Below are 144,179 nucleotides of genomic sequence, written 5' to 3' on the forward strand. Positions count from 1 at the left end.
AATGGTGCATACACACTACACGATATGCTCCCTGAGTCGTCCACTTAATCGCCTTGTGTGTATACACCATAAATCTTGAACACAGCCTCTATAACAACAAAAAACAAACACAGACAGAGGGAGAAAAAGAGAGAGGGAGGGGGAGAGGAAGAGAGAAAGACAGAGAGAGAGAGAGAGAGAGACTGACAAGGGTAAAAAAGGAGAGCGATACAGTGCTGTACAAAACAATGTGGTGTACTTTACTTACGCAGCATGGAGACACGAGTGGGTGGTGGTGGTGGGGTAGCCGCCGGTGACACGCCGCCAGTGGGTGCTGGTGTTGGCGGTGGAATGACTGTGGACAAAGAACAGTTTCCATCAAAACCATTTGGAAACACATAAACTGTGTAATGGTGCATACACACTACACGATATGCTCCCTGAGTCATCCACTTTATCGCCTAGTGTGTACGCACCATAAATCTTAAACAGAGCCTCTATAACAACAAAAAACAAACACAGACAGAGGGAGAAAAAGAGAGAGGGAGGGGGAGAGGAAGAGAGAAAGACAGAGAGAGAGAGAGAGACTGACAAGGGTAAAAAAGGAGAGCGATACAGTGCTGTACAAAACAATGTGGTGTACTTTACTTACGCGGCATGGAGACACGAGTGGGTGGTGGTGGTGGGGTAGCCGCCGGTGACACGCCGCCAGTGGGTGCTGGTGTTGGCGGTGGAATGACTGTGGACAAAGAACAGTTTCCATCAAAACCATTTGGAATCACGTAAACTGTGTAATGGTGCGTACACACTACACGATATGCTCCCTGAGTCGTCCACTTTATCGCCTAGTGTGTACGCACCATAAATCTTGAACAGAGCCTCTATAACAACAAAAAACAAACACAGACAGAGGGAGAAAAAGAGAGAGGGAGGGGGAGAGGAAGAGAGAAAGACAGAGAGAGAGAGAGAGAGAGAGAGAGACTGACAAGGGTAAAAAAGGAGAGCGATACAGTGCTGTACAAAACAATGTGGTGTACTTTACTTACGCGGCATGGAGACACGAGTGGGTGGTGGTGGTGGGGTAGCCGCCGGTGACACGCCGCCAGTGGGTGCTGGTGTTGGTGGTGGAATGACTGTGGACAAAGAACAGTTTCCATCAAAACCATTTGGAAACACATAAACTGTGTAATGGTGCGTACACACTACACGATATGCTCCCTGAGTCATCCACTTTATCGCCTAGTGTGTACGCACCATAAATCTTGAACAGAGCCTCTATAACAACAAAAAACAAACACAGACAGGGGGAGAAAAAGAGAGAGGGAGTGGGAGAGGAAGAGAGAAAGACAGAGAGAGAGAGAGAGAGAGACTGACAAGGGTAAAAAAGGAGAGCGATACAGTGCTGTACAAAACAATGTGGTGTACTTTACTTCCGCGGCATGAAGACACGAGTGGGTGGTGGTGGTGGGGTAGCCGCCGGTGACACGCCACCAGTGGGTGCTGGTGTTGGCGGTGGAATGACTGTGGACAAAGAACAGTTTCCATTAAAACCATTTGGAAACACATAAACTGTGTAATGGTGCATACACACTACACGATATGCTCCCTGAGTCGTCCACTTAATCGCCTTGTGTGTATGCACCATAAATCTTGAACACAGCCTCTATAACAACAAAAAACAAACACAGACAGAGGGAGAAAAAGAGAGAGGGAGGGGGAGAGGAAGAGAGAAAGACAGAGAGAGAGAGAGAGAGAGAGAGAGAGACTGACAAGGGTAAAAAAGGAGAGCGATACAGTGCTGTACAAAACAATGTGGTGTACTTTACTTACGCGGCATGGAGACACGAGTGGGTGGTGGTGGTGGGGTAGCCGCCGGTGACACGCCGCCAGTGGGTGCTGGTGTTGGCGGTGGAATGACTGTGGACAAAGAACAGTTTCCATCAAAACCATTTGGAAACACATAAACTGTGTAATGGTGCATACACACTACACGATATGCTCCCTGAGTCATCCACTTTATCGCCTAGTGTGTACGCACCATAAATCTTAAACAGAGCCTCTATAACAACAAAAAACAAACACAGACAGAGGGAGAAAAAGAGAGAGGGAGGGGGAGAGGAAGAGAGAAAGACAGAGAGAGAGAGAGAGACTGACAAGGGTAAAAAAGGAGAGCGATACAGTGCTGTACAAAACAATGTGGTGTACTTTACTTACGCGGCATGGAGACACGAGTGGGTGGTGGTGGTGGGGTAGCCGCCGGTGACACGCCGCCAGTGGGTGCTGGTGTTGGCGGTGGAATGACTGTGGACAAAGAACAGTTTCCATCAAAACCATTTGGAATCACGTAAACTGTGTAATGGTGCGTACACACTACACGATATGCTCCCTGAGTCGTCCACTTTATCGCCTAGTGTGTACGCACCATAAATCTTGAACAGAGCCTCTATAACAACAAAAAACAAACACAGACAGAGGGAGAAAAAGAGAGAGGGAGGGGGAGAGGAAGAGAGAAAGACAGAGAGAGAGAGAGAGAGAGACTGACAAGGGTAAAAAAGGAGAGCGATACAGTGCTGTACAAAACAATGTGGTGTACTTTACTTACGCGGCATGGAGACACGAGTGGGTGGTGGTGGTGGGGTAGCCGCCGGTGACACGCCGCCAGTGGGTGCTGGTGTTGGTGGTGGAATGACTGTGGACAAAGAACAGTTTCCATCAAAACCATTTGGAAACACATAAACTGTGTAATGGTGTGTACACATTACACGATATGCTCCCTGAGTCATCCTCTTTATCGCCTAGTGTGTACGCACCATAAATCTTGAACAGAGCCTCTATAAAAACAAAAAACAAACACAGACAGAGGGAGAAAAAGAGAGAGGGAGGGGGAGAGGAAGAGAGAAAGACAGAGAGAGAGAGAGAGAGACTGACAAGGGTAAAAAAGGAGAGCGATACAGTGCTGTACAAAACAATGTGGTGTACTTTACTTACGCGGCATGGAGACACGAGTGGGTGGTGGTGGTGGGGTAGCCGCCGGTGACACGCCGCCAGTGGGTGCTGGTGTTGGTGGTGGAATGACTGTGGACAAAGAACAGTTTCCATCAAAACCATTTGGAAACACATAAACTGTGTAATGGTGCGTACACACTACACGATATGCTCCCTGAGTCATCCACTTTATCGCCTAGTGTGTACGCACCATAAATCTTGAACAGAGCCTCTATAACAACAAAAAACAAACACAGACAGGGGGAGAAAAAGAGAGAGGGAGGGGGAGAGGAAGAGAGAAAGACAGAGAGAGAGAGAGAGAGAGAGAGACTGACAAGGGTAAAAAAGGAGAGTGATACAGTGCTGTACAAAACAATGTGGTGTACTTTACTTACGCGGCATGGAGACACGAGTGGGTGGTGGTGGTGGGGTAGCCGCCGGTGACAGGCCGCCAGTGGGTGCTGGTGTTGGTGGTCGAATGACTGTGGACAAAGAACAGTTTCCATCAAAACCATTTGGAAACACATAAACTGTGTAATGGTGCGTACACACTACACGATATGCTCCCTGAGTCATCCACTTTATCGCCTAGTGTGTACGCACCATAAATCTTGAACAGAGCCTCTATAACAACAAAAAACAAACACAGACATGGGGAGAAAAAGAGAGAGGGAGGGGGAGAGGAAGAGAGAAAGACAGAGAGAGAGAGAGAGAGAGACTGACAAGGGTAAAAAAGGAGAGTGATACAGTGCTGTACAAAACAATGTGGTGTACTTTACTTACGCGGCATGGAGACACGAGTGGGAGGTGGTGGTGGGGTAGCCGCCGGTGACACGCCGCCAGTGGGTGCTGGTGTTGGTGGTGGAATGACTGTGGACAAAGAACAGTTTCCATCAAAACCATTTGGAAACACATAAACTGTGTAATGGTGCGAACACACTACACGATATGCTCCCTGAGTCGTCCACTTAATCGCCTAGTGTGTATGCACCATAAATCTTGAACAGAGCCTCTATAACAACAAAAAACAAACACAGACAGAGGGAGAAAAAGAGAGAGGGAGGGGGGGAGGAAGAGAGAAAGACCAAGAGAGAGAGAGAGAGAGAGACTGACAAGGGTAAAAAAGGAGAGCGATACAGTGCTGTACAAAACAATGTGGTGTACTTTACTTACGCGGCATGGAGACACGAGTGGGTGGTGGTGGTGGGGTAGCCGCCGGTGACACGCCGCCAGTGGGTGCTGGTGTTGGCGGTGGAATGACTGTGGACAAAGAACAGTTCCCATCAAAACCATTTGGAAACACATAAACTGTGTAATGGTGCAAACACACTACACGATATGCTCCCTGAGTCATCCACTTTATCGCCTAGTGTGTACGCACCATAAATCTTGAACAGAGCCTCTATAACAACAAAAAACAAACACAGACAGAGGGAGAAAAAGAGAGAGGGAGGGGGAGAGGAAGAGAGAAAGACAGAGAGAGAGAGAGAGAGAGACTGACAAGGGTAAAAAAAGAGAGCGATACAGTGCTGTACAAAACAATGTGGTGTACTTTACTTATGCGGCATGGAGACACGAGTGGGTGGTGGTGGTGGGGTAGCCGCCGGTGACACGCCGCCAGTGGGTGCTGGTGTTGGCGGTGGAATGACTGTGGACAAAGAACAGTTTCCATCAAAACCATTTGGAATCACGTAAACTGTGTAATGGTGCGTACACACTACACGATATGCTCCCTGAGTTGTCCACTTTATCGCCTAGTGTGTACGCACCAGAAATCTTGAACAGAGCCTCTATAACAACAAAAAACAAACACAGACAGAGGGAGAAAAAGAGAGAGGGAGGGGAGAGGAAGAGAGAAAGACAGAGAGAGAGAGAGAGAGAGACGGACAAGGGTAAAAAAGGAGAGCGATACAGTGCTGTACAAAACAATGTGGTGTACTTTACTTACGCGGCATGGAGACACGAGTGGGTGGTGGTGGTGGGGTAGCCGCCGGTGACACGCCGCCAGTGGGTGCTGGTGTTGGTGGTTGAATGACTGTGGACAAAGAACAGTTTCCATCAAAAGCATTTGGAATCACATAAACTGTGTAATGGTGCGTACACACTACACGATATGCTCCCTGAGTCATCCAATTTATCGCCTAGTGTGTACGCACCATAAATCTTGAACAGAGCCTCTATAACAACAAAAAACAAACACAGACAGGGGGAGAAAAAGAGAGAGGGAGGGGACAGGAAGAGAGAAAGACAGAGAGAGAGATAGACTGACAAGGGTAAAAAAGGAGAGCGATACAGTGCTGTACAAAACAATGTGGTGTACTTTACTTACACGGCATGGAGACACGAGTGGGTGGTGGTGGTGGGGTAGCCGCCGGTGACACGCTGCCAGTGGGTGCTGGTGTTGGTGGTTGAATGACTGTGGACAAAGAACAGTTTCCATCAAAAGCATTTGGAAACACATAAACTGTGTAATGGTGCGTACACACTACACGATATGCTCCCTGAGTCATCCAATTTATCGCCTAGTGTGTAAGCACCATAAATCTTGAACAGAGCCTCTATAACAACAAAAAACAAACACAGACAGGGGGAGAAAAATAGAGAGGGAGGGGCAGAGGAAGAGAGAAAGACAGAGAGAGAAAGAGACTGACAAGGGTAAAAAAGGAGAGCGATACAGTGCTGTACAAAACAATGTGGTGTACTTTACTTACGCGGCATGGAGACACGAGTGGGTGGTGGTGGTGGGGTAGCCGCCGGTGACACGCCGCCAGTGGGTGCTGGTGTTGTCGGTGGAATGACTGTGGACAAAGAACAGTTTCCATCAAAACCATTTGGAAACACATAAACTGTGTAATGGTGCATACACACTACACGATATGCTCCCTGAGTCGTCCACTTAATCGCCTAGTGTGTATGCACCATAAATCTTGAACAGAGCCTCTATAACAACAAAAAACAAACACAGACAGAGGGAGAAAAAGAGAGAGGGAGGGGGAGAGGAAGAGAGAAAGACAGAGAGAGAGAGAGACTGACAAGGATAAAAAAGGAGAGCGATACAGTGCTGTACAAAACAATGTGGTGTACTTTACTTACGTGGCATGGAGACACGAGTGGGTGGTGGTGGTGGGGTAGCCACCGGTGACACGCCGCCTAGTGGGTGCTGGTGTTGGCGGTGGAATGACTGTGGACAAAGAACAGTTTCCATCAAAAACATTTGGAATCACATAAACTGTGTAATGGTGTGTACACACTACACGATATGCTCCCTGAGTCGTCCACTTTATCGCCTAGTGTGTACGCACCATAAATCTTGAACAGAGCCTCTATAACAACAAAAAACAAACACAGACAGAGGGAGAAAAAGAGAGAGGGAGGGGGAGGGGGAGAGAAAGAGAGAAAGACAGAGAGAGAGAGAGACTGACAAGGGTAAAAAAGGAGAGCGATACAGTGCTGTACAAAACAATGTGGTGTACTTTACTTACGCGGCATGGAGACACGAGTGGGTGGTGGTGGTGGGGTAGCCGCCGGTGACACGCCGCCAGTGGGTGCTGGTGTTGGTGGTGGAATGACTGTGGACAAAGAACAGTTTCCATCAAAACCATTTGGAAACACATAAACTGTGTAATGGTGCATACACACTACACGATATGCTCCCTGAGTCGTCCACTTAATCGCCTTGTGTGTATGCACCATAAATCTTGAACACAGCCTCTATAACAACAAAAAACAAACACAGACAGAGGGAGAAAAAGAGAGAGGGAGGGGGAGAGGAAGAGAGAAAGACAGAGAGAGAGAGAGAGAGAGAGAGAGAGACTGACAAGGGTAAAAAAGGAGAGCGATACAGTGCTGTACAAAACAATGTGGTGTACTTTACTTACGCGGCATGGAGACACGAGTGGGTGGTGGTGGTGGGGTAGCCGCCGGTGACACGCCGCCAGTGGGTGCTGGTGTTGGCGGTGGAATGACTGTGGACAAAGAACAGTTTCCATCAAAACCATTTGGAAACACATAAACTGTGTAATGGTGCATACACACTACACGATATGCTCCCTGAGTCATCCACTTTATCGCCTAGTGTGTACGCACCATAAATCTTAAACAGAGCCTCTATAACAACAAAAAACAAACACAGACAGAGGGAGAAAAAGAGAGAGGGAGGGGGAGAGGAAGAGAGAAAGACAGAGAGAGAGAGAGAGACTGACAAGGGTAAAAAAGGAGAGCGATACAGTGCTGTACAAAACAATGTGGTGTACTTTACTTACGCGGCATGGAGACACGAGTGGGTGGTGGTGGTGGGGTAGCCGCCGGTGACACGCCGCCAGTGGGTGCTGGTGTTGGCGGTGGAATGACTGTGGACAAAGAACAGTTTCCATCAAAACCATTTGGAATCACGTAAACTGTGTAATGGTGCGTACACACTACACGATATGCTCCCTGAGTCGTCCACTTTATCGCCTAGTGTGTACGCACCATAAATCTTGAACAGAGCCTCTATAACAACAAAAAACAAACACAGACAGAGGGAGAAAAAGAGAGAGGGAGGGGGAGAGGAAGAGAGAAAGACAGAGAGAGAGAGAGAGAGAGACTGACAAGGGTAAAAAAGGAGAGCGATACAGTGCTGTACAAAACAATGTGGTGTACTTTACTTACGCGGCATGGAGACACGAGTGGGTGGTGGTGGTGGGGTAGCCGCCGGTGACACGCCGCCAGTGGGTGCTGGTGTTGGTGGTGGAATGACTGTGGACAAAGAACAGTTTCCATCAAAACCATTTGGAAACACATAAACTGTGTAATGGTGCGTACACACTACACGATATGCTCCCTGAGTCATCCACTTTATCGCCTAGTGTGTACGCACCATAAATCTTGAACAGAGCCTCTATAACAACAAAAAACAAACACAGACAGGGGGAGAAAAAGAGAGAGGGAGTGGGAGAGGAAGAGAGAAAGACAGAGAGAGAGAGAGAGAGAGACTGACAAGGGTAAAAAAGGAGAGCGATACAGTGCTGTACAAAACAATGTGGTGTACTTTACTTCCGCGGCATGAAGACACGAGTGGGTGGTGGTGGTGGGGTAGCCGCCGGTGACACGCCACCAGTGGGTGCTGGTGTTGGCGGTGGAATGACTGTGGACAAAGAACAGTTTCCATTAAAACCATTTGGAAACACATAAACTGTGTAATGGTGCATACACACTACACGATATGCTCCCTGAGTCGTCCACTTAATCGCCTTGTGTGTATGCACCATAAATCTTGAACACAGCCTCTATAACAACAAAAAACAAACACAGACAGAGGGAGAAAAAGAGAGAGGGAGGGGGAGAGGAAGAGAGAAAGACAGAGAGAGAGAGAGAGAGAGAGAGAGAGAGAGACTGACAAGGGTAAAAAAGGAGAGCGATACAGTGCTGTACAAAACAATGTGGTGTACTTTACTTACGCGGCATGGAGACACGAGTGGGTGGTGGTGGTGGGGTAGCCGCCGGTGACACGCCGCCAGTGGGTGCTGGTGTTGGCGGTGGAATGACTGTGGACAAAGAACAGTTTCCATCAAAACCATTTGGAAACACATAAACTGTGTAATGGTGCATACACACTACACGATATGCTCCCTGAGTCATCCACTTTATCGCCTAGTGTGTACGCACCATAAATCTTAAACAGAGCCTCTATAACAACAAAAAACAAACACAGACAGAGGGAGAAAAAGAGAGAGGGAGGGGGAGAGGAAGAGAGAAAGACAGAGAGAGAGAGAGAGACTGACAAGGGTAAAAAAGGAGAGCGATACAGTGCTGTACAAAACAATGTGGTGTACTTTACTTACGCGGCATGGAGACACGAGTGGGTGGTGGTGGTGGGGTAGCCGCCGGTGACACGCCGCCAGTGGGTGCTGGTGTTGGCGGTGGAATGACTGTGGACAAAGAACAGTTTCCATCAAAACCATTTGGAATCACGTAAACTGTGTAATGGTGCGTACACACTACACGATATGCTCCCTGAGTCGTCCACTTTATCGCCTAGTGTGTACGCACCATAAATCTTGAACAGAGCCTCTATAACAACAAAAAACAAACACAGACAGAGGGAGAAAAAGAGAGAGGGAGGGGGAGAGGAAGAGAGAAAGACAGAGAGAGAGAGAGAGAGAGACTGACAAGGGTAAAAAAGGAGAGCGATACAGTGCTGTACAAAACAATGTGGTGTACTTTACTTACGCGGCATGGAGACACGAGTGGGTGGTGGTGGTGGGGTAGCCGCCGGTGACACGCCGCCAGTGGGTGCTGGTGTTGGTGGTGGAATGACTGTGGACAAAGAACAGTTTCCATCAAAACCATTTGGAAACACATAAACTGTGTAATGGTGTGTACACATTACACGATATGCTCCCTGAGTCATCCTCTTTATCGCCTAGTGTGTACGCACCATAAATCTTGAACAGAGCCTCTATAAAAACAAAAAACAAACACAGACAGAGGGAGAAAAAGAGAGAGGGAGGGGGAGAGGAAGAGAGAAAGACAGAGAGAGAGAGAGAGAGACTGACAAGGGTAAAAAAGGAGAGCGATACAGTGCTGTACAAAACAATGTGGTGTACTTTACTTACGCGGCATGGAGACACGAGTGGGTGGTGGTGGTGGGGTAGCCGCCGGTGACACGCCGCCAGTGGGTGCTGGTGTTGGTGGTGGAATGACTGTGGACAAAGAACAGTTTCCATCAAAACCATTTGGAAACACATAAACTGTGTAATGGTGCGTACACACTACACGATATGCTCCCTGAGTCATCCACTTTATCGCCTAGTGTGTACGCACCATAAATCTTGAACAGAGCCTCTATAACAACAAAAAACAAACACAGACAGGGGGAGAAAAAGAGAGAGGGAGGGGGAGAGGAAGAGAGAAAGACAGAGAGAGAGAGAGAGAGAGAGAGACTGACAAGGGTAAAAAAGGAGAGTGATACAGTGCTGTACAAAACAATGTGGTGTACTTTACTTACGCGGCATGGAGACACGAGTGGGTGGTGGTGGTGGGGTAGCCGCCGGTGACAGGCCGCCAGTGGGTGCTGGTGTTGGTGGTCGAATGACTGTGGACAAAGAACAGTTTCCATCAAAACCATTTGGAAACACATAAACTGTGTAATGGTGCGTACACACTACACGATATGCTCCCTGAGTCATCCACTTTATCGCCTAGTGTGTACGCACCATAAATCTTGAACAGAGCCTCTATAACAACAAAAAACAAACACAGACATGGGGAGAAAAAGAGAGAGGGAGGGGGAGAGGAAGAGAGAAAGACAGAGAGAGAGAGAGAGAGAGAGAGACTGACAAGGGTAAAAAAGGAGAGTGATACAGTGCTGTACAAAACAATGTGGTGTACTTTACTTACGCGGCATGGAGACACGAGTGGGAGGTGGTGGTGGGGTAGCCGCCGGTGACACGCCGCCAGTGGGTGCTGGTGTTGGTGGTGGAATGACTGTGGACAAAGAACAGTTTCCATCAAAACCATTTGGAAACACATAAACTGTGTAATGGTGCGAACACACTACACGATATGCTCCCTGAGTCGTCCACTTAATCGCCTAGTGTGTATGCACCATAAATCTTGAACAGAGCCTCTATAACAACAAAAAACAAACACAGACAGAGGGAGAAAAAGAGAGAGGGAGGGGGGGAGGAAGAGAGAAAGACCAAGAGAGAGAGAGAGAGAGAGACTGACAAGGGTAAAAAAGGAGAGCGATACAGTGCTGTACAAAACAATGTGGTGTACTTTACTTACGCGGCATGGAGACACGAGTGGGTGGTGGTGGTGGGGTAGCCGCCGGTGACACGCCGCCAGTGGGTGCTGGTGTTGGCGGTGGAATGACTGTGGACAAAGAACAGTTCCCATCAAAACCATTTGGAAACACATAAACTGTGTAATGGTGCAAACACACTACACGATATGCTCCCTGAGTCATCCACTTTATCGCCTAGTGTGTACGCACCATAAATCTTGAACAGAGCCTCTATAACAACAAAAAACAAACACAGACAGAGGGAGAAAAAGAGAGAGGGAGGGGGAGAGGAAGAGAGAAAGACAGAGAGAGAGAGAGAGAGAGACTGACAAGGGTAAAAAAAGAGAGCGATACAGTGCTGTACAAAACAATGTGGTGTACTTTACTTATGCGGCATGGAGACACGAGTGGGTGGTGGTGGTGGGGTAGCCGCCGGTGACACGCCGCCAGTGGGTGCTGGTGTTGGCGGTGGAATGACTGTGGACAAAGAACAGTTTCCATCAAAACCATTTGGAATCACGTAAACTGTGTAATGGTGCGTACACACTACACGATATGCTCCCTGAGTTGTCCACTTTATCGCCTAGTGTGTACGCACCAGAAATCTTGAACAGAGCCTCTATAACAACAAAAAACAAACACAGACAGAGGGAGAAAAAGAGAGAGGGAGGGGAGAGGAAGAGAGAAAGACAGAGAGAGAGAGAGAGAGAGACGGACAAGGGTAAAAAAGGAGAGCGATACAGTGCTGTACAAAACAATGTGGTGTACTTTACTTACGCGGCATGGAGACACGAGTGGGTGGTGGTGGTGGGGTAGCCGCCGGTGACACGCCGCCAGTGGGTGCTGGTGTTGGTGGTTGAATGACTGTGGACAAAGAACAGTTTCCATCAAAAGCATTTGGAATCACATAAACTGTGTAATGGTGCGTACACACTACACGATATGCTCCCTGAGTCATCCAATTTATCGCCTAGTGTGTACGCACCATAAATCTTGAACAGAGCCTCTATAACAACAAAAAACAAACACAGACAGGGGGAGAAAAAGAGAGAGGGAGGGGACAGGAAGAGAGAAAGACAGAGAGAGAGATAGACTGACAAGGGTAAAAAAGGAGAGCGATACAGTGCTGTACAAAACAATGTGGTGTACTTTACTTACACGGCATGGAGACACGAGTGGGTGGTGGTGGTGGGGTAGCCGCCGGTGACACGCTGCCAGTGGGTGCTGGTGTTGGTGGTTGAATGACTGTGGACAAAGAACAGTTTCCATCAAAAGCATTTGGAAACACATAAACTGTGTAATGGTGCGTACACACTACACGATATGCTCCCTGAGTCATCCAATTTATCGCCTAGTGTGTAAGCACCATAAATCTTGAACAGAGCCTCTATAACAACAAAAAACAAACACAGACAGGGGGAGAAAAATAGAGAGGGAGGGGCAGAGGAAGAGAGAAAGACAGAGAGAGAAAGAGACTGACAAGGGTAAAAAAGGAGAGCGATACAGTGCTGTACAAAACAATGTGGTGTACTTTACTTACGCGGCATGGAGACACGAGTGGGTGGTGGTGGTGGGGTAGCCGCCGGTGACACGCCGCCAGTGGGTGCTGGTGTTGTCGGTGGAATGACTGTGGACAAAGAACAGTTTCCATCAAAACCATTTGGAAACACATAAACTGTGTAATGGTGCATACACACTACACGATATGCTCCCTGAGTCGTCCACTTAATCGCCTAGTGTGTATGCACCATAAATCTTGAACAGAGCCTCTATAACAACAAAAAACAAACACAGACAGAGGGAGAAAAAGAGAGAGGGAGGGGGAGAGGAAGAGAGAAAGACAGAGAGAGAGAGAGACTGACAAGGATAAAAAAGGAGAGCGATACAGTGCTGTACAAAACAATGTGGTGTACTTTACTTACGTGGCATGGAGACACGAGTGGGTGGTGGTGGTGGGGTAGCCACCGGTGACACGCCGCCTAGTGGGTGCTGGTGTTGGCGGTGGAATGACTGTGGACAAAGAACAGTTTCCATCAAAAACATTTGGAATCACATAAACTGTGTAATGGTGTGTACACACTACACGATATGCTCCCTGAGTCGTCCACTTTATCGCCTAGTGTGTACGCACCATAAATCTTGAACAGAGCCTCTATAACAACAAAAAACAAACACAGACAGAGGGAGAAAAAGAGAGAGGGAGGGGGAGGGGGAGAGAAAGAGAGAAAGACAGAGAGAGAGAGAGACTGACAAGGGTAAAAAAGGAGAGCGATACAGTGCTGTACAAAACAATGTGGTGTACTTTACTTACGCGGCATGGAGACACGAGTGGGTGGTGGTGGTGGGGTAGCCGCCGGTGACACGCCGCCAGTGGGTGCTGGTGTTGGTGGTGGAATGACTGTGGACAAAGAACAGTTTCCATCAAAACCATTTGGAAACACATAAACTGTGTAATGGTGCATACACACTACACGATATGCTCCCTGAGTCGTCCACTTAATCGCCTTGTGTGTATGCACCATAAATCTTGAACACAGCCTCTATAACAACAAAAAACAAACACAGACAGAGGGAGAAAAAGAGAGAGGGAGGGGGAGAGGAAGAGAGAAAGACAGAGAGAGAGAGAGAGAGAGAGAGAGAGACTGACAAGGGTAAAAAAGGAGAGCGATACAGTGCTGTACAAAACAATGTGGTGTACTTTACTTACGCGGCATGGAGACACGAGTGGGTGGTGGTGGTGGGGTAGCCGCCGGTGACACGCCGCCAGTGGGTGCTGGTGTTGGCGGTGGAATGACTGTGGACAAAGAACAGTTTCCATCAAAACCATTTGGAAACACATAAACTGTGTAATGGTGCATACACACTACACGATATGCTCCCTGAGTCATCCACTTTATCGCCTAGTGTGTACGCACCATAAATCTTAAACAGAGCCTCTATAACAACAAAAAACAAACACAGACAGAGGGAGAAAAAGAGAGAGGGAGGGGGAGAGGAAGAGAGAAAGACAGAGAGAGAGAGAGAGACTGACAAGGGTAAAAAAGGAGAGCGATACAGTGCTGTACAAAACAATGTGGTGTACTTTACTTACGCGGCATGGAGACACGAGTGGGTGGTGGTGGTGGGGTAGCCGCCGGTGACACGCCGCCAGTGGGTGCTGGTGTTGGCGGTGGAATGACTGTGGACAAAGAACAGTTTCCATCAAAACCATTTGGAATCACGTAAACTGTGTAATGGTGCGTACACACTACACGATATGCTCCCTGAGTCGTCCACTTTATCGCCTAGTGTGTACGCACCATAAATCTTGAACAGAGCCTCTATAACAACAAAAAACAAACACAGACAGAGGGAGAAAAAGAGAGAGGGAGGGGGAGAGGAAGAGAGAAAGACAGAGAGAGAGAGAGAGAGAGAGACTGACAAGGGTAAAAAAGGAGAGCGATACAGTGCTGTACAAAACAATGTGGTGTACTTTACTTACGCGGCATGGAGACACGAGTGGGTGGTGGTGGTGGGGTAGCCGCCGGTGACACGCCGCCAGTGGGTGCTGGTGTTGGTGGTGGAATGACTGTGGACAAAGAACAGTTTCCATCAAAACCATTTGGAAACACATAAACTGTGTAATGGTGTGTACACATTACACGATATGCTCCCTGAGTCATCCTCTTTATCGCCTAGTGTGTACGCACCATAAATCTTGAACAGAGCCTCTATAAAAACAAAAAACAAACACAGACAGAGGGAGAAAAAGAGAGAGGGAGGGGGAGAGGAAGAGAGAAAGACAGAGAGAGAGAGAGAGAGACTGACAAGGGTAAAAAAGGAGAGCGATACAGTGCTGTACAAAACAATGTGGTGTACTTTACTTACGCGGCATGGAGACACGAGTGGGTGGTGGTGGTGGGGTAGCCGCCGGTGACACGCCGCCAGTGGGTGCTGGTGTTGGTGGTGGAATGACTGTGGACAAAGAACAGTTTCCATCAAAACCATTTGGAAACACATAAACTGTGTAATGGTGCGTACACACTACACGATATGCTCCCTGAGTCATCCACTTTATCGCCTAGTGTGTACGCACCATAAATCTTGAACAGAGCCTCTATAACAACAAAAAACAAACACAGACAGGGGGAGAAAAAGAGAGAGGGAGGGGGAGAGGAAGAGAGAAAGACAGAGAGAGAGAGAGAGAGAGAGACTGACAAGGGTAAAAAAGGAGAGTGATACAGTGCTGTACAAAACAATGTGGTGTACTTTACTTACGCGGCATGGAGACACGAGTGGGTGGTGGTGGTGGGGTAGCCGCCGGTGACAGGCCGCCAGTGGGTGCTGGTGTTGGTGGTCGAATGACTGTGGACAAAGAACAGTTTCCATCAAAACCATTTGGAAACACATAAACTGTGTAATGGTGCGTACACACTACACGATATGCTCCCTGAGTCATCCACTTTATCGCCTAGTGTGTACGCACCATAAATCTTGAACAGAGCCTCTATAACAACAAAAAACAAACACAGACATGGGGAGAAAAAGAGAGAGGGAGGGGGAGAGGAAGAGAGAAAGACAGAGAGAGAGAGAGAGAGAGACTGACAAGGGTAAAAAAGGAGAGTGATACAGTGCTGTACAAAACAATGTGGTGTACTTTACTTACGCGGCATGGAGACACGAGTGGGAGGTGGTGGTGGGGTAGCCGCCGGTGACACGCCGCCAGTGGGTGCTGGTGTTGGTGGTGGAATGACTGTGGACAAAGAACAGTTTCCATCAAAACCATTTGGAAACACATAAACTGTGTAATGGTGCGAACACACTACACGATATGCTCCCTGAGTCGTCCACTTAATCGCCTAGTGTGTATGCACCATAAATCTTGAACAGAGCCTCTATAACAACAAAAAACAAACACAGACAGAGGGAGAAAAAGAGAGAGGGAGGGGGGGAGGAAGAGAGAAAGACCAAGAGAGAGAGAGAGAGAGAGACTGACAAGGGTAAAAAAGGAGAGCGATACAGTGCTGTACAAAACAATGTGGTGTACTTTACTTACGCGGCATGGAGACACGAGTGGGTGGTGGTGGTGGGGTAGCCGCCGGTGACACGCCGCCAGTGGGTGCTGGTGTTGGCGGTGGAATGACTGTGGACAAAGAACAGTTCCCATCAAAACCATTTGGAAACACATAAACTGTGTAATGGTGCAAACACACTACACGATATGCTCCCTGAGTCATCCACTTTATCGCCTAGTGTGTACGCACCATAAATCTTGAACAGAGCCTCTATAACAACAAAAAACAAACACAGACAGAGGGAGAAAAAGAGAGAGGGAGGGGGAGAGGAAGAGAGAAAGACAGAGAGAGAGAGAGAGAGAGACTGACAAGGGTAAAAAAAGAGAGCGATACAGTGCTGTACAAAACAATGTGGTGTACTTTACTTATGCGGCATGGAGACACGAGTGGGTGGTGGTGGTGGGGTAGCCGCCGGTGACACGCCGCCAGTGGGTGCTGGTGTTGGCGGTGGAATGACTGTGGACAAAGAACAGTTTCCATCAAAACCATTTGGAATCACGTAAACTGTGTAATGGTGCGTACACACTACACGATATGCTCCCTGAGTTGTCCACTTTATCGCCTAGTGTGTACGCACCAGAAATCTTGAACAGAGCCTCTATAACAACAAAAAACAAACACAGACAGAGGGAGAAAAAGAGAGAGGGAGGGGAGAGGAAGAGAGAAAGACAGAGAGAGAGAGAGAGAGAGACGGACAAGGGTAAAAAAGGAGAGCGATACAGTGCTGTACAAAACAATGTGGTGTACTTTACTTACGTGGCATGGAGACACGAGTGGGTGGTGGTGGTGGGGTAGCCGCCGGTGACACGCCGCCAGTGGGTGCTGGTGTTGGTGGTTGAATGACTGTGGACAAAGAACAGTTTCCATCAAAAGCATTTGGAATCACATAAACTGTGTAATGGTGCGTACACACTACACGATATGCTCCCTGAGTCATCCAATTTATCGCCTAGTGTGTACGCACCATAAATCTTGAACAGAGCCTCTATAACAACAAAAAACAAACACAGACAGGGGGAGAAAAAGAGAGAGGGAGGGGACAGGAAGAGAGAAAGACAGAGAGAGAGATAGACTGACAAGGGTAAAAAAGGAGAGCGATACAGTGCTGTACAAAACAATGTGGTGTACTTTACTTACACGGCATGGAGACACGAGTGGGTGGTGGTGGTGGGGTAGCCGCCGGTGACACGCTGCCAGTGGGTGCTGGTGTTGGTGGTTGAATGACTGTGGACAAAGAACAGTTTCCATCAAAAGCATTTGGAAACACATAAACTGTGTAATGGTGCGTACACACTACACGATATGCTCCCTGAGTCATCCAATTTATCGCCTAGTGTGTAAGCACCATAAATCTTGAACAGAGCCTCTATAACAACAAAAAACAAACACAGACAGGGGGAGAAAAATAGAGAGGGAGGGGCAGAGGAAGAGAGAAAGACAGAGAGAGAAAGAGACTGACAAGGGTAAAAAAGGAGAGCGATACAGTGCTGTACAAAACAATGTGGTGTACTTTACTTACGCGGCATGGAGACACGAGTGGGTGGTGGTGGTGGGGTAGCCGCCGGTGACACGCCGCCAGTGGGTGCTGGTGTTGTCGGTGGAATGACTGTGGACAAAGAACAGTTTCCATCAAAACCATTTGGAAACACATAAACTGTGTAATGGTGCATACACACTACACGATATGCTCCCTGAGTCGTCCACTTAATCGCCTAGTGTGTATGCACCATAAATCTTGAACAGAGCCTCTATAACAACAAAAAACAAACACAGACAGAGGGAGAAAAAGAGAGAGGGAGGGGGAGAGGAAGAGAGAAAGACAGAGAGAGAGAGAGACTGACAAGGATAAAAAAGGAGAGCGATACAGTGCTGTACAAAACAATGTGGTGTACTTTACTTACGTGGCATGGAGACACGAGTGGGTGGTGGTGGTGGGGTAGCCACCGGTGACACGCCGCCTAGTGGGTGCTGGTGTTGGCGGTGGAATGACTGTGGACAAAGAACAGTTTCCATCAAAAACATTTGGAATCACATAAACTGTGTAATGGTGTGTACACACTACACGATATGCTCCCTGAGTCGTCCACTTTATCGCCTAGTGTGTACGCACCATAAATCTTGAACAGAGCCTCTATAACAACAAAAAACAAACACAGACAGAGGGAGAAAAAGAGAGAGGGAGGGGGAGGGGGAGAGAAAGAGAGAAAGACAGAGAGAGAGAGAGACTGACAAGGGTAAAAAAGGAGAGCGATACAGTGCTGTACAAAACAATGTGGTGTACTTTACTTACGCGGCATGGAGACACGAGTGGGTGGTGGTGGTGGGGTAGCCGCCGGTGACACGCCGCCAGTGGGTGCTGGTGTTGGTGGTGGAATGACTGTGGACAAAGAACAGTTTCCATCAAAACCATTTGGAAACACATAAACTGTGTAATGGTGCGTACACACTACACGATATGCTCCCTGAGTCATCCACTTTATCGCCTAGTGTGTACGCACCATAAATCTTGAACAGAGCCTCTATAACAACAAAAAACAAACACAGACAGGGGGAGAAAAAGAGAGAGGGAGGGGGAGAGGAAGAGAGAAAGACAGAGAGAGAGAGAGAGAGAGACTGACAAGGGTAAAAAAGGAGAGCGATACAGTGCTGTACAAAACAATGTGGTGTTCTTTACTTACGCGGTATGGAGACACGAGTGGGTGGTGTTGGTGGGGGAGCTGCCGGTGACACGCCACCAGTGGGTGCTGGTGTTGGCGGTGGAATGACTGTGGACAAAGAACAGTTTCCATCAAAACCATTTGGAATCACATAAACTGTGTAATGGTGCGTACACACTACACGATATGCTCCCTGAGTCGTCCACTTTATCGCCTAGTGTGTACGCACCATAAATCTTGAACAGAGCCTCTATAACAACAAAAAACAAACACAGACAGAGGGAGAAAAAGAGAGAGGGAGGGGGAGAGGAAGAGAGAAAGACAGAGAGAGAGAGAGAGAGAGAGAGAGACTGACAAGGGTAAAAAAGGAGAGCGATACAGTGCTGTACAAAACAATGTGGTGTACTTTACTTACGCGGCATGGAGACACGAGTGGGTGGTGGTGGTGGGGTAGCCGCCGGTGACACGCCGCCAGTGGGTGCTGGTGTTGGTGGTGGAATGACTGTGGACAAAGAACAGTTTCCATCAAAACCATTTGGAAACACATAAACTGTGTAATAGTGCGTACACACTACACGATATGATCCCTGAGTCATCCACTTTATCGCCTAGTGTGTACGCACCATAAATCTTGAACAGAGCCTCTATAACAACAAAAAACAAACACAGACAGGGGGAGAAAAAGAGAGAGGGAGGGGGAGAGGAAGAGAGAAAGACAGAGAGAGAGAGAGAGAGAGACTGACAAGGGTAAAAAAGGAGAGTGATACAGTGCTGTACAAAACAATGTGGTGTACTTTACTTACGCGGCATGGAGACACGAGTGGGAGGTGGTGGTGGGGTAGCCGCCGGTGACACGCCGCCAGTGGGTGCTGGTGTTGGCGGTGGAATGACTGTGGACAAAGAACAGTTTCCATCAAAACCATTTGGAAACACATAAACTGTGTAATGGTGCGAACACACTACACGATATGCTCCCTGAGTCGTCCACTTAATCGCCTAGTGTGTATGCACCATAAATCTTGAACAGAGCCTCTATAACAACAAAAAACAAACACAGACAGAGGGAGAAAAAGAGAGAGGGAGGGGGGGAGGAAGAGAGAAAGACCAAGAGAGAGAGAGAGAGAGAGACTGACAAGGGTAAAAAAGGAGAGCGATACAGTGCTGTACAAAACAATGTGGTGTACTTTACTTACGCGGCATGGAGACACGAGTGGGTGGTGGTGGTGGGGTAGCCGCCGGTGACACGCCGCCAGTGGGTGCTGGTGTTGGCGGTGGAATGACTGTGGACAAAGAACAGTTCCCATCAAAACCATTTGGAAACACATAAACTGTGTAATGGTGCAAACACACTACACGATATGCTCCCTGAGTCATCCACTTTATCGCCTAGTGTGTACGCACCATAAATCTTGAACAGAGCCTCTATAACAACAAAAAACAAACACAGACAGAGGGAGAAAAAGAGAGAGGGAGGGGGAGAGGAAGAGAGAAAGACAGAGAGAGAGAGAGAGAGAGACTGACAAGGGTAAAAAAAGAGAGCGATACAGTGCTGTACAAAACAATGTGGTGTACTTTACTTATGCGGCATGGAGACACGAGTGGGTGGTGGTGGTGGGGTAGCCGCCGGTGACACGCCGCCAGTGGGTGCTGGTGTTGGCGGTGGAATGACTGTGGACAAAGAACAGTTTCCATCAAAACCATTTGGAATCACGTAAACTGTGTAATGGTGCGTACACACTACACGATATGCTCCCTGAGTTGTCCACTTTATCGCCTAGTGTGTACGCACCAGAAATCTTGAACAGAGCCTCTATAACAACAAAAAACAAACACAGACAGAGGGAGAAAAAGAGAGAGGGAGGGGAGAGGAAGAGAGAAAGACAGAGAGAGAGAGAGAGAGAGACGGACAAGGGTAAAAAAGGAGAGCGATACAGTGCTGTACAAAACAATGTGGTGTACTTTACTTACGCGGCATGGAGACACGAGTGGGTGGTGGTGGTGGGGTAGCCGCCGGTGACACGCCGCCAGTGGGTGCTGGTGTTGGTGGTTGAATGACTGTGGACAAAGAACAGTTTCCATCAAAAGCATTTGGAATCACATAAACTGTGTAATGGTGCGTACACACTACACGATATGCTCCCTGAGTCATCCAATTTATCGCCTAGTGTGTACGCACCATAAATCTTGAACAGAGCCTCTATAACAACAAAAAACAAACACAGACAGGGGGAGAAAAAGAGAGAGGGAGGGGACAGGAAGAGAGAAAGACAGAGAGAGAGATAGACTGACAAGGGTAAAAAAGGAGAGCGATACAGTGCTGTACAAAACAATGTGGTGTACTTTACTTACACGGCATGGAGACACGAGTGGGTGGTGGTGGTGGGGTAGCCGCCGGTGACACACTGCCAGTGGGTGCTGGTGTTGGTGGTTGAATGACTGTGGACAAAGAACAGTTTCCATCAAAAGCATTTGGAAACACATAAACTGTGTAATGGTGCGTACACACTACACGATATGCTCCCTGAGTCATCCAATTTATCGCCTAGTGTGTAAGCACCATAAATCTTGAACAGAGCCTCTATAACAACAAAAAACAAACACAGACAGGGGGAGAAAAATAGAGAGGGAGGGGCAGAGGAAGAGAGAAAGACAGAGAGAGAAAGAGACTGACAAGGGTAAAAAAGGAGAGCGATACAGTGCTGTACAAAACAATGTGGTGTACTTTACTTACGCGGCATGGAGACACGAGTGGGTGGTGGTGGTGGGGTAGCCGCCGGTGACACGCCGCCAGTGGGTGCTGGTGTTGTCGGTGGAATGACTGTGGACAAAGAACAGTTTCCATCAAAACCATTTGGAAACACATAAACTGTGTAATGGTGCATACACACTACACGATATGCTCCCTGAGTCGTCCACTTAATCGCCTAGTGTGTATGCACCATAAATCTTGAACAGAGCCTCTATAACAACAAAAAACAAACACAGACAGAGGGAGAAAAAGAGAGAGGGAGGGGGAGAGGAAGAGAGAAAGACAGAGAGAGAGAGAGAGACTGACAAGGATAAAAAAGGAGAGCGATACAGTGCTGTACAAAACAATGTGGTGTACTTTACTTACGTGGCATGGAGACACGAGTGGGTGGTGGTGGTGGGGTAGCCACCGGTGACACGCCGCCTAGTGGGTGCTGGTGTTGGCGGTGGAATGACTGTGGACAAAGAACAGTTTCCATCAAAAACATTTGGAATCACATAAACTGTGTAATGGTGTGTACACACTACACGATATGCTCCCTGAGTCGTCCACTTTATCGCCTAGTGTGTACGCACCATAAATCTTGAACAGAGCCTCTATAACAACAAAAAACAAACACAGACAGAGGGAGAAAAAGAGAGAGGGAGGGGGAGGGGGAGAGAAAGAGAGAAAGACAGAGAGAGAGAGAGACTGACAAGGGTAAAAAAGGAGAGCGATACAGTGCTGTACAAAACAATGTGGTGTACTTTACTTACGCGGCATGGAGACACGAGTGGGTGGTGGTGGTGGGGTAGCCGCCGGTGACATGCCGCCAGTGGGTGCTGGTGTTGGCGGTGGAATGACTGTGGACAAAGAACAGTTTCCATCAAAACCATTTGGAAACACATAAACTGTGTAATGGTGCGTACACACTACACGATATGCTCCCTGAGTCGTCCACTTAATCGCCTAGTGTGTATGCACCATAAATCGTGAACAGAGCCTCTATAACAACAAAAAACAAACACAGACAGAGGGAGAAAAAGAGAGAGGGAGGGGGAGAGGAAGAGAGAAAGACAGAGAGAGAGAGAGAGAGACTGACAAGGGTAAAAAAGGAGAGCGATACAGTGCTGTACAAAACAATGAGGTGTACTTTACTTATGCGGCATGGAGACACGAGTGGGTGGTGGTGGTGGGGTAGCCGCCAGTGACACGCCGCCAGTGGGTGCTGGTGTTGGTGGTGGAATGACTGTGGACAAAGAACAGTTTCCATCAAAACCATTTGGAAACACATAAACTGTGTAATGGTGCGTACACACTACACGATATGCTCCCTGAGTCATCCTCTTTATCGCCTAGTGTGTACGCACCATAAATCTTGAACAGAGCCTCTATAACAACAAAAAACAAACACAGACAGAGGGAGAAAAAGAGAGAGGGAGGGGGAGAGGAAGAGAGAAAGACAGAGAGAGAGAGAGAGAGACTGACAAGGGTAAAAAAGGAGAGCGATACAGTGCTGTACAAAACAATGTGGTGTACTTTACTTACGCGGCATGGAGACACGAGTGGGTGGTGGTGGTGGGGTAGCCGCCGGTGACATGCCGCCAGTGGGTGCTGGTGTTGGTGGTGGAATGACTGTGGACAAAGAACAGTTTCCATCAAAACCATTTGGAAACACATAAACTGTGTAATGGTGCGTACACACTACACGATATGCTCCCTGATTCATCCACTTTATCGCCTAGTGTGTACGCACCATAAATCTTGAACAGAGCCTCTATAACAACAAAAAACAAACACAGACAGGGGGAGAAAAAGAGAGAGGGAGGGGGAGAGGAAGAGAGAAAGACAGAGAGAGAGAGAGAGAGAGACTGACAAGGGTAAAAAAGGAGAGCGATACAGTGCTGTACAAAACAATGTGGTGTACTTTACTTACGCGGCATGGAGACATGAGTGGGTGGTGGTGGTGGGGTAGCCGCCGGTGACACGCCGCCAGTGGGTGCTGGTGTTGGTGGTGGAATGACTGTGAACAAAGAACAGTTTCCATCAAAACCATTTGGAAACACATAAACTGTGTAATGGTGCGTACACACTACACGATATGCTCCCTGAGTCATCCACTTTATCGCCTAGTGTGTACGCACCATAAATCTTGAACAGAGCCTCTATAACAACAAAAAACAAACACAGACAGAGGGAGAAAAAGAGAGAGGGAGGGGGAGAGGAAGAGAGAAAGACCAAGAGAGAGAGAGAGAGAGAGACTGACAAGGGTAAAAAAGGAGAGCGATACAGTGCTGTACAAAACAATGTGGTGTACTTTACTTACGCAGAATGGAGACACGAGTGGGTGGTGGTGGTGGGGTAGCCGCCGGTGACACGCCGCCAGTGGGTGCTGGTGTTGGCGGTGGAATGACTGTGGACAAAGAACAGTTCCCATCAAAACCATTTGGAAACACATAAACTGTGTAATGGTGCAAACACACTACACGATATGCTCCCTGAGTCATCCACTTTATCGCCTAGTGTGTACGCACCATCAATCTTGAACAGAGCCTCTATAACAACAAAAAACAAACACAGACAGAGGGAGAAAAAGAGAGAGGGAGGGGGAGAGGAAGAGAGAAAGACAGAGAGAGAGAGAGAGAGAGAGAGAGAGAGAGAGAGACTGACAAGGGTAAAAAAGAGAGTGATACAGTGCTGTACAAAACAATGTGGTGTACTTTACTTATGCGGCATGGAGACACGAGTGGGTGCTGGTGGTGGGGTAGCCGCCGGTGACACGCCGCCAGTGGGTGCTGGTGTTGGCGGTGGAATGACTGTGGACAAAGAACAGTTTCCATCAAAACCATTTGGAATCACGTAAACTGTGTAATGGTGCGTACACACTACACGATATGCTCCCTGAGTTGTCCACTTTATCGCCTAGTGTGTACGCACCATAAATCTTGAACAGAGCCTCTATAACAACAAAAAACAAACACAGACAGAGGGAGAAAAAGAGAGAGGGAGGGGGAGAGGAAGAGAGAAAGACAGAGAGAGAGAGAGAGAGACTGACAAGGGTAAAAAAGGAGAGCGATACAGTGCTGTACAAAACAATGTGGTGTACTTTACTTACGCGGCATGGAGACACGAGTGGGTGGTGGTGGTGGGGTAGCTGCCGGTGACACGCCGCCAGTGGGTGCTGGTGTTGGTGGTTGAATGACTGTGGACAAAGAACAGTTTCCATCAAAAGCATTTGGAAACACATAAACTGTGTAATGGTGCGTACACACTACACGATATGCTCCCTGAGTCATCCAATTTATCGCCTAGTGTGTACGCACCATAAATCTTGAACAGAGCCTCTATAACAACAAAAAACAAACACAGACAGGGGGAGAAAAAGAGAGAGGGAGGGGAGAGGAAGAGAGAAAGACAGAGAGAGAGAGAGACTGACAAGGGTAAAAAAGGAGAGCGATACAGTGCTGTACAAAACAATGTGGTGTACTTTACTTACGCGGCATGGAGACACAAGTGGGTGGTGGTGGTGGGGTAGCCGCCGGTGACACGCCGCCAGTGGGTGCTGGTGTTGGCGGTGGAATGATTGTGGACAAAGAACAGTTTCCATCAAAACCATTTGGAATCACGTAAACTGTGTAATGGTGCGTACACACTACACGATATGCTCCCTGAGTTGTCCACTTTATCGCCTAGTGTGTACGCACCATAAATCTTGAACAGAGCCTCTATAACAACAAAAAACAAACACAGACAGAGGGAGAAAAAGAGAGAGGGAGGGGGAGAGGAAGAGAGAAAGACAGAGAGAGAGAGAGAGAGAGAGACTGACAAGGGTAAAAAAGGAGAGCGATACAGTGCTGTACAAAACAATGTGGTGTACTTTACTTACGCGGCATGGAGACACGAGTGGGTGGTGGTGGTGGGGTAGCCGCCGGTGACACGCCGCCAGTGGGTGCTGGTGTTGGTGGTTGAATGACTGTGGACAAAGAACAGTTTCCATCAAAAGCATTTGGAAACACATAAACTGTGTAATGGTGCATACACACTACACGATATGCTCCCTGAGTCATCCACTTTATCGCCTAGTGTGTACGCACCATAAATCTTGAACAGAGCCTCTATAACAACAAAAAACAAACACAGACAGGGGGAGAAAAAGAGAGAGGGAGGGGGAGAGGAAGAGAGAAAGACAGAGAGAGAGAGAGACTGACAAGGGTAAAAAAGGAGAGCGATACAGTGCTGTACAAAACAATGTGGTGTAGTTTACTTACGCGGCATGGAGACACGAGTGGGTGGTGGTCGTGGGGTAGCCGCCGGTAACACGCCGCCAGTGGGTGCTGGTGTTGGCGGTGGAATGACTGTGGACAAAGAACAGTTTCCATCAAAACCATTTGGAAACACATAAACTGTGTAATGGTGCATACACACTACACGATATGCTCCCTGAGTCGTCCACTTAATCGCCTAGTGTGTATGAACCATAAATCTTGAACAGAGCCTCTATAACAACAAAAAACAAACACAGACAGAGGGAGAAAAAGAGAGAGGGAGGGGGAGAGGAAGAGAGAAAGACAGAGAGAGAGAGAGAGACTGACAAGGGTAAAAAAGGAGAGCGATACAGTGCTGTACAAAACAATGTGGTGTTCTTTACTTACGCGGTATGGAGACACGAGTGGGTGGTGGTGGTGGGGTAGCCGCCGGTGACACGCCGCCAGTGGGTGCTGGTGTTGGCGGTGGAATGACTGTGGACAAAGAACAGTTTCCATCAAAACCATTTGGAATCACATAAACTGTGTAATGGTGCATACACACTACAAGATATGCTCCCTGAGTCGTCCACTTAATCGCCTAGTGTGTATGCACCATAAATCTTGAACAGAGCCTCTATAACAACAAAAAACAAACACAGACAGAAGGAGAAAAAGAGAGAGGGAGGGGGAGAGGAAGAGAGAAAGACCGAGAGAGAGAGAGAGAAAGAGACTGACAAGGGTAAAAAAGGAGAGCGATACAGTGCTGTACAAAACAATGTGGTGTACTTTACTTACGCGGCATGGAGACACGAGTGGGTGGTGGTGGTGGGGTAGCCGCCGGTGACACGCCGCCAGTGGGTGCTGGTGTTGGCGGTGGAATGACTGTGGACAAAGAACAGTTTCCATCAAAACCATTTGGAAACACATAAACTGTAATGGTGCGTACACACTACACGATATGCTCCCTGAGTCGTCCACTTTATCGCCTAGTGTGTACGCACCATAAATCTTGAACAGAGCCTCTATAACAACAAAAAACAAACACAGACAGAGGGAGAAAAAGAGAGAGGGAGGGGGAGAGGAAGAGAGAAAGACAGAGAGAGAGAGAGAGACTGACAAGGGTAAAAAAGGAGAGCGATACAGTGCTGTACAAAACAATGAGGTGTACTTTACTTATGCGGCATGGAGACACGAGTGGGTGGTGGTGGTGGGGTAGCCGCCGGTGACACGCCGCCAGTGTGTGCTGGTGTTGGCGGTGGAATGACTGTGGACAAAGAACAGTTTCCATCAAAACCATTTGGAAACACATAAACTGTGTAATGGTGCGTACACACTACACGATATGCTCCCTGAGTCGTCCACTTTATCGCCTAGTGTGTACGCACCATAAATCTTGAACAGAGCCTCTATAACAACAAAAAACAAACACAGACAGAGGGAGAAAAAGAGAGAGGGAGGGGGAGAGGAAGAGAGAAAGACAGAAAGAGAGAGAGAGAGAGACTGACAAGGGTAAAAAAGGAGAGCGATACAGTGCTGTACAAAACAATGTGGTGTACTTTACTTACGCGGCATGGAGACACGAGTGGGTGGTGGTGGTGGGGTAGCCGCCGGTGACACGCCGCCAGTGGGTGCTGGTGTTGGCGGTGGAATGACTGTGTACAAAGAACAGTTTCCATCAAAACCATTTGGAAACACATAAACTGTAATGGTGCGTACACACTACACGATATGCTCCCTGAGTCGTCCACTTTATCGCCTAGTGTGTACGCACCATAAATCTTGAACAGAGCCTCTATAACAACAAAAAACAAACACAGACAGAGGGAGAAAAAGAGAGAGGGAGGGGGAGAGGAAGAGAGAAAGACAGAGAGAGAGAGAGAGACTGACAAGGGTAAAAAAGGAGAGCGATACAGTGCTGTACAAAACAATGAGGTGTACTTTACTTATGCGGCATGGAGACACGAGTGGGTGGTGGTGGTGGGGTAGCCGCCGGTGACACGCCGCCAGTGGGTGCTGGTGTTGGTGGTGGAATGACTGTGGACAAAGAACAGTTTCCATCAAAACCATTTGGAAACACATAAACTGTGTAATGGTGCGTACACACTACACGATATGCTCCCTGAGTCGTCCACTTTATCGCCTAGTGTGTAGGCACCATAAATCTTGAACAGAGACTCTATAACAACAAAAAACAAACACAGACAGAGGGAGAAAAAGAGAGAGGGAGGGGGAGAGGAAGAGAGAAAGACAGAGAGAGAGAGAGAGAGACTGACAAGGGTAAAAAAGGAGAGCGATACAGTGCTGTACAAAACAATGTGGTGTACTTTACTTATGCGGCATGGAGACACGAGTGGGTGGTGGTGGTGGGGTAGCCGCCGGTGACACGCCGCCAGTGTGTGCTGGTGTTGGCGGTGGAATGACTGTGGACAAAGAACAGTTTCCATCAAAACCATTTGGAAACACATAAACTGTGTAATGGTGCGTACACACTACACGATATGCTCCCTGAGTCGTCCACTTTATCGCCTAGTGTGTACGCACCATAAATCTTGAACAGAGCCTCTATAACAACAAAAAACAAACACAGACAGAGGGAGAAAAAGAGAGAGGGAGGGGGAGAGGAAGAGAGAAAGACAGAAAGAGAGAGAGAGAGAGACTGACAAGGGTAAAAAAGGAGAGCGATACAGTGCTGTACAAAACAATGTGGTGTACTTTACTTGCGCGGCATGGAGACACGAGTGGGTGGTGGTGGTGGGGTAGCCGCCGGTGACACGCCGCCAGTGGGTGCTGGTGTTGGCGGTGGAATGACTGTGGACAAAGAACAGTTTCCATCAAAACCATTTGGAATCACATAAACTGTGTAATGGTGCGTACACACTACACGATATGCTCCCTGAGTCGTCCACTTTATCGCCTAGTGTGTACGCACCATAAATCTTGAACAGAGCCTCTATAACAACAAAAAACAAACACAGACAGAGGGAGAAAAAGAGAGAGGGAGGGGGAGAGGAAGAGAGAAAGACAGAGAGAGAGAGCATGACAAGGGTAAAAAAGGAGAGTGATACAGTGCTGTACAAAACAATGTGGTGTACTTTACTTACGCGGCATGGAGACACGAGTGGGTGGTGGTGGTGGGGTAGCCGCCGGTGACACGCCGCCAGTGGGTGCTGGTGTTGGTGGTGGAATGACTGTGGACAAAGAACAGTTTCCATCAAAACCATTTGGAAACACATAAACTGTGTAATGGTGCGTACACACTACACGATATGCTCCCTGACTCATCCTCTTTATCGCCTAGTGTGTACGCACCATAAATCTTGAACAGAGCCTCTATAACAACAAAAAACAAACACAGACAGGGGGAGAAAAAGAGAGAGGGAGGGGGAGAGGAAGAGAGAAAGACCGAGAGAGAGAGAGACTGACAAGGGTAAAAAAGGAGAGCGATACAGTGCTGTACAAAACAATGTGGTGTACTTTACTTACGCGGCATGGAGACACGAGTGGGTGGTGGTGGTGGGGTAGCCGCCGGTGACACGCCGCCAGTGGGTGCTGGTATTGGCGGTGGAATGACTGTGGACAAAGAACAGTTTCCATCAAAACCATTTGGAAACACATAAACTGTAATGGTGCGTACACACTACACGATATGCTCCCTGAGTCGTCCACTTTATCGCCTAGTGTGTATGCACCATAAATTTTGAACAGAGCCTCTATAACAACAAAAAACAAACACAGACAGAGGGAGAAAAAGAGAGAGGGAGGGGGAGAGGAAGAGAGAAAGACAGAGAGAGAGAAAGAGAGACTGACAAGGGTAAAAAAGGAGAGCGATACAGTGCTGTACAAAACAATGTGGTGTACTTTACTTACGCGGCATGGAGACACGAGTGGGTTGTGGTGGTGGGGTAGCCACCGGTGACACGCCGCCAGTGGGTGCTGGTGTTGGCGGTGGAATGACTGTGGACAAAGAACAGTTTCCATCAAAACCATTTGGAAACACATTAACTGTAATGGTGCGTACACACTACACGATATGCTCCCTGAGTCGTCCACTTTATCGCCTAGTGTGTACGCACCATAAATCTTGAACAGAGCCTCTATAACAACAAAAAACAAACACAGACAGAGGGAGAAAAAGAGAGAGGGAGGGGGAGAGGAAGAGAGAAAGACAGAGAGAGAGAGAGAGACTGACAAGGCTAAAAAAAGGAGAGCGATACAGTGCTGTACAAAACAATGTGATGTACTTTACTTACGCGGCATGGAGACACGAGTGGGTGGTGGTGGTGGGGTAGCCGCCGGTGACACGCCGCCAGTGGGTGCTGGTGTTGGCAGTGGAATGACTGTGGACAAAGAACAGTTGCCATCAAAACCATTTGGAATCACATAAACTGTGTAATGGTGCGTACACACTACACGATATGCTCCCTGAGTCGTCCACTTAATCGCCTAGTGTGTATGCACCATAAATCTTGAACAGAGCCTCTATAACAACAAAAAACAAACACAGACAGAGGGAGAAAAAGAGAGAGGGAGGGGGAGAGAAAGAGAGAAAGACCGAGAGAGAGAGAGAGAGAGAGAGAGACTGACAAGGGTAAAAAAGGAGAGCGATACAGTGCTGTACAAAACAATGTGGTGTACTTTACTTAAGCGGCATGGAGACACGAGTGGGTGGTGGTGGTGGGGTAGCCGCCGGTGACACGCCGCCAGTGGGTGCTGTTGTTGGCGGTGGAATGATTGTGGACAAAGAACAGTTTCCATCAAAACAATTTGGAATCACGTAAACTGTGTAATGGTGCGTACACACTACACGATATGCTCCCTGAGTTGTCCACTTTATCGCCTAGTCTGTACGCACCATAAATCTTGAACAGAGCCTCTATAACAACAATAAACAAACACAGACAGAGGGAGAAAAAGAGAGAGGGAGGGGGAGAGGAAGAGAGAAAGACAGAGAGAGAGAGAGAGAGAGAGAGACTGACAAGGGTAAAAAAGGAGAGCGATACAGTGCTGTACAAAACAATGTGGTGTACTTTACTTACGCGGCATGGAGACACGAGTGGGTGGTGGTGGTGGGGTAGCCGCCGGTGACACGCCGCCAGTGGGTGCTGGTGTTGGTGGTTGAATGACTGTGGACAAAGAACAGTTTCCATCAAAAGCATTTGGAAACACATAAACTGTGTAGTGGTGCGTACACACTACACGATATGCTCCCTGAGTCATCCACTTTATCGCCTAGTGTGTACGCACCATAAATCTTGAACAGAGCCTCTATAACAACAAAAAACAAACACAGACAGGGGGAGAAAAAGAGAGAGGGAGGGGGAGAGGAAGAGAGAAAGACAGAGAGAGAGAGAGACTGACAAGGGTAAAAAAGGAGAGCGATACAGTGCTGTACAAAACAATGTGGTGTAGTTTACTTACGCGTCATGGAGACAGGAGTGGGTGGTGGTGGTGGGGTAGCCGCCGGTAACACGCCACCAGTGGGTGCTGGTGTTGGCGGTGGAATGACTGTGGACAAAGAACAGTTTCCATCAAAACCATTTGGAAACACATAAACTGTGTAATGGTGCATACACACTACACGATATGCTCCCTGAGTCGTCCACTTAATCGCCTAGTGTGTATGCACCATAAATCTTGAACAGAGCCTCTATAACAACAAAAAACAAACACAGACAGAGGGAGAAAAAGAGAGAGGGAGGGGGAGAGGAAGAGAGAAAGACAGAGAGAGAGAGAGAGACTGACAAGGGTAAAAAAGGAGAGCGATACAGTGCTGTACAAAACAATGTGGTGTTCTTTACTTACGCGGTATGGAGACACGAGTGGATGGTGGTGGTGGGGTAGCCGCTGGTGACACGCCGCCAGTGGGTGCTGGTGTTGGCGGTGGAATGACTGTGGACAAAGAACAGTTTCCATCAAAACCATTTGGAATCACATAAACTGTGTAATGGTGCATACACACTACACGATATGCTCCCTGAGTCGTCCACTTAATCGCCTAGTGTGTATGCACCATAAATCTTGAACAGAGCCTCTATAACAACAAAAAACAAACACAGACAGAGGGAGAAAAAGAGAGAGGAAGGGGGAGAGGAAGAGAGAAAGACAGAAAGAGAGAGAGAGAGAGACTGACAAGGGTAAAAAAGGAGAGCGATACAGTGCTGTACAAAACAATGTGGTGTACTTTACTTACGCGGCATGGAGACACGAGTGGGTGGTGGTGGTGGGGTAGCCGCCGGTGACACGCCGCCAGTGGGTGCTGGTGTTGGCAGTGGAATGACTGTGGACAAAGAACAGTTTCCATCAAAACCATTTGGAAACACATAAACTGTGTAATGGTGCAAACACACTACACGATATGCTCCCTGAGTCATCCACTTTATCGCCTAGTGTGTATGCACCATAAATCTTGAACAGAGCCTCTATAACAACAAAAAACAAACACAGACAGAGGGAGAAAAAGAGAGAGGGAGGGGGAGAGGAAGAGAGAAAGACAGAGAGAGAGAGAGAGACTGACAAGGGTAAAAAAGGAGAGCGATACAGTGCTGTACAAAACAATGTGGTGTTCTTTACTTACGCGGTATGGAGACACGAGTGGATGGTGGTGGTGGGGTAGCCGCTGGTGACACGCCGCCAGTGGGTGCTGGTGTTGGCGGTGGAATGACTGTGGACAAAGAACAGTTTCCATCAAAACCATTTGGAATCACATAAACTGTGTAATGGTGCATACACACTACACGATATGCTCCCTGAGTCGTCCACTTAATCGCCTAGTGTGTATGCACCATAAATCTTGAACAGAGCCTCTATAACAACAAAAAACAAACACAGACAGAGGGAGAAAAAGAGAGAGGGAGGGGGAGAGGAAGAGAGAAAGACAGAAAGAGAGAGAGAGAGACTGACAAGGGTAAAAAAAGAGAGCGATACAGTGCTGTACAAAACAATGTGGTGTACTTTACTTACGCGGCATGGAGACATGAGTGGGTGGTGGTGGTGGGGTAGCCGCCGGTGACACGCCGCCAGTGGGTGCTGGTGTTGGTGGTGGAATGACTGTGGACAAAGAACAGTTTCCATCAAAACCATTTGGAAACACATAAACTGTGTAATGGTGCGTACACACTACACGATATGCTCCCTGAGTCATCCTCTTTATCGCCTAGTGTGTACGCACCATAAATCTTGAACAGAGCCTCTATAACAACAAAAAACAAACACAGACAGAGGGAGAAAAAGAGAGAGGGAGGGGGAGAGGAAGAGAGAAAGACAGAGAGAGAGAGAGAGAGACTGACAAGGGTAAAAAAGGAGAGCGATACAGTGCTGTACAAAACAATGTGGTGTACTTTACTTACGCGGCATGGAGACACGAGTGGGTGGTGGTGGTGGGGTAGCCGCCGGTGACACGCCGCCAGTGGGTGCTGGTGTTGGTGGTGGAATGACTGTGGACAAAGAACAGTTTCCATCAAAACCATTTGGAAACACATAAACTGTGTAATGGTGCGTACACACTACACGATATGCTCCCTGAGTCATCCACTTTATCGCCTAGTGTGTACGCACCATAAATCTTGAACAGAGCCTCTATAACAACAAAAAACAAACACAGACAGGGGGAGAAAAAGAGAGAGGGAGGGGGAGAGGAAGAGAGAAAGACAGAGAGAGAGAGAGAGAGAGAGAGACTGACAAGGGTAAAAAAGGAGAGCGATACAGTGCTGTACAAAACAATGTGGTGTACTTTACTTACGCGGCATGGAGACACGAGTGGGTGGTGGTGGTGGGGTAGCCGCCGGTGACACGCCGCCAGTGGGTGCTGGTGTTGGTGGTGGAATGACTGTGAACAAAGAACAGTTTCCATCAAAACCATTTGGAAACACATAAACTGTGTAATGGTGCGTACACACTACACGATATGCTCCCTGAGTCATCCACTTTATCGCCTAGTGTGTACGCACCATCAATCTTGAACAGAGCCTCTATAACAACAAAAAACAAACACAGACAGAGGGAGAAAAAGAGAGAGGGAGGGGGAGAGAAAGAGAGAAAGACCAAGAGAGAGAGAGAGAGAGAGAGACTGACAAGGGTAAAAAAGGAGAGCGATACAGTGCTGTACAAAACAATGTGGTGTACTTTACTTACGCGGCATGGAGACACGAGTGGGTGGTGGTGGTGGGGTAGCCGCCGGTGACACGCCGCCAGTGGGTGCTGGTGTTGGCGGTGGAATGACTGTGGACAAAGAACAGTTCCCATCAAAACCATTTGGAAACACATAAACTGTGTAATGGTGCAAACACACTACACGATATGCTCCCTGAGTCATCCACTTTATCGCCTAGTGTGTACGCACCATAAATCTTGAACAGAGCCTCTATAACAACAAAAAACAAACACAGACAGAGGGAGAAAAAGAGAGAGGGAGGGGGAGAGGAAGAGAGAAAGACAGAGAGAGAGAGAGAGAGAGAGACTGACAAGGGTAAAAAAAGAGAGCGATACAGTGCTGTACAAAACAATGTGGTGTACTTTACTTATGCGGCATGGAGACACGAGTGGGTGGTGGTGGTGGGGTAGCCGCCGGTGACACGCCGCCAGTGGGTGCTGGTGTTGGTGGTGGAATGACTGTGGACAAAGAACAGTTTCCATCAAAACCATTTGGAATCACGTAAACTGTGTAATGGTGCGTACACACTACACGATATGCTCCCTGAGTTGTCCACTTTATCGCCTAGTGTGTACGCACCATAAATCTTGAACAGAGCCTCTATAACAACAAAAAACAAACACAGACAGAGGGAGAAAAAGAGAGAGGGAGGGGGAGAGGAAGAGAGAAAGACAGAGAGAGAGAGAGAGAGACTGACAAGGGTAAAAAAGGAGAGCGATACAGTGCTGTACAAAACAATGTGGTGTACTTTACTTACGCGGCATGGAGACACGAGTGGGTGGTGGTGGTGGGGTAGCTGCCGGTGACACGCCGCCAGTGGGTGCTGGTGTTGGTGGTTGAATGACTGTGGACAAAGAACAGTTTCCATCAAAACCATTTGGAAACACATAAACTGTGTAATGGTGCGTACACACTACACGATATGCTCCCTGAGTCATCCAATTTATCGCCTAGTGTGTACGCACCATAAATCTTGAACAGAGCCTCTATAACAACAAAAAACAAACACAGACAGGGGGAGAAAAAGAGAGAGGGAGGGGAGAGGAAGAGAGAAAGACAGAGAGAGAGAGAGACTGACAAGGGTAAAAAAGGAGAGCGATACAGTGCTGTACAAAACAATGTGGTGTACTTTACTTACGCGGCATGGAGACACGAGTGGGTGGTGGTGGTGGGGTAGCCGCCGGTGACACGCCGCCAGTGGGTGCTGGTGTTGGCGGTGGAATGACTGTGGACAAAGAACAGTTTCCATCAAAACCATTTGGAATCACATAAACTGTGTAATGGTGCATACACACTACACGATATGCTCCCTGAGTCGTCCACTTAATCGCCTAGTGTGTATGCACCATAAATCTTGAACAGAGCCTCTATAACAACAAAAAACAAACACAGACAGAGGGAGAAAAAGAGAGAGGGAGGGGGAGAGGAAGAGAGAAAGACAGAAAGAGAGAGAGAGAGAGACTGACAAGGGTAAAAAAGGAGAGCGATACAGTGCTGTACAAAACAATGTGGTGTACTTTACTTACACGGCATGGAGACACGAGTGGGTGGTGGTGGTGGGGTAGCCGCCGGTGACACGCCGCCAGTGGGTGCTGGTGTTGGCAGTGGAATGACTGTGGACAAAGAACAGTTTCCATCAAAACCATTTGGAAACACATAAACTGTGTAATGGTGCAAACACACTACACGATATGCTCCCTGAGTCATCCACTTTATCGCCTAGTGTGTACGCACCATAAATCTTGAACAGAGCCTCTATAACAACAAAAAACAAACACAGACAGAGGGAGAAAAAGAGAGAGGGAGGGGGAGAGGAAGAGAGAAAGACAGAAAGAGAGAGAGAGAGACTGACAAGGGTAAAAAAAGAGAGCGATACAGTGCTGTACAAAACAATGTGGTGTACTTTACTTACGCGGCATGGAGACATGAGTGGGTGGTGGTGGTGGGGTAGCCGCCGGTGACACGCCGCCAGTGGGTGCTGGTGTTGGTGGTGGAATGACTGTGGACAAAGAACAGTTTCCATCAAAACCATTTGGAAACACATAAACTGTGTAATGGTGCGTACACACTACACGATATGCTCCCTGAGTCATCCTCTTTATCGCCTAGTGTGTACGCACCATAAATCTTGAACAGAGCCTCTATAACAACAAAAAACAAACACAGACAGAGGGAGAAAAAGAGAGAGGGAGGGGGAGAGGAAGAGAGAAAGACAGAGAGAGAGAGAGAGAGAGAGACTGACAAGGGTAAAAAAGGAGAGCGATACAGTGCTGTACAAAACAATGTGGTGTACTTTACTTACGCGGCATGGAGACACGAGTGGGTGGTGGTGGTGGGGTAGCCGCCGGTGACACGCCGCCAGTGGGTGCTGGTGTTGGTGGTGGAATGACTGTGGACAAAGAACAGTTTCCATCAAAACCATTTGGAAACACATAAACTGTGTAATGGTGCGTACACACTACACGATATGCTCCCTGAGTCATCCACTTTATCGCCTAGTGTGTACGCACCATAAATCTTGAACAGAGCCTCTATAACAACAAAAAACAAACACAGACAGGGGGAGAAAAAGAGAGAGGGAGGGGGAGAGGAAGAGAGAAAGACAGAGAGAGAGAGAGAGAGAGACTGACAAGGGTAAAAAAGGAGAGCGATACAGTGCTGTACAAAACAATGTGGTGTACTTTACTTACGCGGCATGGAGACACGAGTGGGTGGTGGTGGTGGGGTAGCCGCCGGTGACACGCCGCCAGTGGGTGCTGGTGTTGGTGGTGGAATGACTGTGAACAAAGAACAGTTTCCATCAAAACCATTTGGAAACACATAAACTGTGTAATGGTGCGTACACACTACACGATATGCTCCCTGAGTCATCCACTTTATCGCCTAGTGTGTACGCACCATCAATCTTGAACAGAGCCTCTATAACAACAAAAAACAAACACAGACAGAGGGAGAAAAAGAGAGAGGGAGGGGGAGAGAAAGAGAGAAAGACCAAGAGAGAGAGAGAGAGAGAGACTGACAAGGGTAAAAAAGGAGAGCGATACAGTGCTGTACAAAACAATGTGGTGTACTTTACTTACGCGGCATGGAGACACGAGTGGGTGGTGGTGGTGGGGTAGCCGCCGGTGACACGCCGCCAGTGGGTGCTGGTGTTGGCGGTGGAATGACTGTGGACAAAGAACAGTTCCCATCAAAACCATTTGGAAACACATAAACTGTGTAATGGTGCAAACACACTACACGATATGCTCCCTGAGTCATCCACTTTATCGCCTAGTGTGTACGCACCATAAATCTTGAACAGAGCCTCTATAACAACAAAAAACAAACACAGACAGAGGGAGAAAAAGAGAGAGGGAGGGGGAGAGGAAGAGAGAAAGACAGAGAGAGAGAGAGAGAGAGAGACTGACAAGGGTAAAAAAAGAGAGCGATACAGTGCTGTACAAAACAATGTGGTGTACTTTACTTATGCGGCATGGAGACACGAGTGGGTGGTGGTGGTGGGGTAGCCGCCGGTGACACGCCGCCAGTGGGTGCTGGTGTTGGTGGTGGAATGACTGTGGACAAAGAACAGTTTCCATCAAAACCATTTGGAATCACGTAAACTGTGTAATGGTGCGTACACACTACACGATATGCTCCCTGAGTTGTCCACTTTATCGCCTAGTGTGTACGCACCATAAATCTTGAACAGAGCCTCTATAACAACAAAAAACAAACACAGACAGAGGGAGAAAAAGAGAGAGGGAGGGGGAGAGGAAGAGAGAAAGACAGAGAGAGAGAGAGAGAGACTGACAAGGGTAAAAAAGGAGAGCGATACAGTGCTGTACAAAACAATGTGGTGTACTTTACTTACGCGGCATGGAGACACGAGTGGGTGGTGGTGGTGGGGTAGCTGCCGGTGACACGCCGCCAGTGGGTGCTGGTGTTGGTGGTTGAATGACTGTGGACAAAGAACAGTTTCCATCAAAAGCATTTGGAAACACATAAACTGTGTAATGGTGCGTACACACTACACGATATGCTCCCTGAGTCATCCAATTTATCGCCTAGTGTGTACGCACCATAAATCTTGAACAGAGCCTCTATAACAACAAAAAACAAACACAGACAGGGGGAGAAAAAGAGAGAGGGAGGGGAGAGGAAGAGAGAAAGACAGAGAGAGAGAGAGACTGACAAGGGTAAAAAAGGAGAGCGATACAGTGCTGTACAAAACAATGTGGTGTACTTTACTTACGCGGCATGGAGACACGAGTGGGTGGTGGTGGTGGGGTAGCCGCTGGTGACACGCCGCCAGTGGGTGCTGGTGTTGGCGGTGGAATGATTGTGGACAAAGAACAGTTTCCATCAAAACCATTTGGAATCACGTAAACTGTGTAATGGTGCGTACACACTACACGATATGCTCCCTGAGTTGTCCACTTTATCGCCTAGTGTGTACGCACCATAAATCTTGAACAGAGCCTCTATAACAACAAAAAACAAACACAGACAGAGGGAGAAAAAGAGAGAGGGAGGGGGAGAGGAAGAGAGAAAGACAGAGAGAGAGAGAGACTGACAAGGGTAAAAAAGGAGAGCGATACAGTGCTGTACAAAACAATGTGGTGTACTTTACTTACGCGGCATGGAGACATGAGTGGGTGGTGGTGGTGGGGTAGCCGCCGGTGACACGCCGCCAGTGGGTGCTGGTGTTGGTGGTTGAATGACTGTGGACAAAGAACAGTTTCCATCAAAAGCCTTTGGAAACACATAAACTGTGTAATGGTGCATACACACTACACGATATGCTCCCTGAGTCATCCACTTTATCGCCTAGTGTGTACGCACCATAAATCTTGAACAGAGCCTCTATAACAACAAAAAACAAACACAGACAGGGGGAGAAAAAGAGAGAGGGAGGGGGAGAGGAAGAGAGAAAGACAGAGAGAGAGAGAGACTGACAACGGTAAAAATGGAGAGCGATACAGTGCTGTACAAAACAATGTGGTGTAGTTTACTTACGCGGCATGGAGACACGAGTGGGTGGTGGTGGTGGGGTAGCCGCCGGTAACACGCCGCCAGTGGGTGCTGGTGTTGGCGGTGGAATGACTGTGGACAAAGAACAGTTTCCATCAAAACCATTTGGAAACACATAAACTGTGTAATGGTGCATACACACTACACGATATGCTCCCTGAGTCGTCCACTTAATCGCCTAGTGTGTATGCACCATAAATCTTGAACAGAGCCTCTATAACAACAAAAAACAAACACAGACAGAGGGAGAAAAAGAGAGAGGGAGGGGGAGAGGAAGAGAGAAAGACAGAGAGAGAGAGAGAGACTGACAAGGGTAAAAAAGGAGAGCGATACAGTGCTGTACAAAACAATGTGGTGTTCTTTACTTACGCGGTATGGAGACACGAGTGGGTGGTGGTGGTGGGGTAGCCGCCGGTGACACGCCGCCAGTGGGTGCTGGTGTTGGCGGTGGAATAACTGTGGACAAAGAACAGTTTCCATCAAAACCATTTGGAATCACATAAACTGTGTAATGGTGCATACACACTACACGATATGCTCCCTGAGTCGTCCACTTAATCGCCTAGTGTGTATGCACCATAAATCTTGAACAGAGCCTCTATAACAACAAAAAACAAACACAGACAGAAGGAGAAAAAGAGAGAGGGAGGGGGAGAGGAAGAGAGAAAGACCGAGAGAGAGAGAGAGACAGAGACTGACAAGGGTAAAAAAGGAGAGCGATACAGTGCTGTACAAAACAATGTGGTGTACTTTACTTACGCGGCAAGAAGACACGAGTGGGTGGTGGTGGTGGGGTAGCCGCCGGTGACACGCCGCCAGTGGGTGCTGGTGTTGGCGGTGGAATGACTGTGGACAAAGAACAGTTTCCATCAAAACCATTTGGAAACACATAAACTGTAATGGTGCGTACACACTACACGATATGCTCCCTGAGTCGTCCACTTTATCGCCTAGTGTGTACGCACCATAAATCTTGAAAAGAGCCTCTATAACAACAAAAAACAAACACAGACAGAGGGAGAAAAAGAGAGAGGGAGGGGGAGAGGAAGAGAGAAAGACAGAGAGAGAGAGAGAGAGACTGACAAGGGTAAAAAAGGAGAGCGATACAGTGCTGTACAAAACAATGAGGTGTACTTTACTTATGCGGCATGGAGACACGAGTGGGTGGTGGTGGTGGGGTAGCCGCCGGTGACACGCCGCCAGTGTGTGCTGGTGTTGGCGGTGGAATGACTGTGGACAAAGAACAGTTTCCATCAAAACCATTTGGAAACACATAAACTGTGTAATGGTGCGTACACACTACACGATATGCTCCCTGAGTCGTCCACTTTATCGCCTAGTGTGTACGCACCATAAATCTTGAACAGAGCCTCTATAACAACAAAAAACAAACACAGACAGAGGGAGAAAAAGAGAGAGGGAGGGGGAGAGGAAGAGAGAAAGACAGAAAGAGAGAGAGAGAGAGACTGACAAGGGTAAAAAAGGAGAGCGATACAGTGCTGTACAAAACAATGTGGTGTACTTTACTTACGCGGCATGGAGACACGAGTGGGTGGTGGTGGTGGGGTAGCCGCCGGTGACACGCCGCCAGTGGGTGCTGGTGTTGGCGGTGGAATGACTGTGGACAAAGAACAGTTTCCATCAAAACCATTTGGAAACACATAAACTGTAATGGTGCGTACACACTACACGATATGCTCCCTGAGTCGTCCACTTTATCGCCTAGTGTGTACGCACCATAAATCTTGAACAGAGCCTCTATAACAACAAAAAACAAACACAGACAGAGGGAGAAAAAGAGAGAGGGAGGGGGAGAGGAAGAGAGAAAGACAGAGAGAGAGAGAGAGAGAGAGACTGACAAGGGTAAAAAAGGAGAGCGATACAGTGCTGTACAAAACAATGAGGTGTACTTTACTTATGCGGCATGGAGACACGAGTGGGTGGTGGTGGTGGGGTAGCCGCCGGTGACACGCCGCCAGTGGGTGCTGGTGTTGGTGGTGGAATGACTGTGGACAAAGAACAGTTTCCATCAAAACCATTTGGAAACACATAAACTGTGTAATGGTGCGTACACACTACACGATATGCTCCCTGAGTCGTCCACTTTATCGCCTAGTGTGTAGGCACCATAAATCTTGAACAGAGACTCTATAACAACAAAAAACAAACACAGACAGAGGGAGAAAAAGAGAGAGGGAGGGGGAGAGGAAGAGAGAAAGACAGAGAGAGAGAGACTGACAAGGGTAAAAAAGGAGAGCGATACAGTGCTGTACAAAACAATGTGGTGTACTTTACTTATGCGGCATGGAGACACGAGTGGGTGGTGGTGGTGGGGTAGCCGCCGGTGACACGCCGCCAGTGTGTGCTGGTGTTGGCGGTGGAATGACTGTGGACAAAGAACAGTTTCCATCAAAACCATTTGGAAACACATAAACTGTGTAATGGTGCGTACACACTACACGATATGCTCCCTGAGTCGTCCACTTTATCGCCTAGTGTGTACACACCATAAATCTTGAACAGAGCCTCTATAACAACAAAAAATAAACACAGACAGAGGGAGAAAAAGAGAGAGGGAGGGGGAGAGGAAGAGAGAAAGACAGAAAGAGAGAGAGAGAGAGACTGACAAGGGTAAAAAAGGAGAGCGATACAGTGCTGTACAAAACAATGTGGTGTACTTTACTTGCGCGGCATGGAGACACGAGTGGGTGGTGGTGGTGGGGTAGCCGCCGGTGACACGCCGCCAGTGGGTGCTGGTGTTGGCGGTGGAATGACTGTGGACAAAGAACAGTTTCCATCAAAACCATTTGGAATCACATAAACTGTGTAATGGTGCGTACACACTACACGATATGCTCCCTGAGTCGTCCACTTTATCGCCTAGTGTGTACGCACCATAAATCTTGAACAGAGCCTCTATAACAACAAAAAACAAACACAGACAGAGGGAGAAAAAGAGAGAGGGAGGGGGAGAGGAAGAGAGAAAGACAGAGAGAGAGAGCATGACAAGGGTAAAAAAGGAGAGCGATACAGTGCTGTACAAAACAATGTGGTGTACTTTACTTACGCGGCATGGAGACACGAGTGGGTGGTGGTGGTGGGGTAGCCGCCGGTGACACGCCGCCAGTGGGTGCTGGTGTTGGTGGTGGAATGACTGTGGACAAAGAACAGTTTCCATCAAAACCATTTGGAAACACATAAACTGTGTAATGGTGCGTACACACTACACGATATGCTCCCTGACTCATCCTCTTTATCGCCTAGTGTGTACGCACCATAAATCTTGAACAGAGCCTCTATAACAACAAAAAACAAACACAGACAGGGGGAGAAAAAGAGAGAGGGAGGGGGAGAGGAAGAGAGAAAGACCGAGAGAGAGAGAGACTGACAAGGGTAAAAAAGGAGAGCGATACAGTGCTGTACAAAACAATGTGGTGTACTTTACTTAAGCGGCATGGAGACACGAGTGGGTGGTGGTGGTGGGGTAGCCGCCGGTGACACGCCGCCAGTGGGTGCTGTTGTTGGCGGTGGAATGATTGTGGACAAAGAACAGTTTCCATCAAAACAATTTGGAATCACGTAAACTGTGTAATGGTGCGTACACACTACACGATATGCTCCCTGAGTTGTCCACTTTATCGCCTAGTGTGTACGCACCATAAATCTTGAACAGAGCCTCTATAACAACAAAAAACAAACACAGACAGAGGGAGAAAAAGAGAGAGGGAGGGGGAGAGGAAGAGAGAAAGACAGAGAGAGAGAGAGAGAGAGAGAGACTGACAAGGGTAAAAAAGGAGAGCGATACAGTGCTGTACAAAACAATGTGGTGTACTTTACTTACGCGGCATGGAGACACGAGTGGGTGGTGGTGGTGGGGTAGCCGCCGGTGACACGCCGCCAGTGGGTGCTGGTGTTGGTGGTTGAATGACTGTGGACAAAGAACAGTTTCCATCAAAAGCATTTGGAAACACATAAACTGTGTAATGGTGCGTACACACTACACGATATGCTCCCTGAGTCATCCACTTTATCGCCTAGTGTGTACGCACCATAAATCTTGAACAGAGCCTCTATAACAACAAAAAACAAACACAGACAGGGGGAGAAAAAGAGAGAGGGAGGGGGAGAGGAAGAGAGAAAGACAGAGAGAGAGAGAGACTGACAAGGGTAAAAAAGGAGAGCGATACAGTGCTGTACAAAACAATGTGGTGTAGTTTACTTATGCGGCATGGAGACACGAGTGGGTGGTGGTGGTGGGGTAGCCGCCGGTAACACGCCACCAGTGGGTGCTGGTGTTGGCGGTGGAATGACTGTGGACAAAGAACAGTTTCCATCAAAACCATTTGGAAACACATAAACTGTGTAATGGTGCATACACACTACACGATATGCTCCCTGAGTCGTCCACTTAATCGCCTAGTGTGTATGCACCATAAATCTTGAACAGAGCCTCTATAACAACAAAAAACAAACACAGACAGAGGGAGAAAAAGAGAGAGGGAGGGGGAGAGGAAGAGAGAAAGACAGAGAGAGAGAGAGAGACTGACAAGGGTAAAAAAGGAGAGCGATACAGTGCTGTACAAAACAATGTGGTGTTCTTTACTTACGCGGTATGGAGACACGAGTGGGTGGTGGTGGTGGGGTAGCCGCCGGTGACACGCCGCCAGTGGGTGCTGGTGTTGGCGGTGGAATGACTGTGGACAAAGAAGAGTTTCCATCAAAACCATTTGGAATCACATAAACTGTGTAATGGTGCATACACACTACACGATATGCTCCCTGAGCCGTCCACTTAATCGCCTAGTGTGTATGCACCATAAATCTTGAACAGAGCCTCTATAACAACAAAAAACAAACACAGACAGAGGGAGAAAAAGAGAGAGGGAGGGGGAGAGGAAGAGAGAAAGACAGAAAGAGAGAGAGAGAGAGACTGACAAGGGTAAAAAAGGAGAGCGATACAGTGCTGTACAAAACAATGTGGTGTACTTTACTTACGCGGCATGGAGACACGAGTGGGTGGTGGTGGTGGGGTAGCCGCCGGTGACACGCCACCAGTGGGTGCTGGTGTTGGCAGTGGAATGACTGTGGACAAAGAACAGTTTCCATCAAAACCATTTGGAAACACATAAACTGTGTAATGGTGCAAACACACTACACGATATGCTCCCTGAGTCATCCACTTTATCGCCTAGTGTGTACGCACCATAAATCTTGAACAGAGCCTCTATAACAACAAAAAACAAACACAGACAGAGGGAGAAAAAGAGAGAGGGAGGGGGAGAGGAAGAGAGAAAGACAGAAAGAGAGAGAGAGAGACTGACAAGGGTAAAAAAAGAGAGCGATACAGTGCTGTACAAAACAATGTGGTGTACTTTACTTACGCGGCATGGAGACATGAGTGGGTGGTGGTGGTGGGGTAGCCGCCGGTGACACGCCGCCAGTGGGTGCTGGTGTTGGTGGTGGAATGACTGTGGACAAAGAACAGTTTCCATCAAAACCATTTGGAAACACATAAACTGTGTAATGGTGTGTACACACTACACGATATGCTCCCTGAGTCATCCTCTTTATCGCCTAGTGTGTACGCACCATAAATCTTGAACAGAGCCTCTATAACAACAAAAAACAAACACAGACAGAGGGAGAAAAAGAGAGAGGGAGGGGGAGAGGAAGAGAGAAAGACAGAGAGAGAGAGAGAGAGAGAGACTGACAAGGGTAAAAAAGGAGAGCGATACAGTGCTGTACAAAACAATGTGGTGTACTTTACTTACGCGGCATGGAGACACGAGTGGGTGGTGGTGGTGGGGTAGCCGCCGGTGACACGCCGCCAGTGGGTGCTGGTGTTGGCGGTGGAATGACTGTGGACAAAGAACAGTTTCCATCAAAACCATTTGGAAACACATAAACTGTAATGGTGCGTACACACTACACGATATGCTCCCTGAGTCGTCCACTTTATCGCCTAGTGTGTACGCACCATAAATCTTGAACAGAGCCTCTATAACAACAAAAAACAAACACAGACAGAGGGAGAAAAAGAGAGAGGGAGGGGGAGAGGAAGAGAGAAAGACAGAGAGAGAGAGAGAGAGAGAGACTGACAAGGGTAAAAAAGGAGAGCGATACAGTGCTGTACAAAACAATGAGGTGTACTTTACTTATGCGGCATGGAGACACGAGTGGGTGGTGGTGGTGGGGTAGCCGCCGGTGACACGCCGCCAGTGGGTGCTGGTGTTGGTGGTGGAATGACTGTGGACAAAGAACAGTTTCCATCAAAACCATTTGGAAACACATAAACTGTGTAATGGTGCGTACACACTACACGATATGCTCCCTGAGGCGTCCACTTTATCGCCTAGTGTGTAGGCACCATAAATCTTGAACAGAGACTCTATAACAACAAAAAACAAACACAGACAGAGGGAGAAAAAGAGAGAGGGAGGGGGAGAGGAAGAGAGAAAGACAGAGAGAGAGAGAGAGAGACTGACAAGGGTAAAAAAGGAGAGCGATACAGTGCTGTACAAAACAATGTGGTGTACTTTACTTATGCGGCATGGAGACACGAGTGGGTGGTGGTGGTGGGGTAGCCGCCGGTGACACGCCGCCAGTGTGTGCTGGTGTTGGCGGTGGAATGACTGTGGACAAAGAACAGTTTCCATCAAAACCATTTGGAAACACATAAACTGTGTAATGGTGCGTACACACTACACGATATGCTCCCTGAGTCGTCCACTTTATCGCCTAGTGTGTACACACCATAAATCTTGAACAGAGCCTCTATAACAACAAAAAATAAACACAGACAGAGGGAGAAAAAGAGAGAGGGAGGGGGAGAGGAAGAGAGAAAGACAGAAAGAGAGAGAGAGAGAGACTGACAAGGGTAAAAAAGGAGAGCGATACAGTGCTGTACAAAACAATGTGGTGTACTTTACTTGCGCGGCATGGAGACACGAGTGGGTGGTGGTGGTGGGGTAGCCGCCGGTGACACACCGCCAGTGGGTGCTGGTGTTGGCGGTGGAATGACTGTGGACAAAGAACAGTTTCCATCAAAACCATTTGGAATCACATAAACTGTGTAATGGTGCGTACACACTACACGATATGCTCCCTGAGTCGTCCAGTTTATCGCCTAGTGTGTATGCACCATAAATCTTGAACAGAGCCTCTATAACAACAAAAAACAAACACAGACAGAGGGAGAAAAAGAGAGAGGGAGGGGGAGAGGAAGAGAGAAAGACAGAGAGAGAGAGCATGACAAGGGTAAAAAAGGAGAGCGATACAGTGCTGTACAAAACAATGTGGTGTACTTTACTTACGCGGCATGGAGACACGAGTGGGTGGTGGTGGTGGGGTAGCCGCCGGTGACACGCTGCCAGTGGGTGCTGGTGTTGGTGGTGGAATGACTGTGGACAAAGAACAGTTTCCATCAAAACCATTTGGAAACACATAAACTGTGTAATGGTGCGTACACACTACACGATATGCTCCCTGACTCATCCTCTTTATCGCCTAGTGTGTACGCACCATAAATCTTGAACAGAGCCTCTATAACAACAAAAAACAAACACAGACAGGGGGAGAAAAAGAGAGAGGGAGGGGGAGAGGAAGAGAGAAAGACCGAGAGAGAGAGAGACTGACAAGGGTAAAAAAGGAGAGCGATACAGTGCTGTACAAAACAATGTGGTGTACTTTACTTACGCGGCATGGAGACACGAGTGGGTTGTGGTGGTGGGGTAGCCACCGGTGACACGCCGCCAGTGGGTGCTGGTGTTGGCGGTGGAATGACTGTGGACAAAGAACAGTTTCCATCAAAACCATTTGGAAACACATTAACTGTAATGGTGCGTACACACTACACGATATGCTCCCTGAGTCGTCCACTTTATCGCCTAGTGTGTACGCACCATAAATCTTGAACAGAGCCTCTATAACAACAAAAAACAAACACAGACAGAGGGAGAAAAAGAGAGAGGGAGGGGGAGAGGAAGAGAGAAAGACAGAGAGAGAGAGAGAGACTGACAAGGGTAAAAAAGGAGAGCGATACAGTGCTGTACAAAACAATGTGGTGTACTTTACTTACGCGGCATGGAGACACGAGTGGGTGGTGGTGGTGGGGTAGCCGCCGGTGACACGCCGCCAGTGGGTGCTGGTGTTGGCAGTGGAATGACTGTGGACAAAGAACAGTTGCCATCAAAACCATTTGGAATCACATAAACTGTGTAATGGTGCGTACACACTACACGATATGCTCCCTGAGTCGTCCACTTAATCGCCTAGTGTGTATGCACCATAAATCTTGAACAGAGCCTCTATAACAACAAAAAACAAACACAGACAGAGGGAGAAAAAGAGAGAGGGAGGGGGAGAGAAAGAGAGAAAGACCGAGAGAGAGAGAGAGAGAGAGAGAGACTGACAAGGGTAAAAAAGGAGAGCGATACAGTGCTGTACAAAACAGTGTGGTGTACTTTACTTAAGCGGCATGGAGACACGAGTGGGTGGTGGTGGTGGGGTAGCCGCCGGTGACACGCCGCCAGTGGGTGCTGTTGTTGGCGGTGGAATGATTGTGGACAAAGAACAGTTTCCATCAAAACAATTTGGAATCACGTAAACTGTGTAATGGTGCGTACACACTACACGATATGCTCCCTGAGTTGTCCACTTTATCGCCTAGTGTGTACGCACCATAAATCTTGAACAGAGCCTCTATAACAACAAAAAACAAACACAGACAGAGGGAGAAAAAGAGAGAGGGAGGGGGAGAGGAAGAGAGAAAGACAGAGAGAGAGAGAGAGAGAGACTGACAAGGGTAAAAAAGGAGAGCGATACAGTGCTGTACAAAACAATGTGGTGTACTTTACTTACGCGGCATGGAGACACGAGTGGGTGGTGGTGGTGGGGTAGCCGCCGGTGACACGCCGCCAGTGGGTGCTGGTGTTGGTGGTTGAATGACTGTGGACAAAGAACAGTTTCCATCAAAAGCATTTGGAAACACATAAACTGTGTAATGGTGCGTACACACTACACGATATGCTCCCTGAGTCATCCACTTTATCGCCTAGTGTGTACGCACCATAAATCTTGAACAGAGCCTCTATAACAACAAAAAACAAACACAGACAGGGGGAGAAAAAGAGAGAGGGAGGGGGAGAGGAAGAGAGAAAGACAGAGAGAGAGAGAGACTGACAAGGGTAAAAAAGGAGAGCGATACAGTGCTGTACAAAACAATGTGGTGTAGTTTACTTATGCGGCATGGAGACACGAGTGGGTGGTGGTGGTGGGGTAGCCGCCGGTAACACGCCACCAGTGGGTGCTGGTGTTGGCGGTGGAATGACTGTGGACAAAGAACAGTTTCCATCAAAACCATTTGGAAACACATAAACTGTGTAATGGTGCATACACACTACACGATATGCTCCCTGAGTCGTCCACTTAATCGCCTAGTGTGTATGCACCATAAATCTTGAACAGAGCCTCTATAACAACAAAAAACAAACACAGACAGAGGGAGAAAAAGAGAGAGGGAGGGGGAGAGGAAGAGAGAAAGACAGAGAGAGAGAGAGAGACTGATAAGGGTAAAAAAGGAGAGCGATACAGTGCTGTACAAAACAATGTGGTGTACTTTACTTACGCGGCATGGAGACACGAGTGGGTGGTGGTGGTGGGGTAGCCGCCGGTGACACGCCGCCAGTGGGTGCTGGTGTTGGTGGTGGAATGACTGTGGACAAAGAACAGTTTCCATCAAAACCATTTGGAAACACATAAACTGTGTAATGGTGCAAACACACTACACGATATGCTCCCTGAGTCATCCTCTTTATCGCCTAGTGTGTACGCACCATAAATCTTGAACAGAGCCTCTATAACAACAAAAAACAAACACAGACAGAGGGAGAAAAAGAGAGAGGGAGGGGGAGAGGAAGAGAGAAAGACAGAGAGAGAGAGAGAGAGACTGACAAGGGTAAAAAAGGAGAGCGATACAGTGCTGTACAAAACAATGTGGTGTACTTTACTTACGCGGCATGGAGACACGAGTGGGTGGTGGTGGTGGGGTAGCCGCCGGTGACACGCCGCCAGTGGGTGCTGGTGTTGGTGGTGGAATGACTGTGAACAAAGAACAGTTTCCATCAAAACCATTTGGAAACACATAAACTGTGTAATGGTGCGTACACACTACACGATATGCTCCCTGAGTCATCCACTTTATCGCCTAGTGTGTACGCACCATAAATCATGAACAGAGCCTCTATAACAACAAAAAACAAACACAGACAGAGGGAGAAAAAGAGAGAGGGAGGGGGAGAGAAAGAGAGAAAGACCAAGAGAGAGAGAGAGAGAGAGACTGACAAGGGTAAAAAAGGAGAGCAATACAGTGCTGTACAAAACAATGTGGTGTACTTTACTTACGCGGCATGGAGACACGAGTGGGTGGTGGTGGTGGGGTAGCCGCCGGTGACACGCCGCCAGTGGGTGCTGGTGTTGGCGGTGGAATGACTGTGGACAAAGAACAGTTCCCATCAAAACCATTTGGAAACACATAAACTGTGTAATGGTGCAAACACACTACACGATATGCTCCCTGAGTCATCCACTTTATCGCCTAGTGTGTACGCACCATAAATCTTGAACAGAGCCTCTATAACAACAAAAAACAAACACAGACAGAGGGAGAAAAAGAGAGAGGGAGGGGGAGAGGAAGAGAGAAAGACAGAGAGAGAGAGAGAGAGAGAGAGACTGACAAGGGTAAAAAAAAGAGAGCGATACAGTGCTGTACAAAACAATGTGGTGTACTTTACTTATGCGGCATGGAGACACGAGTGGGTGGTGGTGGTGGGGTAGCCGCCGGTGACACGCCGCCAGTGGGTGCTGGTGTTGGTGGTGGAATGACTGTGGACAAAGAACAGTTTCCATCAAAACCATTTGGAATCACGTAAACTGTGTAATGGTGCGTACACACTACACGATATGCTCCCTGAGTTGTCCACTTTATCGCCTAGTGTGTACGCACCATAAATCTTGAACAGAGCCTCTATAACAACAAAAAACAAACACAGACAGAGGGAGAAAAAGAGAGAGGGAGGGGGAGAGGAAGAGAGAAAGACAGAGAGAGAGAGAGAGAGACTGACAAGGGTAAAAAAGGAGAGCGATACAGTGCTGTACAAAACAATGTGGTGTACTTTACTTACGCGGCATGGAGACACGAGTGGGTGGTGGTGGTGGGGTAGCTGCCGGTGACACGCCGCCAGTGGGTGCTGGTGTTGGTGGTTGAATGACTGTGGACAAAGAACAGTTTCCATCAAAAGCATTTGGAAACACATAAACTGTGTAATGGTGCGTACACACTACACGATATGCTCCCTGAGTCATCCAATTTATCGCCTAGTGTGTACGCACCATAAATCTTGAACAGAGCCTCTATAACAACAAAAAACAAACACAGACAGGGGGAGAAAAAGAGAGAGGGAGGGGAGAGGAAGAGAGAAAGACCAAGAGAGAGAGAGAGACTGACAAGGGTAAAAAAGGAGAGCGATACAGTGCTGTACAAAACAATGTGGTGTACTTTACTTATGCGGCATGGAGACACGAGTGGGTGGTGGTGGTGGGGTAGCCGCCGGTGACACGCCGCCAGTGGGTGCTGGTGTTGGCGGTGGAATGATTGTGGACAAAGAACAGTTTCCATCAAAACCATTTGGAATCACGTAAACTGTGTAATGGTGCGTACACACTACACGATATGCTCCCTGAGTTGTCCACTTTATCGCGTAGTGTGTACGCACCATAAATCTTGAACAGAGCCTCTATAACAACAAAAAACAAACACAGACAGAGGGAGAAAAAGAGAGAGGGAGGGGGAGAGGAAGAGAGAAAGACAGAGAGAGAGAGAGAGAGAGAGAGAGACTGACAAGGGTAAAAAAGGAGAGCGATACAGTGCTGTACAAAACAATGTGGTGTACTTTACTTACGCGGCATGGAGACACGAGTGGGTGGTGGTGGTGGGGTAGCCGCCGGTGACACGCCGCCAGTGGGTGCTGGTGTTGGTGGTTGAATGACTGTGGACAAAGAACAGTTTCCATCAAAAGCATTTGGAAACACATAAACTGTGTAATGGTGCATACACACTACACGATATGCTCCCTGAGTCATCCACTTTATCGCCTAGTGTGTACGCACCATAAATCTTGAACAGAGCCTCTATAACAACAAAAAACAAACACAGACAGGGGGAGAAAAAGAGAGAGGGAGGGGGAGAGGAAGAGAGAAAGACAGAGAGAGAGAGAGACTGACAAGGGTAAAAAAGGAGAGCGATACAGTGCTGTACAAAACAATGTGGTGTAGTTTACTTACGCGGCATGGAGACACGAGTGGGTGGTGGTGGTGGGGTAGCCGCCGGTAACACGCCGCCAGTGGGTGCTGGTGTTGGCGGTGGAATGACTGTGGACAAAGAACAGTTTCCATCAAAACCATTTGGAAACACATAAACTGTTTAATGGTGCATACACACTACACGATATGCTCCCTGAGTCGTCCACTTAATCGCCTAGTGTGTATGCACCATAAATCTTGAACAGAGCCTCTATAACAACAAAAAACAAACACAGACAGAGGGAGAAAAAGAGAGAGGGAGGGGGAGAGGAAGAGAGAAAGACAGAGAGAGAGAGAGAGACTGACAAGGGTAAAAAAAGGAGAGCGATACAGTGCTGTACAAAACAATGTGGTGTTCTTTACTTACGCGGTATGGAGACACGAGTGGGTGGTGGTGGTGGGGTAGCCGCCGGTGACACGCCGCCAGTGGGTGCTGGTGTTGGCGGTGGAATGACTGTGGACAAAGAACAGTTTCCATCAAAACCATTTGGAATCACATAAACTGTGTAATGGTGCATACACACTACACGATATGCTCCCTGAGTCGTCCACTTAATCGCCTAGTGTGTATGCACCATAAATCTTGAACAGAGCCTCTATAACAACAAAAAACAAACACAGACAGAAGGAGAAAAAGAGAGAGGGAGGGGGAGAGGAAGAGAGAAAGACAGAGAGAGAGAGAGAGAGACTGACAAGGGTAAAAAAGGAGAGCGATACAGTGCTGTACAAAACAATGTGGTGTACTTTACTTATGCGGCATGGAGACACGAGTGGGTGGTGGTGGTGGGGTAGCCGCCGGTGACACGCCGCCAGTGTGTGCTGGTGTTGGCGGTGGAATGACTGTGGACAAAGAACAGTTTCCATCAAAACCATTTGGAAACACATAAACTGTGTAATGGTGCGTACACACTACACGATATGCTCCCTGAGTCGTCCACTTTATCGCCTAGTGTGTACGCACCATAAATCTTGAACAGAGCCTCTATAACAACAAAAAACAAACACAGACAGAGGGAGAAAAAGAGAGAGGGAGGGGGAGAGGAAGAGAGAAAGACAGAAAGAGAGAGAGAGACTGACAAGGGTAAAAAAGGAGAGCGATACAGTGCTGTACAAAACAATGTGGTGTACTTTACTTATGCGGCATGGAGACACGAGTGGGTGGTGGTGGTGGGGTAGCCGCCGGTGACACGCCGCCAGTGGGTGCTGGTGTTGGCGGTGGAATGACTGTGGACAAAGAACAGTTTCCATCAAAACCATTTGGAAACACATAAACTGTAATGGTGCGTACACACTACACGATATGCTCCCTGAGTCGTCCACTTTATCGCCTAGTGTGTACGCACCATAAATCTTGAACAAAGCCTCTATAACAACAAAAAACAAACACAGACAGAGGGAGAAAAAGAGAGAGGGAGGGGGAGAGGAAGAGAGAAAGACAGAGAGAGAGAGAGACTGACAAGGGTAAAAAAGGAGAGCGATACAGTGCTGTACAAAACAATGAGGTGTACTTTACTTATGCGGCATGGAGACACGAGTGGGTGGTGGTGGTGGGGTAGCCGCCGGTGACACGCCGCCAGTGGGTGCTGGTGTTGGTGGTGGAATGACTGTGGACAAAGAACAGTTTCCATCAAAACCATTTGGAAACACATAAACTGTGTAATGGTGCGTACACACTACACGATATGCTCCCTGAGTCGTCCACTTTATCGCCTAGTGTGTAGGCACCATAAATCTTGAACAGAGACTCTATAACAACAAAAAACAAACACAGACAGAGGGAGAAAAAGAGAGAGGGAGGGGGAGAGGAAGAGAGAAAGACAGAGAGAGAGAGAGAGAGACTGACAAGGGTAAAAAAGGAGAGCGATACAGTGCTGTACAAAACAATGTGGTGTACTTTACTTATGCGGCATGGAGACACGAGTGGGTGGTGGTGGTGGGGTAGCCGCTGGTGACACGCCGCCAGTGTGTGCTGGTGTTGGCGGTGGAATGACTGTGGACAAAGAACAGTTTCCATCAAAACCATTTGGAAACACATAAACTGTGTAATGGTGCGTACACACTACACGATATGCTCCCTGAGTCATCCACTTTATCGCCTAGTGTGTACGCACCATAAATCTTGAACAGAGCCTCTATAACAACAAAAAACAAACACAGACAGAGGGAGAAAAAGAGAGAGGGAGGGGGAGAGGAAGAGAGAAAGACCAAGAGAGAGAGAGAGAGAGAGACTGACAAGGGTAAAAAAGGAGAGCGATACAGTGCTGTACAAAACAATGTGGTGTACTTTACTTACGCGGCATGGAGACACGAGTGGGTGGTGGTGGTGGGGTAGCCGCCGGTGACACGCCGCCAGTGGGTGCTGGTGTTGGCGGTGGAATGACTGTGGACAAAGAACAGTTCCCATCAAAACCATTTGGAAACACATAAACTGTGTAATGGTGCAAACACACTACACGATATGCTCCCTGAGTCATCCACTTTATCGCCTAGTGTGTACGCACCATAAATCTTGAACAGAGCCTCTATAACAACAAAAAACAAACACAGACAGAGGGAGAAAAAGAGAGAGGGAGGGGGAGAGGAAGAGAGAAAGACAGAGAGAGAGAGAGAGAGAGAGAGAGAGAGACTGACAAGGGTAAAAAAAGAGAGCGATACAGTGCTGTACAAAACAATGTGGTGTACTTTACTTATGCGGCATGGAGACACGAGTGGGTGGTGGTGGTGGGGTAGCCGCCGGTGACACGCCGCCAGTGGGTGCTGGTGTTGGTGGTGGAATGACTGTGGACAAAGAACAGTTTCCATCAAAACCATTTGGAATCACGTAAACTGTGTAATGGTGCGTACACACTACACGATATGCTCCCTGAGTTGTCCACTTTATCGCCTAATGTGTACGCACCATAAATCTTGAACAGAGCCTCTATAACAACAAAAAACAAACACAGACAGAGGGAGAAAAAGAGAGAGGGAGGGGGAGAGGAAGAGAGAAAGACAGAGAGAGAGAGAGAGAGACTGACAAGGGTAAAAAAGGAGAGCGATACAGTGCTGTACAAAACAATGTGGTGTACTTTACTTACGCGGCATGGAGACACGAGTGGGTGGTGGTGGTGGGGTAGCTGCCGGTGACACGCCGCCAGTGGGTGCTGGTGTTGGTGGTTGAATGACTGTGGACAAAGAACAGTTTCCATCAAAAGCATTTGGAATCACGTAAACTGTGTAATGGTGCGTACACACTACACGATATGCTCCCTGAGTTGTCCACTTTATCGCCTAGTGTGTACGCACCATAAATCTTGAACAGAGCCTCTATAACAACAAAAAACAAACACAGACAGAGGGAGAAAAAGAGAGAGGGAGGGGGAGAGGAAGAGAGAAAGACAGAGAGAGAGAGAGAGAGAGAGACTGACAAGGGTAAAAAAGGAGAGCGATACAGTGCTGTACAAAACAATGTGGTGTACTTTACTTACGCGGCATGGAGACACGAGTGGGTTGTGGTGGTGGGGTAGCTGCCGGTGACACGCCGCCAGTGGGTGCTGGTGTTGGTGGTTGAATGACTGTGGACAAAGAACAGTTTCCATCAAAAGCATTTGGAAACACATAAACTGTGTAATGGTGCATACACACTACACGATATGCTCCCTGAGTCATCCACTTTATCGCCTAGTGTGTACGCACCATAAATCTTGAACAGAGCCTCTATAACAACAAAAAACAAACACAGACAGGGGGAGAAAAAGAGAGAGGGAGGGGGAGAGGAAGAGAGAAAGACAGAGAGAGAGAGAGACTGACAAGGGTAAAAAAGGAGAGCGATACAGTGCTGTACAAAACAATGTGGTGTAGTTTACTTACGCGGCATGGAGACACGAGTGGGTGGTGGTGGTGGGGTAGCCGCCGGTAACACGCCGCCAGTGGGTGCTGGTGTTGGCGGTGGAATGACTGTGGACAAAGAACAGTTTCCATCAAAACCATTTGGAAACACATAAACTGTGTAATGGTGCATACACACTACATGATATGCTCCCTGAGTCGTCCACTTAATCGCCTAGTGTGTATGCACCATAAATCTTGAACAGAGCCTCTATAACAACAAAAAACAAACACAGACAGAGGGAGAAAAAGAGAGAGGGAGGGGGAGAGGAAGAGAGGAAGACAGAGAGAGAGAGAGAGACTGACAAGGGTAAAAAAGGAGAGCGATACAGTGCTGTACAAAACAATGTGGTGTTCTTTACTTACGCGGTATGGAGACACGAGTGGGTGGTGGTGGTGGGGTAGCCGCCGGTGACACGCCGCCAGTGGGTGCTGGTGTTGGCGGTGGAATGACTGTGGACAAAGAACAGTTTCCATCAAAACCATTTGGAATCACATAAACTGTGTAATGGTGCATACACACTACACGATATGCTCCCTGAGTCGTCCACTTAATCGCCTAGTGTGTATGCACCATAAATCTTGAACAGAGCCTCTATAACAACAAAAAACAAACACAGACAGAAGGAGAAAAAGAGAGAGGGAGGGGGAGAGGAAGAGAGAAAGACCGAGAGAGAGAGAGAGAAAGAGACTGACAAGGGTAAAAAAGGAGAGCGATACAGTGCTGTACAAAACAATGTGGTGTACTTTACTTACGCGGCATGGAGACACGAGTGGGTGGTGGTGGTGGGGTAGCCGCCGGTGACACGCCGCCAGTGGGTGCTGGTGTTGGCGGTGGAATGACTGTGGACAAAGAACAGTTTCCATCAAAACCATTTGGAAACACATAAACTGTAATGGTGCGTACACACTACACGATATGCTCCCTGAGTCGTCCACTTTATCGCCTAGTGTGTACGCACCATAAATCTTGAACAGAGCCTCTATAACAACAAAAAACAAACACAGACAGAGGGAGAAAAAGAGAGAGGGAGGGGGAGAGGAAGAGAGAAAGACAGAGAGAGAGAGAGAGAGACTGACAAGGGTAAAAAAGGAGAGCGATACAGTGCTGTACAAAACAATGAGGTGTACTTTACTTATGCGGCATGGAGACACGAGTGGGTGGTGGTGGTGGGGTAGCCGCCGGTGACACGCCGCCAGTGGGTGCTGGTGTTGGTGGTGGAATGACTGTGGACAAAGAACAGTTTCCATCAAAACCATTTGGAAACACATAAACTGTGTAATGGTGCGTACACACTACACGATATGCTCCCTGAGTCGTCCACTTTATCGCCTAGTGTGTAGGCACCATAAATCTTGAACAGAGACTCTATAACAACAAAAAACAAACACAGACAGAGGGAGAAAAAGAGAGAGGGAGGGGGAGAGGAAGAGAGAAAGACAGAGAGAGAGAGAGAGAGACTGACAAGGGTAAAAAAGGAGAGCGATACAGTGCTGTACAAAACAATGTGGTGTACTTTACTTATGCGGCATGGAGACACGAGTGGGTGGTGGTGGTGGGGTAGCCGCCGGTGACACGCCGCCAGTGTGTGCTGGTGTTGGCGGTGGAATGACTGTGGACAAAGAACAGTTTCCATCAAAACCATTTGGAAACACATAAACTGTGTAATGGTGCGTACACACTACACGATATGCTCCCTGAGTCGTCCACTTTATCGCCTAGTGTGTACGCACCATAAATCTTGAACAGAGCCTCTATAACAACAAAAAACAAACACAGACAGAGGGAGAAAAAGAGAGAGGGAGGGGGAGAGGAAGAGAGAAAGACAGAAAGAGAGAGAGAGAGAGACTGACAAGGGTAAAAAAGGAGAGCGATACAGTGCTGTACAAAACAATGTGGTGTACTTTACTTACGCGGCATGGAGACACGAGTGGGTGGTGGTGGTGGGGTAGCCGCCGGTGACACGCCGCCAGTGGGTGCTGGTGTTGGCGGTGGAATGACTGTGGACAAAGAAGAGTTTCCATCAAAACCATTTGGAAACACATAAACTGTAATGGTGCGTACACACTACACGATATGCTCCCTGAGTCGTCCACTTTATCGCCTAGTGTGTACGCACCATAAATCTTGAACAGAGCCTCTATAACAACAAAAAACAAACACAGACAGAGGGAGAAAAAGAGAGAGGGAGGGGGAGAGGAAGAGAGAAAGACAGAGAGAGAGAGAGAGAGACTGACAAGGGTAAAAAAGGAGAGCGATACAGTGCTGTACAAAACAATGAGGTGTACTTTACTTATGCGGCATGGAGACACGAGTGGGTGGTGGTGGTGGGGTAGCCGCCGGTGACACGCCGCCAGTGGGTGCTGGTGTTGGTGGTGGAATGACTGTGGACAAAGAACAGTTTCCATCAAAACCATTTGGAAACACATAAACTGTGTAATGGTGCGTACACACTACACGATATGCTCCCTGAGTCGTCCACTTTATCGCCTAGTGTGTAGGCACCATAAATCTTGAACAGAGACTCTATAACAACAAAAAACAAACACAGACAGGGGGAGAAAAAGAGAGAGGGAGGGGGAGAGGAAGAGAGAAAGACAGAGAGAGAGAGAGAGAGAGAGAGACTGACAAGGGTAAAAAAGGAGAGCGATACAGTGCTGTACAAAACAATGTGGTGTACTTTACTTATGCGGCATGGAGACACGAGTGGGTGGTGGTGGTGGGGTAGCCGCCGGTGACACGCCGCCAGTGTGTGCTGGTGTTGGCGGTGGAATGACTGTGGACAAAGAACAGTTTCCATCAAAACCATTTGGAAACACATAAACTGTGTAATGGTGCGTACACACTACACAATATGCTCCCTGAGTCGTCCACTTTATCGCCTAGTGTGTACGCACCATAAATCTTGAACAGAGCCTCTATAACAACAAAAAACAAACACAGACAGAGGGAGAAAAAGAGAGAGGGAGGGGGAGAGGAAGAGAGAAAGACAGAGAGAGAGAGCATGACAAGGGTAAAAAAGGAGAGCGATACAGTGCTGTACAAAACAATGTGGTGTACTTTACTTACGCGGCATGGAGACACGAGTGGGTGGTGGTGGTGGGGTAGCCGCCGGTGACACGCCGCCAGTGGGTGCTGGTGTTGGTGGTGGAATGACTGTGGACAAAGAACAGTTTCCATCAAAACCATTTGGAAACACATAAACTGTGTAATGGTGCGTACACACTACACGATATGCTCACTGACTCATCCTCTTTATCGCCTAGTGTGTACGCACCATAAATCTTGAACAGAGCCTCTATAACAACAAAAAACAAACACAGACAGGGGGAGAAAAAGAGAGAGGGAGGGGGAGAGGAAGAGAGAAAGACCGAGAGAGAGAGAGACTGACAAGGGTAAAAAAGGAGAGCGATACAGTGCTGTACAAAACAATGTGGTGTACTTTACTTACTCGGCATGGAGACATGAGTGGGTGGTGGTGGTGGGGTAGCCGCCGGTGACACGCCGCCAGTGGGTGCTGGTATTGGCGGTGGAATGACTGTGGACAAAGAACAGTTTCCATCAAAACCATTTGGAAACACATAAACTGTGTAATGGTGCGTACACACTACATGATATGCTCCCTGAGTCGTCCACTTTATCGCCTAGTGTGTAGGCACCATAAATCTTGAACAGAGACTCTATAACAACAAAAAACAAACACAGACAGAGGGAGAAAAAGAGAGAGGGAGGGGGAGAGGAAGAGAGAAAGACAGAGAGAGAGAGAGACTGACAAGGGTAAAAAAGGAGAGCGATACAGTGCTGTACAAAACAATGTGGTGTACTTTACTTATGCGGCATGGAGACACGAGTGGGTGGTGGTGGTGGGGTAGCCGCCGGTGACACGCCGCCAGTGTGTGCTGGTGTTGGCGGTGGAATGACTGTGGACAAAGAACAGTTTCCATCAAAACCATTTGGAAACACATAAACTGTGTAATGGTGCGTACACACTACACAATATGCTCCCTGAGTCGTCCACTTTATCGCCTAGTGTGTACGCACCATAAATCTTGAACAGAGCCTCTATAACAACAAAAAACAAACACAGACAGAGGGAGAAAAAGAGAGAGGGAGGGGGAGAGGAAGAGAGAAAGACAGAAAGAGAGAGAGAGAGAGACTGACAAGGGTAAAAAAGGAGAGCGATACAGTGCTGTACAAAACAATGTGGTGTACTTTACTTGCGCGGCATGGAGACACGAGTGGGTGGTGGTGGTGGGGTAGCCGCCGGTGACACGCCACCAGTGGGTGCTGGTGTTGGCGGTGGAATGACTGTGGACAAAGAACAGTTTCCATCAAAACCATTTGGAATCACATAAACTGTGTAATGGTGCGTACACACTACACGATATGCTCCCTGAGTCGTCCACTTTATCGCCTAGTGTGTACGCACCATAAATCTTGAACAGAGCCTCTATAACAACAAAAAACAAACACAGACAGAGGGAGAAAAAGAGAGAGGGAGGGGGAGAGGAAGAGAGAAAGACAGAGAGAGAGAGCATGACAAGGGTAAAAAAGGAGAGCGATACAGTGCTGTACAAAACAATGTGGTGTACTTTACTTACGCGGCATGGAGACACGAGTGGGTGGTGGTGGTGGGGTAGCCGCCGGTGACACGCCGCCAGTGGGTGCTGGTGTTGGTGGTGGAATGACTGTGGACAAAGAACAGTTTCCATCAAAACCATTTGGAAACACATAAACTGTGTAATGGTGCGTACACACTACACGATATGCTCACTGACTCATCCTCTTTATCGCCTAGTGTGTACGCACCATAAATCTTGAACAGAGCCTCTATAACAACAAAAAACAAACACAGACAGGGGGAGAAAAAGAGAGAGGGAGGGGGAGAGGAAGAGAGAAAGACCGAGAGAGAGAGAGACTGACAAGGGTAAAAAAGGAGAGCGATACAGTGCTGTACAAAACAATGTGGTGTACTTTACTTACGCGGCATGGAGACACGAGTGGGTGGTGGTGGTGGGGTAGCCGCCGGTGACACGCCGCCAGTGGGTGCTGGTATTGGCGGTGGAATGACTGTGGACAAAGAACAGTTTCCATCAAAACCATTTGGAAACACATAAACTGTAATGGTGCGTACACACTACACGATATGCTCCCTGAGTCGTCCACTTTATCGCCTAGTGTGTATGCACCATAAATTTTGAACAGAGCCTCTATAACAACAAAAAACAAACACAGACAGAGGGAGAAAAAGAGAGAGGGAGGGGGAGAGGAAGAGAGAAAGACAGAGAGAGAGAAAGAGAGACTGACAAGGGTAAAAAAGGAGAGCGATACAGTGCTGTACAAAACAATGTGGTGTACTTTACTTACGCGGCATGGAGACACGAGTGGGTTGTGGTGGTGGGGTAGCCGCCGGTGACACGCCGCCAGTGGGTGCTGGTGTTGGCGGTGGAATGACTGTGGACAAAGAACAGTTTCCATCAAAACCATTTGGAAACACATTAACTGTAATGGTGCGTACACACTACACGATATGCTCCCTGAGTCGTCCACTTTATCGCCTAGTGTGTACGCACCATAAATCTTGAACAGAGCCTCTACAACAACAAAAAACAAACACAGACAGAGGGAGAAAAAGAGAGAGGGAGGGGGAGAGGAAGAGAGAAAGACAGAGAGAGAGAGAGAGACTGACAAGGGTAAAAAAGGAGAGCGATACAGTGCTGTACAAAACAATGTGGTGTACTTTACTTACGCGGCATGGAGACACGAGTGGGTGGTGGTGGTGGGGTAGCCGCCGGTGACACGCCGCCAGTGGGTGCTGGTGTTGGCAGTGGAATTACTGTGGACAAAGAACAGTTGCCATCAAAACCATTTGGAATCACATAAACTGTGTAATGGTGCGTACACACTACACGATATGCTCCCTGAGTCGTCCACTTAATCGCCTAGTGTGTATGCACCATAAATCTTGAACAGAGCCTCTATAACAACAAAAAACAAACACAGACAGGGGGAGAAAAAGAGAGAGGGAGGGGGAGAGGAAGAGAGAAAGACCGAGAGAGAGAGAGAGAGACTGACAAGGGTAAAAAAGGAGAGCGATACAGTGCTGTACAAAACAATGTGGTGTACTTTACTTAAGCGGCATGGAGACACGAGTGGGTGGTGGTGGTGGGGTAGCCGCCGGTGACACGCCGCCAGTGGGTGCTGGTGTTGGCGGTGGAATGATTGTGGACAAAGAACAGTTTCCATCAAAACAATTTGGAATCACGTAAACTGTGTAATGGTGCGTACACACTACACGATATGCTCCCTGAGTTGTCCACTTTATCGCCTAGTGTGTACGCACCATAAATCTTGAACAGAGCCTCTATAACAACAAAAAACAAACACAGACAGAGGGAGAAAAAGAGAGAGGGAGGGGGAGAGGAAGAGAGAAAGACAGAGAGAGAGAGCATGACAAGGGTAAAAAAGGAGAGCGATACAGTGCTGTACAAAACAATGTGGTGTACTTTACTTACGCGGCATGGAGACACGAGTGGGTGGTGGTGGTGGGGTAGCCGCCGGTGACACGCCGCCAGTGGGTGCTGGTGTTGGTGGTGGAATGACTGTGGACAAAGAACAGTTTCCATCAAAACCATTTGGAAACACATAAACTGTGTAATGGTGCGTACACACTACACGATATGCTCACTGACTCATCCTCTTTATCGCCTAGTGTGTACGCACCATAAATCTTGAACAGAGCCTCTATAACAACAAAAAACAAACACAGACAGGGGGAGAAAAAGAGAGAGGGAGGGGGAGAGGAAGAGAGAAAGACCGAGAGAGAGAGAGACTGACAAGGGTAAAAAAGGAGAGCGATACAGTGCTGTACAAAACAATGTGGTGTACTTTACTTACGCGGCATGGAGACATGAGTGGGTGGTGGTGGTGGGGTAGCCGCCGGTGACACGCCGCCAGTGGGTGCTGGTATTGGCGGTGGAATGACTGTGGACAAAGAACAGTTTCCATCAAAACCATTTGGAAACACATAAACTGTGTAATGGTGCGTACACACTACATGATATGCTCCCTGAGTCGTCCACTTTATCGCCTAGTGTGTAGGCACCATAAATCTTGAACAGAGACTCTATAACAACAAAAAACAAACACAGACAGAGGGAGAAAAAGAGAGAGGGAGGGGGAGAGGAAGAGAGAAAGACAGAGAGAGAGAGAGAGAGACTGACAAGGGTAAAAAAGGAGAGCGATACAGTGCTGTACAAAACAATGTGGTGTACTTTACTTATGCGGCATGGAGACACGAGTGGGTGGTGGTGGTGGGGTAGCCGCCGGTGACACGCCGCCAGTGTGTGCTGGTGTTGGCGGTGGAATGACTGTGGACAAAGAACAGTTTCCATCAAAACCATTTGGAAACACATAAACTGTGTAATGGTGCGTACACACTACACAATATGCTCCCTGAGTCGTCCACTTTATCGCCTAGTGTGTACGCACCATAAATCTTGAACAGAGCCTCTATAACAACAAAAAACAAACACAGACAGAGGGAGAAAAAGAGAGAGGGAGGGGGAGAGGAAGAGAGAAAGACAGAAAGAGAGAGAGAGAGAGACTGACAAGGGTAAAAAAGGAGAGCGATACAGTGCTGTACAAAACAATGTGGTGTACTTTACTTGCGCGGCATGGAGACACGAGTGGGTGGTGGTGGTGGGGTAGCCGCCGGTGACACGCCGCCAGTGGGTGCTGGTGTTGGCGGTGGAATGACTGTGGACAAAGAACAGTTTCCATCAAAACCATTTGGAATCACATAAACTGTGTAATGGTGCGTACACACTACACGATATGCTCCCTGAGTCGTCCACTTTATCGCCTAGTGTGTACGCACCATAAATCTTGAACAGAGCCTCTATAACAACAAAAAACAAACACAGACAGAGGGAGAAAAAGAGAGAGGGAGGGGGAGAGGAAGAGAGAAAGACAGAGAGAGAGAGCATGACAAGGGTAAAAAAGGAGAGCGATACAGTGCTGTACAAAACAATGTGGTGTACTTTACTTACGCGGCATGGAGACACGAGTGGGTGGTGGTGGTGGGGTAGCCGCCGGTGACACGCCGCCAGTGGGTGCTGGTGTTGGTGGTGGAATGACTGTGGACAAAGAACAGTTTCCATCAAAACCATTTGGAAACACATAAACTGTGTAATGGTGCGTACACACTACACGATATGCTCACTGACTCATCCTCTTTATCGCCTAGTGTGTACGCACCATAAATCTTGAACAGAGCCTCTATAACAACAAAAAACAAACACAGACAGGGGGAGAAAAAGAGAGAGGGAGGGGGAGAGGAAGAGAGAAAGACCGAGAGAGAGAGAGACTGACAAGGGTAAAAAAGGAGAGCGATACAGTGCTGTACAAAACAATGTGGTGTACTTTACTTACGCGGCATGGAGACACGAGTGGGTGGTGGTGGTGGGGTAGCCGCCGGTGACACGCCGCCAGTGGGTGCTGGTATTGGCGGTGGAATGACTGTGGACAAAGAACAGTTTCCATCAAAACCATTTGGAAACACATAAACTGTAATGGTGCGTACACACTACACGATATGCTCCCTGAGTCGTCCACTTTATCGCCTAGTGTGTATGCACCATAAATTTTGAACAGAGCCTCTATAACAACAAAAAACAAACACAGACAGAGGGAGAAAAAGAGAGAGGGAGGGGGAGAGGAAGAGAGAAAGACAGAGAGAGAGAAAGAGAGACTGACAAGGGTAAAAAAGGAGAGCGATACAGTGCTGTACAAAACAATGTGGTGTACTTTACTTACGCGGCATGGAGACACGAGTGGGTTGTGGTGGTGGGGTAGCCGCCGGTGACACGCCGCCAGTGGGTGCTGGTGTTGGCGGTGGAATGACTGTGGACAAAGAACAGTTTCCATCAAAACCATTTGGAAACACATTAACTGTAATGGTGCGTACACACTACACGATATGCTCCCTGAGTCGTCCACTTTATCGCCTAGTGTGTACGCACCATAAATCTTGAACAGAGCCTCTACAACAACAAAAAACAAACACAGACAGAGGGAGAAAAAGAGAGAGGGAGGGGGAGAGGAAGAGAGAAAGACAGAGAGAGAGAGAGAGACTGACAAGGGTAAAAAAGGAGAGCGATACAGTGCTGTACAAAACAATGTGGTGTACTTTACTTACGCGGCATGGAGACACGAGTGGGTGGTGGTGGTGGGGTAGCCGCCGGTGACACGCCGCCAGTGGGTGCTGGTGTTGGCAGTGGAATTACTGTGGACAAAGAACAGTTGCCATCAAAACCATTTGGAATCACATAAACTGTGTAATGGTGCGTACACACTACACGATATGCTCCCTGAGTCGTCCACTTAATCGCCTAGTGTGTATGCACCATAAATCTTGAACAGAGCCTCTATAACAACAAAAAACAAACACAGACAGGGGGAGAAAAAGAGAGAGGGAGGGGGAGAGGAAGAGAGAAAGACCGAGAGAGAGAGAGAGAGACTGACAAGGGTAAAAAAGGAGAGCGATACAGTGCTGTACAAAACAATGTGGTGTACTTTACTTAAGCGGCATGGAGACACGAGTGGGTGGTGGTGGTGGGGTAGCCGCCGGTGACACGCCGCCAGTGGGTGCTGGTGTTGGCGGTGGAATGACTGTGGACAAAGAACAGTTTCCATCAAAACAATTTGGAATCACGTAAACTGTGTAATGGTGCGTACACACTACACGATATGCTCCCTGAGTTGTCCACTTTATCGCCTAGTGTGTACGCACCATAAATCTTGAACAGAGCCTCTATAACAACAAAAAACAAACACAGACAGAGGGAGAAAAAGAGAGAGGGAGGGGGAGAGGAAGAGAGAAAGACAGAGAGAGAGAGAGAGAGAGAGAGAGACTGACAAGGGTAAAAAAGGAGAGCGATACAGTGCTGTACAAAACAATGTGGTGTACTTTACTTACGCGGCATGGAGACACGAGTGGGTGGTGGTGGTGGGGTAGCCGCCGGTGACACGCCGCCAGTGGGTGCTGGTGTTGGTGGTTGAATGACTGTGGACAAAGAACAGTTTCCATCAAAAGCATTTGGATACACATAAACTGTGTAATGGTGCATACACACTACACGATATGCTCCCTGAGTCATCCACTTTATCGCCTAGTGTGTACGCACCATAAATCTTGAACAGAGCCTCTATAACAACAAAAAACAAACACAGACAGGGGGAGAAAAAGAGAGAGGGAGGGGGAGAGGAAGAGAGAAAGACAGAGAGAGAGAGAGACTGACAAGGGTAAAAAAGGAGAGCGATACAGTGCTGTACAAAACAATGTGGTGTAGTTTACTTACGCGGCATGGAGACACGAGTGGGTGGTGGTCGTGGGGTAGCCGCCGGTAACACGCCACCAGTGGGTGCTGTTGTTGGCGGTGGAATGACTGTGGACAAAGAACAGTTTCCATCAAAACCATTTGGAAACACATAAACTGTGTAATGGTGCATACACACTACACGATATGCTCCCTGAGTCGTCCACTTAATCGCCTAGTGTGTATGCTCCATAAATCTTGAACAGAGCCTCTATAACAACAAAAAACAAACACAGACAGAGGGAGAAAAAGAGAGAGGGAGGGGGAGAGGAAGTGAGAAAGACAGAGAGAGAGAGAGAGACTGACAAGGGTAAAAAAGGAGAGCGATACAGTGCTGTACAAAACAATGTGGTGTTCTTTACTTACGCGGTATGGAGACACGAGTGGGTGGTGGTGGTGGGGTAGCCACCGGTGACACGCCGCCAGTGGGTGCTGGTGTTGGCGGTGGAATGACTGTGGACAAAGAACAGTTTCCATCAAAACCATTTGGAATCACATAAACTGTGTAATGGTGCATACACACTACATGATATGCTCCCTGAGTCGTCCACTTAATCGCCTAGTGTGTATGCACCATAAATCTTGAACACAGCCTCTGTAACAAAAAAAAACAAACACAGACAGAGGGAGAAAAAGAGAGAGGGAGGGGGAGAGGAAGAGAGAAAGACAGAAAGAGAGAGAGAGAGAGACTGACAAGGGTAAAAAAGGAGAGTGATACAGTGCTGTACAAAACAATGTGGTGTACTTTACTTACGTGGCATGGAGACACGAGTGGGTGGTGGTGGTGGGGTAGCCACCGGTGACACGCCGCCAGTGGGTGCTGGTGTTGGCTGTGGAATGACTGTGGACAAAGAACAGTTTCCATCAAAACCATTTGGAAACACATAAACTGTAATGGTGCGTACACACTACACGATATGCTCCCTGAGTCGTCCACTTTATCGCCTAGTGTGTACGCACCATAAATCTTGAACAGAGCCTCTATAACAACAAAAAACAAACACAGACAGAGGGAGAAAAAGAGAGAGGGAGGGGGAGAGGAAGAGAGAAAGACAGAGAGAGAGAGAGAGAGACTGACAAGGGTAAAAAAGGAGAGCGATACAGTGCTGTACAAAACAATGAGGTGTACTTTACTTATGCGGCATGGAGACACGAGTGGGTGGTGGTGGTGGGGTAGCCGCCGGTGACACGCCGCCAGTGGGTGCTGGTGTTGGTGGTGGAATGACTGTGGACAAAGAACAGTTTCCATCAAAACCATTTGGAAACACATAAACTGTGTAATGGTGCGTACACACTACACGATATGCTCCCTGAGTCGTCCACTTTATCGCCTAGTGTGTAGGCACCATAAATCTTGAACAGAGACTCTATAACAACAAAAAACAAACACAGACAGAGGGAGAAAAAGAGAGAGGGAGGGGGAGAGGAAGAGAGAAAGACAGAGAGAGAGAGAGAGAGAGAGACTGACAAGGGTAAAAAAGGAGAGCGATACAGTGCTGTACAAAACAATGTGGTGTACTTTACTTATGCGGCATGGAGACACGAGTGGGTGGTGGTGGTGGGGTAGCCGCCGGTGACACGCCGCCAGTGTGTGCTGGTGTTGGCGGTGGAATGACTGTGGACAAAGAACAGTTTCCATCAAAACCATTTGGAAACACATAAACTGTGTAATGGTGCGTACACACTACACGATATGCTCCCTGAGTCGTCCACTTTATCGCCTAGTGTGTACGCACCATAAATCTTGAACAGAGCCTCTATAACAACAAAAAACAAACACAGACAGAGGGAGAAAAAGAGAGAGGGAGGGGGAGAGGAAGAGAGAAAGACAGAAAGAGAGAGAGAGAGAGACTGACAAGGGTAAAAAAGGAGAGCGATACAGTGCTGTACAAAACAATGTGGTGTACTTTACTTGCGCGGCATGGAGACACGAGTGGGTGGTGGTGGTGGGGTAGCCGCCGGTGACACGCCGCCAGTGGGTGCTGGTGTTGGCGGTGGAATGACTGTGGACAAAGAACAGTTTCCATCAAAACCATTTGGAATCACATAAACTGTGTAATGGTGCGTACACACTACACGATATGCTCCCTGAGTCGTCCACTTTATCGCCTAGTGTGTACGCACCATAAATCTTGAACAGAGCCTCTATAACAACAAAAAACAAACACAGACAGAGGGAGAAAAAGAGAGAGGGAGGGGGAGAGGAAGAGAGAAAGACAGAGAGAGAGAGCATGACAAGGGTAAAAAAGGAGAGCGATACAGTGCTGTACAAAACAATGTGGTGTACTTTACTTACGCGGCATGGAGACACGAGTGGGTGGTGGTGGTGGGGTAGCCGTCGGTGACACGCCGCCAGTGGGTGCTGGTGTTGGTGGTGGAATGACTGTGGACAAAGAACAGTTTCCATCAAAACCATTTGGAAACACATAAACTGTGTAATGGTGCGTACACACTACACGATATGCTCCCTGACTCATCCTCTTTATCGCCTAGTGTGTACGCACCATAAATCTTGAACAGAGCCTCTATAACAACAAAAAACAAACACAGACAGGTGGAGAAAAAGAGAGAGGGAGGGGGAGAGGAAGAGAGAAAGACCGAGAGAGAGAGAGACTGACAAGGGTAAAAAAGGAGAGCGATACAGTGCTGTACAAAACAATGTGGTGTACTTTACTTACGCGGCATGGAGACACGAGTGGGTGGTGGTGGTGGGGTAGCCGCCGGTGACACGCCGCCAGTGGGTGCTGGTGTTGGCGGTGGAATGACTGTGGACAAAGAACAGTTTCCATCAAAACCATTTGGAAACACATAAACTGTAATGGTGCGTACACACTACACGATATGCTCCCTGAGTCGTCCACTTTATCGCCTAGTGTGTACGCACCATAAATCTTGAACAGAGCCTCTATAACAACAAAAAACAAACACAGACAGAGGGAGAAAAAGAGAGAGGGAGGGGGAGAGGAAGAGAGAAAGACAGAGAGAGAGAAAGAGAGACTGACAAGGGTAAAAAAGGAGAGCGATACAGTGCTGTACAAAACAATGTGGTGTACTTTACTTACGCGGCATGGAGACACGAGTGGGTTGTGGTGGTGGGGTAGCCGCCGGTGACACGCCGCCAGTGGGTGCTGGTGTTGGTGGTGGAATGACTGTGGACAAAGAACAGTTTCCATCAAAACCATTTGGAAACACATAAACTGTGTAATGGTGCGTACACACTACACGATATGCTCCCTGAGTCGTCCACTTTATCGCCTAGTGTGTAGGCACCATAAATCTTGAACAGAGACTCTATAACAACAAAAAACAAACACAGACAGAGGGAGAAAAAGAGAGAGGGAGGGGGAGAGGAAGAGAGAAAGACAGAGAGAGAGAGAGAGAGACTGACAAGGGTAAAAAAGGAGAGCGATACAGTGCTGTACAAAACAATGTGGTGTACTTTACTTATGCGGCATGGAGACACGAGTGGGTGGTGGTGGTGGGGTAGCCGCCGGTGACACGCCGCCAGTGTGTGCTGGTGTTGGCGGTGGAATGACTGTGGACAAAGAACAGTTTCCATCAAAACCATTTGGAAACACATAAACTGTGTAATGGTGCGTACACACTACACGATATGCTCCCTGAGTCGTCCACTTTATCGCCTAGTGTGTACGCACCATAAATCTTGAACAGAGCCTCTATAACAACAAAAAACAAACACAGACAGAGGGAGAAAAAGAGAGAGGGAGGGGGAGAGGAAGAGAGAAAGACAGAAAGAGAGAGAGAGAGAGACTGACAAGGGTAAAAAAGGAGAGCGATACAGTGCTGTACAAAACAATGTGGTGTACTTTACTTGCGCGGCATGGAGACACGAGTGGGTGGTGGTGGTGGGGTAGCCGCCGGTGACACGCCGCCAGTGGGTGCTGGTGTTGGCGGTGGAATGACTGTGGACAAAGAACAGTTTCCATCAAAACCATTTGGAATCACATAAACTGTGTAATGGTGCGTACACACTACACGATATGCTCCCTGAGTCGTCCACTTTATCGCCTAGTGTGTACGCACCATAAATCTTGAACAGAGCCTCTATAACAACAAAAAACAAACACAGACAGAGGGAGAAAAAGAGAGAGGGAGGGGGAGAGGAAGAGAGAAAGACAGAGAGAGAGAGCATGACAAGGGTAAAAAAGGAGAGCGATACAGTGCTGTACAAAACAATGTGGTGTACTTTACTTACGCGGCATGGAGACACGAGTGGGTGGTGGTGGTGGGGTAGCCGTCGGTGACACGCCGCCAGTGGGTGCTGGTGTTGGTGGTGGAATGACTGTGGACAAAGAACAGTTTCCATCAAAACCATTTGGAAACACATAAACTGTGTAATGGTGCGTACACACTACACGATATGCTCCCTGACTCATCCTCTTTATCGCCTAGTGTGTACGCACCATAAATCTTGAACAGAGCCTCTATAACAACAAAAAACAAACACAGACAGGTGGAGAAAAAGAGAGAGGGAGGGGGAGAGGAAGAGAGAAAGACCGAGAGAGAGAGAGACTGACAAGGGTAAAAAAGGAGAGCGATACAGTGCTGTACAAAACAATGTGGTGTACTTTACTTACGCGGCATGGAGACACGAGTGGGTGGTGGTGGTGGGGTAGCCGCCGGTGACACGCCACCAGTGGGTGCTGGTGTTGGCGGTGGAATGACTGTGGACAAAGAACAGTTTCCATCAAAACCATTTGGAAACACATAAACTGTAATGGTGCGTACACACTACACGATATGCTCCCTGAGTCGTCCACTTTATCGCCTAGTGTGTACGCACCATAAATCTTGAACAGAGCCTCTATAACAACAAAAAACAAACACAGACAGAGGGAGAAAAAGAGAGAGGGAGGGGGAGAGGAAGAGAGAAAGACAGAGAGAGAGAAAGAGAGACTGACAAGGGTAAAAAAGGAGAGCGATACAGTGCTGTACAAAACAATGTGGTGTACTTTACTTACGCGGCATGGAGACACGAGTGGGTTGTGGTGGTGGGGTAGCCGCCGGTGACATGCCGCCAGTGGGTGCTGGTGTTGGTGGTGGAATGACTGTGGACAAAGAACAGTTTCCATCAAAACCATTTGGAAACACATAAACTGTGTAATGGTGCGTACACACTACACGATATGCTCCCTGAGTCGTCCACTTTATCGCCTAGTGTGTAGGCACCATAAATCTTGAACAGAGACTCTATAACAACAAAAAACAAACACAGACAGAGGGAGAAAAAGAGAGAGGGAGGGGGAGAGGAAGAGAGAAAGACAGAGAGAGAGAGAGAGAGACTGACAAGGGTAAAAAAGGAGAGCGATACAGTGCTGTACAAAACAATGTGGTGTACTTTACTTATGCGGCATGGAGACACGAGTGGGTGGTGGTGGTGGGGTAGCCGCCGGTGACACGCCGCCAGTGTGTGCTGGTGTTGGCGGTGGAATGACTGTGGACAAAGAACAGTTTCCATCAAAACCATTTGGAAACACATAAACTGTGTAATGGTGCGTACACACTACACGATATGCTCCCTGAGTCGTCCACTTTATCGCCTAGTGTGTACGCACCATAAATCTTGAACAGAGCCTCTATAACAACAAAAAACAAACACAGACAGAGGGAGAAAAAGAGAGAGGGAGGGGGAGAGGAAGAGAGAAAGACAGAAAGAGAGAGAGAGAGAGACTGACAAGGGTAAAAAAGGAGAGCGATACAGTGCTGTACAAAACAATGTGGTGTACTTTAATTGCGCGGCATGGAGACACGAGTGGGTGGTGGTGGTGGGGTAGCCGCCGGTGACACGCCGCCAGTGGGTGCTGGTGTTGGCGGTGGAATGACTGTGGACAAAGAACAGTTTCCATCAAAACCATTTGGAATCACATAAACTGTGTAATGGTGCGTACACACTACACGATATGCTCCCTGAGTCGTCCACTTTATCGCCTAGTGTGTACGCACCATAAATCTTGAACAGAGCCTCTATAACAACAAAAAACAAACACAGACAGAGGGAGAAAAAGAGAGAGGGAGGGGGAGAGGAAGAGAGAAAGACAGAGAGAGAGAGCATGACAAGGGTAAAAAAGGAGAGCGATACAGTGCTGTACAAAACAATGTGGTGTACTTTACTTACGCGGCATGGAGACACGAGTGGGTGGTGGTGGTGGGGTAGCCGCCGGTGACACGCCGCCAGTGGGTGCTGGTGTTGGTGGTGGAATGACTGTGGACAAAGAACAGTTTCCATCAAAACCATTTGGAAACACATAAACTGTGTAATGGTGCGTACACACTACACGATATGCTCCCTGACTCATCCTCTTTATCGCCTAGTGTGTACGCACCATAAATCTTGAACAGAGCCTCTATAACAACAAAAAACAAACACAGACAGGGGGAGAAAAAGAGAGAGGGAGGGGGAGAGGAAGAGAGAAAGACCGAGAGAGAGAGAGAGAGACTGACAAGGGTAAAAAAGGAGAGCGATACAGTGCTGTACAAAACAATGTGGTGTACTTTACTTAAGCGGCATGGAGACACGAGTGGGTGGTGGTAGTGGGGTAGCCGCCGGTGACACGCCGCCAGTGGGTGCTGGTGTTGGCGGTGGAATGATTGTGGACAAAGAACAGTTTCCATCAAAACAATTTGGAATCACGTAAACTGTGTAATGGTGCGTACACACTACACGATATGCTCCCTGAGTTGTCCACTTTATCGCCTAGTGTGTACGCACCATAAATCTTGAACAGAGCCTCTATAACAACAAAAAACAAACACAGACAGAGGGAGAAAAAGAGAGAGGGAGGGGGAGAGGAAGAGAGAAAGACAGAGAGAGAGAGAGAGAGAGAGACTGACAAGGGTAAAAAAGGAGAGCGATACAGTGCTGTACAAAACAATGTGGTGTACTTTACTTATGCGGCATGGAGACACGAGTGGGTGGTGGTGGTGGGGTAGCCGCCGGTGACACGCCGCCAGTGGGTGCTGGTGTTGGTGGTTGAATGACTGTGGACAAAGAACAGTTTCCATCAAAAGCATTTGGATACACATAAACTGTGTAATGGTGCATACACACTACACGATATGCTCCCTGAGTCATCCACTTTATCGCCTAGTGTGTACGCACCATAAATCTTGAACAGAGCCTCTATAACAACAAAAAACAAACACAGACAGAGGGAGAAAAAGAGAGAGGGAGGGGGAGAGGAAGAGAGAAAGACAGAGAGAGAGAGCATGACAAGGGTAAAAAAGGAGAGCGATACAGTGCTGTACAAAACAATGTGGTGTACTTTACTTACGCGGCATGGAGACACGAGTGGGTGGTGGTGGTGGGGTAGCCGCCGGTGACACGCCGCCAGTGGGTGCTGGTGTTGGTGGTGGAATGACTGTGGACAAAGAACAGTTTCCATCAAAACCATTTGGAAACACATAAACTGTGTAATGGTGCGTACACACTACACGATATGCTCCCTGACTCATCCTCTTTATCGCCTAGTGTGTACGCACCATAAATCTTGAACAGAGCCTCTATAACAACAAAAAACAAACACAGACAGGGGGAGAAAAAGAGAGAGGGAGGGGGAGAGGAAGAGAGAAAGACCGAGAGAGAGAGAGAGAGACTGACAAGGGTAAAAAAGGAGAGCGATACAGTGCTGTACAAAACAATGTGGTGTACTTTACTTAAGCGGCATGGAGACATGAGTGGGTGGTGGTGGTGGGGTAGCCGCCGGTGACACGCCGCCAGTGGGTGCTGGTGTTGGCGGTGGAATGATTGTGGACAAAGAACAGTTTCCATCAAAACAATTTGGAATCACGTAAACTGTGTAATGGTGCGTACACACTACACGATATGCTCCCTGAGTTGTCCACTTTATCGCCTAGTGTGTACGCACCATAAATCTTGAACAGAGCCTCTATAACAACAAAAAACAAACACAGACAGAGGGAGAAAAAGAGAGAGGGAGGGGGAGAGGAAGAGAGAAAGACAGAGAGAGAGAGAGAGAGAGACTGACAAGGGTAAAAAAGGAGAGCGATACAGTGCTGTACAAAACAATGTGGTGTACTTTACTTACGCGGCATGGAGACACGAGTGGGTGGTGGTGGTGGGGTAGCCGCCGGTGACACGCCGCCAGTGTGTGCTGGTGTTGGCGGTGGAATGACTGTGGACAAAGAACAGTTTCCATCAAAACCATTTGGAAACACATAAACTGTGTAATGGTGCGTACACACTACACGATATGCTCCCTGAGTCGTCCACTTTATCGCCTAGTGTGTACGCACCATAAATCTTGAACAGAGCCTCTATAACAACAAAAAACAAACACAGACAGAGGGAGAAAAAGAGAGAGGGAGGGGGAGAGGAAGAGAGAAAGACAGAAAGAGAGAGAGAGAGAGACTGACAAGGGTAAAAAAGGAGAGCGATACAGTGCTGTACAAAACAATGTGGTGTACTTTACTTACGCGGCATGGAGACACGAGTGGGTGGTGGTGGTGGGGTAGCCGCCGGTGACACGCCGCCAGTGGGTGCTGGTGTTGGCGGTGGAATGACTGTGGACAAAGAAGAGTTTCCATCAAAACCATTTGGAAACACATAAACTGTGTAATGGTGCGTACACACTACACGATATGCTCCCTGAGTCGTCCACTTTATCGCCTAGTGTGTAGGCACCATAAATCTTGAACAGAGACTCTATAACAACAAAAAACAAACACAGACAGAGGGAGAAAAAGAGAGAGGGAGGGGGAGAGGAAGAGAGAAAGACAGAGAGAGAGAGAGAGAGAGAGACTGACAAGGGTAAAAAAGGAGAGCGATACAGTGCTGTACAAAACAATGTGGTGTACTTTACTTATGCGGCATGGAGACACGAGTGGGTGGTGGTGGTGGGGTAGCCGCCGGTGACACGCCGCCAGTGTGTGCTGGTGTTGGCGGTGGAATGACTGTGGACAAAGAACAGTTTCCATCAAAACCATTTGGAAACACATAAACTGTGTAATGGTGCGTACACACTACACGATATGCTCCCTGAGTCGTCCACTTTATCGCCTAGTGTGTACGCACCATAAATCTTGAACAGAGCCTCTATAACAACAAAAAACAAACACAGACAGAGGGAGAAAAAGAGAGAGGGAGGGGGAGAGGAAGAGAGAAAGACAGAAAGAGAGAGAGAGAGAGACTGACAAGGGTAAAAAAGGAGAGCGATACAGTGCTGTACAAAACAATGTGGTGTACTTTACTTGCGCGGCATGGAGACACGAGTGGGTGGTGGTGGTGGGGTAGCCGCCGGTGACACGCCGCCAGTGGGTGCTGGTGTTGGCGGTGGAATGACTGTGGACAAAGAACAGTTTCCATCAAAACCATTTGGAATCACATAAACTGTGTAATGGTGCGTACACACTACACGATATGCTCCCTGAGTCGTCCACTTTATCGCCTAGTGTGTACGCACCATAAATCTTGAACAGAGCCTCTATAACAACAAAAAACAAACACAGACAGAGGGAGAAAAAGAGAGAGGGAGGGGGAGAGGAAGAGAGAAAGACAGAGAGAGAGAGCATGACAAGGGTAAAAAAGGAGAGCGATACAGTGCTGTACAAAACAATGTGGTGTACTTTACTTACGCGGCATGGAGACACGAGTGGGTGGTGGTGGTGGGGTAGCCGTCGGTGACACGCCGCCAGTGGGTGCTGGTGTTGGTGGTGGAATGACTGTGGACAAAGAACAGTTTCCATCAAAACCATTTGGAAACACATAAACTGTGTAATGGTGCGTACACACTACACGATATGCTCCCTGACTCATCCTCTTTATCGCCTAGTGTGTACGCACCATAAATCTTGAACAGAGCCTCTATAACAACAAAAAACAAACACAGACAGGTGGAGAAAAAGAGAGAGGGAGGGGGAGAGGAAGAGAGAAAGACCGAGAGAGAGAGAGACTGACAAGGGTAAAAAAGGAGAGCGATACAGTGCTGTACAAAACAATGTGGTGTACTTTACTTACGCGGCATGGAGACACGAGTGGGTGGTGGTGGTGGGGTAGCCGCCGGTGACACGCCGCCAGTGGGTGCTGGTGTTGGCGGTGGAATGACTGTGGACAAAGAACAGTTTCCATCAAAACCATTTGGAAACACATAAACTGTAATGGTGCGTACACACTACACGATATGCTCCCTGAGTCGTCCACTTTATCGCCTAGTGTGTACGCACCATAAATCTTGAACAGAGCCTCTATAACAACAAAAAACAAACACAGACAGAGGGAGAAAAAGAGAGAGGGAGGGGGAGAGGAAGAGAGAAAGACAGAGAGAGAGAAAGAGAGACTGACAAGGGTAAAAAAGGAGAGCGATACAGTGCTGTACAAAACAATGTGGTGTACTTTACTTACGCGGCATGGAGACACGAGTGGGTTGTGGTGGTGGGGTAGCCGCCGGTGACACGCCGCCAGTGGGTGCTGGTGTTGGTGGTGGAATGACTGTGGACAAAGAACAGTTTCCATCAAAACCATTTGGAAACACATAAACTGTGTAATGGTGCGTACACACTACACGATATGCTCCCTGAGTCGTCCACTTTATCGCCTAGTGTGTAGGCACCATAAATCTTGAACAGAGACTCTATAACAACAAAAAACAAACACAGACAGAGGGAGAAAAAGAGAGAGGGAGGGGGAGAGGAAGAGAGAAAGACAGAGAGAGAGAGAGAGAGACTGACAAGGGTAAAAAAGGAGAGCGATACAGTGCTGTACAAAACAATGTGGTGTACTTTACTTATGCGGCATGGAGACACGAGTGGGTGGTGGTGGTGGGGTAGCCGCCGGTGACACGCCGCCAGTGTGTGCTGGTGTTGGCGGTGGAATGACTGTGGACAAAGAACAGTTTCCATCAAAACCATTTGGAAACACATAAACTGTGTAATGGTGCGTACACACTACACGATATGCTCCCTGAGTCGTCCACTTTATCGCCTAGTGTGTACGCACCATAAATCTTGAACAGAGCCTCTATAACAACAAAAAACAAACACAGACAGAGGGAGAAAAAGAGAGAGGGAGGGGGAGAGGAAGAGAGAAAGACAGAAAGAGAGAGAGAGAGAGACTGACAAGGGTAAAAAAGGAGAGCGATACAGTGCTGTACAAAACAATGTGGTGTACTTTACTTGCGCGGCATGGAGACACGAGTGGGTGGTGGTGGTGGGGTAGCCGCCGGTGACACGCCGCCAGTGGGTGCTGGTGTTGGCGGTGGAATGACTGTGGACAAAGAACAGTTTCCATCAAAACCATTTGGAATCACATAAACTGTGTAATGGTGCGTACACACTACACGATATGCTCCCTGAGTCGTCCACTTTATCGCCTAGTGTGTACGCACCATAAATCTTGAACAGAGCCTCTATAACAACAAAAAACAAACACAGACAGAGGGAGAAAAAGAGAGAGGGAGGGGGAGAGGAAGAGAGAAAGACAGAGAGAGAGAGCATGACAAGGGTAAAAAAGGAGAGCGATACAGTGCTGTACAAAACAATGTGGTGTACTTTACTTACGCGGCATGGAGACACGAGTGGGTGGTGGTGGTGGGGTAGCCGTCGGTGACACGCCGCCAGTGGGTGCTGGTGTTGGTGGTGGAATGACTGTGGACAAAGAACAGTTTCCATCAAAACCATTTGGAAACACATAAACTGTGTAATGGTGCGTACACACTACACGATATGCTCCCTGACTCATCCTCTTTATCGCCTAGTGTGTACGCACCATAAATCTTGAACAGAGCCTCTATAACAACAAAAAACAAACACAGACAGGTGGAGAAAAAGAGAGAGGGAGGGGGAGAGGAAGAGAGAAAGACCGAGAGAGAGAGAGACTGACAAGGGTAAAAAAGGAGAGCGATACAGTGCTGTACAAAACAATGTGGTGTACTTTACTTACGCGGCATGGAGACACGAGTGGGTGGTGGTGGTGGGGTAGCCGCCGGTGACACGCCACCAGTGGGTGCTGGTGTTGCCGGTGGAATGACTGTGGACAAAGAACAGTTTCCATCAAAACCATTTGGAAACACATAAACTGTAATGGTGCGTACACACTACACGATATGCTCCCTGAGTCGTCCACTTTATCGCCTAGTGTGTACGCACCATAAATCTTGAACAGAGCCTCTATAACAACAAAAAACAAACACAGACAGAGGGAGAAAAAGAGAGAGGGAGGGGGAGAGGAAGAGAGAAAGACAGAGAGAGAGAAAGAGAGACTGACAAGGGTAAAAAAGGAGAGCGATACAGTGCTGTACAAAACAATGTGGTGTACTTTACTTACGCGGCATGGAGACACGAGTGGGTTGTGGTGGTGGGGTAGCCGCCGGTGACACGCCGCCAGTGGGTGCTGGTGTTGGTGGTGGAATGACTGTGGACAAAGAACAGTTTCCATCAAAACCATTTGGAAACACATAAACTGTGTAATGGTGCGTACACACTACACGATATGCTCCCTGAGTCGTCCACTTTATCGCCTAGTGTGTAGGCACCATAAATCTTGAACAGAGACTCTATAACAACAAAAAACAAACACAGACAGAGGGAGAAAAAGAGAGAGGGAGGGGGAGAGGAAGAGAGAAAGACAGAGAGAGAGAGAGACTGACAAGGGTAAAAAAGGAGAGCGATACAGTGCTGTACAAAACAATGTGGTGTACTTTATTTATGCGGCATGGAGACACGAGTGGGTGGTGGTGGTGGGGTAGCCGCCGGTGACACGCCGCCAGTGTGTGCTGGTGTTGGCGGTGGAATGACTGTGGACAAAGAACAGTTTCCATCAAAACCATTTGGAAACACATAAACTGTGTAATGGTGCGTACACACTACACGATATGCTCCCTGAGTCGTCCACTTTATCGCCTAGTGTGTACGCACCATAAATCTTGAACAGAGCCTCTATAACAACAAAAAACAAACACAGACAGAGGGAGAAAAAGAGAGAGGGAGGGGGAGAGGAAGAGAGAAAGACAGAAAGAGAGAGAGAGAGAGACTGACAAGGGTAAAAAAGGAGAGCGATACAGTGCTGTACAAAACAATGTGGTGTACTTTACTTGCGCGGCATGGAGACACGAGTGGGTGGTGGTGGTGGGGTAGCCGCCGGTGACACGCCGCCAGTGGGTGCTGGTGTTGGCGGTGGAATGACTGTGGACAAAGAACAGTTTCCATCAAAACCATTTGGAATCACATAAACTGTGTAATGGTGCGTACACACTACACGATATGCTCCCTGAGTCGTCCACTTTATCGCCTAGTGTGTACGCACCATAAATCTTGAACAGAGCCTCTATAACAACAAAAAACAAACACAGACAGAGGGAGAAAAAGAGAGAGGGAGGGGGAGAGGAAGAGAGAAAGACAGAGAGAGAGAGCATGACAAGGGTAAAAAAGGAGAGCGATACAGTGCTGTACAAAACAATGTGGTGTACTTTACTTACGCGGCATGGAGACACGAGTGGGTGGTGGTGGTGGGGTAGCCGCCGGTGACACGCCGCCAGTGGGTGCTGGTGTTGGTGGTGGAATGACTGTGGACAAAGAACAGTTTCCATCAAAACCATTTGGAAACACATAAACTGTGTAATGGTGCGTACACACTACACGATATGCTCCCTGACTCATCCTCTTTATCGCCTAGTGTGTACGCACCATAAATCTTGAACAGAGCCTCTATAACAACAAAAAACAAACACAGACAGGGGGAGAAAAAGAGAGAGGGAGGGGGAGAGGAAGAGAGAAAGACCGAGAGAGAGAGAGAGAGACTGACAAGGGTAAAAAAGGAGAGCGATACAGTGCTGTACAAAACAATGTGGTGTACTTTACTTAAGCGGCATGGAGACACGAGTGGGTGGTGGTAGTGGGGTAGCCGCCGGTGACACGCCGCCAGTGGGTGCTGGTGTTGGCGGTGGAATGATTGTGGACAAAGAACAGTTTCCATCAAAACAATTTGGAATCACGTAAACTGTGTAATGGTGCGTACACACTACACGATATGCTCCCTGAGTTGTCCACTTTATCGCCTAGTGTGTACGCACCATAAATCTTGAACAGAGCCTCTATAACAACAAAAAACAAACACAGACAGAGGGAGAAAAAGAGAGAGGGAGGGGGAGAGGAAGAGAGAAAGACAGAGAGAGAGAGAGAGAGAGAGACTGACAAGGGTAAAAAAGGAGAGCGATACAGTGCTGTACAAAACAATGTGGTGTACTTTACTTACGCGGCATGGAGACACGAGTGGGTGGTGGTGGTGGGGTAGCCGCCGGTGACACGCCGCCAGTGGGTGCTGGTGTTGTTGGTTGAATGACTGTGGACAAAGAACAGTTTCCATCAAAAGCATTTGGATACACATAAACTGTGTAATGGTGCATACACACTACACGATATGCTCCCTGAGTCGTCCACTTTATCGCCTAGTGTGTACGCACCATAAATCTTGAACAGAGCCTCTATAACAACAAAAAACAAACACAGACAGAGGGAGAAAAAGAGAGAGGGAGGGGGAGAGGAAGAGAGAAAGACAGAGAGAGAGAGCATGACAAGGGTAAAAAAGGAGAGCGATACAGTGCTGTACAAAACAATGTGGTGTACTTTACTTACGCGGCATGGAGACACGAGTGGGTGGTGGTGGTGGGGTAGCCGCCGGTGACACGCCGCCAGTGGGTGCTGGTGTTGGTGGTGGAATGACTGTGGACAAAGAACAGTTTCCATCAAAACCATTTGGAAACACATAAACTGTGTAATGGTGCGTACACACTACACGATATGCTCCCTGACTCATCCTCTTTATCGCCTAGTGTGTACGCACCATAAATCTTGAACAGAGCCTCTATAACAACAAAAAACAAACACAGACAGGGGGAGAAAAAGAGAGAGGGAGGGGGAGAGGAAGAGAGAAAGACCGAGAGAGAGAGAGAGAGACTGACAAGGGTAAAAAAGGAGAGCGATACAGTGCTGTACAAAACAATGTGGTGTACTTTACTTAAGCGGCATGGAGACATGAGTGGGTGGTGGTGGTGGGGTAGCCGCCGGTGACACGCCGCCAGTGGGTGCTGGTGTTGGCGGTGGAATGATTGTGGACAAAGAACAGTTTCCATCAAAACAATTTGGAATCACGTAAACTGTGTAATGGTGCGTACACACTACACGATATGCTCCCTGAGTTGTCCACTTTATCGCCTAGTGTGTACGCACCATAAATCTTGAACAGAGCCTCTATAACAACAAAAAACAAACACAGACAGAGGGAGAAAAAGAGAGAGGGAGGGGGAGAGGAAGAGAGAAAGACAGAGAGAGAGAGAGAGAGAGACTGACAAGGGTAAAAAAGGAGAGCGATACAGTGCTGTACAAAACAATGTGGTGTACTTTACTTACGCGGCATGGAGACACGAGTGGGTGGTGGTGGTGGGGTAGCCGCCGGTGACACGCCGCCAGTGTGTGCTGGTGTTGGCGGTGGAATGACTGTGGACAAAGAACAGTTTCCATCAAAACCATTTGGAAACACATAAACTGTGTAATGGTGCGTACACACTACACGATATGCTCCCTGAGTCGTCCACTTTATCGCCTAGTGTGTACGCACCATAAATCTTGAACAGAGCCTCTATAACAACAAAAAACAAACACAGACAGAGGGAGAAAAAGAGAGAGGGAGGGGGAGAGGAAGAGAGAAAGACAGAAAGAGAGAGAGAGAGAGACTGACAAGGGTAAAAAAGGAGAGCGATACAGTGCTGTACAAAACAATGTGGTGTACTTTACTTACGCGGCATGGAGACACGAGTGGGTGGTGGTGGTGGGGTAGCCGCCGGTGACACGCCGCCAGTGGGTGCTGGTGTTGGCGGTGGAATGACTGTGGACAAAGAAGAGTTTCCATCAAAACCATTTGGAAACACATAAACTGTAATGGTGCGTACACACTACACGATATGCTCCCTGAGTCGTCCACTTTATCGCCTAGTGTGTACGCACCATAAATCTTGAACAGAGCCTCTATAACAACAAAAAACAAACACAGACAGAGGGAGAAAAAGAGAGAGGGAGGGGGAGAGGAAGAGAGAAAGACAGAGAGAGAGAGAGAGAGACTGACAAGGGTAAAAAAGGAGAGCGATACAGTGCTGTACAAAACAATGAGGTGTACTTTACTTATGCGGCATGGAGACACGAGTGGGTGGTGGTGGTGGGGTAGCCGCCGGTGACACGCCGCCAGTGGGTGCTGGTGTTGGTGGTGGAATGACTGTGGACAAAGAACAGTTTCCATCAAAACCATTTGGAAACACATAAACTGTGTAATGGTGCGTACACACTACACGATATGCTCCCTGAGTCGTCCACTTTATCGCCTAGTGTGTAGGCACCATAAATCTTGAACAGAGACTCTATAACAACAAAAAACAAACACAGACAGGGGGAGAAAAAGAGAGAGGGAGGGGGAGAGGAAGAGAGAAAGACAGAGAGAGAGAGAGAGAGACTGACAAGGGTAAAAAAGGAGAGCGATACAGTGCTGTACAAAACAATGTGGTGTACTTTACTTATGCGGCATGGAGACACGAGTGGGTGGTGGTGGTGGGGTAGCCGCCGGTGACACGCCGCCAGTGTGTGCTGGTGTTGGCGGTGGAATGACTGTGGACAAAGAACAGTTTCCATCAAAACCATTTGGAAACACATAAACTGTGTAATGGTGCGTACACACTACACAATATGCTCCCTGAGTCGTCCACTTTATCGCCTAGTGTGTACGCACCATAAATCTTGAACAGAGCCTCTATAACAACAAAAAACAAACACAGACAGAGGGAGAAAAAGAGAGAGGGAGGGGGAGAGGAAGAGAGAAAGACAGAGAGAGAGAGCATGACAAGGGTAAAAAAGGAGAGCGATACAGTGCTGTACAAAACAATGTGGTGTACTTTACTTACGCGGCATGGAGACACGAGTGGGTGGTGGTGGTGGGGTAGCCGCCGGTGACACGCCGCCAGTGTGTGCTGGTGTTGGCGGTGGAATGACTGTGGACAAAGAACAGTTTCCATCAAAACCATTTGGAAACACATAAACTGTGTAATGGTGCGTACACACTACACAATATGCTCCCTGAGTCGTCCACTTTATCGCCTAGTGTGTACGCACCATAAATCTTGAACAGAGCCTCTATAACAACAAAAAACAAACACAGACAGAGGGAGAAAAAGAGAGAGGGAGGGGGAGAGGAAGAGAGAAAGACAGAAAGAGAGAGAGAGAGAGACTGACAAGGGTAAAAAAGGAGAGCGATACAGTGCTGTACAAAACAATGTGGTGTACTTTACTTGCGCGGCATGGAGACACGAGTGGGTGGTGGTGGTGGGGTAGCCGCCGGTGACACGCCGCCAGTGGGTGCTGGTGTTGGCGGTGGAATGACTGTGGACAAAGAACAGTTTCCATCAAAACCATTTGGAATCACATAAACTGTGTAATGGTGCGTACACACTACACGATATGCTCCCTGAGTCGTCCACTTTATCGCCTAGTGTGTACGCACCATAAATCTTGAACAGAGCCTCTATAACAACAAAAAACAAACACAGACAGAGGGAGAAAAAGAGAGAGGGAGGGGGAGAGGAAGAGAGAAAGACAGAGAGAGAGAGCATGACAAGGGTAAAAAAGGAGAGCGATACAGTGCTGTACAAAACAATGTGGTGTACTTTACTTACGCGGCATGGAGACACGAGTGGGTGGTGGTGGTGGGGTAGCCGCCGGTGACACGCCGCCAGTGGGTGCTGGTGTTGGTGGTGGAATGACTGTGGACAAAGAACAGTTTCCATCAAAACCATTTGGAAACACATAAACTGTGTAATGGTGCGTACACACTACACGATATGCTCACTGACTCATCCTCTTTATCGCCTAGTGTGTACGCACCATAAATCTTGAACAGAGCCTCTATAACAACAAAAAACAAACACAGACAGGGGGAGAAAAAGAGAGAGGGAGGGGGAGAGGAAGAGAGAAAGACCGAGAGAGAGAGAGACTGACAAGGGTAAAAAAGGAGAGCGATACAGTGCTGTACAAAACAATGTGGTGTACTTTACTTACGCGGCATGGAGACACGAGTGGGTGGTGGTGGTGGGGTAGCCGCCGGTGACACGCCGCCAGTGGGTGCTGGTATTGGCGGTGGAATGACTGTGGACAAAGAACAGTTTCCATCAAAACCATTTGGAAACACATAAACTGTAATGGTGCGTACACACTACACGATATGCTCCCTGAGTCGTCCACTTTATCGCCTAGTGTGTATGCACCATAAATTTTGAACAGAGCCTCTATAACAACAAAAAACAAACACAGACAGAGGGAGAAAAAGAGAGAGGGAGGGGGAGAGGAAGAGAGAAAGACAGAGAGAGAGAAAGAGAGACTGACAAGGGTAAAAAAGGAGAGCGATACAGTGCTGTACAAAACAATGTGGTGTACTTTACTTACGCGGCATGGAGACACGAGTGGGTTGTGGTGGTGGGGTAGCCGCCGGTGACACACCGCCAGTGGGTGCTGGTGTTGGCGGTGGAATGACTGTGGACAAAGAACAGTTTCCATCAAAACCATTTGGAAACACATTAACTGTAATGGTGCGTACACACTACACGATATGCTCCCTGAGTCGTCCACTTTATCGCCTAGTGTGTACGCACCATAAATCTTGAACAGAGCCTCTACAACAACAAAAAACAAACACAGACAGAGGGAGAAAAAGAGAGAGGGAGGGGGAGAGGAAGAGAGAAAGACAGAGAGAGAGAGACTGACAAGGGTAAAAAAGGAGAGCGATACAGTGCTGTACAAAACAATGTGGTGTACTTTACTTACGCGGCATGGAGACACGAGTGGGTGGTGGTGGTGGGGTAGCCGCCGGTGACACGCCGCCAGTGGGTGCTGGTGTTGGCAGTGGAATTACTGTGGACAAAGAACAGTTGCCATCAAAACCATTTGGAATCACATAAACTGTGTAATGGTGCGTACACACTACACGATATGCTCCCTGAGTCGTCCACTTAATCGCCTAGTGTGTATGCACCATAAATCTTGAACAGAGCCTCTATAACAACAAAAAACAAACACAGACAGGGGGAGAAAAAGAGAGAGGGAGGGGGAGAGGAAGAGAGAAAGACCGAGAGAGAGAGAGAGAGAGAGACTGACAAGGGTAAAAAAGGAGAGCGATACAGTGCTGTACAAAACAATGTGGTGTACTTTACTTAAGCGGCATGGAGACACGAGTGGGTGGTGGTGGTGGGGTAGCCGCCGGTGACACGCCGCCAGTGGGTGCTGGTGTTGGCGGTGGAATGATTGTGGACAAAGAACAGTTTCCATCAAAACAATTTGGAATCACGTAAACTGTGTAATGGTGCGTACACACTACACGATATGCTCCCTGAGTTGTCCACTTTATCGCCTAGTGTGTACGCACCATAAATCTTGAACAGAGCCTCTATAACAACAAAAAACAAACACAGACAGAGGGAGAAAAAGAGAGAGGGAGGGGGAGAGGAAGAGAGAAAGACAGAGAGAGAGAGCATGACAAGGGTAAAAAAGGAGAGCGATACAGTGCTGTACAAAACAATGTGGTGTACTTTACTTACGCGGCATGGAGACACGAGTGGGTGGTGGTGGTGGGGTAGCCGCCGGTGACACGCCGCCAGTGGGTGCTGGTGTTGGTGGTGGAATGACTGTGGACAAAGAACAGTTTCCATCAAAACCATTTGGAAACACATAAACTGTGTAATGGTGCGTACACACTACACGATATGCTCACTGACTCATCCTCTTTATCGCCTAGTGTGTACGCACCATAAATCTTGAACAGAGCCTCTATAACAACAAAAAACAAACACAGACAGGGGGAGAAAAAGAGAGAGGGAGGGGGAGAGGAAGAGAGAAAGACCGAGAGAGAGAGAGACTGACAAGGGTAAAAAAGGAGAGCGATACAGTGCTGTACAAAACAATGTGGTGTACTTTACTTACGCGGCATGGAGACATGAGTGGGTGGTGGTGGTGGGGTAGCCGCCGGTGACACGCCGCCAGTGGGTGCTGGTATTGGCGGTGGAATGACTGTGGACAAAGAACAGTTTCCATCAAAACCATTTGGAAACACATAAACTGTGTAATGGTGCGTACACACTACATGATATGCTCCCTGAGTCGTCCACTTTATCGCCTAGTGTGTAGGCACCATAAATCTTGAACAGAGACTCTATAACAACAAAAAACAAACACAGACAGAGGGAGAAAAAGAGAGAGGGAGGGGGAGAGGAAGAGAGAAAGACAGAGAGAGAGAGAGAGAGACTGACAAGGGTAAAAAAGGAGAGCGATACAGTGCTGTACAAAACAATGTGGTGTACTTTACTTATGCGGCATGGAGACACGAGTGGGTGGTGGTGGTGGGGTAGCCGCCGGTGACACGCCACCAGTGTGTGCTGGTGTTGGCGGTGGAATGACTGTGGACAAAGAACAGTTTCCATCAAAACCATTTGGAAACACATAAACTGTGTAATGGTGCGTACACACTACACAATATGCTCCCTGAGTCGTCCACTTTATCGCCTAGTGTGTACGCACCATAAATCTTGAACAGAGCCTCTATAACAACAAAAAACAAACACAGACAGAGGGAGAAAAAGAGAGAGGGAGGGGGAGAGGAAGAGAGAAAGACAGAAAGAGAGAGAGAGAGAGACTGACAAGGGTAAAAAAGGAGAGCGATACAGTGCTGTACAAAACAATGTGGTGTACTTTACTTGCGCGGCATGGAGACACGAGTGGGTGGTGGTGGTGGGGTAGCCGCCGGTGACACGCCGCCAGTGGGTGCTGGTGTTGGCGGTGGAATGACTGTGGACAAAGAACAGTTTCCATCAAAACCATTTGGAATCACATAAACTGTGTAATGGTGCGTACACACTACACGATATGCTCCCTGAGTCGTCCACTTTATCGCCTAGTGTGTACGCACCATAAATCTTGAACAGAGCCTCTATAACAACAAAAAACAAACACAGACAGAGGGAGAAAAAGAGAGAGGGAGGGGGAGAGGAAGAGAGAAAGACAGAGAGAGAGAGCATGACAAGGGTAAAAAAGGAGAGCGATACAGTGCTGTACAAAACAATGTGGTGTACTTTACTTACGCGGCATGGAGACACGAGTGGGTGGTGGTGGTGGGGTAGCCGCCGGTGACACGCCACCAGTGGGTGCTGGTGTTGGTGGTGGAATGACTGTGGACAAAGAACAGTTTCCATCAAAACCATTTGGAAACACATAAACTGTGTAATGGTGCGTACACACTACACGATATGCTCACTGACTCATCCTCTTTATCGCCTAGTGTGTACGCACCATAAATCTTGAACAGAGCCTCTATAACAACAAAAAACAAACACAGACAGGGGGAGAAAAAGAGAGAGGGAGGGGGAGAGGAAGAGAGAAAGACCGAGAGAGAGAGAGACTGACAAGGGTAAAAAAGGAGAGCGATACAGTGCTGTACAAAACAATGTGGTGTACTTTACTTACGCGGCATGGAGACACGAGTGGGTGGTGGTGGTGGGGTAGCCGCCGGTGACACGCCGCCAGTGGGTGCTGGTATTGGCGGTGGAATGACTGTGGACAAAGAACAGTTTCCATCAAAACCATTTGGAAACACATAAACTGTAATGGTGCGTACACACTACACGATATGCTCCCTGAGTCGTCCACTTTATCGCCTAGTGTGTATGCACCATAAATTTTGAACAGAGCCTCTATAACAACAAAAAACAAACACAGACAGAGGGAGAAAAAGAGAGAGGGAGGGGGAGAGGAAGAGAGAAAGACAGAGAGAGAGAAAGAGAGACTGACAAGGGTAAAAAAGGAGAGCGATACAGTGCTGTACAAAACAATGTGGTGTACTTTACTTACGCGGCATGGAGACACGAGTGGGTTGTGGTGGTGGGGTAGCCGCCGGTGACACGCCGCCAGTGGGTGCTGGTGTTGGCGGTGGAATGACTGTGGACAAAGAACAGTTTCCATCAAAACCATTTGGAAACACATTAACTGTAATGGTGCGTACACACTACACGATATGCTCCCTGAGTCGTCCACTTTATCGCCTAGTGTGTACGCACCATAAATCTTGAACAGAGCCTCTACAACAACAAAAAACAAACACAGACAGAGGGAGAAAAAGAGAGAGGGAGGGGGAGAGGAAGAGAGAAAGACAGAGAGAGAGAGAGAGACTGACAAGGGTAAAAAAGGAGAGCGATACAGTGCTGTACAAAACAATGTGGTGTACTTTACTTACGCGGCATGGAGACACGAGTGGGTGGTGGTGGTGGGGTAGCCGCCGGTGACACGCCGCCAGTGGGTGCTGGTGTTGGCAGTGGAATTACTGTGGACAAAGAACAGTTGCCATCAAAACCATTTGGAATCACATAAACTGTGTAATGGTGCGTACACACTACACGATATGCTCCCTGAGTCGTCCACTTAATCGCCTAGTGTGTATGCACCATAAATCTTGAACAGAGCCTCTATAACAACAAAAAACAAACACAGACAGGGGGAGAAAAAGAGAGAGGGAGGGGGAGAGGAAGAGAGAAAGACCGAGAGAGAGAGAGAGAGACTGACAAGGGTAAAAAAGGAGAGCGATACAGTGCTGTACAAAACAATGTGGTGTACTTTACTTAAGCAGCATGGAGACACGAGTGGGTGGTGGTGGTGGGGTAGCCGCCGGTGACACGCCGCCAGTGGGTGCTGGTGTTCGCGGTGGAATGATTGTGGACAAAGAACAGTTTCCATCAAAACAATTTGGAATCACGTAAACTGTGTAATGGTGCGTACACACTACACGATATGCTCCCTGAGTTGTCCACTTTATCGCCTAGTGTGTACGCACCATAAATCTTGAACAGAGCCTCTATAACAACAAAAAACAAACACAGACAGAGGGAGAAAAAGAGAGAGGGAGGGGGAGAGGAAGAGAGAAAGACAGAGAGAGAGAGAGAGAGAGAGACTGACAAGGGTAAAAAAGGAGAGCGATACAGTGCTGTACAAAACAATGTGGTGTACTTTACTTACGCGGCATGGAGACACGAGTGGGTGGTGGTGGGGGGGTAGCCGCCGGTGACACGCCGCCAGTGGGTGCTGGTGTTGGTGGTTGAATGACTGTGGACAAAGAACAGTTTCCATCAAAAGCATTTGGATACACATAAACTGTGTAATGGTGCATACACACTACACGATATGCTCCCTGAGTCATCCACTTTATCGCCTAGTGTGTACGCACCATAAATCTTGAACAGAGCCTCTATAACAACAAAAAACAAACACAGACAGGGGGAGAAAAAGAGAGAGGGAGGGGGAGAGGAAGAGAGAAAGACAGAGAGAGAGAGAGACTGACAAGGGTAAAAAAGGAGAGCGATACAGTGCTGTACAAAACAATGTGGTGTAGTTTACTTACGCGGCATGGAGACACGAGTGGGTGGTGGTCGTGGGGTAGCCGCCGGTAACACGCCACCAGTGGGTGCTGGTGTTGGCGGTGGAATGACTGTGGACAAAGAACAGTTTCCATCAAAACCATTTGGAAACACATAAACTGTGTAATGGTGCATACACACTACACGATATGCTCCCTGAGTCGTCCACTTAATCGCCTAGTGTGTATGCTCCATAAATCTTGAACAGAGCCTCTATAACAACAAAAAACAAACACAGACAGAGGGAGAAAAAGAGAGAGGGAGGGGGAGAGGAAGTGAGAAAGACAGAGAGAGAGAGAGAGACTGACAAGGGTAAAAAAGGAGAGCGATACAGTGCTGTACAAAACAATGTGGTGTTCTTTACTTACGCGGTATGGAGACACGAGTGGGTGGTGGTGGTGGGGTAGCCACCGGTGACACGCCGCCAGTGGGTGCTGGTGTTGGCGGTGGAATGACTGTGGACAAAGAACAGTTTCCATCAAAACCATTTGGAATCACATAAACTGTGTAATGGTGCATACACACTACATGATATGCTCCCTGAGTCGTCCACTTAATCGCCTAGTGTGTATGCACCATAAATCTTGAACAGAGCCTCTGTAACAAAAAAAAACAAACACAGACAGAGGGAGAAAAAGAGAGAGGGAGGGGGAGAGGAAGAGAGAAAGACAGAAAGAGAGAGAGAGAGAGACTGACAAGGGTAAAAAAGGAGAGCGATACAGTGCTGTACAAAACAATGTGGTGTACTTTACTTACGCGGCATGGAGACACGAGTGGGTGGTGGTGGTGGGGTAGCCACCGGTGACACGCCGCCAGTGGGTGCTGGTGTCGGCGGTGGAATGACTGTGGACAAAGAACAGTTTCCATCAAAACCATTTGGAAACACATAAACTGTAATGGTGCGTACACACTACACGATATGCTCCCTGAGTCGTCCACTTTATCGCCTAGTGTGTACGCACCATAAATCTTGAACAGAGCCTCTATAACAACAAAAAACAAACACAGACAGAGGGAGAAAAAGAGAGAGGGAGGGGGAGAGGAAGAGAGAAAGACAGAGAGAGAGAGAGAGAGACTGACAAGGGTAAAAAAGGAGAGCGATACAGTGCTGTACAAAACAATGAGGTGTACTTTACTTATGCGGCATGGAGACACGAGTGGGTGGTGGTGGTGGGGTAGCCGCCGGTGACACGCCGCCAGTGGGTGCTGGTGTTGGTGGTGGAATGACTGTGGACAAAGAACAGTTTCCATCAAAACCATTTGGAAACACATAAACTGTGTAATGGTGCGTACACACTACACGATATGCTCCCTGAGTCGTCCACTTTATCGCCTAGTGTGTAGGCACCATAAATCTTGAACAGAGACTCTATAACAACAAAAAACAAACACAGACAGAGGGAGAAAAAGAGAGAGGGAGGGGGAGAGGAAGAGAGAAAGACAGAGAGAGAGAGAGAGAGACTGACAAGGGTAAAAAAGGAGAGCGATACAGTGCTGTACAAAACAATGTGGTGTACTTTACTTATGCGGCATGGAGACACGAGTGGGTGGTGGTGGTGGGGTAGCCGCCGGTGACACGCCGCCAGTGTGTGCTGGTGTTGGCGGTGGAATGACTGTGGACAAAGAACAGTTTCCATCAAAACCATTTGGAATCACGTAAACTGTGTAATGGTGCGTACACACTACACGATATGCTCCCTGAGTTGTCCACTTTATCGCCTAGTGTGTACGCACCATAAATCTTGAACAGAGCCTCTATAACAACAAAAAACAAACACAGACAGAGGGAGAAAAAGAGAGAGGGAGGGGGAGAGGAAGAGAGAAAGACAGAGAGAGAGAGCATGACAAGGGTAAAAAAGGAGAGCGATACAGTGCTGTACAAAACAATGTGGTGTACTTTACTTACGCGGCATGGAGACACGAGTGGGTGGTGGTGGTGGGGTAGCCGCCGGTGACACGCCGCCAGTGGGTGCTGGTGTTGGTGGTGGAATGACTGTGGACAAAGAACAGTTTCCATCAAAACCATTTGGAAACACATAAACTGTGTAATGGTGCGTACACACTACACGATATGCTCACTGACTCATCCTCTTTATCGCCTAGTGTGTACGCACCATAAATCTTGAACAGAGCCTCTATAACAACAAAAAACAAACACAGACAGGGGGAGAAAAAGAGAGAGGGAGGGGGAGAGGAAGAGAGAAAGACCGAGAGAGAGAGAGACTGACAAGGGTAAAAAAGGAGAGCGATACAGTGCTGTACAAAACAATGTGGTGTACTTTACTTACGCGGCATGGAGACATGAGTGGGTGGTGGTGGTGGGGTAGCCGCCGGTGACACGCCGCCAGTGGGTGCTGGTATTGGCGGTGGAATGACTGTGGACAAAGAACAGTTTCCATCAAAACCATTTGGAAACACATAAACTGTGTAATGGTGCGTACACACTACATGATATGCTCCCTGAGTCGTCCACTTTATCGCCTAGTGTGTAGGCACCATAAATCTTGAACAGAGACTCTATAACAACAAAAAACAAACACAGACAGAGGGAGAAAAAGAGAGAGGGAGGGGGAGAGGAAGAGAGAAAGACAGAGAGAGAGAGAGAGAGACTGACAAGGGTAAAAAAGGAGAGCGATACAGTGCTGTACAAAACAATGTGGTGTACTTTACTTATGCGGCATGGAGACACGAGTGGGTGGTGGTGGTGGGGTAGCCGCCGGTGACACGCCGCCAGTGTGTGCTGGTGTTGGCGGTGGAATGACTGTGGACAAAGAACAGTTTCCATCAAAACCATTTGGAAACACATAAACTGTGTAATGGTGCGTACACACTACACAATATGCTCCCTGAGTCGTCCACTTTATCGCCTAGTGTGTACGCACCATAAATCTTGAACAGTGCCTCTATAACAACAAAAAACAAACACAGACAGAGGGAGAAAAAGAGAGAGGGAGGGGGAGAGGAAGAGAGAAAGACAGAAAGAGAGAGAGAGAGAGACTGACAAGGGTAAAAAAGGAGAGCGATACAGTGCTGTACAAAACAATGTGGTGTACTTTACTTGCGCGGCATGGAGACACGAGTGGGTGGTGGTGGTGGGGTAGCCGCCGGTGACACGCCGCCAGTGGGTGCTGGTGTTGGCGGTGGAATGACTGTGGACAAAGAACAGTTTCCATCAAAACCATTTGGAATCACATAAACTGTGTAATGGTGCGTACACACTACACGATATGCTCCCTGAGTCGTCCACTTTATCGCCTAGTGTGTACGCACCATAAATCTTGAACAGAGCCTCTATAACAACAAAAAACATACACAGACAGAGGGAGAAAAAGAGAGAGGGAGGGGGAGAGGAAGAGAGAAAGACAGAGAGAGAGAGCATGACAAGGGTAAAAAAGGAGAGCGATACAGTGCTGTACAAAACAATGTGGTGTACTTTACTTACGCGGCATGGAGACACGAGTGGGTGGTGGTGGTGGGGTAGCCGCCGGTGACACGCCACCAGTGGGTGCTGGTGTTGGTGGTGGAATGACTGTGGACAAAGAACAGTTTCCATCAAAACCATTTGGAAACACATAAACTGTGTAATGGTGCGTACACACTACACGATATGCTCACTGACTCATCCTCTTTATCGCCTAGTGTGTACGCACCATAAATCTTGAACAGAGCCTCTATAACAACAAAAAACAAACACAGACAGGGGGAGAAAAAGAGAGAGGGAGGGGGAGAGGAAGAGAGAAAGACCGAGAGAGAGAGAGACTGACAAGGGTAAAAAAGGAGAGCGATACAGTGCTGTACAAAACAATGTGGTGTACTTTACTTACGCGGCATGGAGACACGAGTGGGTGGTGGTGGTGGGGTAGCCGCCGGTGACACGCCGCCAGTGGGTGCTGGTATTGGCGGTGGAATGACTGTGGACAAAGAACAGTTTCCATCAAAACCATTTGGAAACACATAAACTGTAATGGTGCGTACACACTACACGATATGCTCCCTGAGTCGTCCACTTTATCGCCTAGTGTGTATGCACCATAAATTTTGAACAGAGCCTCTATAACAACAAAAAACAAACACAGACAGAGGGAGAAAAAGAGAGAGGGAGGGGGAGAGGAAGAGAGAAAGACAGAGAGAGAGAAAGAGAGACTGACAAGGGTAAAAAAGGAGAGCGATACAGTGCTGTACAAAACAATGTGGTGTACTTTACTTACGCGGCATGGAGACACGAGTGGGTTGTGGTGGTGGGGTAGCCGCCGGTGACACGCCGCCAGTGGGTGCTGGTGTTGGCGGTGGAATGACTGTGGACAAAGAACAGTTTCCATCAAAACCATTTGGAAACACATTAACTGTAATGGTGCGTACACACTACACGATATGCTCCCTGAGTCGTCCACTTTATCGCCTAGTGTGTACGCACCATAAATCTTGAACAGAGCCTCTACAACAACAAAAAACAAACACAGACAGAGGGAGAAAAAGAGAGAGGGAGGGGGAGAGGAAGAGAGAAAGACAGAGAGAGAGAGAGAGACTGACAAGGGTAAAAAAGGAGAGCGATACAGTGCTGTACAAAACAATGTGGTGTACTTTACTTACGCGGCATGGAGACACGAGTGGGTGGTGGTGGTGGGGTAGCCGCCGGTGACACGCCGCCAGTGGGTGCTGGTGTTGGCAGTGGAATTACTGTGGACAAAGAACAGTTGCCATCAAAACCATTTGGAATCACATAAACTGTGTAATGGTGCGTACACACTACACGATATGCTCCCTGAGTCGTCCACTTAATCGCCTAGTGTGTATGCACCATAAATCTTGAACAGAGCCTCTATAACAACAAAAAACAAACACAGACAGGGGGAGAAAAAGAGAGAGGGAGGGGGAGAGGAAGAGAGAAAGACCGAGAGAGAGAGACTGACAAGGGTAAAAAAGGAGAGCGATACAGTGCTGTACAAAACAATGTGGTGTACTTTACTTAAGCAGCATGGAGACACGAGTGGGTGGTGGTGGTGGGGTAGCCGCCGGTGACACGCCGCCAGTGGGTGCTGGTGTTGGCGGTGGAATGATTGTGGACAAAGAACAGTTTCCATCAAAACAATTTGGAATCACGTAAACTGTGTAATGGTGCGTACACACTACACGATATGCTCCCTGAGTTGTCCACTTTATCGCCTAGTGTGTACGCACCATAAATCTTGAACAGAGCCTCTATAACAACAAAAAACAAACACAGACAGAGGGAGAAAAAGAGAGAGGGAGGGGGAGAGGAAGAGAGAAAGACAGAGAGAGAGAGAGAGAGAGAGACTGACAAGGGTAAAAAAGGAGAGCGATACAGTGCTGTACAAAACAATGTGGTGTACTTTACTTACGCGGCATGGAGACACGAGTGGGTGGTGGTGGTGGGGTAGCCGCCGGTGACACGCCGCCAGTGGGTGCTGGTGTTGGTGGTTGAATGACTGTGGACAAAGAACAGTTTCCATCAAAAGCATTTGGATACACATAAACTGTGTAATGGTGCATACACACTACACGATATGCTCCCTGAGTCATCCACTTTATCGCCTAGTGTGTACGCACCATAAATCTTGAACAGAGCCTCTATAACAACAAAAAACAAACACAGACAGGGGGAGAAAAAGAGAGAGGGAGGGGGAGAGGAAGAGAGAAAGACAGAGAGAGAGAGAGACTGACAAGGGTAAAAAAGGAGAGCGATACAGTGCTGTACAAAACAATGTGGTGTAGTTTACTTACGCGGCATGGAGACACGAGTGGGTGGTGGTCGTGGGGTAGCCGCCGGTAACACGCCACCAGTGGGTGCTGGTGTTGGCGGTGGAATGACTGTGGACAAAGAACAGTTTCCATCAAAACCATTTGGAAACACATAAACTGTGTAATGGTGCATACACACTACACGATATGCTCCCTGAGTCGTCCACTTAATCGCCTAGTGTGTATGCTCCATAAATCTTGAACAGAGCCTCTATAACAACAAAAAACAAACACAGACAGAGGGAGAAAAAGAGAGAGGGAGGGGGAGAGGAAGTGAGAAAGACAGAGAGAGAGAGAGAGACTGACAAGGGTAAAAAAGGAGAGCGATACAGTGCTGTACAAAACAATGTGGTGTTCTTTACTTACGCGGTATGGAGACACGAGTGGGTGGTGGTGGTGGGGTAGCCACCGGTGACACGCCGCCAGTGGGTGCTGGTGTTGGCGGTGGAATGACTGTGGACAAAGAACAGTTTCCATCAAAACCATTTGGAATCACATAAACTGTGTAATGGTGCATACACACTACATGATATGCTCCCTGAGTCGTCCACTTAATCGCCTAGTGTGTATGCACCATAAATCTTGAACAGAGCCTCTGTAACAAAAAAAAACAAACACAGACAGAGGGAGAAAAAGAGAGAGGGAGGGGGAGAGGAAGAGAGAAAGACAGAAAGAGAGAGAGAGAGAGACTGACAAGGGTAAAAAAGGAGAGCGATACAGTGCTGTACAAAACAATGTGGTGTACTTTACTTACGCGGCATGGAGACACGAGTGGGTGGTGGTGGTGGGGTAGCCACCGGTGACACGCCGCCAGTGGGTGCTGGTGTCGGCGGTGGAATGACTGTGGACAAAGAACAGTTTCCATCAAAACCATTTGGAAACACATAAACTGTAATGGTGCGTACACACTACACGATATGCTCCCTGAGTCGTCCACTTTATCGCCTAGTGTGTACGCACCATAAATCTTGAACAGAGCCTCTATAACAACAAAAAACAAACACAGACAGAGGGAGAAAAAGAGAGAGGGAGGGGGAGAGGAAGAGAGAAAGACAGAGAGAGAGAGAGAGAGACTGACAAGGGTAAAAAAGGAGAGCGATACAGTGCTGTACAAAACAATGAGGTGTACTTTACTTATGCGGCATGGAGACACGAGTGGGTGGTGGTGGTGGGGTAGCCACCGGTGACACGCCGCCAGTGGGTGCTGGTGTTGGTGGTGGAATGACTGTGGACAAAGAACAGTTTCCATCAAAACCATTTGGAAACACATAAACTGTGTAATGGTGCGTACACACTACACGATATGCTCCCTGAGTCGTCCACTTTATCGCCTAGTGTGTAGGCACCATAAATCTTGAACAGAGACTCTATAACAACAAAAAACAAACACAGACAGAGGGAGAAAAAGAGAGAGGGAGGGGGAGAGGAAGAGAGAAAGACAGAGAGAGAGAGAGAGAGACTGACAAGGGTAAAAAAGGAGAGCGATACAGTGCTGTACAAAACAATGTGGTGTACTTTACTTATGCGGCATGGAGACACGAGTGGGTGGTGGTGGTGGGGTAGCCGCCGGTGACACGCCGCCAGTGTGTGCTGGTGTTGGCGGTGGAATGACTGTGGACAAAGAACAGTTTCCATCAAAACCATTTGGAAACACATAAACTGTGTAATGGTGCGTACACACTACACGATATGCTCCCTGAGTCGTCCACTTTATCGCCTAGTGTGTACGCACCATAAATCTTGAACAGAGCCTCTATAACAACAAAAAACAAACACAGACAGAGGGAGAAAAAGAGAGAGGGAGGGGGAGAGGAAGAGAGAAAGACAGAAAGAGAGAGAGAGAGAGACTGACAAGGGTAAAAAAGGAGAGCGATACAGTGCTGTACAAAACAATGTGGTGTACTTTACTTGCGCGGCATGGAGACACGAGTGGGTGGTGGTGGTGGGGTAGCCGCCGGTGACACGCCGCCAGTGGGTGCTGGTGTTGGCGGTGGAATGACTGTGGACAAAGAACAGTTTCCATCAAAACCATTTGGAATCACATAAACTGTGTAATGGTGCGTACACACTACACGATATGCTCCCTGAGTCGTCCACTTTATCGCCTAGTGTGTACGCACCATAAATCTTGAACAGAGCCTCTATAACAACAAAAAACAAACACAGACAGAGGGAGAAAAAGAGAGAGGGAGGGGGAGAGGAAGAGAGAAAGACAGAGAGAGAGAGCATGACAAGGGTAAAAAAGGAGAGCGATACAGTGCTGTACAAAACAATGTGGTGTACTTTACTTACGCGGCATGGAGACACGAGTGGGTGGTGGTGGTGGGGTAGCCGCCGGTGACACGCCGCCAGTGGGTGCTGGTGTTGGTGGTGGAATGACTGTGGACAAAGAACAGTTTCCATCAAAACCATTTGGAAACACATAAACTGTGTAATGGTGCGTACACACTACACGATATGCTCCCTGACTCATCCTCTTTATCGCCTAGTGTGTACGCACCATAAATCTTGAACAGAGCCTCTATAACAACAAAAAACAAACACAGACAGGTGGAGAAAAAGAGAGAGGGAGGGGGAGAGGAAGAGAGAAAGACCGAGAGAGAGAGAGACTGACAAGGGTAAAAAAGGAGAGCGATACAGTGCTGTACAAAACAATGTGGTGTACTTTACTTACGCGGCATGGAGACACGAGTGGGTGGTGGTGGTGGGGTAGCCGCCGGTGACACGCCGCCAGTGGGTGCTGGTGTTGGCGGTGGAATGACTGTGGACAAAGAACAGTTTCCATCAAAACCATTTGGAAACACATAAACTGTAATGGTGCGTACACACTACACGATATGCTCCCTGAGTCGTCCACTTTATCGCCTAGTGTGTACGCACCATAAATCTTGAACAGAGCCTCTATAACAACAAAAAACAAACACAGACAGAGGGAGAAAAAGAGAGAGGGAGGGGGAGAGGAAGAGAGAAAGACAGAGAGAGAGAAAGAGAGACTGACAAGGGTAAAAAAGGAGAGCGATACAGTGCTGTACAAAACAATGTGGTGTACTTTACTTACGCGGCATGGAGACACGAGTGGGTTGTGGTGGTGGGGTAGCCGCCGGTGACACGCCGCCAGTGTGTGCTGGTGTTGGTGGTGGAATGACTGTGGACAAAGAACAGTTTCCATCAAAACCATTTGGAAACACATAAACTGTGTAATGGTGCGTACACACTACACGATATGCTCCCTGAGTCGTCCACTTTATCGCCTAGTGTGTACGCACCATAAATCTTGAACAGAGCCTCTATAACAACAAAAAACAAACACAGACAGAGGGAGAAAAAGAGAGAGGGAGGGGGAGAGGAAGAGAGAAAGACAGAAAGAGAGAGAGAGAGAGACTGACAAGGGTAAAAAAGGAGAGCGATACAGTGCTGTACAAAACAATGTGGTGTACTTTACTTGCGCGGCATGGAGACACGAGTGGGTGGTGGTGGTGGGGTAGCCGCCGGTGACACGCCGCCAGTGGGTGCTGGTGTTGGCGGTGGAATGACTGTGGACAAAGAACAGTTTCCATCAAAACCATTTGGAATCACATAAACTGTGTAATGGTGCGTACACACTACACGATATGCTCCCTGAGTCGTCCACTTTATCGCCTAGTGTGTACGCACCATAAATCTTGAACAGAGCCTCTATAACAACAAAAAACAAACACAGACAGAGGGAGAAAAAGAGAGAGGGAGGGGGAGAGGAAGAGAGAAAGACAGAGAGAGAGAGCATGACAAGGGTAAAAAAGGAGAGCGATACAGTGCTGTACAAAACAATGTGGTGTACTTTACTTACGCGGCATGGAGACACGAGTGGGTGGTGGTGGTGGGGTAGCCGCCGGTGACACGCCGCCAGTGGGTGCTGGTGTTGGTGGTGGAATGACTGTGGACAAAGAACAGTTTCCATCAAAACCATTTGGAAACACATAAACTGTGTAATGGTGCGTACACACTACACGATATGCTCCCTGACTCATCCTCTTTATCGCCTAGTGTGTACGCACCATAAATCTTGAACAGAGCCTCTATAACAACAAAAAACAAACACAGACAGGGGGAGAAAAAGAGAGAGGGAGGGGGAGAGGAAGAGAGAAAGACCGAGAGAGAGAGAGAGAGACTGACAAGGGTAAAAAAGGAGAGCGATACAGTGCTGTACAAAACAATGTGGTGTACTTTACTTAAGCGGCATGGAGACACGAGTGGGTGGTGGTAGTGGGGTAGCCGCCGGTGACACGCCGCCAGTGGGTGCTGGTGTTGGCGGTGGAATGATTGTGGACAAAGAACAGTTTCCATCAAAACAATTTGGAATCACGTAAACTGTGTAATGGTGCGTACCCACTTCACGATATGCTCCCTGAGTTGTCCACTTTATCGCCTAGTGTGTACGCACCATAAATCTTGAACAGAGCCTCTATAACAACAAAAAACAAACACAGACAGAGGGAGAAAAAGAGAGAGGGAGGGGGAGAGGAAGAGAGAAAGACAGAGAGAGAGAGAGAGAGAGAGAGAGACTGACAAGGGTAAAAAAGGAGAGCGATACAGTGCTGTACAAAACAATGTGGTGTACTTTACTTACGCGGCATGGAGACACGAGTGGGTGGTGGTGGTGGGGTAGCCGCCGGTGACACGCCGCCAGTGGGTGCTGGTGTTGGTGGTTGAATGACTGTGGACAAAGAACAGTTTCCATCAAAAGCATTTGGATACACATAAACTGTGTAATGGTGCATACACACTACACGATATGCTCCCTGAGTCGTCCACTTTATCGCCTAGTGTGTACGCACCATAAATCTTGAACAGAGCCTCTATAACAACAAAAAACAAACACAGACAGAGGGAGAAAAAGAGAGAGGGAGGGGGAGAGGAAGAGAGAAAGACAGAGAGAGAGAGCATGACAAGGGTAAAAAAGGAGAGCGATACAGTGCTGTACAAAACAATGTGGTGTACTTTACTTACGCGGCATGGAGACACGAGTGGGTGGTGGTGGTGGGGTAGCCGCCGGTGACACGCCGCCAGTGGGTGCTGGTGTTGGTGGTGGAATGACTGTGGACAAAGAACAGTTTCCATCAAAACCATTTGGAAACACATAAACTGTGTAATGGTGCGTACACACTACACGATATGCTCCCTGACTCATCCTCTTTATCGCCTAGTGTGTACGCACCATAAATCTTGAACAGAGCCTCTATAACAACAAAAAACAAACACAGACAGGGGGAGAAAAAGAGAGAGGGAGGGGGAGAGGAAGAGAGAAAGACCGAGAGAGAGAGAGAGAGACTGACAAGGGTAAAAAAGGAGAGCGATACAGTGCTGTACAAAACAATGTGGTGTACTTTACTTAAGCGGCATGGAGACACGAGTGGGTGGTGGTGGTGGGGTAGCCGCCGGTGACACGCCGCCAGTGGGTGCTGGTGTTGGCGGTGGAATGATTGTGGACAAAGAACAGTTTCCATCAAAACAATTTGGAATCACGTAAACTGTGTAATGGTGCGTACACACTACACGATATGCTCCCTGAGTTGTCCACTTTATCGCCTAGTGTGTACGCACCATAAATCTTGAACAGAGCCTCTATAACAACAAAAAACAAACACAGACAGAGGGAGAAAAAGAGAGAGGGAGGGGGAGAGGAAGAGAGAAAGACAGAGAGAGAGAGAGAGAGAGAGACTGACAAGGGTAAAAAAGGAGAGCGATACAGTGCTGTACAAAACAATGTGGTGTACTTTACTTACGCGGCATGGAGACACGAGTGGGTGGTGGTGGTGGGGTAGCCGCCGGTGACACGCCGCCAGTGGGTGCTGGTGTTGGTGGTTGAATGACTGTGGACAAAGAACAGTTTCCATCAAAAGCATTTGGATACACATAAACTGTGTAATGGTGCATACACACTACACGATATGCTCCCTGAGTCATCCACTTTATCGCCTAGTGTGTACGCACCATAAATCTTGAACAGAGCCTCTATAACAACAAAAAACAAACACAGACAGGGGGAGAAAAAGAGAGAGGGAGGGGGAGAGGAAGAGAGAAAGACAGAGAGAGAGAGAGACTGACAAGGGTAAAAAAGGAGAGCGATACAGTGCTGTACAAAACAATGTGGTGTTCTTTACTTACGCGGTATGGAGACACGAGTGGGTGGTGGTGGTGGGGTAGCCACCGGTGACACGCCGCCAGTGGGTGCTGGTGTTGGCGGTGGAATGACTGTGGACAAAGAACAGTTTCCATCAAAACCATTTGGAATCACATAAACTGTGTAATGGTGCATACACACTACATGATATGCTCCCTGAGTCGTCCACTTAATCGCCTAGTGTGTATGCACCATAAATCTTGAACAGAGCCTCTGTAACAAAAAAAAACAAACACAGACAGAGGGAGAAAAAGAGAGAGGGAGGGGGAGAGGAAGAGAGAAAGACAGAAAGAGAGAGAGAGAGAGACTGACAAGGGTAAAAAAGGAGAGCGATACAGTGCTGTACAAAACAATGTGGTGTACTTTACTTACGCGGCATGGAGACACGACTGGGTGGTGGTGGTGGGGTAGCCACCGGTGACACGCCGCCAGTGGGTGCTGGTGTTGGCGGTGGAATGACTGTGGACAAAGAACAGTTTCCATCAAAACCATTTGGAAACACATAAACTGTAATGGTGCGTACACACTACACGATATGCTCCCTGAGTCGTCCACTTTATCGCCTAGTGTGTACGCACCATAAATCTTGAACAGAGCCTCTATAACAACAAAAAACAAACACAGACAGAGGGAGAAAAAGAGAGAGGGCGGGGGAGAGGAAGAGAGAAAGACAGAGAGAGAGAGAGAGAGACTGACAAGGGTAAAAAAGGAGAGCGATACAGTGCTGTACAAAACAATGAGGTGTACTTTACTTATGCGGCATGGAGACACGAGTGGGTGGTGGTGGTGGGGTAGCCGCCGGTGACACGCCGCCAGTGGGTGCTGGTGTTGGTGGTGGAATGACTGTGGACAAAGAACAGTTTCCATCAAAACCATTTGGAAACACATAAACTGTGTAATGGTGCGTACACACTACACGATATGCTCCCTGAGTCGTCCACTTTATCGCCTAGTGTGTAGGCACCATAAATCTTGAACAGAGACTCTATAACAACAAAAAACAAACACAGACAGAGGGAGAAAAAGAGAGAGGGAGGGGGAGAGGAAGAGAGAAAGACAGAGAGAGAGAGAGACTGACAAGGGTAAAAAAGGAGAGCGATACAGTGCTGTACAAAACAATGTGGTGTACTTTACTTATGCGGCATGGAGACACGAGTGGGTGGTGGTGGTGGGGTAGCCGCCGGTGACACGCCGCCAGTGTGTGCTGGTGTTGGCGGTGGAATGACTGTGGACAAAGAACAGTTTCCATCAAAACCATTTGGAAACACATAAACTGTGTAATGGTGCGTACACACTACACGATATGCTCCCTGAGTCGTCCACTTTATCGCCTAGTGTGTACGCACCATAAATCTTGAACAGAGCCTCTATAACAACAAAAAACAAACACAGACAGAGGGAGAAAAAGAGAGAGGGAGGGGGAGAGGAAGAGAGAAAGACAGAAAGAGAGAGAGAGAGAGACTGACAAGGGTAAAAAAGGAGAGCGATACAGTGCTGTACAAAACAATGTGGTGTACTTTACTTGCGCGGCATGGAGACACGAGTGGGTGGTGGTGGTGGGGTAGCCGCCGGTGACACGCCGCCAGTGGGTGCTGGTGTTGGCGGTGGAATGACTGTGGACAAAGAACAGTTTCCATCAAAACCATTTGGAATCACATAAACTGTGTAATGGTGCGTACACACTACACGATATGCTCCCTGAGTCGTCCACTTTATCGCCTAGTGTGTACGCACCATAAATCTTGAACAGAGCCTCTATAACAACAAAAAACAAACACAGACAGAGGGAGAAAAAGAGAGAGGGAGGGGGAGAGGAAGAGAGAAAGACAGAGAGAGAGAGCATGACAAGGGTAAAAAAGGAGAGCGATACAGTGCTGTACAAAACAATGTGGTGTACTTTACTTACGCGGCATGGAGACACGAGTGGGTGGTGGTGGTGGGGTAGCCGCCGGTGACACGCCGCCAGTGGGTGCTGGTGTTGGTGGTGGAATGACTGTGGACAAAGAACAGTTTCCATCAAAACCATTTGGAAACACATAAACTGTGTAATGGTGCGTACACACTACACGATATGCTCCCTGACTCATCCTCTTTATCGCCTAGTGTGTACGCACCATAAATCTTGAACAGAGCCTCTATAACAACAAAAAACAAACACAGACAGGGGGAGAAAAAGAGAGAGGGAGGGGGAGAGGAAGAGAGAAAGACCGAGAGAGAGAGAGACTGACAAGGGTAAAAAAGGAGAGCGATACAGTGCTGTACAAAACAATGTGGTGTACTTTACTTACGCGGCATGGAGACACGAGTGGGTGGTGGTGGTGGGGTAGCCGCCGGTGACACGCCGCCAGTGGGTGCTGGTGTTGGTGGTGGAATGACTGTGGACAAAGAACAGTTTCCATCAAAACCATTTGGAAACACATAAACTGTAATGGTGCATACACACTACACGATATGCTCCCTGAGTCGTCCACTTTATCGCCTAGTGTGTACGCACCATAAATCTTGAACAGAGCCTCTATAACAACAAAAAACAAACACAGACAGAGGGAGAAAAAGAGAGAGGGAGGGGGAGAGGAAGAGAGAAAGACAGAGAGAGAGAAAGAGAGACTGACAAGGGTAAAAAAGGAGAGCGATACAGTGCTGTACAAAACAATGTGGTGTACTTTACTTACGCGGCATGGAGACACGAGTGGGTTGTGGTGGTGGGGTAGCCGCCGGTGACACACCGCCAGTGGGTGCTGGTGTTGGCGGTGGAATGACTGTGGACAAAGAACAGTTTCCATCAAAACCATTTGGAAACACATTAACTGTAATGGTGCGTACACACTACACGATATGCTCCCTGAGTCGTCCACTTTATCGCCTAGTGTGTACGCACCATAAATCTTGAACAGAGCCTCTATAACAACAAAAAACAAACACAGACAGAGGGAGAAAAAGAGAGAGGGAGGGGGATAGGAAGAGAGAAAGACAGAGAGAGAGAGAGAGAGAGAGACTGACAAGGGTAAAAAAGGAGAGCGATACAGTGCTGTACAAAACAATGTGGTGTACTTTACTTACGCGGCATGGAGACACGAGTGGGTGGTGGTGGTGGGGTAGCCGCCGGTGACACGCCGCCAGTGGGTGCTGGTGTTGGCAGTGGAATGACTGTGGACAAAGAACAGTTTCCATCAAAACCATTTGGAAACACATAAACTGTGTAATGGTGCGTACACACTACACGATATGCTCCCTGAGTCGTCCACTTTATCGCCTAGTGTGTAGGCACCATAAATCTTGAACAGAGACTCTTTAACAACAAAAAACAAACACAGACAGAGGGAGAAAAAGAGAGAGGGAGGGGGAGAGGAAGAGAGAAAGACAGAGAGAGAGAGAGAGAGAGAGACTGACAAGGGTAAAAAAGGAGAGCGATACAGTGCTGTACAAAACAATGTGGTGTACTTTACTTATGCGGCATGGAGACACGAGTGGGTGGTGGTGGTGGGGTAGCCGCCGGTGACACGCCGCCAGTGTGTGCTGGTGTTGGCGGTGGAATGACTGTGGACAAAGAACAGTTTCCATCAAAACCATTTGGAAACACATAAACTGTGTAATGGTGCGTACACACTACACGATATGCTCCCTGAGTCGTCCACTTTATCGCCTAGTGTGTACGCACCATAAATCTTGAACAGAGCCTCTATAACAACAAAAAACAAACACAGACAGAGTGAGAAAAAGAGAGAGGGAGGGGGAGAGGAAGAGAGAAAGACAGAGAGAGAGAGAGACTGACAAGGGTAAAAAAGGAGAGCGATACAGTGCTGTACAAAACAATGTGGTGTACTTTACTTATGCGGCATGGAGACACGAGTGGGTGGTGGTGGTGGGGTAGCCGCCGGTGACACGCCGCCAGTGGGTGCTGGTGTTGGTGGTGGAATGACTGTGGACAAAGAACAGTTTCCATCGAAACCATTTGGAAACACATAAACTGTGTAATGGTGCGTACACACTACACGATATGCTCCCTGAGTCATCCACTTTATCGCCTAGTGTGTACGCACCATAAATCTTGAACAGAGCCTCTATAACAACAAAAAACAAACACAGACAGGGGGAGAAAAAGAGAGAGGGAGGGGGAGAGGAAGAGAGAAAGACAGAGAGAGAGAGAGAGAGACTGACAAGGGTAAAAAAGGAGAGCGATACAGTGCTGTACAAAACAATGTGGTGTACTTTACTTGCGCGGCATGGAGACATGAGTGGGTGGTGGTGGGGTAGCCGCCGGTGACACGCCGCCAGTGGGTGCTGGTGTTGGCAGTGGAATGACTGTGGACAAAGAACAGTTTCCATCAAAACCATTTGGAAACACATAAACTGTGTAATGGTGCGTACACACTACACGATATGCTCCCTGAGTCGTGCACTTTATCGCCTAGTGTGTAGGCACCATAAATCTTGAACAGAGACTCTTTAACAACAAAAAACAAACACAGACAGAGGGAGAAAAAGAGAGAGGGAGGGGGAGAGGAAGAGAGAAAGACAGAGAGAGAGAGAGAGAGAGAGACTGACAAGGGTAAAAAAGGAGAGCGATACAGTGCTGTACAAAACAATGTGGTGTACTTTACTTATGCAGCATGGAGACACGAGTGGGTGGTGGTGGTGGGGTAGCCGCCGCTGACACGAAGCCAGTGTGTGCTGGTGTTGGCGGTGGAATGACTGTGGACAAAGAACAGTTTCCATCAAAACCATTTGGAAACACATAAACTGTGTAATGGTGCGTACACACTACACGATATGCTCCCTGAGTCATCCACTTTATCGCCTAGTGTGTACGCACCATAAATTTTGAACAGAGCCTCTATAACAACAAAAAACAAACACAGACAGGGGGAGAAAAAGAGAGAGGGAGGGCGAGAGGAAGAGAGAAAGACAGAGAGAGAGAGAGAGACTGACAAGGGTAAAAAAGGAGAGCGATACAGTGCTGTACAAAACAATGTGGAGTACTTTACTGACGTGGCATAGAGACATGAGTGGGTGGTGGTGGTGGGGTAGCCGCCGGTGACACGCCGCCAGTGGGTGCTGGTGTTGGCGGTGGAATGACTGTGGACAAAGAACAGTTTCCATCAAAACCATTTGGAAACATATAAACTGTGTAATGGTGCGTACACACTACACGATATGCTCCCTGAGTCGTCCACTTTATCGCCTAGTGTGTATGCACCATAAATCTTGAACAGAGCCTTTATAACAACAAAAAACAAACACAGACAGGGGGAGAAAAAGAGAGAGGGAGGGGGAGAGGAAGAGAGAAAGACAGAGAGAGAGAGAGAGAGAGAGAGAGAGAGACTGACAAGGGTAAAAAAGGAGAGCGATACAGTGCTGTACAAAACAATGTGGTGTACTTTACTTACGTGGCATGGAGACACGAGTGGGTGGTGGTGGTGGGGTAGCCGCCGGTGACACGCCACCAGTGGGTGCTGGTGTTGGCAGTGGAATGACTGTGGACAAAGAACAGTTTCCATCAAAACCATTTGGAAACACATAAACTGTGTAATGGTGCGTACACACTACACGATATGCTCCCTGAGTCGTCCACTTTATCGCCTAGTGTGTAGGCACCATAAATCTTGAACAGAGACTCTTTAACAACAAAAAACAAACACAGACAGAGGGAGAAAAAGAGAGAGGGAGGGGGAGAGGAAGAGAGAAAGACAGAGAGAGAGAGACTGACAAGGGTAAAAAAGGAGAGCGATACAGTGCTGTACAAAACAATGTGGTGTACTTTACTTATGCGGCATGGAGACACGAGTGGGTGGTGGTGGTAGGGTAGCCGCCGGTGACACGCCGCCAGTGTGTGCTGGTGTTGGCAGTGGAATGACTGTGGACAAAGAACAGTTTCCATCAAAACCATTTGGAAACACATAAACTGTGTAATGGTGCGTACACACTACACGATATGCTCATTGAGTCGTCCACTTTATCGCCTAGTGTGTACGCACCATAAATCTTGAACAGAGCCTCTATAACAACAAAAAACAAACACAGACAGAGGGAGAAAAAGAGAGAGGGAGGGGCAGAGGAAGAGAGAAAGACAGAGAGAGAGAGAGACTGACAAGGGTTAAAAAGGAGAGCGATACAGTGCTGTACAAAACAATGTGGTGTACTTTACTTATGCGGCATGGAGACACGAGTGGGTGGTGGGGGTGGGGTAGCCGCATCGAAACCATTTGGAAACACATAAACTGTGTAATGGTGCGTACACACTACACGATATGCTCCCTGAGTCATCCACTTTATCGCCTAGTGTGTACGCACCATAAATCTTGAACAGAGCCTCTATAACAACAAAAAACAAACACAGACAGGGGGAGAAAAAGAGAGAGGGATGGGGAGAGGAAGAGAGAAAGACAGAGAGAGAGAGAGAGAGACTGACAAGGGTAAAAAAGGAGAGCGATACAGTGCTGTACAAAACAATGTGGTGTACTTTACTTGCGCGGCATGGAGACACGAGTGGGTGGTGGTGGTGGGGTAGCCGCCGGTGACACGCCGCCAGTGGGTGCTGGTGCTGGCAGTGGAATGACTGTGGACAAAGAACAGTTTCCATCAAAACCATTTGGAAACACATAAACTGTGTAATGGTGCGTACACACTACACGATATGCTCCCTGAGTCGTCCACTTTATCGCCTAGTGTGTAGGCACCATAAATCTTGAACAGAGACTCTTTAACAACAAAAAACAAACACAGACAGAGGGAGAAAAAGAGAGAGGGAGGGGGAGAGGAAGAGAGAAAGACAGAGAGAGAGAGAGAGAGACTGACAAGGGTAAAAAAGGAGAGCGATACAGTGCTGTACAAAACAATGTGGTGTACTTTACTTATGCGGCATGGAGACACGAGTGGGTGGTGGTGGTGGGGTAGCCGCCGGTGACACGAAGCCAGTGTGTGCTGGTGTTGGCGGTGGAATGACTGTGGACAAAAAACAGTTTCCATTAAAACCATTTGGAAACACATAAACTGTGTAATGGTGCGTACACACTACACGATATGCTCCCTGAGTCATCCACTTTATCGCCTAGTGTGTACGCACCATAAATTTTGAACAGAGCCTCTATAACAACAAAAAACAAACACAGACAGGGGAGAAAAAGAGAGAGGGAGGGCGAGAGGAAGAGAGAAAGACAGAGAAAGAGAGAGAGAGACTGACAAGGGTAAAAAAGGAGAGCGATACAGTGCTGTACAAAACAATGTGGAGTACTTTAATGACGTGGCATAGAGACATGAGTGGGTGGTGGTGGTGGGGTAGCCGCTGGTGACACGCCGCCAGTGGGTGCTGGTGGTGGCAGTGGAATGACTGTGGACAAAGAACAGTTTCCATCAAAACCATTTGGAAACATATAAACTGTGTAATGGTGCGTACACACTACACGATATGCTCCCTGAGTCGTCCACTTTATCGCCTAGTGTGTATGCACCATAAATCTTGAACAGAGCCTCTATAACAACAAAAAACAAACACAGACAGAGGGAGAAAAAGAGAGAGGGAGGGGGAGAGGAAGAGAGAAAGACAGAGAGAGAGAGAGACTGACAAGGGTAAAAAAGGAGAGCGATACAGTGCTGTACAAAACAATGTGGTGTACTTTACTTACGCGGCATGGAGACACGAGTGGGTGGTGGTGGTGGGGTAGCCGCCGGTGACACGCCGCCAGTGGGTGCTGGTGTTGGCGGTGGAATGACTGTGGACAAAGAACAGTTTCCATCAAAACAATTTGGAAACACATAAACTGTGTAATGGTGCGTACACACTACACGATATGCTCCCTGAGTCGTCCATTTTATAACCTAGTGTGTACGCACCATAAATCTTGAACAGAGCCTCTATAACAACAAAAAACAAACACAGACAGAGGGAGAAAAAGAGAGAGGGAGGGGGAGAGGAAGAGAGAAAGACAGAGAGAGAGAGAGAGACTGACAAGGGTAAAAAAGGAGAGCGATACAGTGCTGTACAAAACAATGTGGTGTACTTTACTTACGCGGCATGGAGACACGAGTGGGTGGTGGTGGTGGGGTAGCCGCCGGTGACATGCCGCCAGTGGGTGCTGGTGTTGGCGGTGGAATGACTGTGGACAAAGAACAGTTTCCATCAAAACCATTTGGAAACACATAAACTGTGTAATGGTGCGTACACACTACACGATATGCTCCCTGAGTCGTCCATTTTATCACCTAGTGTGTACGCACCATAAATCTTGAACAGAGCCTCTATAACAACAAAAAACAAACACAGACAGAGGGAGAAAAAGAGAGAGGGAGGGGGAGAGGAAGAGAGAAAGACAGAGAGAGAGAGAGAGACTGACTAGGGTAAAAAAGGAGAGCGATACAGTGCTGTACAAAACAATGTGGTGTACTTTACTTACGCAGCATGGAGACACGAGTGGGTGGTGGTGGTGGGGTAGCCGCCGGTGAGACGCCGCCAGTGGGTGCTGGTGTTGGCGGTGGAATGACTGTGGACAAAGAACAGCTTCCAACAAAACCATTTGGAAACACATAAACTGTGTAATGGTGCGTACACACTACACGATATGCTCCCTGAGTCGTCCACTTTATCGCCTAGTCTGTACGCACCATAAATCTTGAACAGAGCCTCTATAACAACAAAAAACAAACACAGACAGAGGGAGAAAAAGAGAGAGGGAGGGGGAGAGGAAGAGAGAAAGACAGAGAGAGAGAGAGAGACTGACAAGGGTAAAAAAGGAGAGCGATACAGTGCTGTACAAAACAATGTGGTGTACTTTACTTACGCGGCATGGAGACATGAGTGGGTGGTGGTGGTGGGGTAGCCACCGGTGACACGCCGCCAGTGGGTGCTGGTGTTGGCGGTGGAATGACTGTGGACAAAGAACAGTTTCCATCAAAACCATTTGGAAACACATAAACTGTGTAATGGTGCGTACACACTACACGATATGCTCCCTGAGTCGTCCACTTTATCGCCTAGTGTGTATGCACCATAAATCTTGAACAGAGCCTCTATAACAACAAAAAACAAACACAGACAGAGGGAGAAAAAGAGAGAGGGAGGGGGAGAGGAAGAGAGAAAGATAGAGAGAGAGAGAGACTGACAAGGGTAAAAAAGGAGAGCGATACAGTGCTGTACAAAACAATGTGGTGTACTTTACTTACGCGGCATGGAGACACAAGTGGGTGGTGGTGGTGGGGTAGCCGCCGGTGACACGCCACCAGTGGGTGCTGGTGTTGGCAGTGGAATGACTGTGGACAAAGAACAGTTTCCATCAAAACCATTTGGAAACACATAAACTGTGTAATGGTGCGTACACACTACACGATATGCTCCCTGAGTCGTCCATTTTATCACCTAGTGTGTACGCACCATAATTCTTGAACAGAGCCTCTATAACAACAAAAAACAAACACAGACAGAGGGAGAAAAAGAGAGAGGGAGGGGGAGAGGAAGAGAGAAAGACAGAGAGAGAGAGAGAGACTGACAAGGGTAAAAAAGGAGAGCGATACAGTGCTGTACAAAACAATGTGGTGTACTTTACTTACGCAGCATGGAGACACGAGTGGGTGGTGGTGGTGGGGTAGCCGCCGGTGAGACGCCGCCAGTGGGTGCTGGTGTTGGCGGTGGAATGACTGTGGACAAAGAACAGCTTCCAACAAAACCATTTGGAAACACATAAACTGTGTAATGGTGCGTACACACTACACGATATGCTCCCTGAGTCGTCCACTTTATCGCCTAGTCTGTACGCACCATAAATCTTGAACAGAGCCTCTATAACAACAAAAAACAAACACAGACAGAGGGAGAAAAAGAGAGAGGGAGGGGGAGAGGAAGAGAGAAAGACAGAGAGAGAGAGAGAGACTGACAAGGGTAAAAAAGGAGAGCGATACAGTGCTGTACAAAACAATGTGGTGTACTTTACTTACGCGGCATGGAGACATGAGTGGGTGGTGGTGGTGGGGTAGCCACCGGTGACACGCCGCCAGTGGGTGCTGGTGTTGGCGGTGGAATGACTGTGGACAAAGAACAGTTTCCATCAAAACCATTTGGAAACACATAAACTGTGTAATGGTGCGTACACACTACACAATATGCTCCCTGAGTCGTCCACTTTATCGCCTAGTGTGTATGCACCATAAATCTTGAACAGAGCCTCTATAACAACAAAAAACAAACACAGACAGAGGGAGAAAAAGAGAGAGGGAGGGGGAGAGGAAGAGAGAAAGATAGAGAGAGAGAGAGACTGACAAGGGTAAAAAAGGAGAGCGATACAGTGCTGTACAAAACAATGTGGTGTACTTTACTTACGCGGCATGGAGACACAAGTGGGTGGTGGTGGTGGGGTAGCCGCCGGTGACACGCCACCAGTGGGTGCTGGTGTTGGCAGTGGAATGACTGTGGACAAAGAACAGTTTCCATCAAAACCATTTGGAAACACATAAACTGTGTAATGGTGCGTACACACTACACGATATGCTCCCTGAGTCGTCCACTTTATCGCCTAGTGTGTAGGCACCATAAATCTTGAACAGAGACTCTTTAACAACAAAAAACAAACACAGACAGAGGGAGAAAAAGAAAGGGGGAGAGGAAGAGAGAAAGACAGAGAGAGAGAGAGAGAGAGAGAGAGACTGACAAGGGTAAAAAAGTAGAGCGATACAGTGCTGTACAAAACAATGTGGTGTACTTTACTTATGCGGCATGGAGACACGAGTGGGTGGTGGTGGTGGGGTAGCCGCCAGTGACACGCCGCCAGTGTGTGCTGGTGTTGGCGGTGGAATGACTGTGGACAAAGAACAGTTTCCATCAAAACCATTTGGAAACACATAAACTGTGTAATGGTGCGTACACACTACACGATATGCTCCCTGAGTCGTCCACTTTATCGCCTAGTGTGTACGCACCATAAATCTTGAACAGAGCCTCTATAACAACAAAAAACAAACACAGACAGAGGGAGAAAAAGAGAGAGGGAGGGGGAGAGGAAGAGAGAAAGACAGAGAGAGAGAGAGAGACTGACAAGGGTTAAAAAGGAGAGCGATACAGTGCTGTACAAAACAATGTGGTGTACTTTACTTACGCGGCATGGAGACACGAGTGGGTGGTGGTGGTGGGGTAGCCGCCGGTGACACGCCGCCAGTGGGTGCTGGTGTTGGCAGTGGAATGACTGTGGACAAAGAACAGTTTCCATCAAAACCATTTGGAAACACATAAACTGTGTAATGGTGCGTACACACTACACGATATGCTCCCTGAGTCGTCCACTTTATCGCCTAGTCTGTACGCACCATAAATCTTGAACAGAGCCTCTATGACAACAAAAAACAAACACAGACAGAGGGAGAAAAAGAGAGAGGGAGGGGGAGAGGAAGAGAGAAAGACAGAGAGAGAGAGAGAGACTGACAAGGGTAAAAAAGGAGAGCGATACAGTGCTGTACAAAACAATGTGGTGTACTTTACTTACGCGGCATGGAGACATGAGTGGGTGGTGGTGGTGGGGTAGCCACCGGTGACACGCCGCCAGTGGGTGCTGGTGTTGGCGGTGGAATGACTGTGGACAAAGAACAGTTTCCATCAAAACCATTTGGAAACGCATAAACTGTGTAATGGTGCGTACACACTACACGATATGCTCCCTGAGTCGTCCACTTTATCGCCTAGTGTGTATGCACCATAAATCTTGAACAGAGCCTCTATAACAACAAAAAACAAACACAGACAGAGGGAGAAAAAGAGAGAGGGAGGGGGAGAGGAAGAGAGAAAGATAGAGAGAGAGAGAGACTGACAAGGGTAAAAAAGGAGAGCGATACAGTGCTGTACAAAACAATGTGGTGTACTTTACTTACGCGGCATGGAGACACAAGTGGGTGGTGGTGGTGGGGTAGCCGCCGGTGACACGCCACCAGTGGGTGCTGGTGTTGGCAGTGGAATGACTGTGGACAAAGAACAGTTTCCATCAAAACCATTTGGAAACACATAAACTGTGTAATGGTGCGTACACACTACACGATATGCTCCCTGAGTCGTCCATTTTATCACCTAGTGTGTACGCACCATAAATCTTGAACAGAGCCTCTATAACAACAAAAAACAAACACAGACAGAGGGAGAAAAAGAGAGAGGGAGGGGGAGAGGAAGAGAGAAAGACAGAGAGAGAGAGAGATACTGACAAGGGTAAAAAAGGAGAGCGATACAGTGCTGTACAAAACAATGTGGTGTACTTTACTTATGCAGCATGGAGACACGAGTGGGTGGTGGTGGTGGGGTAGCCGCCGGTGAGACGCCGCCAGTGGGTGCTGGTGTTGGCGTTGGAATGACTGTGGACAAAGAACAGCTTCCAACAAAACCATTTGGAAAAAGATAAACTGTGTAATGGTGCGTACACACTACACGATATGCTCCCTGAGTCGTCCACTTTATCGCCTAGTCTGTACGCACCATAAATCTTGAACAGAGCCTCCATAACAACAAAAAACAAACACAGACAGAGGGAGAAAAAGAGAGAGGGAGGGGGAGAGGAAGAGAGAAAGATAGAGAGAGAGAGAGACTGACAAGGGTAAAAAAGGAGAGCGATACAGTGCTGTACAAAACAATGTGGTGTACTTTACTTACGCGGCATGGAGACACAAGTGGGTGGTGGTGGTGGGGTAGCCGCTGGTGACACGCCACCAGTGGGTGCTGGTGTTGGCAGTGGAATGACTGTGGACAAAGAACAGTTTCCATCAAAACCATTTGGAAACACATAAACTGTGTAATGGTGCGTACACACTACACGATATGCTCCCTGAGTCGTCCACTTTATCGCCTAGTGTGTAGGCACCATAAATCTTGAACAGAGACTCTTTAACAACAAAAAACAAACACAGACAGAGGGAGAAAAAGAGAGGGGGAGAGGAAGAGAGAAAGACAGAGAGAGAGAGAGAGAGACTGACAAGGGTAAAAAAGGAGAGCGATACAGTGCTGTACAAAACAATGTGGTGTACTTTACTTATGCGGCATGGAGACACGAGTGGGTGGTGGTGGTGGGGTAGCCGCCGGTGACACGCCGCCAGTGTGTGCTGGTGTTGGCGGTGGAATGACTGTGGACAAAGAACAGTTTCCATCAAAACCATTTGGAAACACATAAACTGTGTAATGGTGCGTACACACTACACGATATGCTCCCTGAGTCGTCCACTTTATCGCCTAGTGTGTACGCACCATAAATCTTGAACAGAGCCTCTATAACAACAAAAAACAAACACAGACAGAGGGAGAAAAAGAGAGAGGGAGGGGGAGAGGAAGAGAGAAAGACAGAGAGAGAGAGAGAGAGAGAGAGAGAGAGACTGACAAGGGTTAAAAAGGAGAGCGATACAGTGCTGTACAAAACAATGTGGTGTACTTTACTTACGCGGCATGGAGACACAAGTGGGTGGTGGTGGTGGGGTAGCCGCCGGTGACACGCCGCCAGTGGGTGCTGGTGTTGGCAGTGGAATGACTGTGGACAAAGAACAGTTTCCATCAAAACCATTTGGAAACACATAAACTGTGTAATGGTGCGTACACACTACACGATATGCTCCCTGAGTCGTCCACTTTATCGCCTAGTGTGTAGGCACCATAAATCTTGAACAGAGACTCTTTAACAACAAAAAACAAACACAGACAGAGGGAGAAAAAGAGAGAGGGAGGGGGAGAGGAAGAGAGAAAGACAGAGAGAGAGAGAGACTGACAAGGGTAAAAAAGGAGAGCGATACAGTGCTGTACAAAACAATGTGGTGTACTTTACTTATGCGGCATGGAGACACGAGTGGGTGGTGGTGGTGGGGTAGCCACCGGTGACACGCCGCCAGTGTGTGCTGGTGTTGGCGGTGGAATGACTGTGGACAAAGAACAGTTTCCATCAAAACCATTTGGAAACACATAAACTGTGTAATGGTGCGTACACACTACACGATATGCTCCCTGAGTCGTCCACTTTATCGCCTAGTGTGTACGCACCATAAATCTTGAACAGAGCCTCTATAACAACAAAAAACAAACACAGACAGAGTGAGAAAAAGAGAGAGGGAGGGGGAGAGGAAGAGAGAAAGACAGAGAGAGAGAGAGAGAGAGAGACTGACAAGGGTAAAAAAGGAGAGCGATACAGTGCTGTACAAAACAATGTGGTGTACTTTACTTATGCGGCATGGAGACACGAGTGGGTGGTGGTGGTGGGGTAGCCGCCGGTGACACGCTGCCAGTGTGTGCTGGTGTTGGCGGTGGAATGACTGTGGACAAAGAACAGTTTCCATCAAAACCATTTGGAAACACATAAACTGTGTAATGGTGCGTACACACTACACGATATGCTCATTGAGTCGTCCACTTTATCGCCTAGTGTGTACGCACCATAAATCTTGAACAGAGCCTCTATAACAACAAAAAACAAGCACAGACAGAGGGAGAAAAAGAGAGAGGGAGGGGGAGAGGAAGAGAGAAAGACAGAGAGAGAGAGAGACTGACAAGGGTTAAAAAGGAGAGCGATACAGTGCTGTACAAAACAATGTGGTGTACTTTACTTACGCGGCATGGAGACACGAGTGGGTGGTGGTGGTGGGGTAGCCGCCGGTGACACGCCGCCAGTGGGTGCTGGTGTTGGTGGTGGAATGACTGTGGACAAAGAACAGTTTCCATCGAAACCATTTGGAAACACATAAACTGTGTAATGGTGCGTACACACTACACGATATGCTCCCTGAGTCATCCACTTTATCGCCTAGTGTGTACGCACCATAAATCTTGAACAGAGCCTCTATAACAACAAAAAACAAACACAGACAGGGGGAGAAAAAGAGAGAGGGAGGGGGAGAGGAAGAGAGAAAGACAGAGAGAGAGAGAGACTGACAAGGGTAAAAAAGGAGAGCGATACAGTGCTGTACAAAACAATGTGGTGTACTTTACTTGCGCGGCATGGAGACATGAGTGGGTGGTGGTGGTGGGGTAGCCGCCGGTGACACGCCGCCAGTGGGTGCTGGTGTTGGCAGTGGAATGACTGTGGACAAAGAACAGTTTCCATCAAAACCATTTGGAAACACATAAACTGTGTAATGGTGCGTACACACTACACGATATGCTCATTGAGTCGTGCACTTTATCGCCTAGTGTGTAGGCACCATAAATCTTGAACAGAGACTCTTTAACAACAAAAAACAAACACAGAAAGAGGGAGAAAAAGAGAGAGGGAGGGGGAGAGGAAGAGAGAAAGACAGAGAGAGAGAGAGAGAGAGACTGACAAGGGTAAAAAAGGAGAGCGATACAGTGCTGTACAAAACAATGTGGTGTACTTTACTTATGCAGCATGGAGACACGAGTGGGTGGTGGTGGTGGGGTAGCCGCCGCTGACACGAAGCCAGTGTGTGCTGGTGTTGGCAGTGGAATGACTGTGGACAAAGAACAGTTTCCATCAAAACCATTTGGAAACACATAAACTGTGTAATGGTGCGTACACACTACACGATATGCTCCCTGAGTCATCCACTTTATCGCCTAGTGTGTACGCACCATAAATTTTGAACAGAGCCTCTATAACAACAAAAAACAAACACAGACATGGGGAGAAAAAGAGAGAGGGAGGGCGAGAGGAAGAGAGAAAGACAGAGAGAGAGAGAGAGACTGACAAGGGTAAAAAAGGAGAGCGATACAGTGCTGTACAAAACAATGTGGAGTACTTTACTGACATGGCAAAGAGACATGAGTGGGTGGTGGTGGTGGGGTAGCCGCCGGTGACACGCCGCCAGTGGGTGCTGGTGTTGGCGGTGGAATGACTGTGGACAAAGAACAGTTTCCATCAAAACCATTTGGAAACATATAAACTGTGTAATGGTGCGTACACACTACACGATATGCTCCCTGAGTCGTCCACTTTATCGCCTAGTGTGTATGCACCATAAATCTTGAACAGAGCCTCTATAACAACAAAAAACAAACACAGACAGAGGGAGAAAAAGAGAGAGGGGGGGGAGAGGAAGAGAGAAAGACAGAGAGAGAGAGAGAGACTGACAAGGGTAAAAAAGGAGAGAGATACAGTGCTGTACAAAACAATGTGGTGTACTTTACTTACGCGGCATGGAGACATGAGTGGGTGGTGGTGGTGGGGTAGCCACCGGTGACACGCCGCCAGTGGGTGCTGGTGTTGGCGGTGGAATGACTGTGGACAAAGAACAGTTTCCATCAAAACCATTTGGAAACACATAAACTGTGTAATGGTGCGTACACACTACACGATATGCTCCCTGAGTCGTCCACTTTATCGCCTAGTGTGTATGCACCATAAATCTTGAACAGAGCCTCTATAACAACAAAAAACAAACACAGACAGAGGGAGAAAAAGAGAGAGGGAGGGGGAGAGGAAGAGAGAAAGACAGAGAGAGAGAGAGAGAGAGAGACTGACAAGGGTAAAATAGGAGAGCGATACAGTGCTGTACAAAACAATGTGGTGTACTTTACTTACGCGGCATGGAGACACAAGTGGGTGGTGGTGGTGGGGTAGCCGCCGGTGACACGCCGCCAGTGGGTGCTGGTGTTGGCAGTGGAATGACTGTGGACAAAGAACAGTTTCCATCAAAACCATTTGGAAACACATAAACTGTGTAATGGTGCGTACACACTACACGATATGCTCCCTGAGTCGTCCACTTTATCGCCTAGTGTGTAGGCACCATAAATCTTGAACAGAGACTCTTTAACAACAAAAAACAAACACAGACAGAGGGAGAAAAAGAGAGAGGGAGGGGGAGAGGAAGAGAGAAAGACAGAGAGAGAGAGAGAGAGACTAACAAGGGTAAAAAAGGAGAGCGATACAGTGCTGTACAAAACAATGTGGTGTACTTTACTTATGCGGCATGGAGACACGAGTGGGTGGTGGTGGTGGGGTAGCCGCCGGTGACACGCCGCCAGTGTGTGCTGGTGTTGGCAGTGGAATGACTGTGGACAAAGAACAGTTTCCATCAAAACCATTTGGAAACACATAAACTGTGTAATGGTGCGTACTCACTACACGATATGCTCCCTGAGTCGTCCACTTAATCGCCTAGTGTGTATGCACCATAAATCTTGAACAGAGCCTCTATAACAACAAAAAACAAACACAGACAGGGGGAGAAAAAGATAGAGGGGGAGGGGGAGAGGAAGAGAGAAAGACAGAGAGAGAGAAAGAGAGACTGACAAGGGTAAAAAAGGAGAGCGATACAGTGCTGTACAAAAAAATGTGGTGTAATTTACTTACGTGGCATGGAGACACGAGTGGGTTGTGGTGGTGGGGTAGCCGCCGGTGACACGCCGCCAGTGGGTGCTGGTGTTGGCGGTGGAATGACTGTGGACAAAGAACAGTTTCCATCAAAACCATTTGGAAACACATTAACTGTAATGGTGCGTACACACTACACGATATGCTCCCTGAGTCGTCCACTTTATCGCCTAGTGTGTACGCACCATAAATCTTGAACAGAGCCTCTATAACAACAAAAAACAAACACAGACAGAGGGAGAAAAAGAGAGAGGGAGGGGGAGAGGAAGAGTGAAAGACAGAGAGAGAGAGAGAGACTGACAAGGGTTAAAAAGAAGAGCGATACAGTGCTGTACAAAACAATGTGGTGTACTTTACTTACGCGGCATGGAGACACGAGTGGGTGGTGGTGGTGGGGTAGCCGCCGGTGACACGCCGCCAGTGGGTGCTGGTGTTGGCAGTGGAATGACTGTGGACAAAGAACAGATTCCATCAAAACCATTTGGAAACACATAAACTGTGTAATGGTGCGTACACACTACACGATATGCTCCCTGAGTCGTCCACTTTATCGCCTAGTGTGTAGGCACCATAAATCTTGAACAGAGACTCTTTAACAACAAAAAACAAACACAGACAGAGGGAGAAAAAGACAGAGGGAGGGGGAGAGGAAGAGAGAAAGACAGAGAGAGAGAGAGAGAGAGAGAGAGAGACTGACAAGGGTAAAAAAGGAGAGCGATACAGTGCTGTACAAAACAATGTGGTGTACTTTACTTATGCGGCATGGAGACACGAGTGGGTGGTGGTGGTAGGGTAGCCGCCGGTGACACGCCGCCAGTGGGTGCTGGTGTTGGTGGTGGAATGACTGTGGACAAAGAACAGTTTCCATCGAAACCATTTGGAAACACATAAACTGTGTAATGGTGCGTACACACTACACGATATGCTCCCTGAGTCATCCACTTTATCGCCTAGTGTGTACGCACCATAAATCTTGAACAGAGCCTCTATAACAACAAAAAACAAACACAGACAGGGCGAGAAAAAGAGAGAGGGAGGGGGAGAGGAAGAGAGAAAGCCAGAGAGAGAGAGAGACTGACAAGGGTAAAAAAGGAGAGCAATACAGTGCTGTACAAAACAATGTGGTGTACTTTACTTGCGCGGCATGGAGACACGAGTGGGTGGTGGTGGTGGGGTAGCCGCCGGTGACACGCCGCCAGTGGGTGCTGGTGTTGGCAGTGGAATGACTGTGGACAAAGAACAGTTTCCATCAAAACCATTTGGAAACACATAAACTGTGTAATGGTGCGTACACACTACACGATATGCTCCCTGAGTCGTCAACTTTATCGCCTAGTGTGTAGGCACCATAAATCTTGAACAGAGACTCTTTAACAACAAAAAACAAACACAGACAGAGGGAGAAAAAGAGAGAGGGAGGGGGAGAGGAAGAGAGAAAGACAGAGAGAGAGAGAGAGAGACTGACAAGGGTAAAATAGGAGAGCGATACAGTGCTGTACAAAACAATGTGGTGTACTTTACTTATGCGGCATGGAGACACGAGTGGGTGGTGGTGGTGGGGTAGCCGCCGGTGACACGAAGCCAGTGTGTGCTGGTGTTGGCGGTGGAATGACTGTGGACAAAAAACAGTTTCCATTAAAACCATTTGGAAACACATAAACTGTGTAATGGTGCGTACACACTACACGATATGCTCCCTGAGTCATCCACTTTATCGCCTAGTGTGTACGCACCATAAATTTTGAACAGAGCCTCTATAACAACAAAAAACAAACACAGACATGGGGAGAAAAAGAGAGAGGGAAGGCGAGAGGAAGAGAGAAAGACAGAGAGAGAGAGACTGACAAGGGTAAAAAAGGAGAGCGATACAGTGCTGTACAAAACAATGTGGAGTACTTTAATGACGTGGCATAGAGACATGAGTGGGTGGTGGTGGTGGGGTAGCCGCCGGTGACACGCCACCAGTGGGTGCTGGTGTTGGCAGTGGAATGACTGTGGACAAAGAACAGTTTCCATCAAAACCATTTGGAAACATATAAACTGTGTAATGGTGCGTACACACTACACGATATGCTCCCTGAGTCGTCCACTTTATCGCCTAGTGTGTATGCACCATAAATCTTGAACAGAGCCTCTATAACAACAAAAAACAAACACAGACAGAGGGAGAAAAAGAGAGAGGGAGGGGGAGAGGAAGAGAGAAAGACAGAGAGAGAGAGAGAGACTGACAAGGGTAAAAAAGGAGAGCGATACAGTGCTGTACAAAACAATGTGGTGTACTTTACTTACGCGGCATGGAGACACGAGTGGGTGGTGGTGGTGGGGTAGCCGCCGGTGACACGCCGCCAGTGGGTGCTGGTGTTGGCAGTGGAATGACTGTGGACAAATTACAGTTTCCATCAAAACCATTTAGAAACACATAAACTGTGTAATGGTGCGTACACACTACACGATATGCTCCCTGAGTCGTCCACTTTATCGCCTAGTGTGTAGGCACCATAAATCTTGAACAGAGACTCTTTAACAACAAAAAACAAACACAGACAGAGGGAGAAAAAGAGAGAGGGAGGGGGAGAGGAAGAGAGAAAGACAGAGAGAGAGAGAGAGAGAGACTGACAAGGGTAAAAAAGGAGAGCGATACAGTGCTGTACAATACAATGTGGTGTACTTTACTTGCGCGGCATGGAGACACGAGTGGGTGGTGGTGGTGGGGTAGCCGCCGGTGACACGCCGCCAGTGGGTGCTGGTGTTGGCAGTGGAATGACTGTGGACAAAGAACAGTTTCCATCAAAACCATTTGGAAACACATAAACTGTGTAATGGTGCGTTCACACTACACGATATGCTCCCTGAGTCGTCCACTTTATCGCCTAGTGTGTAGGCACCATAAATGTTGAACAGAGACTCTTTAACAACAAAAAACAAACACAGACAGAGGGAGAAAAAGAGAGAGGGAGGGGAGAGGAAGAGAGAAAGACAGAGAGAGAGAGAGAGAGACTGACAAGGGTAAAAAAGGAGAGCGATACAGTGCTGTACAAAACAATGTGGAGTACTTTAATGACGTGGCATAGAGACATGAGTGGGTGGTGGTGGTGGGGTAGCCGCCGGTGACACGCCGCCAGTGGGTGCTGGTGTTGGCAGTGGAATGACTGTGGACAAAGAACAGTTTCCATCAAAACCATTTGGAAACATATAAACTGTGTAATGGTGCGTACACACTACACGATATGCTCCCTGAGTCGTCCACTTTATCGCCTAGTGTGTATGCACCATAAATCTTGAACAGAGCCTCTATAACAACAAAAAACAAACACAGACAGAGGGAGAAAAAGAGAGAGGGAGGGGGAGAGGAATAGAGAAAGACAGAGAGAGAGAGAGACTGACAAGGGTAAAAAAGGAGAGCGATACAGTGCTGTACAAAACAATGTGGTGTACTTTACTTACGCGGCATGGAGACACGAGTGGGTGGTGGTGGTGGGGTAGCCGCCGGTGACACGCCGCCAGTGGGTGCTGGTTTTGGCGGTGGAATGACTGTGGACAAAGAACAGTTTCCATCAAAACAATTTGGAAACACATAAACTGTGTAATGGTGCGTACACACTACACGATATGCTCCCTGAGTCGTCCACTTTATCGCCTAGTGTGTATGCACCATAAATCTTGAACAGAGCCTCTATAACAACAAAAAACAAACACAGACAGAGGGAGAAAAAGAGAGAGGGAGGGGGAGAGGAAGAGAGAAAGACAGAGAGAGAGAGAGACTGACAAGGGTAAAAAAGGAGAGCGATACAGTGCTGTACAAAACAATGTGGAGTACTTTAATGACGTGGCATAGAGACATGAGTGGGTGGTGGTGGTGGGGTAGCCGCCGGTGACACGCCGCCAGTGGGTGCTGGTGTTGGCAGTGGAATGACTGTGGACAAAGAACAGTTTCCATCAAAACCATTTGGAAACATATAAACTGTGTAATGGTGCGTACACACTACACGATATGCTCCCTGAGTCGTCCACTTTATCGCCTAGTGTGTATGCACCATAAATCTTGAACAGAGCCTCTATAACAACAAAAAACAAACACAGACAGAGGGAGAAAAAGAGAGAGGGAGGGGGAGAGGAAGAGAGAAAGACAGAGAGAGAGAGAGAGACTGACAAGGGTAAAAAAGGAGAGCGATACAGTGCTGTACAAAACAATGTGGTGTACTTTACTTACGCGGCATGGAGACACGAGTGGGTGGTGGTGGTGGGGTAGCCGCCGGTGACACGCCGCCAGTGGGTGCTGGTGTTGGCAGTGGAATGACTGTGGACAAATTACAGTTTCCATCAAAACCATTTAGAAAAACATAAACTGTGTAATTTTGCGTACACACTACACGATATGCTCCCTGAGTCGTCCACTTTATCGCCTAGTGTGTAGGCACCATAAATCTTGAACAGAGACTCTTTAACAACAAAAAACAAACACAGACAGAGGGAGAAAAAGAGAGAGGGAGGGGGAGAGGAAGAGAGAAAGACAGAGAGAGAGAGAGAGACTGACAAGGGTAAAAAAGGAGAGCGATACAGTGCTGTACAAAACAATGTGGTGTACTTTACTTGCGCGGCATGGAGACACGAGTGGGTGGTGGTGGTGGGGTAGCCGCCGGTGACACGCCGCCAGTGGGTGCTGGTGTTGGCAGTGGAATGACTGTGGACAAAGAACAGTTTCCATCAAAACCATTTGGAAACACATAAACTGTGTAATGGTGCGTACACACTACACGATATGCTCCCTGAGTCGTCCACTTTATCGCCTAGTGTGTAGGCACCATAAATCTTGAACAGAGACTCTTTAACAACAAAAAACAAACACAGACAGAGGGAGAAAAAGAGAGAGGGAGGGGAGAGGAAGAGAGAAAGACAGAGAGAGAGAGAGAGAGAGAGACTGACAAGGGTAAAAAAGGAGAGCGATACAGTGCTGTACAAAACAATGTGGTGTACTTTACTTATGCGGCATGGAGACACGAGTGGGTGGTGGTGGTGGGGTAGACGCCGGTGACACGAAGTCAGTGTGTGCTGGTGTTGGCAGTGGAATGACTGTGGACAAAGAACAGTTTCCATCAAAACCATTTGGAAACACATAAACTGTGTAATGGTGCGTACACACTACACGATATGCTCCCTGAGTCATCCACTTTATCGCCTAGTGTGTACGCACCATAAATTTTGAACAGAGCCTCTATAACAACAAAAAACAAACACAGACAGGGGGAGAAAAAGAGAGAGGGAGGGCGAGAGGAAGAGAGAAAGACAGAGAGAGAGAGAGACTGACAAGGGTAAAAAAGGAGAGCGATACAGTGCTGTACAAAACAATGTGGAGTACTTTAATGACGTGGCATAGAGACATGAGTGGGTGGTGGTGGTGGGGTAGCCGCCGGTGACACGCCGCCAGTGGGTGCTGGTGTTGGCAGTGGAATGACTGTGGACAAAGAACAGTTTCCATCAAAACCATTTGGAAACATATAAACTGTGTAATGGTGCGTACACACTACACGATATGCTCCCTGAGTCGTCCACTTTATCGCCTAGTGTGTATGCACCATAAATCTTGAACAGAGCCTCTATAACAACAAAAAACAAACACAGACAGAGGGAGAAAAAGAGAGAGGGAGGGGGAGAGGAATAGAGAAAGATAGAGAGAGAGAGAGACTGACAAGGGTAAAAAAGGAGAGCGATACAGTGCTGTACAAAACAATGTGGTGTACTTTACTTACGCGGCATGGAGACACGAGTGGGTGGTGGTGGTGGGGTAGCCGCCGGTGACACGCCGCCAGTGGGTGCTGGTTTTGGCGGTGGAATGACTGTGGACAAAGAACAGTTTCCATCAAAACAATTTGGAAACACATAAACTGTGTAATGGTGCGTACACACTACACGATATGCTCCCTGAGTCGTCCATTTTATCACCTAGTGTGTACGCACCATAAATCTTGAACAGAGCCTCTATAACAACAAAAAACAAACACAGACAGAGGGAGAAAAAGAGAGAGGGAGGGGGAGAGGAAGAGAGAAAGACAGAGAGAGAGAGAGAGACTGACAAGGGTTAAAAAGAAGAGCGATACAGTGCTGTACAAAACAATGTGGTGTACTTTACTTACGCGGCATGGAGACACGAGTGGGTGGTGGTGGTGGGGTAGCCGCCGGTGACACGCCGCCAGTGGGTGCTGGTATTGGCAGTGGAATGACTGTGGACAAAGAACAGATTCCATCAAAACCATTTGGAAACACATAAACTGTGTAATGGTGCGTACACACTACACGATATGCTCCCTGAGTCGTCCACTTTATCGCCTAGTGTGTAGGCACCATAAATCTTGAACAGAGACTCTTTAACAACAAAAAACAAACACAGACAGAGGGAGAAAAAGACAGAGGGAGGGGGAGAGGAAGAGAGAAAGACAGAGAGAGAGAGAGAGAGAGAGACTGACAAGGGTAAAAAAGGAGAGCGATACAGTGCTGTACAAAACAATGTGGTGTACTTTACTTATGCGGCATGGAGACACGAGTGGGTGGTGGTGGTAGGGTAGCCGCCGGTGACACGCCGCCAGTGGGTGCTGGTGTTGGTGGTGGAATGACTGTGGACAAAGAACAGTTTCCATCGAAACCATTTGGAAACACATAAACTGTGTAATGGTGCGTACACACTACACGATATGCTCCCTGAGTCATCCACTTTATCGCCTAGTGTGTACGCACCATAAATCTTGAACAGAGCCTCTATAACAACAAAAAACAAACACAGACAGGGCGAGAAAAAGAGAGAGGGAGGGGGAGAGGAAGAGAGAAAGCCAGAGAGAGAGAGAGACTGACAAGGGTAAAAAAGGAGAGCAATACAGTGCTGTACAAAACAATGTGGTGTACTTTACTTGCGCGGCATGGAGACACGAGTGGGTGGTGGTGGTGGGGTAGCCGCCGGTGACACGCCGCCAGTGGGTGCTGGTGTTGGCAGTGGAATGACTGTGGACAAAGAACAGTTTCCATCAAAACCATTTGGAAACACATAAACTGTGTAATGGTGCGTACACACTACACGATATGCTCCCTGAGTCGTCAACTTTATCGCCTAGTGTGTAGGCACCATAAATCTTGAACAGAGACTCTTTAACAACAAAAAACAAACACAGACAGAGGGAGAAAAAGAGAGAGGGAGGGGGAGAGGAAGAGAGAAAGACAGAGAGAGAGAGAGAGAGACTGACAAGGGTAAAAAAGGAGAGCGATACAGTGCTGTACAAAACAATGTGGTGTACTTTACTTATGCGGCATGGAGACACGAGTGGGTGGTGGTGGTGGGGTAGCCGCCGGTGACATGAAGCCAGTGTGTGCTGGTGTTGGCGGTGGAATGACTGTGGACAAAAAACAGTTTCCATTAAAACCATTTGGAAACACATAAACTGTGTAATGGTGCGTACACACTACACGATATGCTCCCTGAGTCATCCACTTTATCGCCTAGTGTGTACGCACCATAAATTTTGAACAGAGCCTCTATAACAACAAAAAACAAACACAGACATGGGGAGAAAAAGAGAGAGGGAAGGCGAGAGGAAGAGAGAAAGACAGAGAGAGAGAGACTGACAAGGGTAAAAAAGGAGAGCGATACAGTGCTGTACAAAACAATGTGGAGTACTTTAATGACGTGGCATAGAGACATGAGTGGGTGGTGGTGGTGGGGTAGCCGCCGGTGACACGCCACCAGTGGGTGCTGGTGTTGGCAGTGGAATGACTGTGGACAAAGAACAGTTTCCATCAAAACCATTTGGAAACATATAAACTGTGTAATGGTGCGTACACACTACACGATATGCTCCCTGAGTCGTCCACTTTATCGCCTAGTGTGTATGCACCATAAATCTTGAACAGAGCCTCTATAACAACAAAAAACAAACACAGACAGAGGGAGAAAAAGAGAGAGGGAGGGGGAGAGGAAGAGAGAAAGACAGAGAGAGAGAGAGAGACTGACAAGGGTAAAAAAGGAGAGCGATACAGTGCTGTACAAAACAATGTGGTGTACTTTACTTACGCGGCATGGAGACACGAGTGGGTGGTGGTGGTGGGGTAGCCGCCGGTGACACGCCGCCAGTGGGTGCTGGTGTTGGCAGTGGAATGACTGTGGACAAATTACAGTTTCCATCAAAACCATTTAGAAACACATAAACTGTGTAATGGTGCGTACACACTACACGATATGCTCCCTGAGTCGTCCACTTTATCGCCTAGTGTGTAGGCACCATAAATCTTGAACAGAGACTCTTTAACAACAAAAAACAAACACAGACAGAGGGAGAAAAAGAGAGAGGGAGGGGGAGAGGAAGAGAGAAAGACAGAGAGAGAGAGAGAGACTGACAAGGGTAAAAAAGGAGAGCGATACAGTGCTGTACAATACAATGTGGTGTACTTTACTTGCGCGGCATGGAGACACGAGTGGGTGGTGGTGGTGGGGTAGCCGCCGGTGACACGCCGCCAGTGGGTGCTGGTGTTGGCAGTGGAATGACTGTGGACAAAGAACAGTTTCCATCAAAACCATTTGGAAACACATAAACTGTGTAATGGTGCGTACACACTACACGATATGCTCCCTGAGTCGTCCACTTTATCGCCTAGTGTGTAGGCACCATAAATGTTGAACAGAGACTCTTTAACAACAAAAAACAAACACAGACAGAGGGAGAAAAAGAGAGAGGGAGGGGAGAGGAAGAGAGAAAGACAGAGAGAGAGAGAGAGAGAGACTGACAAGGGTAAAAAAGGAGAGCGATACAGTGCTGTACAAAACAATGTGGAGTACTTTAATGACGTGGCATAGAGACATGAGTGGGTGGTGGTGGTGGGGTAGCCGCCGGTGACACGCCGCCAGTGGGTGCTGGTGTTGGCAGTGGAATGACTGTGGACAAAGAACAGTTTCCATCAAAACCATTTGGAAACATATAAACTGTGTAATGGTGCGTACACACTACACGATATGCTCCCTGAGTCGTCCACTTTATCGCCTAGTGTGTATGCACCATAAATCTTGAACAGAGCCTCTATAACAACAAAAAACAAACACAGACAGAGGGAGAAAAAGAGAGAGGGAGGGGGAGAGGAATAGAGAAAGACAGAGAGAGAGAGAGACTGACAAGGGTAAAAAAGGAGAGCGATACAGTGCTGTACAAAACAATGTGGTGTACTTTACTTACGCGGCATGGAGACACGAGTGGGTGGTGGTGGTGGGGTAGCCGCCGGTGACACGCCGCCAGTGGGTGCTGGTTTTGGCGGTGGAATGACTGTGGACAAAGAACAGTTTCCATCAAAACAATTTGGAAACACATAAACTGTGTAATGGTGCGTACACACTACACGATATGCTCCCTGAGTCGTCCACTTTATCGCCTAGTGTGTATGCACCATAAATCTTGAACAGAGCCTCTATAACAACAAAAAACAAACACAGACAGAGGGAGAAAAAGAGAGAGGGAGGGGGAGAGGAAGAGAGAAAGACAGAGAGAGAGAGAGACTGACAAGGGTAAAAAAGGAGAGCGATACAGTGCTGTACAAAACAATGTGGAGTACTTTAATGACGTGGCATAGAGACATGAGTGGGTGGTGGTGGTGGGGTAGCCGCCGGTGACACGCCGCCAGTGGGTGCTGGTGTTGGCAGTGGAATGACTGTGGACAAAGAACAGTTTCCATCAAAACCATTTGGAAACATATAAACTGTGTAATGGTGCGTACACACTACACGATATGCTCCCTGAGTCGTCCACTTTATCGCCTAGTGTGTATGCACCATAAATCTTGAACAGAGCCTCTATAACAACAAAAAACAAACACAGACAGAGGGAGAAAAAGAGAGAGGGAGGGGGAGAGGAAGAGAGAAAGACAGAGAGAGAGAGAGACTGACAAGGGTAAAAAAGGAGAGCGATACAGTGCTGTACAAAACAATGTGGTGTACTTTACTTACGCGGCATGGAGACACGAGTGGGTGGTGGTGGTGGGGTAGCCGCCGGTGACACGCCGCCAGTGGGTGCTGGTGTTGGCAGTGGAATGACTGTGGACAAATTACAGTTTCCATCAAAACCATTTAGAAAAACATAAACTGTGTAATGGTGCGTACACACTACACGATATGCTCCCTGAGTCGTCCACTTTATCGCCTAGTGTGTAGGCACCATAAATCTTGAACAGAGACTCTTTAACAACAAAAAACAAACACAGACAGAGGGAGAAAAAGAGAGAGGGAGGGGGAGAGGAAGAGAGAAAGACAGAGAGAGAGAGAGAGACTGACAAGGGTAAAAAAGGAGAGCGATACAGTGCTGTACAAAACAATGTGGTGTACTTTACTTGCGCGGCATGGAGACACGAGTGGGTGGTGGTGGTGGGGTAGCCGCCGGTGACACGCCGCCAGTGGGTGCTGGTGTTGGCAGTGGAATGACTGTGGACAAAGAACAGTTTCCATCAAAACCATTTGGAAACACATAAACTGTGTAATGGTGCGTACACACTACACGATATGCTCCCTGAGTCGTCCACTTTATCGCCTAGTGTGTAGGCACCATAAATCTTGAACAGAGACTCTTTAACAACAAAAAACAAACACAGACAGAGGGAGAAAAAGAGAGAGGGAGGGGAGAGGAAGAGAGAAAGACAGAGAGAGAGAGAGAGAGAGAGACTGACAACGGTAAAAAAGGAGAGCGATACAGTGCTGTACAAAACAATGTGGTGTACTTTACTTATGCGGCATGGAGACACGAGTGGGTGGTGGTGGTGGGGTAGACGCCGGTGACACGAAGTCAGTGTGTGCTGGTGTTGGCAGTGGAATGACTGTGGACAAAGAACAGTTTCCATCAAAACCATTTGGAAACACATAAACTGTGTAATGGTGCGTACACACTACACGATATGCTCCCTGAGTCATCCACTTTATCGCCTAGTGTGTACGCACCATAAATTTTGAACAGAGCCTCTATAACAACAAAAAACAAACACAGACAGGGGGAGAAAAAGAGAGAGGGAGGGCGAGAGGAAGAGAGAAAGACAGAGAGAGAGAGAGACTGACAAGGGTAAAAAAGGAGAGCGATACAGTGCTGTACAAAACAATGTGGAGTACTTTAATGACGTGGCATAGAGACATGAGTGGGTGGTGGTGGTGGGGTAGCCGCCGGTGACACGCCGCCAGTGGGTGCTGGTGTTGGCAGTGGAATGACTGTGGACAAAGAACAGTTTCCATCAAAACCATTTGGAAACATATAAACTGTGTAATGGTGCGTACACACTACACGATATGCTCCCTGAGTCGTCCACTTTATCGCCTAGTGTGTATGCACCATAAATCTTGAACAGAGCCTCTATAACAACAAAAAACAAACACAGACAGAGGGAGAAAAAGAGAGAGGGAGGGGGAGAGGAATAGAGAAAGACAGAGAGAGAGAGAGACTGACAAGGGTAAAAAAGGAGAGCGATACAGTGCTGTACAAAACAATGTGGTGTACTTTACTTACGCGGCATGGAGACACGAGTGGGTGGTGGTGGTGGGGTAGCCGCCGGTGACACGCCGCCAGTGGGTGCTGGTTTTGGCGGTGGAATGACTGTGGACAAAGAACAGTTTCCATCAAAACAATTTGGAAACACATAAACTGTGTAATGGTGCGTACACACTACACGATATGCTCCCTGAGTCGTCCATTTTATCACCTAGTGTGTACGCACCATAAATCTTGAACAGAGCCTCTATAACAACAAAAAACAAACACAGACAGAGGGAGAAAAAGAGAGAGGGAGGGGGAGAGGAAGAGAGAAAGACAGAGAGAGAGAGAGAGACTGACAAGGGTAAAAAAGGAGAGCGATACAGTGCTGTACAAAACAATGTGGTGTACTTTACTTACGCGGCATGGAGACACGAGTGGGTGGTGGTGGTGGGGTAGCCGCCGGTGACACGCCGCCAGTGGGTGCTGGTGTTGGCGGTGGAATGACTGTGGACAAAGAACAGTTTCCATCAAAACCATTTGGAAACACATAAACTGTGTAATGGTGCGTACACACTACACGATATGCTCCCTGAGTCATCCACTTTATCGCCTAGTCTGTACGCACCATAAATCTTGAACAGAGCCTCTATAACAACAAAAAACAAACACAGACAGACAGAGAAAAAGAGAGAGGGAGGGGGAGAGGAGGAGAGAAAGACAGAGAGAGAGAGAGAGACTGACAAGGGTAAAAAAGGAGAGCGATACAGTGCTGTACAAAACAATGTGGTGTACTTTACTTACGCGGCATGGAGACATGAGTGGGTGGTGGTGGTGGGGTAGCCACCGGTGACACGCCGCCAGTGGGTGCTGGTGTTGGCGGTGGAATGACTGTGGACAAAGAACAGTTTCCATCAAAACCATTTGGAAACACATAAACTGTGTAATGGTGTGTACACACTACACGATATGCTCCCTGAGTCGTCCACTTTATCGCCTAGTGTGTACGCACCATAAATCTTGAACAGAGCCTCTATAACAGCAAAAAACAAACACAGACAGAGGGAGAAAAAGAGAGAGGGAGGGGGAGAGGAAGAGAGAAAGACAGAGAGAGAGAGAGACTGACAAGGGTTAAAAAGGAGAGCGATACAGTGCTGTACAAAACAATGTGGTGTACTTTACTTATGCGGCATGGAGACACGAGTGGGTGGTGGTGGTGGGGTAGCCACCGGTGACACGCCGCCAGTGGGTGCTGGTGTTGGTGGTGGAATGACTGTGGACAAAGAACAGTTTCCATCGAAACCATTTGGAAACACATAAACTGTGTAATGGTGCGTACACACTACACGATATGCTCCCTGAGTCATCCACTTTATCGCCTAGTGTGTACGCACCATAAATCTTGAACAGAGCCTCTATAACAACTAAAAACAAACACAGACAGGGAGAGAAAAAGAGAGAGGGAGGGGGAGAGGAAGAGAGAAAGACAGAGAGAGAGAGAGAGAGACTGACAAGGGTAAAAAAGGAGAGCGATACAGTGCTGTACAAAACAATGTGGTGTACTTTACTTACGCGGCATGGAGACACGAGTGGGTGGTGGTGGGGGGGTAGCCGCCGGTGACACGCCACCAGTGGGTGCTGGTGTTGGCAGTGGAATGACTGTGGACAAAGAACAGTTTCCATCAAAACCATTTGGAAACACATAAACTGTGTAATGGTGCGTACACACTACACGATATGCTCCCTGAGTCGTCAACTTTATCGCCTAGTGTGTAGGCACCATAAATCTTGAACAGAGACTCTTTAACAACAAAAAACAAACACAGACAGAGGGAGAAAAAGAGAGAGGGAGGGGGAGAGGAAGAGAGAAAGACAGAGAGAGAGAGAGAGACTGACAAGGGTAAAAAAGGAGAGCGATACAGTGCTGTACAAAACAATGTGGTGTACTTTACTTGCGCGGCATGGAGACACGAGTGGGTGGTGGTGGTGGGGTAGCCGCCGGTGACACGCCGCCAGTGGGTGCTGGTGTTGGCAGTGGAATGACTGTGGACAAAGAACAGTTTCCAACAAAACCATTTGGAAACACATAAACTGTGTAATGGTGCGTACACACTACACGATATGCTCCCTGAGTCGTCCACTTTATTGCCTAGTGTGTAGGCACCATAAATCTTGAACAGAGACTCTTTAACAACAAAAAACAAACACAGACAGAGGGAGAAAAAGAGAGAGGGAGGGGAGAGGAAGAGAGAAAGACAGAGAGAGAGAGAGAGACTGACAAGGGTAAAAAAGGAGAGCGATACAGTGCTGTACAAAACAATGTGGTGTACTTTACTTATGCGGCATGGAGACACGAGTGGGTGGTGGTGGTGGGGTAGACGCCGGTGACACGAAGCCAGTGTGTGCTGGTGTTGGCGGTGGAATGACTGTGGACAAAGAACAGTTTCCATCAAAACCATTTGGAAACACATAAACTGTGTAATGGTGCATACACACTACACGATATGCTCCCTGAGTCATCCACTTTATCGCCTAGTGTGTACGCACCATAAATTTTGAACAGAGCCTCTATAACAACAAAAAACAAACTCAGACAGGGGGAGAAAAAGAGAGAGGGAGGGCGAGAGGAAGAGAGAAAGACAGAGAGAGAGAGAGAGAGAGAGACTGACAAGGGTAAAAAAGGAGAGCGATACAGTGCTGTACAAAACAATGTGGAGTACTTTACTGACGTGGCATGGAGACATGAGTGGGTGGTGGTGGTGGGGTAGCCGCTCCGGTGACACGCCGCCAGTGGGTGCTGGTGTTGGCGGTGGAATGACTGTGGACAAAGAACAGTTTCCATCAAAACCATTTGGAAACATATAAACTGTGTAATGGTGCGTACACACTACACGATATGCTCCCTGAGTCGTCCACTTTATCGCCTAGTGTGTATGTACCATAAATCTTGAACAGAGCCTCTATAACAACAAAAAACAAACACAGACAGAGGGAGAAAAAGAGAGAGGGAGGGGGAGAGGAAGAGAGAAAGACAGAGAGAGAGAGAGAGAGAGACTGACAAGGGTTAAAAAAGAGAGCGATACAGTGCTGTACAAAACAATGTGGTGTACTTTACTTACGCGGCATGGAGACACGAGTGGGTGGTGGTGGTGGGGTAGCCGCCGGTGACACGCCACCAGTGGGTGCTGGTGTTGGTGGTGGAATGACTGTGGACAAAGAACAGTTTCCATCGAAACCATTTGGAAACACATAAACTGTATAATGGTGCGTACACACTACACGATATGCTCCCTGGGTCATCCACTTTATCGCCTAGTGTGTACGCACCATAAATCTTGAACAGAGCCTCTATAACAACTAAAAACAAACACAGACAGGGAGAGAAAAAGAGAGAGGGAGGGGGAGAGGAAGAGAGAAAGACAGAGAGAGAGAAAGAGAGACTGACAAGGGTAAAAAAGGAGAGCGATACAGTGCTGTACAAAACAATGTGGTGTACTTTACTTATGCGGCATGGAGACACGAGTGGGTGGTGGTGGTGGGGTAGCCGCCGGTGACACGCCACCAGTGGGTGCTGGTGTTGGCAGTGGAATGACTGTGGACAAAGAACAGTTTCCATCAAAACCATTTGGAAACACATAAACTGTGTAATGGTGCGTACACACTACACGATATGCTCCCTGAGTCGTCAACTTTATCGCCTAGTGTGTAGGCACCATAAATCTTGAACAGAGACTCTTTAACAACAAAAAACAAACACAGACAGAGGGAGAAAAAGAGAGAGGGAGGGGGAGAGGAAGAGAGAAAGACAGAGAGAGAGAGAGAGACTGACAAGGGTAAAAAAGGAGAGCGATACAGTGCTGTACAAAACAATGTGGTGTACTTTACTTGCGCGGCATTGAGACACGAGTGGGTGGTGGTGGTGGGGTAGCCGCCGGTGACACGCCGCCAGTGGGTGCTGGTGTTGGCAGTGGAATGACTGTGGACAAAGTACAGTTTCCATCAAAACCATTTGGAAACACATAAACTGTGTAATGGTGCGTACACACTACACGATATGCTCCCTGAGTCGTCCACTTTATCGCCTAGTGTGTAGGCACCATAAATCGTGAACAGAGACTCTTTAACAACAAAAAACAAACACAGACAGAGGGAGAAAAAGAGAGAGGGAGGGGAGAGAAAGAGAGAAAGACAGAGAGAGAGAGAGAGAGAGAGACTGACAAGGGTAAAAAAGGAGAGCGATACAGTGCTGTACAAAACAATGTGGTGTACTTTACTTATGCGGCATGGAGACACGAGTGGGTGGTGGTGGTGGGGTAGACGCCGGTGACACGAAGCCAGTGTGTGCTGGTGTTGGCGGTGGAATGACTGTGGACAAAGAACAGTTTCCATCAAAACCATTTGGAAACACATAAACTGTGTAATGGTGCGTACACACTACACGATATGCTCCCTGAGTCATCCACTTTATCGCCTAGTGTGTACGCACCATAAATTTTGAACAGAGCCTCTATAACAACAAAAAACAAACACAGACAGGGGGAGAAAAAGAGAGAGGGAGGGCGAGAGGAAGAGAGAAAGACAGAGAGAGAGAGAGACTGACAAGGGTAAAAAAGGAGAGCGATACAGTGCTGTACAAAACAATGTGGAGTACTTTACTGACGTGGCATGGAGACATGAGTGGGTGGTGGTGGTGGGGTAGCTGCTCCGGTGACACGCCGCCAGTGGGTGCTGGTGTTGGTGGTGGAATGACTGTGGACAAAGAACAGTTTCCATCAAAACCATTTGGAAACACATAAACTGTGTAATGGTGCGTACACACTACACGATATGCTCCCTGAGTCGTCCACTTTATCGCCTAGTGTGTATGCACCATAAATCTTGAACAGAGCCTCTATAACAACAAAAAACAAACACAGACAGAGGGAGAAAAAGAGAGAGGGAGGGGGAGAGGAAGAGAGAAAGACAGAGAGAGAGAGAGAGAGAGAGACTGACAAGGGTAAAAAAGGAGAGCGATACAGTGCTGTACAAAACAATGTGGTGTACTTTACTTACGCGGCATGGAGACACAAGTGGGTGGTGGTGGTGGGGTAGCCGCCGGTGACACGCCGCCAGTGGCTGCTGGTGTTGGCAGTGGAATGACTGTGGACAAAGAACAGTTTCCATCAAAACCATTTGGAAACACACAAACTGTGTAATGGTGCGTACACACTACACGATATGCTCCCTGAGTCGTCCACTTTATCGCCTAGTGTGTAGGCACCATAAATCTTGAACAGAGACTCTTTAACAACAAAAAACAAACACAGACAGAGGGAGAAAAAGAGAGAGGGAGGGGGAGAGGAAGAGAGAAAGACAGAGAGAGAGAGAGAGAGAGAGAGAGACTGACAAGGGTAAAAAAGGAGAGCGATACAGTGCTGTACAAATCAATGTGGTGTACTTTACTTATGCGGCATGGAGACACGAGTGGGTGGTGGTGGTGGAGTAGCCGCCGGTGACACGCCGCCAGTGTGTGCTGGTGTTGGCGGTGGAATGACTGTGGACAAGAACAGTTTCCATCAAAACCATTTGGAAACACATAAACTGTGTAATGGTGCGTACACACTACACGATATGCTCCCTGAGTCGTCCACTTTATCGCCTAGTGTGTACGCACCATAAATCTTGAACAGAGCCTCTATAACAACAAAAAACAAACACAGACAGAGGGAGAAAAAGAGAGAGGGAGGGGGAGAGGGAGAGAGAAAGACAGAGAGAGAGAGAGACTGACAAGGGTTAAAAAGGAGAGCGATACAGTGCTGTACAAAACAATGTGGTGTACTTTACTTACGCGGCATGGAGACACGAGTGGGTGGTGGTGGTGGGGTAGCCGCCGGTGACACGCCGCCAGTGGGTGCTGGTGTTGGCGGTGGAATGTATGTGGACAAAGAACAGTTTCCATCAAAACCATTTGGAAACACATAAACTGTGTAATGGTGCGTACACACTACATGATATGCTCCCTGAGTCGTCCACTTTATCGCCTAGTGTGTACGCACCATAAATCTTGAACAGATCCTCTATAACAACAAAAAACAAACACAGACAGAGGGAGAAAAAGAGAGAGGGAGGGGGAGAGGAAGAGAGAAAGATAGAGAGAGAGAGAGAGAGAGACTGACAAGGGTAAAAAAGGAGAGCGATACAGTGCTGTACAAAACAATGTGGTGTACTTTACTTATGCGGCATGGAGACACGAGTGGGTGGTGGTGGTGGGGTAGCCGCCGGTGACACGCCGCCAGTGTGTGCTGGTGTTGGCGGTGGAATGACTGTGGACAAAGAACAGTTTCCATCAAAACCATTTGGAAACACATAAACTGTGTAATGGTGCGTACACACTACACGATATGCTCCCTGAGTCGTCCACTTTATCGCCTAGTGTGTATGCACCATAAATCTTGAACAGAGCCTCTATAACAACAAAATACAAACACAGACAGAGGGAGAAAAAGAGAGAGGGAGGGGGAGAGGAAGAGAGAAAGACAGAGAGAGAGAGAGAGAGAGAGACTGACAAGGGTAAAAAAGGAGAGCGATACAGTGCTGTACAAAACAATGTGGTGTACTTTACTTGCGCGGCATGGAGACACGAGTGGGTGGTGGTGGTGGGGTAGCCGCCGGTGACACGCCGCCAGTGTGTGCTGGTGTTGGCGGTGGAATGACTGTGGACAAAGAACAGTTTCCATCAAAACCATTTGGAAACACATAAACTGTGTAATGGTGCGTACACACTACACGATATGCTCCCTGAGTCGTCCACTTTATCGCCTAGTGTGTACGCACCATAAATCTTGAACAGAGCCTCTATAACAACAAAAAACAAACACAGACAGAGGGAGAAAAAGAGAGAGGGAGGGGGAGAGGAAGAGAGAAAGACAGAGAGAGAGAGAGAGAGAGACTGACAAGGGTAAAAAAGGAGAGCGATACAGTGCTGTACAAAACAATGTGGTGTACTTTACTTACGCGGCATGGAGACACGAGTGGGTGGTGGTGGTGGGGTAGCCGCCGGTGACACGCCACCAGTGGGTGCTGGTGTTGGCGGTGGAATGACTGTGGACAAAGAACAGTTTCCATCAAAACCATTTGGAAACACATAAACTGTGTAATGGTGCGTACACACTACACGATATGCTCCCTGAGTCGTCCACTTTATCACCTAGTGTGTACGCACCATAAATCTTGAACAGAGCCTCTATAACAACAAAAAACAAACACAGACAGAGGGAGAAAAAGAGAAAGGGAGGGGGAGAGGAAGAGAGAAAGACAGAGAGAGAGAGAGAGAGAGACTGACAAGGGTAAAAAAGGAGAGCGATACAGTGCTGTACAAAACAATGTGGTGTACTTTACTTACGCGGCATTGAGACACGAGTGGGTGGTGGTGGTGGGGTAGCCGCCGGTGACACGCCGCCAGTGGGTGCTGGTGTTGGCGGTGGAATGACTGTGGACAAAGAACAGCTTCCATCAAAACCATTTGGAAACACATAAACTGTGTAATGGTGCGTACACACTACACGATATGCTCCCTGAGTCGTCCACTTTATCGCCTAGTCTGTACGCACCATAAATCTTGAACAGAGCCTCTATAACAACAAAAAACAAACACAGACAGAGGGAGAAAAAGAGAGAGGGAGGGGGAGAGGAAGAGAGAAAGACAGAGAGAGAGAGACTGACAAGGGTAAAAAAGGAGAGTGATACAGTGCTGTACAAAACAATGTGGTGTACTTTACTTACGCAGCATGGAGACACGAGTGGGTGGTGGTGGTGGGGTAGCCACCGGTGACACGCCGCCAGTGGGTGCTGGTGTTGGCGGTGGAATGACTGTGGACAAAGAACAGTTTCCATCAAAACCATTTGGAAACACATAAACTGTGTAATGGTGCGTACACACTACACGATATGCTCCCTGAGTTGTCCACTTTATCGCCTAGTGTGTATGCACCATAAATCTTGAACAGAGCCTCTATAACAACAAAAAACAAACACAGACAGAGGGACAAAAAGAGAGAGGGAGGGGGAGAGGAAGAGAGAAAGACAGAGAGAGAGAGAGAGAGAGAGAGACTGACAAGGGTAAAAAAGGAGAGCGATACAGTGCTGTACAAAACAATGTGGTGTACTTTACTTATGCGGCATGGAGACACGAGTGGGTGGTGGTGGTGGGGTAGCCGCCGGTGACATGCCGCCAGTGGGTGCTGGTGTTGGCGGTGGAATGACTGTGGACAAAGAACAGTTTCCATCAAAACCATTTGGAAACACATTAACTGTAATGGTGCGTACACACTACATGATATGCTCCCTGAGTCGTCCACTTTATCGCCTAGTGTGTACGCACCTTAAATCTTGAACAGATCCTCTATAACAACAAAAAACAAACACAGACAGAGGGAGAAAAAGAGAGAGGGAGGGGGAGAGGAAGAGAGAAAGACAGAGAGAGAGAGAGAGAGAGAGAGAGAGAGAGAGACTGACAAGGGTAAAAAAGGAGAGCGATACAGTGCTGTACAAAACAATGTGGTGTACTTTACTTATGCGGCATGGAGACACGAGTGGGTGGTGGTGGTGGGGTAGCCGCCGGTGACACGCCGCCAGTGTGTGCTGGTGTTGGCGGTGGAATGACTGTGGACAAAGAACAGTTTCCATCAAAACCATTTGGAAACACATAAACTGTGTAATGGTGCGTACACACTACACGATATGCTCCCTGAGTCGTCCACTTTATCGCCTAGTGTGTAGGCACCATAAATCTTGAACAGAGACTCTTTAACAACAAAAAACAAACACAGACAGAGGGAGAAAAAGAGAGAGGGAGGGGGAGAGGAAGAGAGAAAGACAGAGAGAGAGAGAGAGAGAGAGAGACTGACAAGGGTAAAAAAGGAGAGCGATACAGTGCTGTACAAAACAATGTGGTGTACTTTACTTATGCGGCATGGAGACACGAGTGGGTGGTGGTGGTGGGGTAGCCGCCGGTAACACGCCGCCAGTGTGTGCTGGTGTTGGCGGTGGAATGACTGTGGACAAAGAACAGTTTCCATCAAAACCATTTGGAAACACATAAACTGTGTAATGTTGCGTACACACTACACGATATGCTCCCTGAGTCGTCCACTTTATCGCCTAGTGTGTACGCACCATAAATCTTGAACAGAGCCTCTATAACAACAAAAAACAAACACAGACAGATGGAGAAAAAGAGAGAGGGAGGGGGTGAATAAGAGAGAAAGACAGAGAGAGAGAGAGAGAGAGACTGACAAGGGTAAAAAAGGAGAGCGATACAGTGCTGTACAAAACAATGTGGTGTACTTTACTTACGCGGCATGGAGACACGAGTGGGTGATGGTGGTGGTGGGGTAGCCGCCGGTGACACGCCGCCAGTGGGTGCTGGTGTTGGTGGTGGAATGACTGTGGACAAAGAACAGTTTCCATCAAAACCATTTGGAAACACATAAACTGTGTAATGGTGCATACACACTACACGATATGCTCCCTGAGTCGTCCACTTTATCGCCTAGTGTGTACGCACCATAAATCTTGAACAGAGCCTCTATAACAACAAAAAACAAACACAGACAGAGGGAGAAAAAGAGAGAGGGAGGGGGAGAGGAAGAGAGAAAGACAGAGAGAGAGAGAGACTGACAAGGGTAAAAAAGGAGAGCGATACAGTGCTGTACAAAACAATGTGGAGTACTTTACTGACGTGGCATGGAGACATGAGTGGGTGGTGGTGGTGGGGTAGCCGCCGGTGACACGCCACCAGTGGGTGCTGGTGTTGGCGGTGGAATGACTGTGGACAAAGAACAGTTTCCATCTAAACCATTTGGAAACACATAAACTGTGTAATGGTGCGTACACAATACACGATATGCTCCCTGAGTCGTCCACTTTATCGCCTAGTGTGTACGCACCATAAATCTTGAACAGAGCCTCTATAACAACAAAAAACAAACACAGACAGAGGGAGAAAAAGAGAGAGGGAGGGGGAGAGGAAGAGAGAAAGACAGAGAGAGAGAGAGAGAGAGAGACTGACAAGGGTAAAAAAGGAGAGCGATACAGTGCTGTACAAAACAATGTGGTGTACTTTACTTACGCGGCATGGAGACACGAGTGGGTGGTGGTGGTGGGGTAGCCGCCGGTGACACGCCGCCAGTGGGTGCTGGTGTTGGCGGTGGAATGACTGTGTACGAAGAACAGTTTCCATCAAAATCATTTGGAAACACATAAACTGTGTAATGGTGCGTACACACTACACGATATGCTCCCTGAGTCGTCCACTTTATCACCTAGTGTGTACGCACCATAAATCTTGAACAGAGCCTCTATAACAACAAAAAACAAACACAGACAGAGGGAGAAAAAGAGAGAGGGAGGGGGAGAGGAAGAGAGAAAGACAGAGAGAGAGAGAGAGAGAGACTGACAAGGGTAAAAAAGGAGAGCGATACAGTGCTGTACAAAACAATGTGGTGTACTTTACTTACGCGGCATTGAGACACGAGTGGGTGGTGGTGGTGGGGTAGCCGCCGGTGAGACGCCGCCAGTGTGTGCTGGTGTTGGCGGTGGAATGACTGTGGACAAAGAACAGCTTCCATCAAAACCATTTGGAAACACATAAACTGTGTAATGGTGCGTACACACTACACAATATGCTCCCTGAGTCGTCCACTTTATCACCTAGTGTGTACGCACCATAAATCTTGAACAGAGCCTCTATAACAACAAAAAACAAACACAGACAGAGGGAGAAAAAGAGAGAGGGAGGGGGAGAGGAAGAGAGAAAGACAGAGAGAGAGAGACTGACAAGGGTAAAAAAAGGAGAGTGATACAGTGCTGTACAAAACAATGTGGTGTACTTTACTTATGCGGCATGGAGACACGAGTGGGTGGTGGTGGTGGGGTAGCCACCGGTGACACGCCGCCAGTGGGTGCTGGTGTTGGCGGTGGAATGACTGTGGACAAAGAACAGTTTCCATCAAAACCATTTGGAAACACATAAACTGTGTAATGGTGCGTACACACTACACGATATGCTCCCTGAGTCGTCCACTTTATCGCCTAGTGTGTATGCACCATAAATCTTGAACAGAGCCTCTATAACAACAAAAAACAAACACAGACAGAGGGAGAAATAGAGAGAGGGAGGGGGAGAGGAAGAGAGAAAGACAGAGAGAGAGAGACAGAGAGACAGAATGAAAGAGAGAGAGAGAACAATGCACTGTACTTACGCAAACTGTCGCTGGGGCCGTGTGGGGGTATGGTCTCTGGTGATGCTGTTGAAAAAAATGACAGTACAGTATGTTACAGAAAAGATAGAAGACGTTGGAGATGTTTTAAGAGAGAGAGAGAGAAACACAGGGAGACAGGGAGAGAGAGAAAGAGAGAGAGATAGGGGGAGAGGGCAAGAGAGAAAGACGGAGAGAGAAAGAGAGAGATAGAAAGAGAGAGAGAGCGAGCGAGAGAGAGGGGGGAAAGGGAAGGAGAGAGAGAAAGAGGGAGAGGGGGAGAGGGCGAGAGAGAAAGACAGAGGGAGAGAGAGAGAGGGGGGGAGAGGGAAGGAGAGAAAGAAAGAGGGAGAGAGAGAGAGAGAGAGAGAGAGAGAGAAACAAAGAAAGGTTTACTGTATTCGCTGCTCTCCAGCTCCACTATCACTATATGGAGGTGTTCTGCATAAAAAAAATAATAATACACTATTGTACAGTACTCAGTGGGAAAGTAGAGGGTAAACATACTCAACTGTAACATTACTACAGTATACAGTATACTGTACTGTATTACAGTACAGTATTAATACAAAATGTCCTACAGTATAAAACTGTATACAGTACTTACTTGGCTGGGGAGGGGAGTCTGGGTCCTCCTCTTGCCCTGGGGAGGGCTGAGGCCCTTCAATGTCTTCAACTAAAATACACAAGGACAGAAACAATTATTGTGTAAGGAGAAGACGTTGGAGATGTTTTAACAGAGAGAGAAACAGAGGGAGACAGGGAGAGAGAGATAGAGAGATAGAGAAAAAGAAAGAGAGAAAAACAGGGATAGAGAGCGAAAAAGAGAGAGAGAGGAAAATGAAAGAGAGAGAAAGATAAAGAGAAAGAAAGAGGGAGAGGGAGGTGTACTTTACTTACAGGGCAGGGGGCTTCCTGCAGCCTCCTCATCAATGACGAGTCTGTCTGTGTGTACAGTATAAGAAAAAATATATTATACAGTACAAAATATCAAAAAGGTAGTAGCATGACACTATTGTGTCCATACTGTAACTGTTGTAATCATTACCACTGTCATTTGAGGAAGCTGCAGAAGATGCTGGCAGTGATGGGGGTGGTGGAAGTGATGGTGGTGGCGGCGGTGGTGGCGGCGGTGGTGGCGCTGCCGGGGCAGGGGGGGCTGCTGGCCCTGTGGGGAAAAATACATGTCGTCATTAAGGAGCATTTGAAAACAAGAGTTCAGACCTCTATTCCAAATTGGAGAGGGATTACAGTACAGTACTGTAGATGGCCTCAGTAGTGTGTACTGTACTTACTCTGAAAATTCAGCCAACTGGGCCCTGCTGCTGGCAGTGATGGGGGTGGTGGCAGTGATGGTGGTGGTGGTGGCGGCGGTGGTGGCGCTGCCAGGGCAGGGGGGGCTGCTCGCCCTGTGGGGAAAAATACATGTCGTCATTAAGGTAGATGGCCTTAGGGAATTAGCTATTGATTAAAATACAAACCAATACAGTATACTGTAGTACATAAACTACTGTAGTCTGTGAAGCTGGCATTGGGGCCAAAATAAAACAGTATGGTACTGTACTGTACTGTATATAAAAAAATATACAGTCCAGTAAAGTATTGTATGACAAAGTGGTGCAACGTTACACATAGGCTATGTGGGTGGCACTGTCGCCACCCCACGAGCTTTACAAGATGGCACATGCGCATGACACTGGAGCCCGAACCCAGCGGAGGACCCCGCTGAGGACTTTGCGAGACCTCGCCGGAGGGGTAAGTACTGTATTAATAAATACAGTACCGGTGGAATTTTCGTTTGTATCACAGTGATACCAAATGAAAATTCGCCCTGGTATTTCCCTTCTTTTGTACTGTACTGTAAATGGGGCACAGAGTGAGTAGTGATAAGATACCAGCCAATCAGCTCCCAAATATAATTTTTCAAACACAGCCTGTGAGATGACAGTTGGGAGCTGATTGGAGACCCCTGAATCTGTCCATGACGTACAGTAATAATGTCAGACTTAAAGGGGGCAGGCCCAGCACAGAAAAATAGTGTGTACAGTACTGTAGGTTAACAGATTTGGTCGACAGACATTAGAATGGTGGATCAATCAACTTGCCTTTTGTTACTAATTTATTAATCAAACAAGCCATGTCGACCAATAGTGTGTAACCCTTTAGTCCATGTACAGTACTGTAGATTTAATCAGCCTGTCAATCAAATGTCTGCCAGTCATGTCAGTATGTGTTAACAACTGTCAGTCATCGTCAGATACTGTACTATCCAACACCCTACAGTGCAGTGTACAGTAATGTACAGTATGTCAGAGTCGTGCATTGTACTGTATTCGTTATTGTACTGTATACTGTAATTCATGTGATTATACAGCAATGCTGTACTTACTACGAATTATTCGCCTCCGAATTCGCTGTAGGCGAGGCCTGTCCCTCCAAAGCAGGTCACTCCACCTGCGCTGCAGTGAGCGACCTGAGCGGCGAATGCCATATAGGCGATAGATTTCGTTACTCACGGCTCTGTAGGCGAGCACTTTGTCTTGGTTAGTGGCAAACGCTTGGTCCCGCCACTTAACCAAGACAAAGAGCTCGCCGGACGAGTAGCGTCTTGCCCTGACAGAACACATTTTGACTAGCCAGTGACGCATGACGTACATCGCACGACGCACGCCGACACTAATTCTCTTGTTACGGCAGGCGTCTGTGGTGCACTGTAATGTAGTCATAACCGTAGTGGCAAAGTCAGTTTTGAATATTCAGTACAGGCACATTCATAGCGGCACACTAGTTGTCCTAGCAGACGGGGGATGGTGTCTTTGGCAATGGTGACAATTCGTAGCATTTTTCAGGACACTAGGGCAGAGCTGACTGCTTACAGTAAATGGATTAACAAAGCTTCCTTTATTATGGTAATGTGAGGCTCTTGGCTTGCTTTGGGGGAAGGGACCTGATGCACTGTGTATGACTCTCGGCCCACTGGGCATGCGCCAGAAATCCCATCGCAACCCTCCTACTGGGCATGCACCCGCCAGAGATGGAAATGCAACAGAACACAATACTGTACCGACTGCAGTAATACAGCCAACTGCGCATGCTCAGTGATAGCATAGCGCTACATGGCATATGGCTTGGCGCCACAGATCCCATTGTACCCCCCTCCATTTGTAATCCATCGCAGATGGCTGACAGCCACCATAGCGCCAACCGTGTAATACAGAGAGCTCTCTCTCCTACAGATCCCACTACTACCGTACTTAGTGTGCAAGGTTGGAGCAGCATCACCAATGTCATCAGTTTGGAATGCAATGCTATTTTGCGCATCAAACGCACAGTCAGCTTTGAACACAGAGCGCTCTCTCACAGACGGAAAGCTCTCTCAGACACAGTCCAAGGGACGTAGCCATAGTGCGCGAGGCTGAGACCGCATATGCGTTGTTGCATGTTTGTGTTTTGCGGTTTCTGGGTGCACAGTTTGTGATGCAGAGGCCTGTCTCACATTCTAGACAGCAGTTTCACTAACAGTTCCTGCAGTTATGAAATCACTATTCTGTGGTGCTAAATTGTAGGGCACCGTCACTTTTGAATATTCAGTACAGGCATATTCATAGCGGCACACTAGTTGTCCTAGCAGACGGGGGATGGTG

The sequence above is a fragment of the Taudactylus pleione genome, unplaced genomic scaffold (assembly GCF_031769625.1).
Source record: "Taudactylus pleione unplaced genomic scaffold, aTauple2 ptg000186l, whole genome shotgun sequence".
Lineage (NCBI taxonomy): Eukaryota > Metazoa > Chordata > Amphibia > Anura > Myobatrachidae > Taudactylus > Taudactylus pleione.